Here is a 121,193-nt window from a genome sequence, read left to right on the forward strand (position 1 = left end):
AGCTAATTGAGAACGATGGACACTGGCGGTAGCTTCCCCCAACCGAGAGAAAGTCCCAAAACGACGAATAATGAATTAAGATGTCCCCCTTTTTTTTAATGATTTAAACTTGTCGAGAGCACGTTTCCCTAATCGGTAAATGCAAGAAGATCACATACTTCGCGATAAAGAATTTAATTCAAGATTCTAAAGAGTCACGTGGTCATCAAAAGCACAAAGAAAATAATATAATCTTTACTTTAGAACGATAAAGAACTAAATGATGTTTGACTAATTAAATCGCGACTACAAATCGTGTACAAGAATTAGATAAATAATTTAGCTTGTAAATGTAAAGCACGTGGTCACAAAATGGCTGCTGGGAGTACTGAACGTACCTCCGGCTACTTTGGAGATCAAACCCCGAGTCAATCAAAAAAGCCCTGTTTCCCGTCCCGCAATCGGTTTTATCATTTCTGGCGCACCCCACTTTCGCAACCCCTACTTGACCAAAGTGACCAATCAGCTCGGTTCTACTTTACGCCGACCGCGACACCCTTTCGATATCTCTTGAACTTTTGAAATTACAGTCTCCGTTTTCCACCATTAATTTAAATGTTTAAATTTAGACTTTTGTTAGGACCAGACCGAATGTACATAATTTGTTGTTGAATTAGAACTCTGAAAAAGAACACTAAATTACTGACTCTATACAATAATAAACCTCAACATCAAGAAACAAACACAATTAAAAATGGAACAAATAGAATTAAACAGGAACACTGAATTACCGACTCTATACAATAATAAAAATCAGCACCAAGAATTAAACAGAATTTAAATGAAACAAACATAATTAAAATGCAACAAACATAATTAAAATGAAACAAACATAATTAAAATGAAACAAACATAATTAAAATGGAACAAATTAACCTTATTTTGAAACCTAAATTGGGCTTGAAACGCTGTTACGCAAGTGCCATTTCATACAACTAAGTTCCGTTGTTCTGCTACTTCTAAAAATTGTTCTACATTGGTTTGATTCCCCAAAACCGTTCTAATTAATAATTACTTCGTAAATTTCATTCTCTCTCTCTCACTCACACCTCTGATTTCTACGACTACCTGGCTTTACCGTTACCCGGTCCTCTGTGTTTTCTACCGACTCCCTTTCTACTTTGCTTTGTTACTTTTCTAACTAAAAGTGCAAACAATTCTAGTTCTTTTCTACGATAAAGCGCTCTGTTTTTTAATTTGCAATTCTCGCCCTTTAATTACAAATATGCCACAAATTTGAGAATGCTAAAAAAGGTAAATTAACCTAATGAACATTAATTTTGTTGTTCTCTCAATTTGAAACCTGCTAACATCAAATTCATTAATTCAATTATCCCCTGATTTTAACTGGACCACCCAAATTGCCGAACATGTAATTACAGTAAATTTATTGCAACGCTTCTTTTCCCCTGAACACTTGTTCCCCTTGGGCTATGTTTTGCCCCGGACGCGTACCTGCATTTTCAAAGAAAGGTTGGCAGATTTCACTTGAGGAGTTTGGTGCCACTCTTGTGAACAAAGCAACAATAAAATTTACAACTGACCAGCATTTCCGTCGCAAATGAACGGTATTTAAAATATTTCGTTGAAATTATTTTAAAATTAAAATTCTTAATTTATCGAACCTATTCGGACCGTTACAATATTGGACAGAGGAACAATGGGGAAGTGTTCTCTTCACAGATGAGTCGCGATTTACGCTAAGATCTCCAGATGGTAGAGAAGTCAAGGGGAACGCTATGCGGCTTGTTGCATTTCTCCACGAACACCTTTTGGAGGCGGAGGTGTTATGGTCTCGGGGGGAATTTCTTTAGAAGCTCGTACAGAGCTAGTGATCGTAGAACACGGCTCAATAACCGCCAGAAGATACATAACGGAATGTCTACAAGATCATGTTGTTCCATATGCAGAGTTTATAGGCGAAAACTTCATTTTAATGCAGGACAACGCTCGTCCGCACACGGCTGGAATCGTTAGACAGTATCTAAATGAAGTTGGTATTGTTACATTACCATGGCCAGCGAGGAGCCCTGATATGAATCCGATAGAGCATGTATGGGATGAACAAGGGAGACGGATTCGACACAGAGAAAATATCCCTGAAACCATTCCAAGCCTGCGAATTGCTCTTCAAGAAGAATGGGAGCAGTTGCCCCAAGATGTGATAGCTAACTTAATACGAAGCGTGCCACGACGGCTAGAAACACTGATTGTAGCCAGAGGGGGTAACACTCGTAACCAAGAAGTGCAAAAAGAAGATTTTGCTACATGTAAAAGTCTTTGTTTTCGTGTTTTGAATTTGTTATGTTTTTCCAATTTTTTATTAAGTTTATTTTAAGTAAATGTTTCTAAACAAATTGTGTCAATTTCTTTATAAATAGTGCTAAAAGGCATTGTAAAATAACATGACAATCAATCCTCAGTAGGTGAACAAATTACTCCCGAAAAAAACAAAAAAAAAAAAAACAGTGTAGCGTTACGAAACGCCACAATGGCGATTGGCCGGAGTAGGAGGCCACGAGGTCCTACTTATGCTCGCGGGGCTAATAGATCGCAGTCCGAAGACCCGGAACTAGCAGTTAACGCACGGCATTTGGCAACGCGACGCGCCCACCCTGCCTTCAAGTTTTTTTACGTCGCTCATTCCGGAAGCGGAAAGTTTCAATTTAGAGTCATTTGTGCCAGCCACCACGGGGGGGCTGGAAGAACACATGTTACCCCCGCAAATGTCAGGCTGAGGTGGCCTCACGCCTCTAGGTTGGCGAGCTGCAACCTATCTTTCAGAACCCCACTTTCACTTTCTCTTTCTCTTCACTTTCTCTTCTTCTCTTCTCAGCGATAGGTGACCGTACGGCAATGTTGGGTCCCTTTTCCTCTTTAGTAACTTGCCGGAAAGTCATCTCCTTCTTTTCAACCCCATCTTTCTTCCTGTCCTTTTTTTGACCTGCGAGTTACGGCAATTAACATCAGGATAGACGTGCACGACTTACCGACACAATACCGTCCAAAATCTGAATTCTCCCGCTCGGTATAATTTCGAGGTAAACAAACCGACGCCATGACGGTCCACCTGTCATGACACGCGCACGTGTAGTACCACCGGAAATGCACATTTTTGATTGCGCAGTACCACGCAAGCGCAGCCCGCCTTATAGCACAACTGAATAAGGTCGAGAATCGCGCGCGTGACGATTTTCGCGATTTATGGGACTGCGGTACCGAGATTAAAAATGCGGAAGTCGGACACTTCGTCGAGAGCCGTCGAAGCGACGCCAGCGAAGCGCCTTTTAGAGTTCGTGGTCGAGTGACCCCTCGCACTATAGAGGTAATTATCGTTCAATTTTGAATTCATTTCACTAAGACCATGTATTAGGGGTGGTTCGATCCAGTTTAGAGTCAATCCCGTTTGGATGAATTGATCCAGTACCGTATCGCAACTTTAGAGTACCGAAAATTTTTGAGTAAAGGAGTGCCGGAAGGACTTCGATTTAGCGCCAAGAACCCCCTTTTTCGCTGAAAGGTAATTACCGAATCTTCCGATTTTCACAACACTAACGACAATTCGTTAGGGGTCGTTCGCAGGGCGATTCGTAGCCAGATCGTTCGCAGGGCGATTCGTAGCCAGATCGTTCGCAGGGCGATTCGTAGCCAGATCGTTCGCAGGGCGATTCGTAGCCAGATCGTTCGCAGGGCGATTCGTAGCCAGATCGTTCGCAGGGCGATTCGTAGCCAGATCGTTCGCAGAGGCGACCATTTTGGAGAACATCGTTCGCAGAGGCGATCGTTTATTTTGAGCACCGTATCGCCAAGGTCACACCGCAAGTCAAAAGGACGCTATTCGAGGAGACAACAGACCCGTCATAAAGCTAAGTCGCCATATTTTTTTTACCGCGGCATTGCAAAATTTAGGAACGCCTCGAATTTCTCGCTTCTCGCTTTCATAATTTTAGTATGTTCACTAAATTTTTTTGAAACTTTGCAAATGTTTAGAATTTTTTTGTAAGAACCTTTTCATTCAATCTCCAGTGTCAACTTAAAGAAATTTCAGTCAAATTTAACGTTTCGGAACTTCACCGATTTAAACTTTCCTATCAGGATCAATTTTAATTTTTTTGTCAAGGTGACACCCCAATCTTGACCTTGGGTTTCATTAAGTTTACATTTAATAATTAGCTCGATCAGAAGGAAGTCTAAGTTCGGGAGGTTCCTCATCAGGAATCAAAACATCTTTTATTTCGTCGAAGAATATCATGTTTAGTTTAAGATTCGGTCACATGTGAAAGAAAAGCTTTTCTGGTTACGACCAAAGTAGATATTAAGGCCACCAAAAAGTACTGGTTCCGCATCTTTCAATCTTCATCTAGTAGTTACAAGCGAACCATTATCGCATTCGTGTGAACCAGTACCGAACCACCAAATACTGTTCTGTGGATAATTTTGCAGTAACCGAATAAACCAAAATTTGTTTAACGATCAGAAAGCGTTTGCTTTTACTTACCTTCGACGAGTAAGATCTGAGCACTTGTCCCGGCAGCTGGACAAGCAACAACCAGCTCAAGACAATAGCTGCCTGGCGCCCATTTTTTTAAAAATCCGAACCCACGCCCTCTGCCCCGAAAAACCCCCTGGGAGCCCGGAGCTGTCACTGGCCAACTTTTGGTCACACAAATTTTGACGCCCAGAACGTGGGGCTCGATTTTTTGGAGCAACCACAAATTTTCGTTTATCGTTCATCTTCATTGAGGCTCAGTCACTTTTTTCAATCGGAGCAAAGGGAGTTGGTAAAGGTTTATTGAAAGTTGAATTTTTTGATTGTGTGTTAATGAGAAGCGGAAATTTAGCGGCGAATTCATTGTTTGAGTAGCGGTCTTATCTTGTACCCTCGACGACAAAAACCTTTTCTCGGAATCGACTATCGTGTTGCGCGCTGTTTTTTTGGTAGTGTTTTGACCGGCGTTTTTATTGCGTTACCGACCCGTGGAATCGCGGTGAGTCTTCGTCAAAATGGACGAACAATTCAAGGTCAAGCATTTACTAGCTGACGAGCTGACGTATGAATTGCGTATACGCGGCATCACGACTAGCCGAAACCAGGACGATAAGAGGAAACTGTTAGCGAGAGCTCTGTCCAAAGAACTAGGTCGACCGGACGAATACTTTCTGTCACTTCATGACGCAGAGTATGATCACGACACCGAGGTCCAGGCCATTGAGGACACCCTTGAGAGCATACGCACGATTTTGACAGAATTTGAAGGAACGGCGGAAGACATGATCTTCAAACGGTTGAAGACCCGTCTAACGCACCTTTCATTTCGCATTCGGCGAATGAGACGCGAGCGAGATGCGGAGTATAGAAATGAGGCGTACGCGACATGTTTGTTGCTCGAAGCTGATCTTCACGACAAGGCAGCAGAAGCGAGCCCGGTTACGGCGGAAGCGCCACCAGTCGTCGCGACTACTCCCATTTACGTGCACCCTCACGCGAGATCTCCGGAACCGAAACTAGTGCCAATTCACACCTGGGGCGTATCTTTCAACGGGGAGGAAAATGGAATGACGGTGAACCAGTTCTTGGAACGGGTAGAGGAACTGTCGGTAGCGCGAAACGCAACCAACAGGGACCTTTTTAACGCGGCCATTGATCTCTTTAGCGGCAAAGCGCTGATTTGGTATCGTTCTGTTCGGAGCAGATTGAGCGATTGGGACGAAGTGGTTCAGTTGTTGAAACAGGAATTTCTTCCACCGGATTTCGATGAATTGTTGTGGGACGAAGTCAAGGGCAGGCTTCAGGGCAAAAGCGAGTCGATAACCATTTACGTTGCGGTTATGGAGACGCTTTTTGCTAGACTTAGTCGACCACCGGCGGAGATAACCAAGGTAAAGACGATTCGGAGGAATTTGCTTCCATGTTACCTTAACCAGCTTAGCATCACCGAAGTTGTCACCGTACCGGAGTTGATTAAGTTGTGCAAAAAAGTGGAGGAGTTATCGGCTTTGCGGCAGAAACATCGCGCTGCACCCAAGTCATCTTGCGTGTTGGAGCCAGAGTTGGCATATGTTCGGGCGAGCGAACCCGCGAAAGCGAGTCCACGCGCCATCGTCGTGAAGGAACCCTCAGGCAATTCAGCCAGACGGAGTGAACCCGCGAGTTCGTCCTCCAGGTCGTTCAAGTGCTGGAATTGTCAACAGCCGAATCATTCGTTCATGAACTGTCGACTGAAAAGAAAGCAGTTTTGCTACCGTTGTGGGGAGCCAGACGTCACCTTGGCGACCTGCAAAAAGTGTAATCCGTCGGGAAACGCGCAGTAGGGACGCGGCAGACTTGCGGCCGTGCTACGTTCCTAAAACATCCCAAGGCCGATGTAAACGCATCGATCATCGCGAAACGTACGGACACCCAGTGGAACGCTTGGTTAGACGAAGTCAAAGAGTTTTGCAAGCCTTCTCGGGCAAATTCCGCTTCCATTTTCGTCAGCAAAACCAATGACAATAGGCCATTTATCAGACTGCGTCTAAACAATAAGGAAACTGAAGGACTCGTGGATTCCGGTTCGAATTGCACTATAGTTGGTGGAAAAGGAGCCGATTTAATTCATTTTCGCGCAGGTGGAAAAACTTTCCCATCTCGGCTAAAAACCATCAGAACTGCCGACGGAAAACAACATCCGGTAACCAAAGCTATCGAACTAGAAGCAGTGTTAGACTCGTCGAGACGGCGAATTCGTGTCTACTACGTGCCAGATCTTCAGCATAGCGTCATATTAGGGTGCGACTTTTGTAGATTATTCGGACTCAAGATAGATTTCGCGGGTCACAAAATTGAAGTTGCGTCGGATATCGTAAGAGTACCAGAATGTGACGCGGTGACGGAGTGTGGCGCGGATCGGCATGAGATCACCGAGATCATCCGGAAAAATTTAGATTTGTTGAGCAACGACGGAAAGTTAGGGAGGACACACAAAATGACAGTCACAATCGACACGGGAGAAGCATTGCCGATCAAACAACGTCCGTATTGGTGGTCTCCGTACATGCTTGCGGAAGTCAACAAAGAAATTGACCGCATGCTCGAGAACAATGTCATATCGCCTTCTGACAGTCCGTGGTCTTCTCCAATTTTGTTAGTAAAGAAATCTTCCGGTGAATACCGACTTTGCTTTGACGGTCGCAGGCTCAATGCCGTGACAAAACGTGACAGTTACCCATTACCGCGTGTCGACAGGATTCTCAGTATGTTGCGAGGAGCAAAGTACATCAGTTCGATCGATCTCAAGAACGCTTTTTGGCAAATCCCGTTAGATTCAGAGTCTAGACCGAAGACAGCTTTTGCGATTCCCGGCAGAGGTCTTTTTCATTTTAACGTATTACCGTTCGGACTGACAAACGCAGCCCAGAGGCAGCAGTGTCTCATGGACAGAATTTTCGGACCTGAACTAGAACCTCACGTCTTTGTTTACCTGGACGATCTAATCATTATCGCCCCGACATTCGAGAAACACGTACAAGTTTTGAGGGAGGTGATACGACGTCTTCGAGACGCGAAACTCACCGTGAATGCGAAAAAGTGTCAACTTTTCCGCTCAAGTTTGAAATATTTGGGTTTCATTGTCGATGAACATGGTCTAGGTACCCATCCAGACAAAGTAGCGGCCATGGTGAGCTATCCAGTCCCGAAGACTAGTACCGAAATCAAACGTTTCGTAGGCATGTGTTCTTGGTATAGGCGTTTCATCCCTCATTTTTCGACCCTCATGTCCCCGATAAACGCGTTACTTACCGGAAAGCGAAAGCGACAGAAAACGGAGTGGACTCCTGAAGCTCAGGAAGCTTTTCAGAAAATCAAGGATGCACTTGTTTCAGCACCCGTATTGTCAAGTCCTGATTTCTCGAAACCTTTCGTGATCCAAACTGACGCTTCAAACACCGGTCTAGGAGCAGTTTTAACGCAAGATTTAGACGGAGATGAGAGAGTGATCGCGTACGCCAGCCGTTCGCTAACAAAAGCCGAGCGAAATTATAGCGTTACGGAACGAGAATGTTTAGCCGTTTTGTTCGCGTTGGAAAAGTTCAGACCTTACGTTGAGGGCACCCATTTCACGATCGTGACGGACCATTATTCATTGCTCTGGTTAAACCGAATGAAGGACCCAGCAGGCAAGTTAGCGCGATGGAGTGTCAAGCTCAATCAATTTTCATTCGATTTGGTCCATCGTAAGGGCAAGCTCAATGTAGTACCGGACGCACTATCGAGACTACCTGCAGAAATTGCTGCGGTAGACATTGACAGCTTTCTCGGCGTGAACTTGAATGATTTGGACGAGTCGTACACGCGACTTCGCGACAACATAATCGCCAACCCTCAAAGAAATCCATCATGGAAAGTCGAGAACGGTTTCGTGTATCGATTCGTACCGAACAAAATTGTACTACCCGGCAACGTCCCGGAGTGGAAGCTTTTAGTACCGCGAAATCAAAGAACAAAAATTTTAGAATCATGTCATGATGCACCGACATCAGCTCATTTCGGGTACTACAAGACACTTTCAAGGTTATCCATCAATCACTTTTGGCCGAAAATGCGTCGTTCCGTCATTCGTTACGTTCGAAACTGCAAGGTTTGCAATGAGCAAAAAGCACCGAACACCGCTCGCGCAGGGCTTATGGGAAAAGAAAAAAAGGTTCAGTTTCCGTGGCAAATGATTTCCGTTGATTTGATTGGTCCATTACCGACGTCCACGAAAGGATATTCGTATCTCTTAGTGATCGTAGATTGGTTCACGAAGTACGTTGTACTATTTCCGTTACGAAAAGCTACGAGCTCAAAAGTTACAGAATGTATCGAGAACGGAATTTTTCTTGTGTATGGTGTACCGCAATTCATTTTGGTCGACAACGGCAAGCAGTTTGTCGGAAACGAATTTGTAAAGACTTGCGAGAACTACAAAGTTCAAAAGATCTGGTTCACAGCCAAGTATCACCCTCAGAGCAACCCTGTGGAGCGATACAACCGCACAGTTGGCACTGCCATACGAAGTTACGTCAAAGGCGCTCACAAAAAGTGGGATGCCGAGGTGGCAAAGATCGGGTACGCGATTCGCACAGCGGCCAACGAAGTAACCGGATTCAGTCCAGCATTTCTCAATTTTGGTAGGGTAGTACCCTGTACCGGTGAATTTTACGGCAAAGTAGCGGAAAATCCGGAAACCTTGACGACAGCTGATCGCGAAGATCACGCGAAAAATTTAGAACACCTCAAGACCATCTTGCAGGATGTAACCCAGCACCTTCACAAAGCGCACGAACGCAACGAACGCTCGTACAATCTTCGGAAGCGCGACGCTGAATTTTTTGTAGGCGACAAAGTTTGGAAACGCAACAAAGTACTTTCCAGCGCTGCGAAAGACTTTGCGCAAAAATTAGCGCCACGCTACGTGCTGTGCACGATAACGAGAAAACTATCGAAACTCGCGTACGCTCTCGAAGATGAGAACCGCGCAGATCTAGGTGTTTGGCACATGAAAGATTTGAAAGAATTCAGAGGATCTCTGGCAGAAGCCGAAGAACCGTAGCGAGCTTTGCATTTCACTTTTTCGTACCGTTCAATTTTTCGATTAATTCTTTTGTCCTCCTTTGGAATGTTGACGACAGTAAAATTTTACCGTGGAGTTTGTTCAGGAAAAGTTTATTTAAGAACCCCAAATTATGACATTTAACCGGACTTGACTTACATCATACCGCAGTACTCAAGTACTAATTGACATTGAGATTCAGTTTTCAATCGTTTGATACGCGCAGATATCGACAAGCCATTTTCGTGGCGAAACCAAAACTTTTCCAGTGATCAAATTTTGACGTTTTTTTTTGTGAAGACTTCATCTTCGTTTTTTTGTAAAAAGTAAAAGGCAACTGAGTTACCTTTTCCTTTTTCTTTTTGAGGAGGGGGGTAGTGTAGCGTTACGAAACGCCACAATGGCGATTGGCCGGAGTAGGAGGCCACGAGGTCCTACTTATGCTCGCGGGGTTAATAGATCGCAGTCCGAAGACCCGGAACTAGCAGTTAACGCACGGCATTTGGCAACGCGACGCGCCCACCCTGCCTTCAAGTTTTTTTACGTCGCTCATTCCGGAAGCGGAAAGTTTCAATTTAGAGTCATTTGTGCCAGCCACCACGGGGGGGCTGGAAGAACACATGTTACCCCCGCAAATGTCAGGCTGAGGTGGCCTCACGCCTCTAGGTTGGCGAGCTGCAACCTATCTTTCAGAACCCCACTTTCACTTTCTCTTTCTCTTCACTTTCTCTTCTTCTCTTCTCAGCGATAGGTGACCGTACGGCAATGTTGGGTCCCTTTTCCTCTTTAGTAACTTGCCGGAAAGTCATCTCCTTCTTTTCAACCCCATCTTTCTTCCTGTCCTTTTTTTGACCTGCGAGTTACGGCAATTAACATCAGGATAGACGTGCACGACTTACCGACACAATACCGTCCAAAATCTGAATTCTCCCGCTCGGTATAATTTCGAGGTAAACAAACCGACGCCATGACGGTCCACCTGTCATGACACGCGCACGTGTAGTACCACCGGAAATGCACATTTTTGATTGCGCAGTACCACGCAAGCGCAGCCCGCCTTATAGCACAACTGAATAAGGTCGAGAATCGCGCGCGTGACGATTTTCGCGATTTATGGGACTGCGGTACCGAGATTAAAAATGCGGAAGTCGGACACTTCGTCGAGAGCCGTCGAAGCGACGCCAGCGAAGCGCCTTTTAGAGTTCGTGGTCGAGTGACCCCTCGCACTATAGAGGTAATTATCGTTCAATTTTGAATTCATTTCACTAAGACCATGTATTAGGGGTGGTTCGATCCAGTTTAGAGTCAATCCCGTTTGGATGAATTGATCCAGTACCGTATCGCAACTTTAGAGTACCGAAAATTTTTGAGTAAAGGAGTGCCGGAAGGACTTCGATTTAGCGCCAAGAACCCCCTTTTTCGCTGAAAGGTAATTACCGAATCTTCCGATTTTCACAACACTAACGACAATTCGTTAGGGGTCGTTCGCAGGGCGATTCGTAGCCAGATCGTTCGCAGGGCGATTCGTAGCCAGATCGTTCGCAGGGCGATTCGTAGCCAGATCGTTCGCAGGGCGATTCGTAGCCAGATCGTTCGCAGGGCGATTCGTAGCCAGATCGTTCGCAGGGCGATTCGTAGCCAGATCGTTCGCAGAGGCGACCATTTTGGAGAACATCGTTCGCAGAGGCGATCGTTTATTTTGAGCACCGTATCGCCAAGGTCACACCGCAAGTCAAAAGGACGCTATTCGAGGAGACAACAGACCCGTCATAAAGCTAAGTCGCCATATTTTTTTTACCGCGGCATTGCAAAATTTAGGAACGCCTCGAATTTCTCGCTTCTCGCTTTCATAATTTTAGTATGTTCACTAAATTTTTTTGAAACTTTGCAAATGTTTAGAATTTTTTTGTAAGAACCTTTTCATTCAATCTCCAGTGTCAACTTAAAGAAATTTCAGTCAAATTTAACGTTTCGGAACTTCACCGATTTAAACTTTCCTATCAGGATCAATTTTAATTTTTTTGTCAAGGTGACACCCCAATCTTGACCTTGGGTTTCATTAAGTTTACATTTAATAATTAGCTCGATCAGAAGGAAGTCTAAGTTCGGGAGGTTCCTCATCAGGAATCAAAACATCTTTTATTTCGTCGAAGAATATCATGTTTAGTTTAAGATTCGGTCACATGTGAAAGAAAAGCTTTTCTGGTTACGACCAAAGTAGATATTAAGGCCACCAAAAAGTACTGGTTCCGCATCTTTCAATCTTCATCTAGTAGTTACAAGCGAACCATTATCGCATTCGTGTGAACCAGTACCGAACCACCAAATACTGTTCTGTGGATAATTTTGCAGTAACCGAATAAACCAAAATTTGTTTAACGATCAGAAAGCGTTTGCTTTTACTTACCTTCGACGAGTAAGATCTGAGCACTTGTCCCGGCAGCTGGACAAGCAACAACCAGCTCAAGACAATAGCTGCCTGGCGCCCATTTTTTTAAAAATCCGAACCCACGCCCTCTGCCCCGAAAAACCCCCTGGGAGCCCGGAGCTGTCACTGGCCAACTTTTGGTCACACAAATTTTGACGCCCAGAACGTGGGGCTCGATTTTTTGGAGCAACCACAAATTTTCGTTTATCGTTCATCTTCATTGAGGCTCAGTCACTTTTTTCAATCGGAGCAAAGGGAGTTGGTAAAGGTTTATTGAAAGTTGAATTTTTTGATTGTGTGTTAATGAGAAGCGGAAATTTAGCGGCGAATTCATTGTTTGAGTAGCGGTCTTATCTTGTACCCTCGACGACAAAAACCTTTTCTCGGAATCGACTATCGTGTTGCGCGCTGTTTTTTTGGTAGTGTTTTGACCGGCGTTTTTATTGCGTTACCGACCCGTGGAATCGCGGTGAGTCTTCGTCAAAATGGACGAACAATTCAAGGTCAAGCATTTACTAGCTGACGAGCTGACGTATGAATTGCGTATACGCGGCATCACGACTAGCCGAAACCAGGACGATAAGAGGAAACTGTTAGCGAGAGCTCTGTCCAAAGAACTAGGTCGACCGGACGAATACTTTCTGTCACTTCATGACGCAGAGTATGATCACGACACCGAGGTCCAGGCCATTGAGGACACCCTTGAGAGCATACGCACGATTTTGACAGAATTTGAAGGAACGGCGGAAGACATGATCTTCAAACGGTTGAAGACCCGTCTAACGCACCTTTCATTTCGCATTCGGCGAATGAGACGCGAGCGAGATGCGGAGTATAGAAATGAGGCGTACGCGACATGTTTGTTGCTCGAAGCTGATCTTCACGACAAGGCAGCAGAAGCGAGCCCGGTTACGGCGGAAGCGCCACCAGTCGTCGCGACTACTCCCATTTACGTGCACCCTCACGCGAGATCTCCGGAACCGAAACTAGTGCCAATTCACACCTGGGGCGTATCTTTCAACGGGGAGGAAAATGGAATGACGGTGAACCAGTTCTTGGAACGGGTAGAGGAACTGTCGGTAGCGCGAAACGCAACCAACAGGGACCTTTTTAACGCGGCCATTGATCTCTTTAGCGGCAAAGCGCTGATTTGGTATCGTTCTGTTCGGAGCAGATTGAGCGATTGGGACGAAGTGGTTCAGTTGTTGAAACAGGAATTTCTTCCACCGGATTTCGATGAATTGTTGTGGGACGAAGTCAAGGGCAGGCTTCAGGGCAAAAGCGAGTCGATAACCATTTACGTTGCGGTTATGGAGACGCTTTTTGCTAGACTTAGTCGACCACCGGCGGAGATAACCAAGGTAAAGACGATTCGGAGGAATTTGCTTCCATGTTACCTTAACCAGCTTAGCATCACCGAAGTTGTCACCGTACCGGAGTTGATTAAGTTGTGCAAAAAAGTGGAGGAGTTATCGGCTTTGCGGCAGAAACATCGCGCTGCACCCAAGTCATCTTGCGTGTTGGAGCCAGAGTTGGCATATGTTCGGGCGAGCGAACCCGCGAAAGCGAGTCCACGCGCCATCGTCGTGAAGGAACCCTCAGGCAATTCAGCCAGACGGAGTGAACCCGCGAGTTCGTCCTCCAGGTCGTTCAAGTGCTGGAATTGTCAACAGCCGAATCATTCGTTCATGAACTGTCGACTGAAAAGAAAGCAGTTTTGCTACCGTTGTGGGGAGCCAGACGTCACCTTGGCGACCTGCAAAAAGTGTAATCCGTCGGGAAACGCGCAGTAGGGACGCGGCAGACTTGCGGCCGTGCTACGTTCCTAAAACATCCCAAGGCCGATGTAAACGCATCGATCATCGCGAAACGTACGGACACCCAGTGGAACGCTTGGTTAGACGAAGTCAAAGAGTTTTGCAAGCCTTCTCGGGCAAATTCCGCTTCCATTTTCGTCAGCAAAACCAATGACAATAGGCCATTTATCAGACTGCGTCTAAACAATAAGGAAACTGAAGGACTCGTGGATTCCGGTTCGAATTGCACTATAGTTGGTGGAAAAGGAGCCGATTTAATTCATTTTCGCGCAGGTGGAAAAACTTTCCCATCTCGGCTAAAAACCATCAGAACTGCCGACGGAAAACAACATCCGGTAACCAAAGCTATCGAACTAGAAGCAGTGTTAGACTCGTCGAGACGGCGAATTCGTGTCTACTACGTGCCAGATCTTCAGCATAGCGTCATATTAGGGTGCGACTTTTGTAGATTATTCGGACTCAAGATAGATTTCGCGGGTCACAAAATTGAAGTTGCGTCGGATATCGTAAGAGTACCAGAATGTGACGCGGTGACGGAGTGTGGCGCGGATCGGCATGAGATCACCGAGATCATCCGGAAAAATTTAGATTTGTTGAGCAACGACGGAAAGTTAGGGAGGACACACAAAATGACAGTCACAATCGACACGGGAGAAGCATTGCCGATCAAACAACGTCCGTATTGGTGGTCTCCGTACATGCTTGCGGAGTACATACACTATTACGGATAATAGTGCAGTGCTTATCAACATAATTACCGGCGTCTCGCCTCCACATTTTGACTTTTTTGTGTTTTATGTTCTGTGTCAATGTTAAGGAATTTCCTCACGATATGACATGAGTATAATAATATACCTTTTTGAATTTCAACCACCAATGTGTTCTCCACAGTCCAAAATTTTTAAATTTTTAAAAAGAGATTACGGTACTATTCCCCTTGCTGGAATTATAAGTGGTAAAATCGATTTTTTTTCTAAACACCAAAGATTTCTCATAGCAACGGAGAATTCTAAATATTTATTAATTTTTGAGTTATATTTCTGTGGATTTGGAACAGCTATATCTAAAAAATATGCTTGCTTTTGTTGTTTATTTAAAATAATAATGTCTGGTCTGTTATGCTGAATATGAATGTCAGTTAAAATTGTACGATTAAAATATAATTTGTAATTGTCATTTTCCAAACAACTTTCTGGTTTATAAATATAATGTGGTTGTCTATCCTTTAATCAGTTGAATTTAACTTCTAAATTCATGTGTATAATTTTTGCGAATATATCATGACGTTTCGTATATTCGCTTTGAGCCAAAACGGTGCAAGAAGAAATTATGTGTTCAATGGTTTCCCCTTCCGTTCCGCAAATCCTACATTTATCAATGATCGATTGCAAACCGCATAATGTGTTTTTATAATTTCTTGCATTTATAACGCGATCTTGTATTACAAATATAAAACCCTCAGTCTCAGGATGAATATTTGATTTTCTAAGCCATGCATGAGAAGCCTGAATATTAATTGTTCTAGTTCTTTAAAATATCTCCCATGTAAAGACTTCTGTTTTATATTTGCTATAGTGTCAGGTATATTTGGCTCAACAATATCTGAAATTATATTATCACTTAAATTTCAAGGCGTGTAACCTTTATCCGCTGAAACCAAAGCATTAAAAAAAGTGTTATCACGAGCCCTATTGAGAAAATAATCTTTTAGTGAAGCAATTTGATTGTGTTGTAGAATTTCTAGATTTGAAAAACCCCTACCACCATTTTCGCGTGGTAAATTAAATCTTTCAATAGCAGATTTGGGGTGATGTTTACAAAATTTTGTAAAGAGAACTCTGGTTTGAATGTTTATATTTTGTAATTTAGTTTTGGACCCTTTTATAACACCAAAAGATTATTACCGTTTAATTTTTATTTTAAAATAGATTTAATTTTAAATAAAATTGTTTTTCTAAATTTTCTTTTATAATTGAATGTTGAATATGATTTGATTGATTAATACCTAAATATTTATAAAATTCACCTTTATTTAAATTTTTAATGATTTCTCCTTCTTTAGTTATATATTCTAAATTTTCGTAATGACCGCGACATATTGATTGCGTTTTACACTTATCAATACCAAAACTCATGTCAATATCATTTGAGAAATTTTCAGTTATTGTTAGTAAAGATAAAATGTGATTCTTTTTAGATGCATAAAGTTTTATGTCATCCATATAAAGACGGTGATTTAATTTGGATAGTGTGGTATTAAACTAGGCAAAAATGAACAGGGAATTTTTCCATTTTTGAATTTTTTATAAGTACAGTTTAAAATTTGTAATGAAATGTTTCAAGTACCTGTAACATTTTAAATTTATCTAGTGTTTAAGAATACGTGGGAGGATTGGGGCAATTATTTTGCTTTCTAAGAAAAGTTGTGGAATTCCCTATTCAGTTTTGGCTAGTTTATTAAGTCTAATATTGAAACCATATGCAGTGCTAGTTAATAGATTGGTCAAAGGATTAATGGCTAGACAAAACCATAAAGGACTTAAAGAATCTCCTTGAAAAATTCCAAGTTTAATTTGAATAGGCTCGGACTTTAATTTAGTATTGTTTATTGATAAATTTTAAGTAATTCTCCAAAATGTCATAACATGGGATAAAAAGTTAATCAAATCCAAATTAATTTTATAAATTTTAAGAATTTTAATTAACCATGAATGTGGTACTGAATCATATGCTTTTTTGTAGTCTATGGATGCGGTATAAATATTTCTATTATTTTTTCTAGCTTGTTCCATTATTACCGTATCTACAGTGCATTTTTTTTAACTGTTGCCATAGGGAATTGCATGGTAAAACTTATACCCCCTGTTAACTTTTGTTCTGATGAAAATATTCAAACCATTTTTGGAACAAAGTTTGAAGATTTTTTAAACTATCGGATAGATTACAATTCAATATCCTAAACTGTCGAAAAAGTTGTGAAAAAAATATTTTCTAGCGCGCCGGAATAATAGTACGTCGAGCGGCCGCCAGAATAGCGTCCGTGTCGGCTCAACCAGCACCTGACCATCTCCAGTTTTGACTTTTGTCACTTTCATTTAAAAAATAGCGAGATCTCCTGGAGGTATGATTAAATTAATTAGCTTTTGGAAGGCAGAACATGTAAACATTTATTTATTTAAAAAAATAAAACGTTAACGCACAAATAACTCAACAAATTAACAGAAATTATTAAAAGAAATGTTCAAAGTGTTTTCCTTCGACTGCTAGACAATGTCCCAAGCGATCTTGAAAGTTTCTTCGCGTGTTATTCTTGCCCTTAATTCCTCCCCAGTTTCTGGTTGACCTCTTATGCGTTTTTTTAACTGTTGCTGTTGGGAATTGCATGGTAAAAATTATACCCTCTGTTAACTAATGATCCACTGCAGATTTGGTGCGAATTTTTATTTTTTTTTAATAAATCATTAATAAGACTATGTAATGCATACTGTTTGAACAACGAACGACAAGCAGTTTGATTTTACTAATTTTACTCTTCAAAGTTGAAATTAATGAACGTAAATAATTGGACAAAACACGTAGTAGGCGATATGGGAACAAAAATTAGGTTTTATTTTTTTATTTATTATTTATTTTAATCATAGCCTCGAGGAGATCTCGCTATTTATTTTTTAAATGAAAGTGACAAAAGTCAAAAGTGGAGATAGTCAGGTCTCAGGTGCTTGTTGAGCCGACAGGAACGCTATTCTGGCGGCCGCTCGACGTACTATTATTCCGGCGCGCTAGAAATATTTTTTCACAACTTTTTCGACAGTTTAGGATATTGAATTGTAATCTATCCGATAGTCTAAAAAATCTTCCAACTTTGTTCCAAAAATGGTTTGAATATTTTGATCAGAACAAAAGTTAACAGGGGGTACAAGTTTTACCATGCAATTCCCTATGGCAACAGTTAAAAAAATGCACTGTATAATGAGTTGTTCTTTACAACCAAAACACACCTTAACACAACCTTTTTGTTCATCATTAAGTATATTTAATTTTTGACAATGGTCGTAAATTATTACTTTAATGCAAGATGTCATAATTTTATAAATTGTAGGCAGACATGTGATTGGCCTATATTTTGATGGATTTTTAGTATCGGAATCTTTTGGTTTCAGATATGTAATACCATGGGCCAAAAACTCTGGAAATGTGTTAGGTTCCCTAATAAATCCGTTAAAGTGATCAAGTAAGCATTTATGAATACAAGTAATTTTTTTTAACCAAAAGTTATGAATTTGGTCACCTCCAGGGGATTTCCAATTATGTGAACTATTAATATTTTTAACTAAAATTTCAAGGCTAATTTGAATATGATGTGGATTATTGCAATCTGGTATCTCATTTTCTAAATGAGGAATCCAATCTGCCTGATTATTAAATTGAACTTCATTTGACCATTTATTTGACCAGAATTCTTTAATTTCATTTATATTGGGTATACCCAAGAACCGTAAACTAAGAAGGATAGCCAGTTCCCTATGTTCCAACATTCGCCAGCGGATGACTGGCTGTGACGTCACCATGATACCTCGATGCTTTGTTCACATTCGGGAGAGCGTTATATTCTCCACAATCTTCACGTTTGTTGCGCTAATAAAGAAGTGACTGTCGTCAAGATCGCTATATTGTCGCGTGTTTTTTTATTGGGTGTTACTTCCTGTGTTGACAGATTTTCGTTTTAATTAATTAATCGTAGAGCATTTTTTATTAGTGAGTAGTTTAGTGCAAAGAAGACGTATGTTGTGTTTATAAGATCTTGAAGATACTTTTAGTTTGTACTTTATAATTTAATACTACACTTATATACATACAGCGGATAAGGTAAGAAAAGTATAAATTTATGTATTCCCACGTTGTTATTAAATATTACCTACAGAAGTGGGTCATAAATCATAATGCCGGGAGTAAGATGCGCAGTCTTTGGTTGCAAAAATAACCATAAAACAAAAAAAGGTACTGGACAAGAGGGACAAGATATAATTTTTCACTCTTTTCCAAAACCTAAAGATATGGTGTCTCAAACAATGAGAAATGAATGGATTAACAGGTGCAAGAGAGAAGATAAATTGAATCCAGAAACGAGTAGGATTTGTTCGAAACATTTTGTCGAAACAGATTACGAACGGGACTTACAGAATGAATTGCTAGGTAAAAAAATAATAATTTTATCTTTGTTTGAGCCAAATATAAAAGCACATTTAAACCTATATTTAAATAATACAGACTTTCATTGTACTTGAAGTTAGTATATTTGAATGCTTTTTTTTAATTTTAGGGTTACCTTTAAGAAAAAAATTAAAAAAAACAGCAGTTCCAACAGTGGGGCTGCCAAGCAAAAGCGCTTCTACCACAACTTCAAATACCGATTCTGATCGCTTTAGAAGACTTCTCAAAAGACAAAGACATCAAGAAGTAGAGAAGCTCATCATAACTGACTGCAATAATGAGACCAATTTGAGATTAGATAATGATAACTCACCTCTAGAGTGCCCTCCTACAACTTCACTAGCTAAATCAGAAAATGAAAAGTACGATCAACTACTGAAAAAATTTAATGATTTGAAATCAGAGCATATTGAAATGAAAAAAACTTTTGGAAAAAAACTTAAAGGACTCAGAGATCAATTGAAATATTATAAAACTAAGAGCTGCAGAAGTCCAAAATCAAAAAATTCAGAAAAGTCTCTAATTCTCTTAAAAAAAGTGCTCACTGACAATCAAATAGCTTTGTTGTCTAAAAAGAAAAAGCGAATTAATTGGACGCGAGATGAGCAAGCTGTAGCATTTACATTGAGATATTATAGTAAGAAATGTTATCTCTATCTGAGAAATAAACTTCACTATCCCTTACCCTCATTATCGTCTTTAAGAAAATGGGCTTCTCAAATTGATGTCAGTCAAGGAATTTTGAAAGATGTTTTGCTAATGTTAAGTCTTGTCGGAGAGTCGTTCTCAGAATTTGAAAAAACTGTTGTTATTCAGTTTGATGAAGTCAAAGTGAAGTCAGTCCAGGAATACGATACATCTAAAGATGAAGTGTTAGGACCTCACAACCAAATGCAAGTTGTAATGGCCAGAGGTCTATTTGCTCAGTGGAAGCAACCATTGTATATAGCTTTTGACCAAAAAATAACTAAGGAGATATTACTTACTATTGTCAATGAACTGCACAGAATTTCCTATAACGTTGTGGCTTGCGTAAGCGATTGTGGAGCAAGTAATATGGGATTATGGAAGGAATTAGGAATTAATGCAGATAACACTTCATTTGAACATCCTATAACAAAAAACAACATCTACATGTTTGCAGATGCTCCACACTTACTCAAATTAATTCGTAATTGGCTTCTCGACGTGGGATTTGTATTAGAGGATGGATCGGTAATAAATAAAACTCCTTTGCAGGCATTAGTGTCAATAACAGATACCGAAGTTAGACCTAATTGGAAAGTTAGTCAGAAACATTTGGATTGTCAAAAAAGTCAACGTCAAAATGTTAGGCTAGCAGCCCAGCTTTTGTCAAATACTGTTTCAACATGTCTTTTACGTTATAAACCAGGAACTGATAAGCAAATGGCGGAGACGTTGGGAAATTTTATCAGTGATATCAATTTGTGGTTCGATATATTTAACAGTTACTGTGCTAAAGGAAAAGTTCCAACTAAAAATGCTTATGGAGTATCTTTGGAAAATCAAGAAAAACACCTGGACAACATGATTCAAAGGATTTCAAGTATCAGAGCTATTGGAAAGAATGCTCTTCAAACATTCCAAAAGGGAATGATTATTTCAATGAAATCTCTCAAAAACTTATTTTATGACATGAAATCAAAATTAGATATAAAGTATATATGCACACACAGATTGAATCAAGATAGCTTGGAAAATTTCTTTTTCCAAATTAGGAGCAGAGGAGGACCTGATGAACATCCGAGCCCCCTAGCAGCTATATACCGAATTCGGATGATAATGCTTGGCAAAAATCCTGGTATTCTTGGTTCAAAGGTCAATACTGAATCCAAGACTACAGATGAATATATAGTTCCAAAAGTTTTGGAAACGGCGAAAATTAATGTAATTTTTGAAGAAGCCAGCGAATCTACTGAATTGAAAAGTTTTTCATCGTTCTCCTCTTCAAATTCCTCAAATGAGTCAATGACAACTCCTGATTTCAGTCCAACGTCTCAAGAAATCACAGACGATGCCTTAGAGTACATTGCGGGTTATATGGCCAAGAAATATAAAGATAAAATACCTAATTTAGGACAGTTCACCCACAAATTAAAAGCGGACAAAGCACCTTCATGGGTGCAACAACTTTCATACGGAGGACTAATAAAACCATCTGATCATTGGCTGAAAAAAATTAAAAAATGGAACTACTATTTTCAGACTCATCACGGCGAATCATTTCGCAAAGGACCCGGAATTGTAAGACATCTGGCTGTAAAAATCTTCAAAAAAGAAAATAATATTCCGTTTAATATGGTACAAGATTTTAGCAAACTAAGGACAATAATTCGGGTGAACTTTAATAATTTGAAAGCTAAACATGCTAAAACGATGAAAAGAAAAAGTACGGAAACAGACTTATCTAGAACAAAGAGACGAAAGCTAAGCAAAATAACTAAGTGATTTAAACCCACAGAATTAATAAGTATGTAGGTACTTACATACTATATAGTAACTATAACTATATATTTAGTAATATTGTATCAAATTACTGAAAAAATTACAGTTGCTTTAATTTTAAGCATGTTATCTTATTTCTATGAATAGATTACTTATGGCCAGTTTATAGAAAAAGAATTAAATATTTAATTCGAATTAAATTAATGCGCAAAAAACCCATGAATCCGAAACTTCGATTGGTTAGATCTGATCACGTCTTCAATTAATTTCACATTTGATTACGATTAACTTAATTTCGCTTCTGTAAATTGGTCTAGAGTATTTAAATTTAATTTAAAAATAGCCAATGATAATGTAATAAACAATATGACGGCCTGATTCTGCGCTGCGGATTCACGAACTTATATATCGGAATGGTTGAGGTATCACAGTGACGTCACAGCCCGAGCGGTACTGGCGGATAGATTCGGGCGATCTGGCAATCCTTATTGTGTACGGTTCTTGGGGTATACCATTATTATTTTGAGTTTTATTATCTGCTAAACTTTTGTAAAACAACTTCTCATTATTTCTAAATACATAGTTGGTTTTCAAATTTCCGTTGTTTATTGTTTTTATATCTTTTTAGTCGTTTAGATATTATTATTATTATTTTGTGATCGGTAATCGGACGCTGGCGACTTGGCAACCCTACAGCAGGATTGTTCATTAATGTGGTCACTTCAGATGGTGCTACCTGGAATAGGGCAATGTGGAAGTTTATCGATGCAAGAAATCCAGAAGCGCCATGGTGTGTTCATCCCTCTAACAACAAATAGCTATTTACAATCGAGTTGGAAAGTTACATTTTGCAGCGCGAAGTTTAATTTGAAACACGACGCGCAGCGGAGTGTTTCATAAACTGAGCGATGCAAAATGTTTCACACACAACGTATGTATAATGCTTTTTGGCCGACGTTTTTTAATTTAAAATTTTAAAAACAATTACTCCTTTTCGAATTTTAATGGAACGCACCCAAGAATTGTCAAATGTAAGGTAGAACCGACAGATGGCGCTGTTATTTTCATTTCTTCTAAATTTTATTTTCTAAAATGAATTCAAAATGTATACATATTGTTCTCCTGAAACTCAGCTTCATTAATTTAAAATTGTGTATTTATTCTACGTTTCTAAAGGTTACAAAACAAGGATTATTTACTTTGCCGCATAGTATCTGGGAAAAATTCACCGTCGCACAGTCGCTGTAAAAACAATGTTTCATGTGACACGAACAGTGCGTATTTGCAAAGTTTCCATCACAGGAGGCCAAAAAGGACTTTAAGAATGTGTTCGGATCATCCACACTTATTAAAATGTTTGAGAAACTGACTGGTTGAGAAAAGACAATTTCATGTGCCTGAAGGCATTGTTAAAATGTCCATTTTGAAAACTTAATTGAATTCGATGCAAAAAACGAATTTAAATTAGCACCTAAACTGAGCCGAAAACATGTGAATCCTAAACTTCACGAAAAAATGACAACTCGTTATGCCTTTCAATTATTTAGTGGAACCGCAGCAGATGCCCTATCAAGATTAAAAGACAAAAATGTACCTGGATTTGAAGATTGTGAGCCTACAATACAGTTTTGTATGCGTATAAACAGAGTATCTGATATATTGAATTCAAACAGTTGTTTAAACGCTTTACGACCAAATTCAAAACAACAGCAAGACCTAGAAGATTTTCTTATTTATTTAGATTTGTGGACGTCATGCTCAGAACCTAATTTTTTCTTAACTAATTCTACTGCAGATGGCCTGAAAGGCACTATTAATACTACTTTAAATCTATTAAAGTACTGCACAGAAGAATTAGGATATAAATACCTTATGACCACAAGAATCAACCAAGATCCTCTTGAGCATTTTTTGGTTTATTGAGAGCTAGTGGTGGAGCAAATAATAATCCTGAGTCAGTACAAGTAGCTCAAATCTTTCGGCTCATGTCACTCTTCCCTTATTAAACCATCCAGGGGTAGTAACATAACCGGAGGAAACATGCTTGATGTCCTGGTTGGTTCGTGATCCAAGTGAATTATTCGCTTACAATTTACCAGCCCATTATAACCTCACAAAAGCCCAGATTGATTTAAAATTAGATCAAACCTTAGAAGAAGACCTTAGTTATGGTACTATGATTAGGTTCGAAGACAATGAAGAGGCATTTGCATATGTTTGCGGTGCCATTGCTCGAAGGCATAAATCAACTTCAACAATTGTGGGAAACGGGGTGGAATCATTCAACGCCTTCATAATTTTGAGAAGCAGAGGACACCTAACATTTCCTTCTGCGAGTTTAATAAAACTGTTGCAGGAAGTGGAATCCATCATTGTCCAAAATCTTAAACAAAAGATAAAAAGAAATACACTATTAGAAATTTTAGAAAATATAAAACGAACAAAAATTCACAATTTTGTTGGCTGCTCAGAGCACAAGTCGGAACTAACTAAACAAATAATGTTTTCCTTTCTAATTACAAGATTGTCTTTTTCTTGTGAGAAAGAAGCAAGGAAAAGAAGTGCAGAAAATACTGATTCTAAAAGATATGCGAAATTGTCAAAATTAGTTAAATAAATAAAGCCGGTTTTTACTTACTTTAAATTTTAAATGGCGCACTCACTACTTGCTACCTGATCGAGGATGTTTAAATGTACATGAAAAAAAAATATGGAAAAAGATTTTCAGGCAAAAAAATCAATTATTTTTATTATTATTATTATTAACGATAATAGAATGTAAACAAAGATATATTCGTACATCATTACCTTGATATGTTATCGTAGTGGATTTAAATTAATTTTTTCGATTTCCAAAGCTTCTAATTTCTCTATTATGCAGGATTAGATATTGGTAGTGATGATCTTGTACTTTGTGATAATATGTACGATTAGAGGTAGCTGTCATGACAATTTAATACATTTATTTCGAAATAATTCACCTGTTAAGCGCCACTTTCAAAGACCGCCAAATCAGCAAATAAGTCCAATAGAATTTTTTAAACATTTTTCTCACGTTTATGGTAATCTCTTCTACACCGTAGTGCATCGGAAGTGCGCCATTTTCGGGACACCTGTATATAGTAAATTTAAGAAGTAAGTATTTATCTAAATATAAATGGCGGTATTATTTTTAGAGAATATAAATACCGACACAGGTTTGATCACGCAGCTAAATAATGATCAGGACGATAGGATACCAGGAAATAACATATTATCTAGTGACATAAACAGTCTTTATACTGACCCTCAAATTTCAGGTTTAAATATAAATCCCGAAAAAAAGAACTCTGTTCAAAAACAAAAGATATTCCCTGATTAAAAAAAAAAAAAACTTCTAGCTCTTCCAAACACAACGAAAAAGTAAAAGTAGAGCAATGGGAACTGCAAATAATATTTTTTTTGACAAATTCTTTGATAGTGTGAATGGGGAGACACTTCATCCATGCTGCGGGAAACATCTTTCTGGTGGGGTTTATAAAAATTCGGTGAATACAAAATTTTGGCAGGAAGAAGTCGAATATTTACGCAATATGTACACATGCGACCACTCAAAAGTACACGATTTTTTTATCACTTTGTAATTTATGCTTTAAAACATAGGCACACGATTTCCGTGCGTGTCATTTGATTAACAGTTTCCTAAAAAAGTAAAAAATTATGTTAAAAATTGACATGCCGAGACATCTCACACCAATTCAAGCTGCTAGAGCCATTGCTAAATTATAAGAGAACTGGTCTTTGGCTGCTGTAGCTGCCGAATTGCATGTCAGTAAAAGTATATTTAATTAAAACGACGATGGCAACAAAATAAAGTACAAAGGCCAGTGCGGGCAGGCGTAGGACGAGTTACTAATGTTCAACAAGACAACAATTTGGTTAATTTTGTAATTAGAGACATTAATAATATTACATAGGTTTTATATTTCTTCAAGACCAACTTTAGAATCTTAAATTTGTAAACAAAGTATACATTTATCATAAAGACAGAAGAACATCTAGCAATCGATGAGCAGATTATTCTTACAAAGGAAAGATCAAACTTGAAGCAGTATAACCCTAAAAAACCCCACAAATGTGGGTACAAAGTCTTTGTTCTAAGTGAGACATCCGGTTTTAGCTATGACTTCGACTGCAGGAGCACCTGATCTTGGGATGAGTAGTAATGTTGTGATCCGATTGTCAGAAACAATACCTCGAAATGTAAATCACAAATTATTTTTTGATAACTGGTTCTGCAGTGTTGGGCTTATGAGGTATCTATCCAAGCAAAATATTCTCCGCTTAGGAACTGTTCGATTGAATCGTATACGAGGATGTAACATGCCATCGGAGAAGAAATTGAAACAAAAGGGAAGGGGTTCAATGTTGGAAAAATTAGCAACTGTAAATGATATCGGCGTTAGTGTTGTATCCTGGTAGGCCAATAAAGTGGTGACAACAATGTCGACATACGTTGGAACTGAATCTATTGGAGAAAAGAGACACTTCTTCAAAAAAGACAATACACACAAAATGATACCCTGTCCTCGTAGTATATTTATCTATAACAGCTACATGGGAGGTGTGGATTTGTTAGACTCAATGTTGGGATTTTACCGAATAAAAATAAGATAAAAAAGTGGTATTTACGAATCTTCCATCACTTTTTGGATTTATGTGGAGCTAGATGTAAATTTCCTAACTGCATGCAAAAGTTATTTGTATTTTGCTATAAATGCCAAGTAGCTTTGTGCTTTAATAAAGACAGAAACTGTTTTATAAGATTTCATCCGGAATGCTCTAATGCTCTAATTTGAAACGAATATTTTTTTCACTATTTTTACAGGCTTTGGTGACGATTTTTCTATTTAAAGGGTTAAAAAATATTACAAGTGGAAGTAGTAAACCTGGTATTTGGCCGTTCAACAAATTAACTTCTGGAGACGCCGACATTTACCATGCGATGTTTATATCGTGCGATCCATTGAATTTGTTATTAGAGTTGGCGCTGGAACTGTCAACGCATGTCTAGTTTTGAACTTTCGCGACAAACGTGACCTTTAATGACAATTGTAAAAAACAGAAAATGGCGAATTAAGGATTCGAGGGATTAAGAGAAAAACTTACAATGGTAATGTTTATTTTATTAAACAATGTTACAACAGATGCTGAAAGTGTTCACCAATAAATATTTTTAGATAAAAACTAATCGGACAGTAAGGAACGTAAAGTTCATAAAAATGTTTTATACGGGATGAAAAGGCAAAAAGCATCAAACTACAATACTTACAACGCTGGCCAAATTGTATAACAAAATAACACAAATAGAGCTAACTTTATTGGCGATGTTCGTCTTTGTTTTCCGTTGGCTTCAATAAATGTCTCGAAACAAGTCAATATTAACCGTTTGTTCTCAACTTTTACAAGACGATGGACGTGGCATTTTCTTTTTGAATTCTGAAATTTCGTACCCAAACTCATTTTTATAGTTATGTGCACACTGTACGTCGAAAAACATTTGCGCAAGTCGTTGGGTCAGCGAGACGTTTCTGTCAAAATGGCGCCTCCGAGAGTTGCCAACTGCGACTGGACTTAGTGTTATCTACAATTCCCTATCAATAACCTAGCAACTGAAAAGTTACTAGGGACTGGTCACAATCAAAATGAATAGATATTATATAGTTAGGGAGACTCTTCCACCGCTTCCACGGATCGACCTTGCCACCTTCTCGGGGAAGCTACGCCAAATGGGAATCTTTCCGTGACACTTTCATGACAGCTGTTGTGAATAGAAACGACATATCTTAAGTTAAGGTACTTGAAGCAAAAGGTAGCAATCACCGATGCCAACTTCGAACCGTTGCACAGAGGTTACTTTGATTTTTCTATAAATTTATAATTCTAATTTTCATTATGTCACCGATGACGTTTATATTTATTTAATTATAGAGTAAAATAGCTGAGTAGGCTGTGACATAAACATTTTTGTGTAACTCTGTCTTATTTCTTTCCGGTTATGATGTCAGTCGGTGTTTTCTCTCTATTGTGAGCGTTAATTGAAATCGCATCATACGCAACAACAATTGATTGTGAAAAATCTAGGTGGCTGCGGTTATTTTAGCGACTGAATATTATCTGTCAAAGGTTGGTGCGAACATTTGTAATATCGTAATATTCGTCGCATTTTGTACTAAAACTTTGAAAAATATTAATGTAATAGAGGAAAGTCGCCTAATATGACGATAGTTCCCAATATGGGGTAGCCTAATTTCTGGAATACTACAGCATTGCCATCTATTGTTACACCGTCAATACTGTGTAAACCTTCTTCAAAGATAGCTGTCGTAGTTTGGGTTCGATAGGTTTTTTCTTTCCCGCGCAATATAACCAAGAATATTGTTCACCCGCTGAAACTTTTTGTGCGCGCTCGAAGAACTTGCTCTATTATCTATTGAAGGTAAGTAATCTACATTAATCTTATACCAAGTACAGCCTAACTGGCATACTGTGTATGTGCATTATTAATTTATTCATGATTTTTTTTCGTTACAAAGAAATAAATATTCATGAGAAACTTTATGCTCATGACATAATATGGGGTACTATAATGGCGCTTTATTTGGGGTACCCCATTATTGGCCTCACTTATATACTTACAACATATTTTACAACTCTCTCACTATTATTTATTTAAACCATGGGGCATGAGGTGCTTATGTAGCTATTCCTTTTTATAGATGCCGAGGAAGCGCAAAACTTGGTCAAAAGATAATATGATCTTAGCTATAAAAGAATGTCGTGAAAAGAGAATGGGGTATTTCAAAAGCGCTAAAACTTTTAAGGTACCCCAAAGCACTTTAGAAAGGTACGTGAAAATGGGGGGAGAACCAGAAGCACTTGTTTCCTGTAACTTAGGGCGAAAACCAGTTTTTTCTTCGGAAATGGACAATTTACTTGCACAACATTGTTTAGATATGGAACAGAGATATTTTGGTATAACAAGGAAAGATGTTTGCAGATTGGCATTTACTCTTTGTAAAGAGAATGGTCTCAAAAATCCATTTAACTCTGAAAAAGAATGTGCGGGATCAAAATGGTTGAAAAAATTTTTTAAACGCAATCCCCAACTCTCATTTCGTACGCCTCAAGGTATGTCTTATGCGAGAATTAAATCCTTTACCCCCGAAAATGTCAATGCATTTTTTAACATCTATGAACCTGAGTTGTCAAAAATAAAATTCAATCCCAATAGAATATTCAATTGCGACGAAACAGGCATAACGATTCTGCAACACAAGCATCCCCAAGTTGTTGCCAGGAAAGGTAAAAAGCAAGAAGCTGCTATGACCTCTGCTGAGCGAGGAAGCCTAATAAACAGTCGTCATGTGCTTTAGTGCATCTGGCCAATATGTCCCTCCATTAATCGTCTTCCCTAGGAAGAATATGTAGTTCGAGCTAATGAATGGTACTCCACCAGGTTGTACGTATGCATGTCACATATCCCGATGGATACAACAGGAAATATTTGTGCAATGGTTACGCCATTTTATTCAAAACGTGAAACCTACAAAAGAAGACCCTGTAATATTAATATTGGACGGACATCACTCACATACCAGGAACTATGAAGTGGTAAAATTGGGTAGGGAAAATCATGTCATTATAATTTGTCTGCTACCACATTCAACACACAAAATGCAGCCACTTGATGTGGCTTTCATGTCACCTTTTAAAACCTATTATGCTCAAGAAATAAATAATTGGTTGAGCCAGAATCCTGGTCGTGTTGTTACGGTATATCAGATTGGAGAACTTTTTGGTAAAGCGTATATGAAAGCAGCCACCCTAGAAACAGCAATTCACGGTTTCAGAAAAACCGGCTTATACCCGTGCAATAGAGATATCTTGAGAGCCCATGATTTTATAAACGAAAATGTAGAAGAAGAACAATTAGAAGTTGCGGCAAATGTTGTGGAAAGACTCGAAATAGAAGCAGTGGAAAGAGAACAGGAAAATGTCATCGCAAGTGAGAGAACAGTTCATCGTTGTGCTGAACTAACCCCAACACAAAAACATGGACCTAACGTAACTGTAACACCTGCTGATATAATTCCCTTGCCAGTAGTTACCGAAAATATTGTTCAACGAAAAAAGCTAGAACAGGAAAACCTGTCGTCGTAACTGGGACTCCACATTAAGAAGAACTAGAGAGCAGTTTATTGAAGAAAAACACTCCATCTACCTCAGGAGTGAAACGAAAGCTAATGATACCTAAAAAAAAAAAGTGTTAAGAAGAACGACAAAAAAGAATCGAAACGAATCATGACCTTTGACTCGTCATCCGAATCTGAAGTTGATATAGTTTTTCAAGATTCAGGTGATGATTCACCTTTCAGTGACGCAGAACTTGATGCTCCGTGCATTTTTTGCGACGAACTTTTTTCCAAAGACAAGGCGGGAGAAAAATGGATCAGATGTCGTTCTTGCCTCAAGTGGGCACACATCGATTGTGCTGGATATCAGGGAGTAAACTTTATCTGTGACTTTTGCAAAGACTAACTTTCCTACAAGTGCCAAACTTAAGGCCCAAGTATCAGTATCTATTGTTATGTTGTTGTTATTGTTATGTTAAGTAGATATGTTTAATTAAAATATTCGATGACTTTCGTTTAATTCTCCTATAATATTATTTTCAATCCCATAATAGGAAAGCATGTATCCCATATTAAGCACATATGTTGCCTAATATGGGAATTCGCACTAATTTACTGTTTGCCCCATACGCAGGAATATCTTTATCAAATAAATAAGTCACCATCAAAATTTGGTTCTTATATGTTCATTGGAGATACCTTCGAAAAATCAGAGCTAAGAACCAGGATTTTCTATTTTTTGTTACAATTTTAAAAATGTACCCCACATTAGGCAACTTCCCTCTACCGTTTTATTAATATCTGTAATTTCATTTATGTAGCGTTTTTTTTAAATACCTAGTTATATCTTTATTTCAATTCATGTAATTTTTCTTGCCAAGAAACGCCAGGGACCTTGCAATATTTTTTTTAGGTACAATGTTGTTAACTAGGCGGGAAATGTTTGAGGTTTGGCGCCAGGGAAAAACTCTTCAGCAGAAGAATTTATCGGTTTTGAAATTTGTGTCCTCAAAATTAAGTGTAGAAGAATTTACCGATGATGAAGAATACAACCCCATCAAAAAAAAAACGTAAATGCTTTTAACAGTAAGGTCGCTCAATTATGGAAAGAATGTAAACGCACATTAAAGGTTTTCGAAAACAGACACCATCAATGGTTTGATGGAAGCATTGAGTTTTTCAATAGGGATAATGCAATGAAAGAAACAAATTCAAAAAGAGGTCGGCCTTTAAAAGATTTCAGTGAAGTTAGCGATCAAAGTAAGAGGCAAAAAAATTTACCATTATTAGAAAATTATTCGCTTGGAGAACTGGCTTTCGCAACACGCAAAAGCCTTGAAGCTTGTGGCAAGAGGGATGCTGCTAAAATCGTACAAGAAGCATCTTCTCCCAAAAGCAAAAGGGCGACTAAGATAAAAAAGCTTACTATTCCAATCAGTCCTTACCTATTAAGTACACTCCAGAAGAAGCTCTTGCATTGTATATTGATGACAATTTTACGAAAAAATCATACATAATGATGCAGCAGGGAGTCAAAGCCAGAAATGCAAACATTTATTCCAACTATAATATTATTTTAGACGAAAAAAATTAGTGTTATCCACACAAAATAGCTATTTATGCACCAAGGGCGTTACAACGATGATTACGCCCGGAGAACGATGAATCCAGCTCGAGGGCTTTAGCCCGAGAGATGGATTTCGTTCGATGGGCGTAATCATTCGGTGACGCCGTGGTGCATACAAGATTTTATTTTTCACTATACGTGTCCTTAAAAAAATTGGCATCTTTTCAATTATGAATTGATGAGGGTGTTATGAATTAATTACGCCCGCTTATTCTTATTACGCCCGCTTATTATTATGCCCTGTTATTATTCCCCGGTTGTTATGGACATGTTTACATATTTCGTATCCTAGGAGTTATCATGCAATTATACTAAAGTGAAAAATAAAGGCTATTACCATAATAGACAATTTCAGCTGAGGTTAATCTGCAGGAACTAGTCAATCACACGGCAAGAGTGATGTTATTACGCAATTCCTAAATGAGGCATCGAACGGTGTGACACTGTTACACAAATGGGGAGGTGATGGCAGTGCTTCTCAGTCTAATTATAAACAAAAGTTCAGTGGAGAAGGTACCAGTGAACCTAAAAGTGATTCAAATTTATTTGCCACATGCCTTGTTCCATTACGTCTTTCTATGAATAATGGACGCATATTATGGCAAAATCTTCGGCTTTCCTCTACCAGACCCATTAAGTTAATTTTCAAAATGGAGTCTAGCAAATTGGTTAAAGAAGAAATTCAAAATATATATAGAAAATCAAATTTCCGAAATTCAACCTAGAAATTGTGGCTTAGGCAGCGAGCAGGTCGTTATAAAGCATAGTTTCAATTTGACTATGATTGATGGGAAAACATTTGGCGTTGTAAGTAATTCATTCAACCAGAGCTGTGCAATTTGTGGTGCAACGCCAAAGATAATGAACTTGAGAAAATTTGGAGTCTTCAGCCGAATTCTCAGTTATATATGTATGGAATTTCAAATCTTCATGCGTGGATAAGGTGCCTAGAGTGTTGCTTACACATTTCTTGTCGTTTAGATATTGTTAGATTCTGCGTACTTTGTACAATTCGACAATGACAAACAGGTGATTCCCCGTGCTTCTCTATCGTCGCCCCGGGGTTAACTGTGTGTGTGTCCACACGTGCGCATAGGAGGTGGGCACGAGAACCGCCTCCTATCGCTCAGTGCTGGCAACTGCGCTTCGTAACAAGGCGCCAATTTCGAATTTGCCAAAGAAGGTCTAACAATATTAAAAAGTGGCAGATCCGCGATGAAGATGAGAAAAAACAAGTAAAAGAAAAGAAGCAGCGACTCATAGAAACTTTGATAGTTGAACAGGATATCCTCCCAGACTCGATGCAAGAGCTAATAAGAAGAAAATTGACTTCCAAAGGAAAATATACGCAAGATCTAAGAAGCTTTGCCTTGACACCCCATTTTTATTCTCCAAACGCGTATCGATATGTCCGAAAACATTGGGAACAACTTCTACCACATCCTGGCACTTTGAGGAAATGGTATAAAGTTGTGGATGCGTGTCCAGGGTTCACAAAAGAAGCTTTAGATTGTATCAGCCTCAGGACAGCTGATTCCAAGCCTGTCCTGGCTAATTTAGTATTTGATGAAATGGTAATAAGGGAGCAATTAATTTGGTCTGAGGGACGTTTTATCGGAGGAGTTAATCTTGGCATCCAGGAAGATGAGAGTAATGATTCGGTTCCATTGGCTAACAATGCCTTTGTATTAATAGTGGTACCCATTAATCAGCATTGGAAAGTGCCCATTGGATATTTTTTAATCAGATCGTTAAATGCCCAGCAAAGGGCAAAAATATTGAAAAAGGCTTTCTTCTTATTGAATGAAGTAAATGTTCACATTCACTCCATTACTTTTGATGGACTTTCTAGTAATTTGGCTATGTGCACTATTCTGGGTGCTAATTTAACATATGGATTAAATTTCAAGCCATATTTTATAAATCCAATTACTAAGGAATTGTGCTATATTCTTATTCCTTGATATATGTCACATAATTAAACTCATAAGGAATTGTCTAGCCAACTACCAATGTTTGCACATTAGAGAAAAAAAAATATCTTGGGCTTTCTTAATGCGATTAGAAAATTTTCAAAGAGATCAGGGTTTAAGAGCAGCCAATAAACTGACCCAAAAGCATATTTATTTTGAAAACCACAAAATGAATGTGAAATTGGCTTTTCAAACGTTTAGTGAAAGTGTCTCTAATTCATTGAATTACCTTCAGAGTCTAGATGAGACAAAAGGTATGTTCGCAGAATCTGAAGCAACAGCTGAATTTTGCCTTATTATGAATAACATGGGAGATTTACTCAATTGTAAGAGCAAGTTTTTAAAAGGCCCATATAAATCTCCTCACGAAGGAAATTTTTTTGGAAAAAAAACACTTGCCATGGACCTGGAGAAAAATGTTTCATTAATGACCCATAATAAAGGTGAGAACATATTAAAAACCAATCGAAAAACTGGGTTCCTAGGAATAATTATTAATTTGCGCAATCCGTTCACACTTTTTGAAGATCTTAACAAAAAGGGCTTGGAGTTTTTACTGACGTATAAGCTTTCTCAGGATTTCCTTGAAACGTTTTTTGGTGCTATTAGAAGTAGAGGGGGATTTAACAACAACCCAAACTGCTTACAATTCAAAACTGCATACAGACAATTATTACTGAGGTATGAAATTAAAGAATTGGACAACGGGAACTGCTCATTTGATGGGGTTCAAATCCTCCACACATCTTCCAAAAGCGTTGATAATTCTTCAGAAGTAAATACCGATGTCGAAATAAACCCAGAGGAAATAGACGAAGATATTATTTTATCAACATTTTATGAGTTAACCCACTATGTGGAAGGAGTGGTTGACTACATCGCAGGATTTGTGGCAAAAAAACTGAAAACCAAGTTCGAATTTGTATTCAAAATTTGGAGGGGAGTGATGAGGAGATGCCACTTCTAACAAAAATAAAAAACTGAGGTTCCCTAAAAACGCCATCAACGGATGTTGCATATATTTGCAAAACTGCCGAAAAATTTATCAGGCACCATGATATATAAAAAAAATATATGCACAACATAATGACAACGAAAATATTCAATGTTGTTGAGAACAGTGTTTTTTTTTAGCTGACACGAAGGAAAAACATAGGGCACAATTGATCAATTCAATTATAAAATGTTACTTAAATGTTCGATTTTTTTATGAAGCTAAAAAAACAAATTCAAAACCATCAATCCACCAGAAATATACGAAAGCGGTTTTATTTAAGGAGCAATAACGGTTTGAAGCGGTTAGTTTTAGTGTTAGGTAAAATAAATGAATGTATTTTTACAGTTGGTTTGTACTTATTTTGTATATAAATAATAATCTTATTTCATTTGTGCAATTAATTTTTGTTCTGAAAAAAACTTAAACCGTACCTGATTCGTTTCTAATTTCTAATTCACCTTACTTAGCATATTTATTTCAAGTGAATATTCTCACTTTTAAGTTCGCGCTTGAAACTTTCGAGCATGCGCAGAATGTTCATTTTCCCAGGAATGCATGTTGTTTGTCTCTCTTACTCCTTCAATAGTGTCTCAACGTAGAAGGATAGGAAGGGCGCAATATAGTACTAACAAATATCTGGTTCCAGAAGCTGTCCAGCCTGCCAATGTGAATTTGGTTCGTCCTCTTCAACAGTGACGAGTCGTCCTACTGGAACCTGCTCAGGTAATCGTGCCGAAGCCGAAACAGAGCAGGGAAGTACCCATACTATGGCAGCCTAGGCTTCTTTTGGCCGAGAAATATGTGAGCAACATTTGAGGGACCACCCGATGCAGTTTGATGGTTTAGATGAAAATGGCACGTCCCTTATTGTGGAAATAGACAAAGCAAAATTTTTGCACAGATAATACAGTAGGGCGGAATGTAGGGGGCATCAGACCTCGAGAAAGATGAGATAATCACAGCAGTTGGTAACCATCTAGAAAAGGATGTCGACATTACCAAAGACTGGTGTGTTTCCGCAACAAAAATAGGACCTAATGGAAGACTAAATGCCAACTGAGTACTGGAGCTGAGCCCGACAGCATGGAGCGCTCTTGTGCATGCAGGCCGCATGTGCATTGGCTTGCTATCCTGCAAAGTGGTAAACTACATACGGGTAATTAAGTGTTACAAGTGCCAACGCTTTAGTTACATCTCGAAGCACTGCAATCGGAGGTCAGCTGCGGCTACTGCACCTCACACTAGCATGAGTCTAGAGATTGCCCCATAACAAATGATGAGGAGAGACACAGGTGTATAAACTGCGTCAGGGCAAGACAAAAGTCCACTAACCATTCAACAAACCATCCAGAGTGCTCAGTCGTCTGCCGCAAAAAAGAAGAGTACATCAACAACATCAATTACGAAAATTAGATAAGCATGTCCCTTAAAATAATCCAACATAATACCAAGAAGTCACGGACTGCCACTCTGGAAATGCTAGAGTACATGAACACCAACAACATAGACATGGCCCTAGTTCAAGAGCCATATGTCTGCAAGCAGGCTAAGAACAAATTCTCGCTCCCCGACCTCAGAAACTGGACTCTAATCGCTGATATCAGGACCAAATTCCTGTCATGCATAATCATAAAAAGCCACCTAAACAGTGAGATGCTACATTTGAGAAACATGTCATCAGAACACGTGACAGCAGTTTCACCTGAGTTGGACTCACCTGCGATTTTTATTGCCTCCCCCGTCGACAGATATAACACCGTACATTACCCAGCTCCAAGAAGTCTGCAATTTCTCGAGCGGAGGGCCACAGATCTTGCATTCGTGCATTCGTGGACGCAGATTGGGGAAATTGCACCGAAGATCGCAGATCGTTCACAGGATTCATCTTACTGCTGAACGGGAGTCCAGTTTCGTGGGACACTAAGAAGCAACGCACCGTGGCTTTGTCCACTACCGAGGCAGAGTATAAGGCCCTGGCAGAGTGAGCCAAGGAAGCCATCTACGTGAATTTATCCGAGAGCTGGGATTCGAGGAACTTGCCGACGTCAAGATCTGTTGCAACAATCGGAGTGCACTACGTCACGCCGAGAACCCAGCTTTCCATTCGCGAAGCAAGCACATCGATGTTCGTCACCACTTCGTTCGAGATGTCCTGAAGGACCAGCAAGTGTCTCTCGATCACATCTCTACGGAGCAGCAAGTGGCCAACTTTCTGACCAAGAGGCTCGCCAGGCAGAAACACGCTTAGTGTGTTCAGGCAGCGGGGCTTCAGGTCGTCGACGATCCACGACTCGAGGGGAAGTGTTGGAGTTTCCAGTTTGACTTTCCCGCCCAAGTCAACCGGCGCTGAATCGTGTGCGAGTCGCGATCGCATTGCGGCACCACCATATACCTACTTTTTGTCTTGAATGTGTTGTATTTGTATCAGATCGCGGTCTAACATATCTCTGTTATGCATTAGTGTTATTAGTTGTCTAATATATGTTTTGTCAGATATTCGCGAGTGTCTTCATTACCCTGGGATTCCAACATAGCTGATGACTCATTATAGCAGTGGTCGACTCGGAAACACAATATAAATGTATTTATAGAAATGTAACACGTGCAGGAAAACAAAGAACTGGGAGAGGGATGTATTATGATGATCTAAGGAAAAGGAGCATTTGGCATTCAATGTATGAAGACGAAGTACTGTGAATAAAAATATTAAGAATTCTAGACTTTTGTTTTTGCGACTAAACGAAGGGGAAAAGAGATCCTAACAATAGTTTATGGAATTAGCGGGGTATTTTCGAAAGTATATTCCAGAATTTGTAACACGAATGGAGTGTATTATGAAATTTACTAAATTAAACGAAAAATTCGTGTGGGGACAAGACCAAGAAGCCGCGAAAAATTATGTTTGCGCTTATCTAAGCAAAAAACCGCTGTTAACCATATACGATCCCACATTGGAAATGGAATTGCACACGGATGCAAGTTCAATTGGTTTTGGCGTTATTCTCTTCCAACGTCACGATCGACAATTGAAGGTCGTCTCATATTACCCTAAACGCAAAAGAGCAGCGAAGCCAAATACCACTCGTACGAGTTGAAGACGCTGGCTATATTTTGTACCATGAAACATTTTCGTGCTTTATCTTTTGGCGTTCCGTTTCAAATTAATAACAGACTGCAATTCACTTAAATTAAGTCAAAATAAAAAGGAGCTTCTCCCATGCTCGATGGTGGCTCCATTTACAATCCTTCAATTTTCAAATTGAGTATCTAAAGGGTAAATACACTCCACATGATGATTACTTCAGCGGAAACCCCGTCATTACGTCACCCCCGAAAACAATAAACAAAATAACAACAAACAATTGACACAAAATTAGTCAACATAACGATCCGGAAACGCAGGAAATTAAACAAAAATTAAGCGAGGGAAAGTTAACGACAGACAATTTTTGTCAAAATGAAATTTTGTTTCGGAAAATTGAGGCGTTAATTTCAAAAACAACATATGTCCAAAATTGATGAAATCGAGATATTAGCGGCATCTTGTAGATTTTTTGGCAAGCTATATGTTGGTGCTGTTTGTTCGTTTAAAAACTTCACATATACAGATTTACAGCGCTTTGATTTCTAGCTAATTCGGCAAAAACAGCATTAGTCCACACCAGTTCAGTTAAAAACAGCGCATGTCCAGGACATGTGATGTTTTTGTTGGAAACAAGATTCTAACCTACAATTAATAAATTATTACGCTGTTATTTTGTGCAACCGGTGTTTTAACATTAAAACTAATTAAACTAATTTCACAAATTTAATTAATTAAAACTACAAAATGAACGTAGTTAACAATGATGATGCCAATAATCAAACCAACTGGCCTAGAAGAAGGGAAAAGAAAGTAAAAAAAACAGTGCAAATACGAGATGCCAAAGTAAAAGGTTTGGAACATACCAATCATAAAAATCAAGCAGTAGCTGCCCGAGCAACGGGTGCTGATTGCAGGTACGCGCTTGTTTTTTAATGTAAAAGTGGGAATAACTACATACATGTTAATTTACCTATATAGATGCAAAATCTTAAAGTGCTATGAGAAGATCGATATAGAGACCAGGCAAATCATTTTGCAGAATTTTAATGATATGGATACAAAAAACGACCAGGATTCCCATTTAGCAGGATTGATCACTTTGAAACACATTTCCAGGCGCAGATCAAGAGGTATTCCAGAAGAAGGGCAAAAACCTCACGCAGCGTCCTATTTATTTAAGTTGAGAAATCAAGGACATGAAATCATGGTTTGCAAAACTGCATTGATCAATCTGCATGGTATAACATCAGCTAGATTACGAAGAATTCAGATAAGTTTGGTGATGACTGGTACATCACCAAAAGATTTAAGAGGGCGTCATAAAAATCGACCGACTGAATATCCGACGGAACTGCTTAATCTAATCGAAATGCATATTAACAGTTTTCAACCAAGACAATCGCATTATACACGACGCTAGAACCCAGAGCGTATGTATTTGTCGGAATCACTGACAATCAAAGATATGCACAGAATGTTTGTAGCAGAATATTGTTTGAACATTCCTTATAACGTGTATTGGCATATTTTTAGAACTAAGTTCAACATAAAATTTGGATATCCGAGATCTGATACGTGTGCTGAATGTGATTCGTTGTTGCATAAACTTAACGCTAAAGATATAACAGATGAAGAAAAGGGTAGGCTGTTAATGCAAAAAGAGTTTCACTTAAGGAAAAGTGAAGCATTTAGGGCCATAAAAAAGAACTACAAAGCTAAAGCTCAAGCTGGAGAAGTTTTATGTTTCACTTTTGATTTCATGCAGAATCTTCCGCTGCCTCACATTCCAACAAATCCCGTATTCTTTTCTCGTCAACTGTGGTATTATATATTTGGAATTCATGATCTAGCAACAAATGAGGCTGCCATGTATACTTACCATGAGGGCCAAGCTAAAAAAGGCGCAAATGAAGTCACATCTATGCTTCTGCATTATTTGAATAATAGAGCCTTACCTTCTCGGAATCTAGTACTATTCACCGATGGTTGTCCGGGTCAAAACAAGAATTATGTAATGCTACATTTTCTGTTCATGCTAGTACACTGCTTAAAAATCTTTGACACGGTGAACTACATTTTTCCCATGAGAGGACACTCGTACCTACCAAATTACCAGGACTTTTCCCTGATCGAGAAAAAGAAACGAAAAGTGGGAAAGGTTGAAATTCCACACGAGTGGGACAAGCTTATCCTTAATGCTCGAGCCAACCCTAGCCCTTTTGACTTGGTAAAAGTTGATACTAGCCGTATATATGATATTAAAGCAGCTACGGATCCATTTTTTCTAAAAACTGCCAAGCCACCGATAAAAATAAAAGATGTTAGAATAATAAAAATCGAAAAAAAATCACCGTTAATTTATCTGAGAGATTCTTACCATGGCCCGTGGAGATCCAGCATTGTACGCAACAAGCTGGGTATGCCTATGGGATTAGACCTAAAAGTTGTGTATGATAAACCCAACGAAATAGCTCCAGTGAAAATCCAAAATCTCCAAACCCTAATGGGATTTCTCGAATATCCAGAAAATAAGCAATTTTATGAAAAAATCTTTTCACAAAACAGTAGTTGCACCCATGGAAGTGGAGAACCAGAAGTAGAAAACGAAGATAATAGCAGTGGGTGTGACGAATAGGTCAAGCAATAGGTCACTTTTCATTTAAGTTTATAAATTTGTTGTTTTTTGAGTGGACATTATTTTTTTTAAGGATTTATTTTATGTTATCTTTTCAGTTATTAAACTTTATTTAGTTGTAGCCCATATTATTAATGCAAAAACTTTCTTTTTCAGTTCAAAACAACATATGTCCAACGGTTTTTATTTATTTTTTTACTTAACACAGTAAATTGACAAACTGCTTTGCCACATATGTCTATTAGAGACTCATTACATGTTACAAAAAAAAAAATGGAAACTATAAGTTTAAAGGTTACTAAGATAAATAGCTTTTATCGATTTTCTCAAAACTTCATTTTTGGACATATGTTGTTTTTGAAATTAACGCCTCAATTAATCCCGGACGAAACCCGCCAGTTTATCGGGCTTTTGTACCAAAAGGCAGTCGCCTGGGATTATTGCGAATGTTCCACGATGAGCAATGTGATCCTGGGTTCAGACGAAACATTTGCTAAACTAAACCATTATTTTTAGTTTCCTGGAATGACTACATTCGTTACAAAATATTGCATCACACTCTTAAATGTATTGTAGGTAAAAAGCACACCGATCCGAAACAAGGTCTATTACATCAAATCGATAAGCCGCCCATCCCGTTTCATAGGGTTCATGACGACTTTGTTGCACCTTTTCCTGAATCGCCAGAAGGATTCAAAAATATTTTGCTTCTTGTAGACACTTTCACTAAATATTTATTTTTAATTCCTATGCCAAACATTATCAGGGCCAGAAACCTATAAGAATTTAGAAACTTACTTACGCATATTCGGGATTACCAGGATAGAGGTACCAATTTTACGGATCATTGTGCAAAGGAATTTTTATCCAAGTTATAAATTAAACAACATCTCATTGCAAACAGCGAGCGCCCCACATGGGAATTGACAAGTACAGGTCGCAAAATATGGTCATTCTCATTATTTTATGGAAACGTGTTAGTTATTAATTTTGTTTAATTTCACGTTGGTTTTATTGTTTTGCCCGACGCCAACTCTGACTAAATTAAGAGCAGGCGGATAAGTATCGAATTCCAGCATACACGGAAGCATTCTGTAAAGTACGGCCGAATAATAAATAGTTTAGTTTGAAAAAGCATACGTCTTTGAACCGCTCGTGTTTTATTATTTTCAAAAACCCTGACAAGGACCTTCATTCCCAAATACGAGTATGCATTTGAAAAACTAGCGTGTAAGGAGATCGGGCGTCGACAAAGTCCGAGCGCTGATACGAAGCCGCAGGATCCTCGATCTTAACGCGAACGGACCAGACCCAAGTAGTAGCAAGACAACTTCTCTAAATGACACATGTTAATACCAATCTTCACGAACCAAATGAATAAATTTATTATTACTGACTCGATTTTACTAAAATCTGATAGTTCAGAAGTGGAATTGAACCCCAACTACGCGCCGAACGAGTGAAAACAGACATAAGCCGTTCTTGTGCCAGTTTAGTGACAAGTAATAGAAGAAAACGATCAGCACGTAGTGACGTAACTGGGCAATTATGGGAAAGATGTCGAAACTCAGGCGACGTGCCTCATCCATGACGTCTTCTAGTTCGTCGTCGCTGAGTCAAGGCTCCTTCAGCTCCTCAACGGACGATAAAAACAAGATTAAGCAGTGTTGAAGAAGCAGCTTTCCTACTTACAAAAGACAATTGGCAGTGGTTCTTCCAGGTTAAAGGCGACAATCGGCGAGACGCTGATTCCAGTGTTTGACCTAGGTACCGATAATCAAAATGCAACTGACTGGGTGAGAAAAAATTGATGATTTAGTGAGTTTTTACGATTGGAATGAGAGGATTATCGCCAAAATGGCCACCAACCGTTTGCGAAGAAGGGCGAATGGGAGTTCGACCACGTTACCTTAGTTTTCTAGGTATTCCGGAGGGAAGGGCATTAAGAATGCACACGGGTTGCACCCCGCTACCTGTCTTATTAAATCATATTAAACAATTCAAAGACATATGCATCGCTAACATCCCAAGATTTCAAAGAGTGAAGACCAAAAGATAATGTTAAATCTCTTTCGGTTTTCACTTACTAATCCTAAGATTTAAATTTTTCTAAACCAGCACTGCGCAAGATGAAACTTGCAACCTATAACAGTAACATTTGACCAAACCGGGCCAAACATTACCAACTGCTTTGTGTATCGTAACTTCAAAATCTATGGTCACTCGTTTAGGTTTAAAACAGTTTTGTTTGGCAACACACAAAAAAAAATTAAAAGTACATAATGACCATTTTTTTGTAACCATGCAATGTAAACATTTGATTTAAAAATTTTTTTGCAGTATTGGAATATGCAATAAAAAAAAATATAAGTGTGTAAATATGAAGGTTTCATCCATGGAGGTAATATTAACAGGAGGGAGCACTATTTGAAAAAAGCGGAAATGCCGCGTAAATGCGCACTGCCATAAAGTGGTACTAAATGCAGAGCGCACCATGTGGAAAGATCCCAGCAGAGGGCCAACAGTGTCACCAACGCTTGCGCATAGTTTGAGAAGAGTCATAAAGTGGTACTAGAGAGTGGCCGACTGATACCGCATCTAAAGCATTGACGGTATAGGGAATGCAGGTTAATTTAACATGAGTCGTGGTAAAATTGTGGCAATATTGTGAGAATCTATTATCTTATACTATTATTTGCGTTTTTTGAATACTTTTATAGAACAACCAGACCTGGGCACATTGTTTAATCTAGTTCAAAAATATCCATTTTTATTCGACAAGCAAAACAAGCATTTTAAAAATGCACGTATGCAAGAACAGGCATGGAACGAAATAGGAAGGACCCTATCTACTCAAGGTATTGAACCACAAGTTTATGTTGTTTTTTTTTTACAATATATAATAACCAACGTATTGTTATTATATGTAGTTGATGAGTGCCAGAGATTATGGCGGAATCTCCAAGACCGCTATAGCCGAGAGAAGCGAAGAAAGCCATCAGGATCCCAGGCAGCGGATGAGCCCCAGTGGGTGTATTTTTTTAACTTGCATTTTCTAGACAACGTTATTCGTCGCCGAAAGTTAGTAAAGTAATATTCGTATCCCACCTCCACCCGGCGGCACGGCAATTTTGCCGGAGTACATACACTATTACGGATAATACTATCAAGTAATAGTGCAGTGCTTATCAACATAATTACCGGCGTCTCGCCTCCACATTTTGACTTTGTTGTGTTTTATTATGTTCTGTGTCAATGTTAAGGAAACTTTAATTACTTCTATAAAAGTCCATTGCAATACTTTTCTTATAGAACCTATAGTAACGTATGTGGTGGCAATAGTGGCAGCAGCAACAATCCCTTGAACAGCAATATCACATTTTATAGTGATTCTCAAGGAAGCAGAGAAAGTGACGGAGAGGATGTCAATGATGTTATCTCCCAAACCCCAATTAGCGATTACGCTGGTACTGAGTCAAGGAGTAGATATGTCATAAGTCCAGAACCAACCCCTACACGCAATCAGCGATTGACCAGTGACAACACAGAACGCACAGAACAAGTACCAACTGTGCCCAGTGGAAATGAAATTGTTTTCTTAAAAGGAACTGGCAAAGGAAAACAGGCGCCATCAAATCAAATGCTGTCGGAGATCGTCAGCACCGCTCGGACGATCGGGTCCCATTTCCAAAATAGAGTTCGCTTAACAGCGGATGAAATATTTGGGCAATACATAGCAGTCTAAGTGAAATGGAAGAGTCTCCGCAAAAAAAAGACTTAAACGGGAACTTCTTTCCCTGTTAGAATAGGATGATTAATGTTCTTTTTTTTTAACTTTAAGTTATGAGAATTAAGACAAACAAATTTATTTTTAAGCAATAATTTTAATTTACTTCCTAATAAAATATACGTCCATACATTTTGTTTTTTTAATAATGAAAATTGCACTCATTATTTAGTTAGGAAAACGATCCCGCGTTACGTATTCAACTTGCCATGGTACTTGTCCACTAGGAGAGCGAAAATATGAAGCCAAGCGATCTCGCAGTAAGTATGCTTGTCGTGTAGCATTATTGGCTGCTATACGACCTACTGCTTGCAAAGGCTGTACTTCTTGCCGCCAAGCACCATTTTCTCGATCCTCTGTATCGACAAATCCAGGTGGACAATATGTGGATGCCACCATTTGCTTTTCCTCGATTATTTTGCAATAATTATGTAAGCAAACGCATGCTTTAAACAACGAAATCAATAGTGCTCAAATCTGCCTTAATTGTAGTCCTCAAAATTCGCCACCTTGCAGCCAAAATACCGAATGTGATTTCGATGACACGGCGTGCTCGTGACAGGCGATAGTTAAAAATCTGTTTCTGCAGAGAGAGTCCACGACCTGGATATGGTCTCTGAATATAACATTTTAGTGGGAACGCCTCATCAGCAACAATGACATACGGCAATTCTATATCTGTTCCTGGAAGTTTTTCACTTCCCAACATTTTTATTTGCTTTGCTAAATCTGTCAATTATTTACTGGTATTAAATAGGTATTGCATAAATTATACAGTGTGGAAACTACTTATGGAATAAATTCAGTAGTTTCAAAACTAATGATAATTGTCGAAATCGCTGAAACTGGTCAATTTTTATTTCTCACAATGCTTATTTTAAGTTACTTCACTTGTTCATGACATCATCCATTTTTGAGTTATGACGTCATCACCAATTTTTTTAAATGACAACCCTCACTTTTTCTCTTGTTTCCGATAGATCTTCCTACTACCTAAACGATGAATGAAAAACATTGGTACCTTACATAACATTTTTTTTGAAAAAATGACAAATTTTACTTCAAAAATTTAATTTAATTTTTAATGTAAAAATTTTAATTGACCTTAAACAAAAGCAAACAAAGATCTAAGGTTAACAATAAAATGTAACGCGAAAGTTTAAATTGTCCCCCGCCAACTATTTGGCACTCACCGACACTTTGTACACTACGCTCAATAATGTCACGGCTGATTTGTTTCATTTCTGCGCAAATTCTCTAGCGTAAATCTTCTAAATTGTTTGGTCTATTAAAATAAATCTTCTATTTTAAATAAACCCATACAAAAGAATTTTTACGTTAAAAATTAAATTGAATTTTGTGAAATAAAATTTCTCTTTTTCTCAAAAAAATTGTTATGTAAAGCACCAATTTTTTTCATTCATCGTTTAGCTAGTATAAAGGTCTATCAGAAAGAGAAGAAAAAAGTGGGAGTTGTCATTTAAAAAAAACGAGTGTGACGTCGTAGCTCATAAATGGATGACGTCATGAACAAGTAAAGCTACTTAAAATAAGCATTATCATAAATAAAAATTGACCTGTTTCATCGTTATCGACAAATGTCATTAGTTTTGAAATTACTGAATTTATTCCATAAGTAGTTTCCACACTGTATACAAAACTTCATTACCCGATTTATTACTAATATTACTTTATGTCTTCTGGGATCTCTCTGGCTTCTCAACAAAATACAAATTGGAATAATATAACCTACAATATTTAACATGAAATCTGTCAATACCTTAGGGGTACGGCAACGTTACGGGTCACTGTAACTAGCAACGCATTTTTGCGGCGACGTTGCGATTGCGGGGAAGGGCACGGTTCGGGATACGGAAGCGTTCCTGTCACTATAATCTAAGCTTAACACAAATTAGGAATGGTGGTCGAACTCGATGACACTGGCGAAGAAACGCTCGAAAATGGTAGGATTCTCTCCCAAGTCCGTGTTTTAAGTGGAGCGAAATGAAACCACTAATTATTAAGAGTTTCCCAATGCCGATGCCGGTTCAGTTCGGTCGAGATTTAGTTGACGCTGCGAATTATAAAACAAACCCTCAGAGATTACTGTTTCGAAAAAGTGTCAAAATTAAATAGGATGAAATGTGACCACTTTTAAGACGGTCGGTGACATCACGGGTTACTTACGCAATATCCCAAATCGGGGCGGTGGAGCGGTTTCGTCGGCGCCATCCTTCAGAAGTATGAGACTGTGACATTAAACAAAACATTTAATACGGTTGGCGTTGCCAGTTCTTCAAAATACGACCATAAAAACCAATCCAGTCACTCAAACCACCTAACATGGTTTAATTGCGGTGGAAGTCACATGGCTCGTGATTGCCCTAAGCCGCTAATTGAATGTAATCGATGCTGAAGTTAGGGCATGAGGAAGAAAATTACAAGCTGGCGAAAAATATAATAATCAAACCGACGTCATTTAGTGAAGTAAATATTTTGTCAAATAAAGCTGAAGTTTTAATCCGTACATAAAACCTGCAATTATCAACACTGTTAACTTCAAAACTGTTGTAGACGTCGGAAGCGGGCGAACGCTGATGAGGGTTTGTGTAGTTCGCAAACTAAACTTGCAAATCGTAACCGAAGATTGTGGTAACACTTTGAGATGTTTCATGGGAAACGCGATAGTCTGCCGAAGTATGGATAATAATTGACGCTGTTGTAAGGCCCCAGTTTGAATTCAAACTGCCGTCGCCGAAACAGGCGAGTCTTTGATGGTGTACTGTTGGTACCGTGGATAGCGTACGGTTGGTACACAAAAGACGCGAGGACTCGTTTCTCAGCCCTCGAAGTGGACGGTGGTGTTTGATTAATCGCTCGCTTTCATTGATTACATTGTTACAAAACTAGAGTCATTCATTTGCTTGTGTATTGTAACAATGTAAACAGAGCCGTGCCGCGTAAAGATTTACCAATCACGGATGAATCGCTACAGGTGCGAACCTCGTGTGTCGCCAACGTTTTGCGCGTGGAAATTCAGGTAGTATGATCTTACCGACAACAAGTAGTGTCTGGCAGGTATGTTATTTCGTTTTGTTATTCCGATAAGCTCGGGAGAAGTAGGAATTGAGAGTGGGTTGAGAGTGGGTAAATTCTTGAGGGAACTTCGCAGTAAACTTATCAGGTAGTTAAAAATTCTTTGGGCAAGTCCATTTTCCGGGTAGGGCTAGGGGGCTGGTGTCATCTTGCAAGGCTCCTTCATGACGTGTGATCTTGGACGTAGAGTTGCTCGGCCGCCACGGCGGACGGCCTCTGTTTCCTGTTTGCAGTGGAGATTCGGAGGACACAAGTCGGAATGTAAACGCCACCGCAAGTTGGCTTATGAGGGCTTGCGACAAACTTGCGGAAGTACTTCTCAGATACTACCACTTACTAGTCTAAATACCAAGAAGGGAACTCACGCAAATTACTGTCAGATATCGAAACGGTTTCGATATTCTCGCACAAGTTCAGTCCCAAGTTTGTTATATTATATGGGTGACAACATGATGTCCACGGAAAAAAAAAAGTGGTCGGACGATGACATTAGGCAGTTAATTTCATTATACGAACAAATTCCAATGTTATGGAATGTAAAAAGTGTTCAGTACGCAGGGTGAAGTGATAAGAAAACTGCACAATTTGAGAAGTCAGTTTATGCAAGAACTAAAAAAAAAATTAAACTAGAAAGAGTGGCGCTGGAGCAGATGAAAATTACAACTCGTCATGGCCGTATTTTGGTGCGTTAAAGTTCATTCAGTCGACAGTGGAAGCTACACCTACAATTAATAATTTAGTAAGTATAAATAATATAGTATCGTGTGTTCCAATAAAAACTCACTCGCAGTAAGCCATGACTATAGAGATAGATAGACTGGTCATGTCGATGTTAGGATCTCTGGAAGTAGTTCATTTGTTACTTACAAATTTTCATCATATTGTGAGTGACAAATAACCTATACATTTACTTTATTAGTTCATTTCACATCTGGTACTAAGACATACTTCACTTTTGTCATGGTTTGCTGCGAGTGAGTTTTTTGTGGAACACACGATATATTTAGTTAAGTTTTATACAGTTATGGGGTGCACATTGGTTTTTGTTTTAAGTGCCTATAAATACACAGGTTTATGTCAAAAGCTACAAGTACAAAATACAAGCAAGTACATAAGGGTTATTAAAAAAACTACATAAATTTGTACTGCCAGGGAACTTCACTAATGGGAGACATAAAATATTCTTTAAATTCTTCACGGACATCCTTGGCTTGTTGAGAATAATTCTGAGTTGCACCCCGTTTTAGTGGTAACATATTTTGTGTAGGCATTCCACCTTCTTCTCGCAAAGATCCATTCACCACAGTGTGTGTTGTTTCATCATCTTTATCAAAAGTGACAGGGGGAGCGTATTTCCTTGCAGAATTTTTTTTCATAAGAAAGTTGTGTAAAGCACATATTTCCAATATTATGGATCTAACTTTTTCTGGATTTAACAATATGGGTTTTCTTACAACTCGAAATCAATTGGCAATAATGCCGAACCTATTTTCCACGATTGGTCTAGCCCTTGGCAAACGGTAATTGAATAAACGATTGGGATCCGGTTTCATTGCAAATGCGTCGTCTGCCACTATTACATACGGTGTTAATTTTGTTCTACTACGTAAAGCACTGGGTTCTGGTAACTTAATGTCATTGTTTGAAAGACTTGGACACAAAGAAGAATTGTTGAAAACACCACCGTCCGAAAATCTGCCGTTGCAACCAACATCGACGTAGGAAAATGTGTAGAACGCATCAACTAAGGCAAGAAGTACAATGCTATATGTACCTTTATACGAGGGGTCGTTTTTATATTCCCGGACTAGGCCATTTCCAATTTTAATGTAATTTTTCATTACAATAGTTATTAATCACGTATGCCTTAGTAATGTGTTTGACAATTTCGAGAACAATTGCAGCAGTATTAGTTCTAATATCTGTCAGTTTGTGTTGTCGCGTATCAAAATGAACAAACTTGAATATCGAACAGTTATAAAATTCCAAACAAAACAAGGAAAAGCTCCAAAAATTATGCGTGAAGAAATTTTCGCCGTATATGGGGATGATTGTTCTTCCAAATCGACTAATTGCGAATGGTCAAAATTGTTTAAGTGTGGTCGAAAAATCACTGGATGATGATCTCTGCCAGGCAATTGTTTTTTGTGATTGGCAAGGAATTTTAATGATTGATTCTCTGGATAAGGGTAGTACGGTCACAGGAGAGTATTATGCAAACTTAACGCATCGCTTCAGAAATTCTATTAAAGTGAAAAGGCGCGGAAAACTGACGCAAGGTGTCCCGTTACTCCGCGACAATGCACCAGTCCTGAAGTCACGATTTTCAAAAGCTGCCATTGCTGAATGTGACTTCGTAAAAATTGACCATCAGCCTTATAGTCGAGATTTAGTCCCTTGTGACTATTTGCCGTTTCCAAATCTCAAAAAAACCTTAAGGGGAACAAAACTGAGGGTGGATGACGAACTTAGAGCGGCTGTTGAAAGGCATTTTGCAGACAAACCAAATTAATATTTTTATAATGGATTAAAAATGTTATTGAAACGATGTAATACTTGTATTCAAAAGCAAAAAGCCTATATTCAAAAATACATTTTTGTTGTTGTTCTAATCTTTTTATTTCATGCCGAGTCCGGGAATATAAAAACGACCCCTCGTAGTTATAGTATTTGCTTCCACTGTTCTTTGGAGCTTGTATAACTATGTGCTTTCCATCAAGCCCCCCGATACAATGAGGAAAGTTCCATCTGTCATCAAACTTTTGAGCGTGCCAAAGCCATTCTTGATTTGTCTGTGGCACCTACATTAAAAATATATTGCATATTTATTACAATTCCTCAAGAATAGATGTAATAACCATTTTTCTTGGTTTACAGACTTTATTCCAAAGTCAAAAGGATTTCCCATCTAGTCAGCAGAATTTGGCGTGCATGGTGCGAGGAAGGTCTCCGTCAACATCGTCGAGGAGTTTTACGTCCACGAATTACAACAAATCGCGAAGATCAGCGTCTTCAATTCGTGGCTACCAGGAACAAAGTTTAACCAACAGCATCTATGGGTATGAAGTGGAAAAGAGTATTAGGACGCAAGATCTCAATAAGTTCCATCTATCGCAGAATAAACTTTTCTGGACTACATCCTTATCGTGCTTATCGGAGAATTTCGTTAACACCTCAACAGAGAGCTACTAGACTGCAGTGGTCCCACGAAAGGCGACAGTGGGTGGACGAATGGGATCATATTCTGTTTAGCGACGAATTAAGGTTTTGTTTGTGGCCCAATGATGGCAGGATTCGCATATACGTCGATATCATGGCGACCAATTTTGCAATTTGCCTTAAAGAGGCTATACAGACTAGACGCTGGGCGTAATGGTTCGGGGTGCCGTGTGTTTCGGATCTCGATCGCATCTACTTTTTATCAGTATATAACGATGTCTTCAATGCCTAACTGCCATCAGACATTTTGCAAAATGACTGAAAACGGCAAAGTTACGCTGTGACAAAAGTAAGCTGCTCTATCCTGACTGGTCGTGGCTGATCAGTAGTATAGGTGTAGCATTCGTGTACATGTTCATTGTAAACAGTGAAAAATGCCGTAGAATAACATCAAACCTGTTATTCGCAGTCAAGCCCGTCACATTTTTTATAAAGTATTTCAATACTTTAATAATTTAAAAAGTGAAAATGACACACTAAAGGAAATAAAGGAAATGACATCAGAAGCTACAGTTATGAAATCAACTATAGCTTAAATAGTAAATAGTAGTAAACTGGGCTATAACTAGTCTGTTGTTATAATCCACGTTGCCATTAGCACCGTGGGTTATAACATACATAACCCATCGGGAGCAGATTTTCATTAATAATGTTATCTAAAAATTTTGGAATATTGGATAAACGTTGTATGGCATACGTGGGTTATTAAGTACTACCCACTCGAGGTAATAACCTACTCGGGCAATCCCTCGTAGATTACAAATACCTCTCGTGGGTAATATCTTAAATAACCCACTTATACCATTAATAACTATTAGATCATTCCGCTGTACGAGTTGGGTATCACACTTTTCTGCTGACCCAGCAACACAACGCACGAATTGCAGCCAATGGATAAAGCAGTGTTTCGGAGCTTTAAGCACTATTGGGATGAGGAAGCACTCAACTATTGAGCAAAGCACAGAGATCGTTCGATTACCAAACAGCGTTTCGGAATCATTGTTTCAATAGTTTGGGATAAATGCATGACGCCAGCGAACATAAAGTCTGGTTTTGCTGCAACGGGAATTTACCCATTTAACTCAGATGCGTTACCTCCAGAAGCATTTGCTCCAAGCTGTATCACAGAACTGAAAGATCCAAACCATAATGCCAACTCTGTAGGTGCTTCATCGACCAATGGCTCTACATCTCAGAGAATGCCGCGACAAGAGACGCGGCCCCACCTCCTGGTCTAATATTTCGTTTGTATCATTTTACTACTTTATCTACTCAGATTTGCTTCACATGTCAATTTTATTACTTTCTGTAAACGTGTTGATGTCACTTAAGCCCGGTTTCTGGAACGGTCCGATAACTTAACGGCCGGTTAAATCAAACGTTGCTATAGAAACGCTAGAAAGTGACCAATCACATTACATGATTTTTGTATTTATCGGAAAGTTAACTAACTGGCCAAATAAAATGTTTCCAGAAACCGGGCCTTAGTCGTTAATCTTTTCTTATCACTCCCTATATAAGACAAACGTAACGTCCACACGGGGGCATTTTCTTAAGATCTTTGTGCACGACAGTGTCACTGTCGTAATCGTATCTAATTTTGTAACTTGTGTTTAATAAAGTTATTATTTTCGGTCGAAACATAAAATTGGCGCAGTCCGTAGGATTCGCACGAATTAAATAAAAATTTAGCCTTGTGTTCTAATACTTTAGTGCGAATTAACGAATCTTTGCGAAACTAATTTCTGGGAAGAAGCGAGAAAACCTCTTGCACACTACTTGAAGAAGAATCGCCAAAGAAAATTTGAAGAAATCAAGAACAGCTAGTACCTGGGCTTTGGAAAGAAGAAACCACCCGGACAGCATCGATGAAAACAATTTCTCTTGTACTGTAAGTAGTACTTGTTTATTATTTTTGCTATATTGCAACATATTTTGACGTTTTGTCTAATTGTAAGAAAATTTTATTTTCTATTTATAAACAATGGCCGGATTCAACTTAAAAGATTTAAGAGATATGATTCCCGAATACGACGGAGATCAGAGTACCTTATTCGATTTTATCGAAGCGGTTAATTTTGCAATTGAAAATGTTCCCGAAAATCAACAAAATGCACTCATTTTTATTATTAAAAGTAAGCTTGTCGGTAAAGCAAGAAAGTTTATTTCATCGAGACAACTTCGAGAATGGAACGACATCAAAGATTTACTAATTAATCATTACGGTGATTGTCGTGACACAGAAGGGTTACTTTACGATTTGACCTCAACTTTTCAAAAAACTAACGAAACTCCTAGAGCATTTGCACAACGCATTGAGGACTTGTTAACAAAAATCAGAAGCAGCGTAGCTGTGAACAACGAATTAAATCAAGCAGCTCGAAACGCATTAAATTCGTCGCAAGAAAAAATAGCGTTAAAAGCATTTTTAGCGGGTCTCAGCGATCCACTAGGTTCAATAATTCGTTCTCAAAAACCAAATACACTAGAACAAGCGGAACAATTTTTCATAGAGGAAGAAAACATCATTTATTTAAAGAATTTCAAAATTTCAAAACCATCTCATAATCAGGTCAATCATAAAATTGTTCCTAAAGAAAATTATCCATCTCATTCTAGTACAACAAGATTAAACTCTGCTCTTACTGCTCTTACTGCAAAAAGTCAGGTCATTTGGTAGATAGGTGTTTCAAACGAAATCAAAATCGAGTCAATCAAAATATTCAGCAACCAAATCAGCAACGTCCTTCGGTTACTCAACATGGAAGGAACGAAAACTCTAATGTCGACCACTGAAACGCCCGTTTCAACAACACTTCATTCGTACCACGGAATTTGAAACTTTGAAAATTCTAAATTAGTTTACATTATAAGTAAAGATAACAACAAATTTCTAATCGATTCTGGTGCTGCAATTTCAATAATGAAACCATGTATAGTATCAGTATATCGTGACAGGCAAATTCCCACGAGGATGGAATACATGAAAATTGTGGCAAAAATAAATTTTTTGCGTATCGTAATGAAAGGGGCACTTTTTTACATGCAAAATCGTAGTGAAAGTAGCACTTTTTTACACGAAAAATCGTAGTGAAAGTACTACTTTTTTGCATAATTTTTTCCATCTCCTTGGAGATGATTGTCAAAGCATACCTATTTTTTTTTGTAATTTTTCATTATCCTTTTAGACTAAATTTCTCAAGTTTTTTCGATATGCAAAAAAATTGTGTGTACAACACGTTATAAAAGTCCCTTTTTTCACTTATTTGCACTTATCTGCAAATTCGTGAAAAAAAGTATGACTTTCAAAACTTGGGGATAAAATAGAGCCCTCGCATAAAACGGCCCCAGACGATATTTTTGAAACTGTAATTCCATTTAAAAATTCCGCTAGCATAAATGAATAGTAACAAGGTTGGTAGAACTGACTAATTTGTATAATAGGTTGCCTCGTTGCCATTTAAAGCAATAGTTTGAATTTTTTCCCCCCGAAAAAGTTACTCGTGACGTCACAGTGTCCTAAACTTTTACGACAGAGTCTGTAGATCATGCATTAGGTGTTCCCTCGCTAGAATAAAGCCCAAAAAACCACCCAATAAACTCCACGGAGCTTATAAACCTTGGGTTCTATTCGAACACCTAAAATTTCTGGGTTGATTTTACGTCACGAGTTACTTCTGTTTGGTTTATCGAAAAGAGCGTTCTTTGTACTCCCTTCTCAATAGATTTCGTAAGTGATTTATCGGGTATTAGCACAGTATAGTAAAATTGACCTATCTTTGTGAGGTAAAATGGATCCGGGGCCATTTTATCCAACGTACTATGGTAATTGTTAATACAGTGAGCGGCAAAAGTATGGAATAAATTCCTTAAAAATTAAACAAAATTTTTTTCAAAAAAATCTTTGTTACAGGTCAATTTTAATTTATAAAAATACATATTTTAGTACCAAAGAAAATTTCAACCAGTCATTTGTTTTCGAATTATGACGTCATCGATAGTTTTTTTTAAATAGCAACCCCCTATTTTTTTTCTTGATTCTGATAGCCCCTTTAATTGTCTAAATGACAGTAGAAAAATTTTGTTACCTTATATCAGAAAATTTTTGAGAAAAAAAATAATAAAGTTGGGAAAAATAAATTTTATAACGAACAAAAACAAGTCAAAAAATCAAGTAGGTAAATCAAATAGTCAAATGTTACTGTCAATTTCATTCGTATGTGTTATTTGTTTTACAAAATGTTTTCGAAAATGACTCATTTAACAGAAACACAACGTATAGAAATTTTAATTTTGATTGGGTGCGCGGATAAAACTAGATAAAACTAAAAAAGGGGGAATTTCTTCATAAACTTGCTTATTGTCAACAAGCTGGAGGATGGCAATTCGAACATTTAATTCCATAATTTTAAGTACTTGCTAACACAGTTTTTGACTTGTTTTTGTTCGTTATAAAATTTATTTTTTCCAACTTTATTTTCTTTTTCTCAAAAATTTTTATACTATCATTTAGACAATTAAAGAGGCTATCAGAATCAAGAAAAAAAATTGGCGGTTTCCATTTAAAAAAACTATCGATGACGTCATAACTCGAAAACAAATGACTGCTTGGAATTTTCTTTGGTACTAGAACATGTATTTTTGTAAACTAAAATTGACCTGCTCAAAGATTTTTTTGAAAAAAATTTTGTTTAATTTTTAATGAATTTATTCCATACTTTTGCCGCTCACTGTATATCAACATTAAACTTTCAGATGGGCAAATACATACGCAAGACTAGTCGTCAGAGTTGGGATGAAAACGTGATGAGACTAGCCCTTGAAGCAATTGCTTCTGGGATGTCCTATAAAGAAGCCGCCAGAACGTTTCATCTACCCCTGACTACTGTGAAGCGTAGAGCTAATGGAAAAAATAAACAGGCACATGGATACAAGAAACAATTAGGACGATTTGTCCAAACGTTACCTACTGAAATTGAAAATACCCTAAAAGACTACGCTTTGGAAATGGAAGATCGTTTCCTTGGACTCACCAAAAAAGAGATGTCCAATAGCATACGAACTGGCGGAAAGGTTTTCGCCAACATCGAAAGCAGCAGGCAATAGCTGGTTTTTAAATTTCATTAAGAGAAATCCCGGGCTATCCTTTCGGACTCCAGAAGCCACTTCTGCAGCTCGTGCAAGAGGTTTTAATAAAGAAGCTGTATCAAAATTTTTCACCCTTCTGGGAGGAATAATGACAAAATATTCAATAACAGACCCCTCCAAAATATATAATATGGATGAAAGTAATATTCAAACTGTTCCAAGCAAACTTCAAAAGATCATCGCACATAAAGGACGTAAGCAAGTGGGGTCCCTCACCAGTGCTGAAAGAGGAGAAAGTGTGACCATTACCTTGTGCGTAAATGCAGCAGGTCAGTACATTCCACCACAGATGATCGTTCCAAGAAAACGTAGAAACGACTTCTACTTTAATGGAGCTCCACATGCAACACTTTGTCTTCAAACAATCGACGAAGAACCCAATTTTTTAAGCATCGTCTTAACCACAGATGAAGCAGGATTTACTCGAGATGGAGTTTTCAATTCGCATAATACCCACATCTGGTCAGAAAAAAATCTACACCAAATCCGAGAACGTGGTTTCCAACAGAGATTTTCTATTAACATGTGGGCAGGAATAATTGGGAATCGTTACAAAATGAGCTGAGTGACCTTTTGGATGACGTGCCGTTGCGAGTTCGGAGGGATATGTGGTGCACTGGTCGTAATGGACCAGGTTTATGGCCAGCTCGTTCACCGGACTTAAATCCTTGTGACTTTTTTATGAGGCCATTTAAAACAGATTGTGTATGAGACTCTCCAGTTAACACCCTCGAAGAATTAACTGTTCGTGTGAATAATGCTGCCGAGTCAATTCGACGAAATTCCGACATGTTGGTGAGAACTCAAGCTTCTATGGCTCGAAGGGCACAAGCGTGCATCGATAACGGAGGGCGTCATTTCGAACATTAAATTTGAAGGTTAGTGCCCTTGCTCAAGTGTGGTGCGTAACTTGAATGTCACACTCACTTACTACGAATAAAGAAGTGGTTTTTGCTTGACTATTTAAGTTTTAATCTTCTTTCGCTTTTAAAGTACGCACGGAGACATTGGCGGGTAGTAGAATTTACGATCAAACTAATTAAAATGTTATCTGGGTTTATAAAGATTTTTCGAAAAAATGGTAAATAGAAAAGTTATTTGTTTTGATGATTATGGCAATTTAGACAATAAATTGTGGACACGCCTCTGTTTTAGTTTCAGAGTGGAAATGATAAAAGCAATAGTAAAGAAAAAGCGAACTCTCGCTTTTTACACGCTTCATACAATCGTGTATGACAAAAAGGATCTTTTTATCGGAGGTTGGGTTGACTTAGGTCAATTATTACTTATTAGTTGCAGCTCGAGAAACGGTGCAGTGTAGCAATGCATTAATAATCGTGTATTTGTTATTAATTGTTTAAAATGCTAAATTTTACAAACGTGGAATTAACGAATATGGTGCTCGCGTACGGTGCGGTGGGGCGGGTGGCAACGCGGTCCAAGCGCAAATACTGTACCGGGACTACTGGGAATAATATCCAGACAGGGTTGTACTTAAGCCAAAAATGTTTACTTCCACGGTACAACGGTTGCGAGAAACAGGGAAGTTCCATCCAAGAACGGAAGATCGTGGCAGCGGGTGGTTGAACCAAAAGTGCCGCCAAGATCTCCTGATTTAAATTCTTGTAAACTTGTGATTTTTTTATGGGGGCAACTGGTCTATAGCCAGTCGATAAATTCGGTAGAACAACTAACTGAACGTGTCGTGGCAGCTATAGTTGGGACAACCAACAAATATAGTAATAACACCGCCCGCTAGTACCCGCGTATTTTAAACAGCAACTTCCAATTGGCTTATTCAAAACGTGCGCATATTTTTGAAAGCCAGATGTACATCCACAAAAATTACTTGACGGCATTTCATTAGTTTTAACCTCGCTTCGGCAGTTTGACCGTGTGTTCATGCATGGAGAAGATGTGCGCGTCAATGAATGCAACATTTTTCTCAGTCTATCAACTAGGTATATCACATTCTTATAACAATGACAAATGGCAAAAAACCTACTTCATTGTGAAACAGGCTTCGGCGTATATCGTTCTGCGCAACTAACGCCACATCCCTTTTTTTATTAGGGGAAAGGGGGGCAGCTTTGAACATGGGGCAGATTTAAACAGTTTAAATTTTTGCGCCAAGTAACTGTATATCTGTGATTTGATGCTGTTGTTAAGTCAGCAATACTGTAAAGCAGTATGGCTGATCGCTGTGAAGTTGTCAGTGGTGTATGTTTTATGAAATTGAGGTAAGTTTACTTTCCATTGTAAAATCTAACTATTTTGCGATAAAATTATAAGCTCACTACGTCACTCAAGTACATGACAGACTGAATTTATTATAATCAATCTATTTGTATGACATTTAGCTTCTATAATCACCAATCAACAGTTCAAAACACCTAACCGATTTCTTTTACTCCAAAATTTAGTTGCAAATTGTTCGACGGGGCAGATTTGAACATACGTGATGGGGCAGCTTTGAGCAGTGTTCAAATGTGCCCCATGTGGTATGTTATTGAAGTTTAAGTTGTCTTTTTCTTTAACAGAGTCAATGAAACATGGTGCGCACGTATATTAAAAAGAGAACAAATGCAGATGTTGTTGAGGAAGATATGGAAGCCGCTATACAAGCTGTAAAAAACGGTTCTATGTCTTTGCGTACTGCAGCATCAACTTTTGGAGTTTTGCACACTACACTCTATGCTAGAATAAAAAATAATACTGAAATTAACACCAAATATTCTACTAAATACACTCGCCATCAAGTGTTCACCTCCGAACAAGAAACTTTGATGAAAGAATACATTCTTAAGTCTTCAAAAATGTGCTACGGCTTGACCTACTCTCAAATTAGAAAGATGGCTTATGATTATGCCAAGCTTCTTAATTGCCAATATCCTGAGTCCTGGGAACATAAAAAAACAGCTGGCATTGATTGGCTAAAAGGATTTATGAAACGGCACGAAGAGCTTTCACTTAGAAAACCGGAAAACACTAGCTTGAGCAGAGCCACTAGTTTTAATAAAACTAATCTGGCTGAATTCCAGGCAAACTTCGAACAAGCTTTACGATCTTACGCATTTACACCAGAAAACATTTACAACCTAGACGAAACTGGCATAACAACGGTTGTACAAGCTCCAAATATTGTAGCCAGAAAAGGAACCAAGCAAGTAGGTCAGATTGTATCCGCAGAAAGGGGTCAACTAATAACAATGTGTGGGATTGTGAATGCAAGTGGAAATTCAATTCCTCCAGTTTTTGTATTCCCCCGTGCTCGATTCCATGATACCATGCTATCAGGAGCCCCTGTAGGAAGCCTTGGACTTGTCAATAGTCCGACCAGCGGTTGGATGACTGGCCCGTTGTTTTTAAAAGTGCTTGAACATATACAAAAATTTACTAGGTGTTCCAAAGAGAACAAAATCCTAATCTTAATGGATAATCATGAGAGCCACTGCACTTTGGATGCTATTGTCTATGCAAGGGATCATGGGATGGTCTTGGTCACTTTTCCTCCACACTGTACCCACAGATTACAGCCTTTGGATGTATCGGTGATGGGACCTTTTAAAACTAAACTTTCAGTGGCACAAAATTATTGGCTTCTTAACCATCCAGGCAAGACTATCACAAATCACGACTTACCAGCGTTAGCCAATACCGCCTATGTTAATACCTTTACTATGAAAAACATCATAGCAGGATTTGCCAAGCCTGGAATTTGGCCATTCTCAAGAAATGCTTTCTCAGACGAAGATTTTGAAGCTGCATCTGTGACTAATCGTGATCTACCACTTCATGAAACAGAAGCTCTACCCGAAGATGCGATCGAAGCTTCATCAAACGATGCAAAAGTTTCCTACTCAAACAACAATGAACCATCGACATCGAGTCAAATTGAAAATTTCCCAATAACTCCAGAAATGGTGCGGCCTCTTCCCAAGGCAGAACCAAGAAGCAAGAACAAAGTAAATCGAAGAAGAAAGAAATCACGAATTCTAACATACACACCGGAAAAAGAGAAAATAGAAGAAGAAACCTTAGCACGCTTGTCAAAAAATAAGAAGCGGAAGCCTGTGCTCAACTGGAAGAGGAGACCTGTGTTTGTACCGCCAAGTTCAAGCAAGAATATTGAGGAAGATTCGAGTGACGATAGTGATCCTGATAATTATTCCGTGCACGATGAATCGGATGATTATCCTGAGCAGGCAACAACTGAAGAACAACTGGAACCTGAGAATCTAAAAAAAAAGATTTTGTTTTGGTTCGATTTTTGACAAAAACAGCATCCAAATATTATGTAGGCGAAATTATCCAAAAATACGATGCTTTTGAGTACATGATTAAGTATCTTAAAAGAGGTATAAATAAGCAACATGAATTTCTGAAGTTCTATTTTCCTGACAAGCCTGACGTGAGCGACGTAAATATCGACGACATTGTCAAAAAACTACCAACACCAACAAGCACTGGTGGAACTAACCGCACTAAGGCTATTTTTACATTTAATGTAGATTTAAGTACTTATAACATTGTTTAAGCTGTTATTTTTATGTCTGTTCAAATCTGCCCCAGGCATGTTTAAAAGTGCCCCCTACTGGGGCACGTCTGAACAGTTCGCATTAGTTAATAAAAATAGTTGTTAAGTTGTTTACTTGAATTTTGTTTATTTTTTCTTTGTTGTGAAGTATGGGTAAAATGTGCCTTATTAATACCGTAACCAAAGAATTGTGTGATTTTTTTTTAATTTAATAAATTTGTATATTTTCTGAAAATTGTTCAAAGGTGCCCCCCTGCTGTCCCCTACTATATCTGTTCGTTAACCCAACTTTAGTGCAAATTTAGGAAGATCGTGAAGTTTTTTAAAGGATCCGTGCATCAAGGGGGCGAAGGACACAAGGCACAGGCCTGTATCACGCATTAAGTACGCTAAAAGTAAAAGTGTTTTGTCCGTTATTCCGACACAATTCAGTGTCAGTGTCAAATTCTTGCGTGGTAATCGTTTTCGGTGTGGCTTTTTTACCTTTCCACTTTCGTTTGCTCTTTATTAGCCACGACCACGGGCCGGAATGAGGTGAATTTTGAATTTTTGAATTCGCAATTTCAGCCAGTGCAAATTGTCTTCAAATGTGTTGGTGGTTTACGGCTTAAAATATTTCCGCCCATTTTGATTACACCCTGTATATTGATATGCCACTTTCATTTAATGTGCACGTTTTGTTCTTTTCAAACTTCCCGTCTCACTGATAGACAAGATACTTTTGCATTGAAGTATTTGATGAAAATATTGTACATATTTGTCTAACTAACAGGGCTTGAAAATCATGTCCAACAGAGAACAGTGACGTATGGTGCTAACATTACTACACATACCTCGTTTGAGATTCACTGTTACACTGTGGATGTTCCATTTGGACCAATTCCTGGCCCAAAGCAAACAAGTCAACAAATTATCTAACATACTCGTAGGAGATCTAGTTAGAATCGAACGTCTTAATGACTAAGAGAAAAGGTTACCATTGCCGTGAGTATCAGACATCTTTCATGAAGAAGAAGAAAAATTAACATTCACGAACAGAGTAAAACATGAAATAAAAACATCCAATGAGAAACCAGTACGAGATCTTACCAAAACCCATTCGTCTATAAACAAGTAGGAAGAGAGATCAACGAAATGTTAAACGACAACATAATACGACCATCACGAAACCCATGGAGTTCTCCAATCTGGATTCTCACCAAAAAACCAGACGCCAGTAGAAAACAAAAATTGTGAATTATTGTGGATTACAGGAAAGTTAACGAAAAGATTACTCACATCAATTGATATCCACTCCCTCCTCATACATTCCTAAATAAAAAAAAGAACGTTATTCTAATGAGCACTCTTCATAATAGTAAGCAAATGAGCGATAGAGATAACAAAAAGCCGCAAATTATACTTGACTATAATTCTACAAAAGCAGCAGTTGACACACTGGATCAGCTAAATGCTACGTACACATGCAAACAAAAAACAAATCGATATTTTAGATACCAGTGCCTACAACGCGTTCGTCTTATGGTGAGAAATAAATCCAGATTGGAATAAAAATGTTTTATTCAGAAGAATATTTTTGGAACAACTGGGACAGCAACTAATAGAACCTTTTATTTTGGCAAGAAAACAGTTACCTCGTACTGAACAAGCTGCTGCTATAGTTACAGCAAGACAACAACCACTTCAACCTCAAGAAAATACACCTGAACCTCAACCTGGGACAGGCAATAAAAACAAACGAGCACGCTGTAAATTCTGCCCATCTAAATATGATAATAAAGCAAATATAACTTGTTGTAAATGCACAAAATATTTGTGTAAAGCACATGTAGCTTATTATTAGAAGTAGGTGGCGAGTGTTATAATTTAAATATTTATATTTAACTGTTCTAACATTAGTTTATTTTCAGATTTGTTTTATTTAAGGAAAGATTTTCATTTATACACACGCCTATCTTCAAATAATTTCAACCTAGAGATGCCTGCACTTCCAGTTTTTCTGTAAAATATATTCACTTGAATTCCCACAAATATTTTAGACTCAAAAAGAAAAAAATCGGTAGAGCCGTTTTTGTAAAATGAATTATTATTACAAATTTATATTTCAAGTTATGTATATTTAGTAAGCTTTGAACTTATGGTCCTATCAAATTATTTTTTTAGAAGTACCAGTTCTGTCAATTTACTTTTAAGTCCAAAATATTAATTGTGATTGATTCTGTGTTTGATTTCTATTACATAAAATACCAAAAGACCACGCACCACGGTAATAAACGTTAACGATTTTCATGGAACAATCGCAACCCATTTAAAAATTGCAAATATTTTAACAGGTATCATGTGGCACAGCAGCCTTTTTCCTTGCACATGGTGTTATGCAATGAAGAATAAACTTGACAAATGGGGTGCTTTGAGAACCATTAGTAATTCTAAGGAAAATTTTACGAAATGGTTGCAAGCAGAGGCCGTAAAAAGCTAATCCAAGTGCTTTAAAAATTGTATCCATCCACCGTTTGTTAGAAGCACCGTTCGTAAGCCTTTTCTGGATAATTACTCCACCTAAACTGCATTTAATGTTAGGTGTTGTAAATACACTCTTCATACATATCATGGCTAATTTTGAAAAAGAAGCACTAACAGGGGCAAAATCTTGTAATGTTCAGCGCGAAGTAACCCATGGTGGTACAGGTTTCAAAGGGAACGCTAGTAAAACTCTTGTTGATGTTTTACGTAGAAATTCCAGTCTGGGATATTTAAAGTTTGTCAGAGTTTTCCAAGATTTCAGAGTAGTTGTTCAATCATGCTTTGGTCAAGACCTGGATCTCAATTTCGGATATTATATAGATTAATTCAAAGAGAGTTATCTATCTTTGAATATTAGTGTAACTTCCAAACTTCATGCTGTGTTTTTTTATATTGTGGAGTACTGCAACAAAACGCAGCTAGGTTTGATGTTTTTCAGTGAACATGCAATGGAATCTGTGCATTTTGACTTTAATTCTGTATGGAAAAAATACAAAGTGAGTAGAGGACCATTTCAACTACTCTTCAAGGCTACTGCGAGCAGTTTGCGAGTACAACAGAATTCGTATTTACCACCTATCTGATTGATTAATTAAATTTAATGCATAGTTTGAAAGGATCAGTGTTTTATGTAGGTACATATTTTAGCAGTGCAGATGATTAACGTTAATCAGAAAGTAACAGCCATTTCTACCAGTATTGTAACAATAATTGTTTATAAGCTACTAGAGGGAATGAACGACTGAAAAACAGGACCATAAATCTTTCAAATCAGAATTTACCATCAAGAGATTAGTTACTAATTGTTAAAAATCAAAGATCTTTAACCTTTCAAAAACGGCCCAACAGATTTTTTTCTTTTTGTACTTAAAACATCTATAGGCATTAATGTGAACGTAATTTGAAAAAAAAATGGAAGTGCAAGCATCTCTAGGTTGAAATTATTTGAAGATAGGCGTGTACAGTTTTATAATGCACAAAAGGTGAGGTTACTTGGGTCTGATTTCGTATTTCAGAGTATCGGGTCACTGTGACCCGAAGGAGTACAAGTGTGTAGTCAGACCGAGGAGAACAGCAGGGTTAAGCTTTAGTTGGCCTTCTGCACAAACCAGACGCAGAGCGCAGGCGTATTTTGATCTTTATCAGCTAACGCTATTCAGTCATACATGCGCTGTGCGCAATTATTTTTTGCCATTTATGTTTATCAGTGAAGTGTGAAGTGGTGTCCTGTTATAATTATTATAAATTGTTTTAATTCATAATTTCAAAAATGAATAAAGCAAAGGCAAGAGGGAGGCGTATAAAAACAAGTGGGAGGAGTAAGATTGGGCCAAAGGTATTTCTATTCTTCCTCTTTAAATTGCAACCTTTTTATTATTACTATTTTTTAGGATGGTTAGGACAAAATAAATTAGATGATTCTAATATTAATACTGCATACTGCGCTTACTGTCGCACCTCATTACGGGCCCACATTGCAGATTTAAAACGTCATGCAAATACAATTTTGCACAAAAGAAATGTTGAGACTCGAGTTGTTAAGAAAAGGACAATGAAACAGTTTTTTCCATCGACATCTCTCAATCAGCAGGTGCACGCGAAACCACTTCAGTCTGAACATTGATAAATGCACTGTAGCTTCGTACTCTCGTAAAGCTGGTACTATTATTTATGAATACACTTGCGGCAAAATAATTTTACCGCGCAGTTCTTTCCAGAAAGATCTTGGAGTCACATTTGACGTCAAACTATCCTTTGAGAATCACGTGCAGCGTAGTATAGATCGTGGCTATAAAATGCTAGGATTTGTGCTACGTAACAGCAGGAGTTTTAAGTCGGCTGAGGTTCTTAAAACATTATATTTTTCATTGGTGAGGTCTGGCCTGGAATATGCTTCTACAGCTTGGGCACCATATTACATATACATGAAAGCTGGTTTGGAAAGGGTGCAGCGGCGCTTTCTGAAACATCTCTTTCATATTACTGAAGGACATTTTCCGCCCAGGGGTATAGATCATGCTGTTTTACTTGAGAAATATTGTTTTACTCACTTACAATGTAGACGAGACATAGCTGATGCGAGATTCCTAGTAAAGCTGATTCGCGGTCAGCTGGATTGTCCAGAACTACTGGAAAAAATTCCATTTCGTGTTCCCAGGCCGAATTTAAGAGACAAGGCAAGTTTTATTGTTCCGCGGGCAAGGACAAATGTTTTGGTTGGTTCGCCAGTATACAGAATTTTAAAACTGGGTAATTTGCTGGAGGATGAGGTGGATCTCTTCAAGTGCTCTATCAAGAAGGTCACTGAGGCGGTGGTTGTATGCTTGGAGTGAGCTCTGTGAAGCAGTTTGCATGAGAGTGATAAGAGAGTTTAATTGTCTGTTCTTTCTTATTTTTGTTTTGTGTTTTGTTCTGTTTTATTTGCTTCTTTTTGTTCCGATCCAGTAATTGGGTCTACGCCTGTTGGATTCGGAACTTGTTCCACGGCAAAACATCGGCCGAGCCCGTTTGCGGGTCAATGGTATCCAGCGCTTCTCACTGTGATAGTGCGCCCTTCGTGGGAACAAGTCTATTATTATTATTAAAATGAAGGATCTGAAACTCACCATGTTTGTATTGTGTCAGTGTTCGATCAATTCCATCGATCACTTGGGTGAAATTCTTCGAGATTCAGAATATTTTCGTCTTGGCGGCTGCACCATACAAAATATGCATGCTTGACAAGACATGTTATTAATCCAGTGATATTACAAAACATTTTGCAAAATATTGGTAATCAAAAGTACTCAATCATATTAGATGAGTAATCGAATGCAGGTTTTCACGGCCGTTGTCAATAGGGTTATTGTTTTCCGGGTTGTGCCGCGGTCGTCTGGATTGCTGGGTATCTGACGTTTCAATAGCCATGCTGCTATCTTCTTCGGACCGCGGCACAACCCGGAAAACAATAACCATATTAGATGAGTCTACAGATATTGCAGTAAATAAATATTTAGCTCTTTGTGTTAGGTATTTGAACTGAAGAAATAAAAAAAGAGGTCCGTATGCAAACGAGATCGATACTGCCATGCAGTACATTTATTCTTATCTCGAGCAGAATTCCGAAGAATATCAGTTTTCTCTGGACGAACTGATGACCAAAATTGAAGGTGATTACCGTCCACACATAAAAACGGTGAAAGCACAACTCCTCAAAAAATATGGTGATGATATTTTAATTGCCGTCACTGCCAATAAGGCTCCTGTGGTTTGTTTTCGAAATACAGGGTTTAAGTTATTGACGGAAGCCTGGTACAGCCAAAAAAGTGATAACAAGACAGAAGAACGTCGGCCTATTGTAAAGACAGCAGCAGCAATCGTTATAGAGGATATTCGCTCTAGGGTCTACGAGACAAAACATTATCCTCCATTAGATAATTTTTTGAAGATGTTGAGTCAGGTACCTGAAACTTTACGCATTTTCCTGGATGATGTTATTTTGAAAAATAAACGTGCGTCTCTTGAGAAATGAAAGAAAAAAAGCATTGCTTTCGCACATTCTATAATTGCCGCAGCAAGGCCGAAATCTTTCTTATCATCATTACAGGTCGGAGTAGCAGCATTTTTGTTTCAAAAGTATGGATCTCGGCGATTATCATCTCTCGGATTTTGCTCCTCGTACACCGAAGCAATGCTGTTTGAAGTTTCAGCTATAATGCGCTCACCGTTGGATATCGATGATAAGTCATTTTCGCAATTTTTTTTCGACAACGCTGATTTCAACACGCAGACATTAGATGGTCACAACACTTTTCATGCCATGGGCGGTATCCATTGTATAACACCTAGAAATGCTATCGCTCCCGATCAAAGTATTCAATGATTAAAGCAAATGCCGTCTGCAAAAGTCGTAGGTAGTTTTGGTACCATTGCATTAAAAACATTTACGAAGAGAAACGATACGGGCTTGAAAACAATAAAGATTCAAAACCTCGGTAGCATTCGTGCGGTTTCGAAAGTGATTATGCCGTCCGTTTCGGACTTATTGCGGCTATATGGAAAATGGGTTGACCTGCTTAACATACCTGGATGGAGTGGATTCATGGAACAAGCGACAGCGGAACTCCCCTTCGCAAAATTATTTGTAGGATGCTTAACCTTCAATAATGCTCCACCGAATGATTACGAGACAATTTTCACTGCTCTCTTATATGCTTCTCAAAAATGTGAGTCATTACACCAGTATACTTGTTTCGTTACATTTGACCAGCCCCTGTATTTCAAAGCGCGGGAAATGACTTCCTCGAATGATGAGAACTCCAAATTGAGTAATGTTGTCGTAAGACTCGGTGGATTCCATTTGTTAATGTCGTTCATGGGATCTATCGGACACATAATGACTGGAAGCGGATTAAAAGAGCTCTTTAACACTATTTACGCATTGAATTCAATTAAAAAAATTATGGCAGGGCACGCGTATTCACGTGCGGTAAGAGCGCATATGCTGACTCATCTTTCAATTGCTAAAATTGTCCTACAATCAATAGATTTCACACCCCATCTCAGTGCAGAATTAGAAAGAATTTCATCCAATTACGATAGGTCAGTGGTACTCGTGACGGACCAGAAGGAATGCTGGAAAGAACTTGCTCAGAAATTTGAGAATGAACTGGTTAAATTTGAACAACGTGGCGCTACAGCGCCATATGTGCATCGTAGAAATTTTATGATGCAAATCATGGTAATCATAAATCTGTAATCTCTGCGCATGAATTGCATCTTGCATCTTAAGGGTAGAGTTTACCTGATGAAAATTTCAGAATTCCTGTAGTTTGGGTTGCATTATTTGCTGTTTGAAGTGAAATAAACGGCTTTTCAGTTGGCCTACTTTTACCTGAAATGCGTAAGTACCTGCCGGAAGGTGTAGTTAATCAGCAAATCTCATTACTAAGCTTTTAGATATTTTCGTCTCCGAAATAGACGTTCAAATGTGAATTTAGTGGTAAAATCGTACGTACGTATGTTTATGTATAATAAGATCTGTGATTTTTTGGGAAGCACGGTGATGGCACCAAACGCTTTAAAATTAAATTTCCGAAGGCCCCATACTCTTTTTTGTTAATTTCGAATTAGGTTTTAGTGTTACAGCTTCCTGGATAGTCCTCAAATTGCAATTTAAACCCCACCCTTAAAGGCCATCCCGCCAAATTAGCGGGAGTGAAAAATATCGACAAACCAACTTATTATTTGTCTATCGTGAAAAATGAACCCGAGTATAATAATAATTCCCGGTTAATTTGGTGTCCTAATTGCTGTTATTATGTGTTGTTACATAATTTAGATGGAGAAATGGTATATGTTACACTTCTTCCCAAGAATGTAATGAACCACAAGCTAATTCAGATCGCGCACCGGGGAAAATTGAAGGGAAGATTAATACGTGTAGTGAATTTTCCTAAATACCAAGAAATGAAGGACCGATTTCGTAACCCGAAAATAAAAAGGACCATTGTATGGAAAGAAATCCCAGAAAAAATTAGTGAACATGGATATCTTTTACAGAGCAATCAATAGCGCAAACTTCGGAATATGGAGACCCATTTCTTGGAAATTAGGGACAACAATACTAAAACTGCCAGAGAAAGAAAGTCGTGGCAATGTTATGACATGATGGAAGACCTATTTGAGAATGATGCTTGCTTTACATGTTTCATCAATGGTAAGAGTTTAGTTATGTCTATTATAAGCATAACAGACCCGACATTATAATTTTAAATAAACAACAAAAGCAAGCATATCTTTTAGATATAGCTGTTCCAAATTCACATAATATAACACAGACATATAACACAAAAATTAATAAATATTTAGAGCTGTCCGTTGCTATGAGAAATCTTTGGTGTTTAGAAAAAATTTCGATTTTACCACTTGTAATTTCAGCAACGGGAATAGTACCGCAATCTCTTTTTAAAAATTTAAAAATTCTGGATTTAGATAACACATTGGTAGTTGAAATTCAAAAAGGTATATTATTATACTCATGTCACATCGTGAGGAAGTTCCTTAACATTGACACAGAACATAATACACAACAAAGTCAAAATGCGGAGGCGAGACGCCGGTAATTATGTTGATAAGCACTGCACTATTACTTGATAGTAATATCCGTAATAGTGTATGTACTCCGGCAAAATTGCCGTGCCGCCGGGTGGAGGTGGGATAGTGTTATATTCACTTCAATGTTTTTACTAAATTGGTAAACTGTACGGAAAACTGCACAAAATGAAGCCTCAGCCACAACAACATCACCACAACTACCTCTGCGAGTGGCAGCGAAGGTGGGAGGATGAACAGAAGGCAGCATGGACCAGGACCCTCATCCCCAACATCTCGAGGTGGGCCAGGAGGAAGCATGGAGAGCTGGAATTTCACCTGATCCAGGCGTTAACCGGGCACGAGTGCTTCGCAGCGTTCCTCCACAGAATCGGCAGGGAACAAGACGATCGCTGCTGTTACTGTGGAGACAAAGACGATGTAGAGCACACGCTCTTCCTGTGTGAAGCGTGGGATCGGGAAAGGCTGGCACTAATGCGAAAAATTATGTACTGGCCCAGCAAAGAAAATTTCGAGACACGATGCTGCGGTCCGAAGAGGACTGGGATGCTACCGCCTCCTTTGTGAGGTGTATTCTCTCCAAGAAAGAGAAGAAGGAACGAGAGCGTGAGGCGGAGGGTCGGCTCTAAGCTAAGACCAAACCAGGCACCCGAAGTAATGCGCGAGCGATCCCGGGTAGATCGTGGGTAGTCTCGCCCCGACCATCATGGCGAGGAGTCCCACACTCGCCAGGGCAACTTGGTGTCCTGGGGGTTGTACGTAACATATTTCCCCTCCTCCCGAAAAAAACAAAAAAAAAAGGTCAGGTCAGGTCAGGTTCCCTCCAAGGAGCCGTGAGACCTTGTCGTTGGTGGAGGGGTTTAAGTAACTGGAGTAATGCTCGGGGCGATACCGGCGGGAGCTTCGTGCTCCTGGCAGGGTCACCCATGCCGGCAAGGCTCGAGCGGACCGGCGAAAAACAAAGTACGGCTCAACCCTCAGGATCCACTACGAAAGTCGTGGCACGGGAACTGGCGAATTCGGGGGAGATCAGAGCTACCGTTTGGTCGAACGTGAACCAATCACACACCGTAACCGCGGCTCACACCTCAACAACCCGTGCTCGCGTGGCAGGGGTACATCGTGTGAGGACTCGCGGCCGGGGGGCTTGCCTTAACCGGCCGGCCCGCGAGGAGGCAACCTCCATAAAATAACCGACAGCGAAGTCGCAAAAACCTGCGGGGCACCTGGCGCACTCTGCAGTATGAATGCCTTCTCCCAGGGATGGGCGTCACACTGGGAGCGACCACCGTTCGTTCCATACTCGTGGGAGACTCAATGGATGACAATAAAGCAAAATAAGATCAAAAGACTTTGACAGACCGTGGCCTTACAGCGGAACCCCAGGCTGGAGCGCTAAAAGATGAAACTGGGGAACCAGAGAAGACTGGAAGGGGCGAAGAAGAAAACCCCTTCTTAAGAAAAGGCAAAGTGGCACACACGCCTCCAAAGAGGGATGGATCACTCGACCGGATTAATGAGGAACTCCAAAGGAGACGTGATTTTCTGGACTTGTCTTTTTTGACACAAGATACAGAAGTGCATAACTGTCGAAAGTTCACAGGAGGATTTCATACGTGGAAAGAGAAAAAAGAAAAACAGGCAGGAGATCGAAGGAAAGGTAACGGAAAGCAGCCGAAAAAGCCGGGACGAGAATCTTCCGAAAAAGGGAAGAAGCGAGTCAGACAATGTTAAAAAGAGCGAAGTCAATGTTGAACCAAGCTTGACAATGAAAAAACTTAGCAAGAAAGTTAACGAACTTGTAACCTTCGGTAGAGAGACGCGGGTCAAAGCTCTTGCTAATGAAATTAGCAGCCTCGTGAGAATTGTCACGGCGGAGGCGAGAGATAACAAGATGACAATCATGGAACTGGAGACTGAGATCGCCGAGCATAGAGAGGCGAAGAAAGACTTAGAAGAAAAACACCTCGAATTTCAAAACAAGGAAGAAAGAAACATGTGCACAACGAGGAGCACGCAAACAGGGAAGTTTGATCTACGATGTAGGAAAATTGAAACCTACGAAGATTTTCTCGTCGTACAAGACGACGAATGGGAAGAGGAATGTTTCAAGGTGACCACAGTAGAAAGTGGAAACCCACTAAAACAAAATATTGACAATATCGTTTACAGGGTGGGCACGGATGCAAAAAAGAAAATTAAGAATACGGTAGTTCTTTTTCACGACCTAAGTAAGCAAAGCGAAAGCGAGCAGACCAACGTTTATAACCTGCTCACGACCGCGAGGACGATGAGCAGTAACATGGAATTGGAAGAAATAGACGTAACTCTTCCCCAGGGACTAAAGATGGATCGCATGAGAAAAATGACAGAAGCGGTATTTCACGACACCAACATCCAGGTGACGATATACACACCAGCAAACGTGGAAAGAAGTAATGCGATACCAAAAAAGAAACATAATGGAGAAGCAATCCTAATCGAGGGGAAAGGGACGACGTACGCGGAAACCTTACAAACCGGAAGACGCAAAACAGGAAAAAAAACGAGGCAATTCATATCAAAGCACCCCAAAATGCAGACCCCAAGACCTTTGCGGAGGTGATGAAAAACATAAGAAAAGGAATTGACGCGCAACAAATGGGCGTCCTTATAGTAGATGCCAGGACGGCGAGAGCTGGTGGCGCCAAGATAAAACTTATTGAAAAAAAAGGAGCGGCAAAAGAATTGATTACAAAAATCAAAAATATTGCGGGAAATGAGACAACCGTTAAAAAACTAGACGAAAAACAAGTGGCGATAATAATAAGGGACCTGGAGAAGACGATAGATAGGGGCGAAATCGAGAAAGCCATCAAGGATGAGCTGGAGGTAAAAGATAGCACAACCTGTGTGAAAGTGCTCGGTCCAAGGGCACCTGCAGATGGTGAAGGCAGAAACACGACCCTGGCGGTAATGCCGGCGAGATGGGGAGAAATGCTGTGCTACAGGTGCCAAGAATTTGGACACGCGTCATACGCGTGCAAAAGCAATGAAAACAGAGCACAAAAATGCCTAAACTGTGGCGAAGAAGAGCATGAAGCCAAGGATTATGAAGGAGAGGAAGCATGCTACATATGCAATGGCGGACTACGTACTTCTCTTGCTAATCGTCGGATTAAGATGAATGAAACAAACAAAACAGAAAACACAAAAACTGGCAAAACCTGCCACCCAGTCTTGCTCGGGGGCGACCGAGACAAGAAAAAGAAACAGAATTCGCCACTGAGGGACAAGGACGAAGGAGGGAAGCAAAGGAAAACAGTACTGACTAAACTCAAAGAAAATGCCGAAGAAATGGTGAGCTTTGCCCAAGCCAATAAAAATGTCCACAGGGAGGTTAAGTCATTGGCGAGTGAGATAAAGGGCCTCCTTTACTCTGTAAGGGCCGAATACAACGAAGAGCATCAAAAAAGGAGGGAAGCAGAGGGCGAATTTGGAAGGGGAAAATAAATAGGGGAAGAGACACAAGCACAACTCAAACGACTCCAAGAAGAATACAAGGAAAGACAGGAGGAATTTGAAGAACTAGCACAGAAAGTGATCACTTTAGAGCGCCGACTTGAAGGAACCGATTTGATTCGAAGGGATAACGGCAGATTAAGGCAAGAAAACAGAGAGCTGAGGGAGATGCTAAAGAATCCAGACAAGAACAGGAAGCAAGAGGAGCACCACAACCAAGAACAGCGATTGGAAAGCCTAGAAAGCATCAGTACCTACTAAGAATGGATGAAGGTGAAAGACATTGAATGGAGGAAAGATTTATTTGTAAAAACTGAAATTGAGGTGTGTAATCCACTTTTTGCAAAAGATTCTGTTGTAAAAGTGGTTATGGTCGAGCCAGACGACCTGGAGATGAATCTTAGCATACAGAAAATGTATAGAGCGAGAAAAAATGCTGCGCACAATAAGAACTGACTAAGAGGTACTATGGCGGCCAAAAAATGTAGCCGTCAATTTTTGTCACTTAACAAAAAATGTGTAAGCCATACTTTATTGTCATTATGATTACCGTCTTGATTATGATTGGTATTTTTTGGGTGGTAAATTTCAAAACTCGAAATTATTTCCTCATTTTCTACTACACAGACGTTTACCTCAGGTGATCTATGTACGACTGCTCTAATTTTGTTCATTCATGTCGGATTTTTGGAATATCTGAGCTTTAAACAGTTTAAATTGATTCTCAAAATAACAATATGCATGTCAAAATGACAAAAATTGAAAGTGGGGTCAGGTCTGGTCAGGGCTGCTCATTTGTTTATCGGGCGGGGCGAGTACTTGTACTCATTGCACAACTCCGTCTTTAACAACCCTGGACAGAGCTTAATTAGTTAATGTTAATTGATAATGAATTAGAGTAGCTGATAATATTTGACAATCGCCAGGAGTAATAGTAGTTGATGTTGGCTTTATGATGGTGCCATATTTGAGATGGTGTTGATTTGTTATTGTACTCGTAAATACGTGATGGTTGTGCTTGCACAACACTTTCAGCGAATTGGTTACTCACCACCCCATTTTATTATTTTCCAGGAGGTAAGCCTGTGATAGATGTGTAGACCACGATCACCTAGATCCACGACACAAACCGCCACGACACCATTGTTAACGTAATGTTCACCCAATTATTTTATCTATTGACAATTACCAAATTACAACATCCTGACACTGCATCAAGTCTCATGTGTTATATTGATTGGTGATTTGATTAGTATCAATATTATTATTATTTCTGTGTGCTGTCTCTCTCAGCGAGAGTTATCTCTCTCGCACTCGCATCATAGCCCCTACAGATGGCTTGTGGAAAGCGGAAAAGGAAAACATTTTGCGAAATGTGATCCGTGTGACATTAATATAAATAGTGGCAAGGACGCTTTAATTAAACATTCCAGCAGCAAAATGCATATTCTAAAAGTTAAAGCCGTTAAAACTAATCAGCCAATAACCAATTATATGGCTAGTACATCCACACAAGTGAGCCATGGTAAAAGCCGTTAAAAAAGGTATTTTTGTTTTTTATTTTTTTTAATTATGGCGTATTTTATGTTTACTATTTTAGCGGAAATACTTTGGACTGCTTTTGTAGCTAAGCATAATCTTCCATTCACAATTATGGAACACTTACCACAAATACAACCACACTTACCAAACATGTAATACGCTCGGAAAATGTCTTCAATATTTGTGAAGACTTACGAAATAACAAGTTTTCGTTAATTATTGACGAGTCTACTGATCGGAGCAGCAAGAAGCATTTGTGACTAGTTGTTAGTTACATGAAAAATGGTATTAAGGATAAGTTTTTTGACTTGATACAGCCACAAGTTGCAACTGCGAATTCGCTGTATCAAATTATCGTGGATAAATTTGTCGAAAATAGAATTCCATAAAAAGACAACCTCATTGGCTTTGCATCAGACGGGGCCAATGTTATGATGGAAGCACATCATTCTGTCATGAGCCTTTTAAAAAATGATGTACCCTCGTTGTTTATAATGAAATGCATTTGCCATTTATGGTGCGTCTTATGCATGTCAAAAACTACCTCGTTTCGGAGAAGACGTCACTCGGGACATATACAACTATTTCAGTTCAAGCCCTAAACGCGTAGGTATCGATTATTGAAGGTAATGATGGCGTAATAATAGTTAAATGGGTAGACAATGGAATAGTGAGTGTAGGATCAACTTGCTTTGGAGTTTTACCACTTAGTAATGTAAAACGGTACTCTCAGGCATCTAAATCAATTATATCTGTACCTAATTTGATTGGACAATATAACTTGTTCATGGGGAGTACGGACCTAATGGATGAAAATGTTAACAGATACAGAATTGGCGTAAAAGAGAAGAAATGGTGGTGGTCCATATTTTCTTGACTATTGGACGTTTCCATTGACAATGCTTGCCAATTGCATAAAAAATCCGGTGGAACCTTTACCCCAACTTGAATTTCGTCGGGAGATAGTCAACGCATATCTTCAGAGTTACGGCACACCACCAAAAGGAGCTGGTAGGTCGTCGACTTCGAAATCCAGCATTAGTTTTAATCGCGTTGCCGATTATGTTCGCTACGACAGAATGGATCATTTAGTTGAATTTATTTCAGACAAAAAAAAAGGAGAAGATGCGCTGGGGAAGGATGTTCTTCGAGCACAAGGACTATGTGTAAAAAATGTAACATTGGCCTTTGCACTGAGTGTTTTTCGCATTTTCATTGTGAATAGTTAATTAAAGTACATTTAATATGACCGAATAAAACTTTTTCGAAAGTTTTGATTTTGTCTCCATTAGCGCCGAGCGTTACTTTAATGTAACAGGGGTTTTCTCAGTTGTAAAACAAAAAAAGGCAAAAATATCATCAAAAATGTGTATAAAGGTCCCTTTGCACTATGTGCTTTCTCATATGATTTCTCATTAGAGTTAACATATGTACCAAGTTTTATGTTTACACTATCTGATTTATCATCAAAGTAACCTCAAATATAGAAGTCATACTAAATAATAGGTAAACCATAAGAACTCATAAGGAATAGGACGGTACCTAATTCGTCTGAGAAATCGGATAGAAATGGTCACTCTGTAGATAAAATCCAACACCTACTTTACCGACAAACCGTCTCACAATCACAAATCATGCTGACAACCATTACATAACCTTATAAAATATAGTCGTTATAGTTGTGCAACGTGCAATCAGTAGACGCTAAAATGAGCAGTAATAACAAGGTAAATGTTGTATTTTTTTATTATTAGAGTAGTTATACTTAATCCGAATATATAATATTGAAAGGTGGAATGGACTAGTGACCTCACGACCCAGCTGATTATGGTGTACGAAACACATCCTTGCTTGTTTGATCCCAAACACAAATTTTATTCTAACAAACATGCCAGAGCTGACGCTTTGGGGAAAATTGTCGTTGACCTGAAACTTTTAATCCAAAAGTGGAGGTCGAAGATGTTAAAAAAAGTGGAATAACTTGCGATCTCAATTTTCGCACGAACACCACAAAGTGCTTGCCAGCGAACATTCTGGATTGGGAACAGAGGACCTGTATGAGCCATCAGTGTGGTGGTATGAAAAGCTGCAATTTCTATTACCTCATATACGTGCAAGAAAGTCCACTAGTTCGTTATCATCACAAGACATAGAGTGTAGCAGCAACAGTCAAGAGTACACCCAGGATTTAACATCCGACGCCTATGACCGGCAGTTATGTGTGGCTGAGGACCACAGCGAATCAAGTTGTACAATGGAAGATACGACTCCAAGTACAAGTCATATGGTGGAAGATAGACCAAGAAGGGCCAAGCAAAGGCGCCTGGACCAACAATCAAAAACGTCAGAAGATCCAGTGCTTGGGAACGCTGTGGCAGCATTGGATGTGTTGGGACAACGCATTAATCAAACGTCAACAGTATCAGCAGTCAAAACTGATGTACAAGTGTATGCAGAGTATGTGGCAAATGAATTACGAGACATTGGAGACCAAGAACTACTCAACGATGCAAAACAGGGCATCAATACAATTTTATTTTTCCAATAATTTTAATTACTGTTAGGTCTAATTTCCATGATTTCTTTGATAATAAACATCCTGGCCCAGAAACGGAAACAGTATATTATGCACCAAAAGAGTGAAGTGCATGATTTTTACCCTAGGTGCAGTTTGTAGCCCGAGGGTTCTACAAAGCACTGAGGGTAAAAAGCATTCACTCTCGAGGTACATACAGGGTGATTCTGAAATAAGTTTGAAAAACAAACCTGGTAATTGGTGATGACGAGAAGAAGTCATAGACAAAAAGTTTCTTAGAAAAGTGTTTTCGTTTTCGAGATACAAATGATCAAAATTGCTAGTACGCTGCTGAGTTAAAGGTGATAACGTGATTATTTTGGTAATTTAGCAACAATAATAATCAAAGGTGCCCGTCAGTCACAAACGTAACCTTACTCCTCTCGATCATTTCTATAGAAACATTTACAAAGCAGTATGCTTGCACCTACGACTTTATTGTGAAGTTGATCTGACAATGGTTACTAATGAAATGAACAAATTCGGACAAATTTTCAGTATTCATAGGCGTTGAAATTACAAGGATATATGGTAATTTCCATCCTTTTGATTTCACCTCCAAAAGTCATTTACGCAGAATTATTTTGTGTCAAGGATACTCCACATTTTTTTTACAAACTTATTTCAGAATCACCCTGTATTCTATTTTTTCCACGACTCAACGATTTTCATAGAAAAAAGCCGAAAACTTGTAAATTATCATTGACTGTTAAGCTAAATGTAAGTGTCATCTTGACAGTTCAAAATTATTTTAAAACTTTCGACTTTTTCAATTAAAATTATTGGGTCGTGAAAAAAGAGTGCAGCGCCTCGAGAGTGCATGATTGTTACCCTCGGTGCTCTATAAGACCCTCGGGCTTCGCCTTCAGGCTACAAACTGCATCTTGAGTAAGAAAAAAAAATTAATTCGAAATAAATATGTATCATAAAAGGTTGATTTGCCTATGGTTTTTTGCCCAAGAGGAATAAGAGCCAGTTTACTCCATACAATCATGGAGTAAAGTTGCTCATTATATACAGGTCGTGCAAAAAATACCATTCTGGGGTGTTGAAAACCTGAAAGATTTGAAAAAGATTGTTGGCTGTTTTCGAGTCGTTTATCAATGCTTTTTGCATGCGCCAATTTGTCTGGTCCAGAAATAGAAAGCCATTTCGTAGTGTTTAAAAACAAGGTACTTTAGAGTGCTCTTGAGATAAATTTGCATGATTTTAGGTGATTCTCAAAGGTTTTTTCGTGTGCCCAATTTTTTTGGTAGTCTATAGATATTTGGGTACTTTTGGGCAGCATAAAAATTATTGATTTTTGAAGGATTTTGCCCTTTTCGGTTGTTTACTTTTGAGAAAACACCTAAATTTTTAGAATTCTGCCTTGTTTTTTAAGACGCCAAATGTCCTGGTAAAATAAATAAATAATCGTATACCTTCTGGCTAAGGCCAAGTGCTAGATCGCGCAAGCGCCTCTAACATGACCTAACGACCACTACTAAGTAGTAGCCGGGACCGACAGCTTTACATCTCCTCCGAAAGATGGTAGTGATTTGAAAAAACCTGATGATTTAACCGGGAATCGAACCCGGGTGGTTTGGTTGATAAGCCAAATGGCTTGGTCCAGAAATAAAAAGCCATTTGGAGTCTCTAAAAACAACGGATTCTGTAAGTTTTTTAGAGTCCTCCTGAGATAATTTTGCATGATTTTGGGTGATTTTTAACGGTTTTTTCATGTGCCCAATTTTTGATGGTTTACAGATATTTGGGCTCTTTTGGGGTGCATAAAAATTAGTACTTACTATTTTAAGGATTTTAGGTCTTTTTCGGTTGTTTACTTTTAACCCATTTAACCCTACCGTCCTTTTAAAAGGACAGTAGAAATCTGCTCACCTAGATTTAGTACAATTATTTGAATACAGGTAACGCCACTTACATTTCAAACCATGGCCTACTAAATCTGAACTGCGCTGCGCTTATTACGGCCGTAACAAAGCTCGGATTTTCAATGGAGCAATTGATTCCGCTAACCTCAAAAAATTCACCCTTAACTAACTCCATCTGTTAGCGAAATAGAAAAGAAAAATGTAATTTGAATTGAAATTATCCAATCACAATCACGTAACGTGTTTATTTTGTTAGGTTAACACTTTCTATTTTGTCATTTTGACGCGAAATAAATTTTCACGAATACGTTTCATGAACGTAAGAATACCTAATAATTACAATAATCAAATTATGAAACATAATATTTATATATAAAATGGAATTGCAAAATCTGAAAATGGATAGAGCACAGTAGAAAAATTAAAAGTAAAACTATCTATCTGCAGGAAGACAATACCTTTCTCGTAAGTTTATAATTTTAGAACCTTCCTACTTGTGAGTTTATTCTGAATGGATTTCGTTTTTATGTAATCTGTTTTTTTTTATAAACAAATGTTTAAAATTGGTTTCATTACTAATTGGATAACAACTTTACAAATTTTATCTTTGTGGTTATCACAGGTAAATATGGAATTCTGTATTAAATGTGGATGCAAAGTAACCAGTGGTTGACAAGGATTTTTTGGAATTAAATATGATAAAACTTGTGTGGCAATATTAGCCAAGTCTTTTAAAAGCCCCACAAATTTACAGACCCCACGGTCTTGAAGCCAAACTAATCGTAACAAGGGTCCTGGAGTTGCTGTAGATAATAAAGAAGAAACATGTATTACAGTGAAATGTTTCATTTCGTTTTTTTTAAATAATTATATCAATTTTGGATTTGGTTTGGAGGTTGCTGGGAATTTGAAAATAACTGTTGTTATTTTCTCCACATGCAACGCACTATTTTCCCATGTTAGTACTTCAACCTTGATGAAATTCAAGGAAATTTAAATTATTGTGGCAATTTAGTTGATTTGTAGTTTAATATCTTTAAAGAGATGGCGCTAGTTAAGGGTAGATTTTTTGAGGTTAGCCGAATCAATCATTCAGCTAGTTTGTTACGGCCGTAATAAGCGCAGCGCAGTTTAGATTTAGTAGGCCATGTTCAAACCTCAAAGTATTGAAAATCCGTTTGTAACACGTGCTCGTTAAAACAGGTGATTTTTGGTGAATAATTTCCGTTTTTCTGCTGTTCCGTTTATCCGGCAATTACAATGAGTGACAAAGGGTAAGTTATTGTAGTTTTTAATGACAGTAATGGCTGAATTATGTCTTATTTGGGTACAATATACACCCATAAACACCGTAACTGCCAAAACTTGACACATTTATTCAAATTGTGAAGAATATTATACTGAAAAAAAATGTGACCTTTTAAAAGGACGGTAGGTTTATCCACTACTATTGACTCAAAAATATTGTATATATTTCAGGTATTGGAAACGGCCGCTAACTCTTGCTCAGTTGCTGGAAGAGTTGGAAAAAGATGATGTAGTTGATTTTCCAGAACAAATATTAATTTTTCCACCTGAAAATGCTAATGACGACTGCGACACTGACGAAGATTCAGGTGATGAGGACCTTGTAGTTCCAGACAATTTGCCTGGAGCGCAACTCAGTGCTGAAGTAGAAGTCCAATCTTCAGAAAATAACTCACAGGACTGGGATAGTGACGATAATAAACCTCTATCAACATTTGTGGAAAGAAGACCAAAAGTTCTGAAAAATTTTGAGTATGAAAGTAGTGATTTGGAAATAACGACCTTTTCCGACTGGAAAGATGTATCATCTGTGCAGAACAATCTTTCACCAGCTGCTACGTTCAAGTTGTTTTTTGATCAAGAAGTAATAAATCTGGTTCTCTACTTTTCAAATATATTTGCCCAGCAAAAAAATCGTGCTGGAGACATTGCTGCAGACGAGCTACTTTGTTTCATAGGAGTGCTTCTTTTGAGTGGTTATGTACCTCTCCCACGAAAAAAAATGTTTTGGCAAAATAGGGATGATACTAATAATAAGCTGGTATGCGAGGCTATATCGCGTGATAGATTTCAATACATTATGAGTAATTTACATTGCAACGATAACACTAAGCTAAACAAAGCAGATAAATATTCGAAATTAAGACCGTTGTTTGATATTCTAAACAAAAAGTTTTTCGAGTACGCTCCCGCTGAAGAAAACCACAGCATAGACGAGTCCATGATTCCTTATTTTGGGCGCCACAGTGGGAAACAATTTATCAGAGGGAAACCAATCCGCTGGGGTTACAAATTTTGGATTGGTGCTTTACGTCTAGGTTATATTGTTTATTTTGACCCCTACCAAGGATCTTCGACAACTCTGCCTGAGAAGTACAAACATATGGGACTCGGAGCATCTGTGGTTCTACAATATGCAGACATTTTAGATACAATGCATTATGATTTCTTTCATTTGTATTTTGACAATTTTTTCACATCAATTTCCCTTCTCAAAGAATTAAAACTAAGAAACATAAAAGCCACAGGTACACTAAGAGAAAATCGCCTGCCACATTCCCCCTTATCCAAAGCAGCTACACTAAAGAAAAAAGAACGAGGTGTTTTTGAGTATGTTTTGGCCGATAAAGAGGTCGTGAGGACCCTGAGGAACAAGAGGAAAATTCTCAAGAGGAATTTTCGAATTCATAAACTCTGATGAATTCAGCTCATCTAAACCGATCGTTCCAGATCATTTGGATCCGTCTACGTTACAAAGAGATCAAAAGATCAAAAACAGTAAATTTCTACTGCATCGTAAACTATGCCCACCGGGGACACTACTTAAAAAAAAAACGCACCCTATTGCTCTACCTCTGTGGTGGTGTGGAAAAGAATAGAAAGTACAAAAATAATAGAAATTCTCGATTTCTACACGCTGTAACTACGAAACTATTGAATTGACAAAAAAACATAAACAAAAAAAAATGTAGAGACTTGTACGCGCTACATTTTTTATAATAACTTAGATAGACGTATCTCGCACGGATAATGAAATAATCGCAGAAATGTGGTTTTCCACCCCTATTCTCCAGTATGGCGGAGCGAACGACAACCCCCCCAAGGTCGCAAACTCGGCAATATTAATAATATGCCTAATAGAAGATACCTGCCAAGTATAAACTTTTCTGTACCTTTTGCAAGGTGGAACCATTTTTATGTCTCTATTGACTGGCCTATTTGGCAAAACGAAAAATTGAGGAAACTGGAATTATTGGAAGAAAGCGTCAACGTAGGCATTTTGGTAATCTTACGAGATGATCTTAAAATGTTGTAAACTTTTTCAGAGCGGCAGAGGATATTAAATCCTGATGAAGATATGCGTTTAGTTCATTTTCTAGGGATCACCCTTTTAGTACCGCAATAAGAGAAAAAGAGGAAACTAATTTTGCCGGTTCCATAAGAACCAATCGAAAAAGAATAAAAGAGAGTGAACTACGAAATCGAAGTGCGGCCAATAAGATTTTTTGTCAGAAGCAAATAAAGAAGAAAGACTGCGTTTCGTCTTTCAATAAATAAACAATGTCAACTTTTGGGAAAACGTAGTTTTTTCAGATGAAAAAACTTTTCAATCATGCCATAATGGACGTGTTCGTGTTTATAGACCAGTTGGTGAACAATATGTTCATAAAATTAAGCGCAGTGGACGTTTTTCTGTGAATGTTTGGGGGGTGGGTGAGTTCCCGCGGAACGGGAATATGTGTTATAGTGGAAGAACGATTGACAGCTTTAGTTTATAGAGATATTCTGGAGCAAGCACTATTACCTTAGGTTCTACCTGTTTTTGGAAATAATTCTGTATTCCAACAGGATAATTGCCCCATTCATACAGCGCATCTAATAAGAGCTTTTGCAAGCTAATGAAGTAATCACTGGCCAGCGACAAGTTCAGACCTCAACCCCATATTTGCGGTATCATGGCCAAAGAAGTTAATAATAAGATCTTGCCTTAAAACCGTCAAGAATTAATTCAAAGTATCTCGGATACATGGGGGCAAATATCTGTGGACTGTGTACAACGCACAGTTCTGTCAATGCCGAGGAGAATCCAAATGGTGATAGATGCTAACGGTGATACAATAAAATATTAACTTTATTGTATTTAAATTTTTCCATTTTTCAAATTTCTTATTTTATACGCCACGGACTTTCTTTCAGTTGGGTGACATTTTATGAACTTCAATTTTAGGACCATGTTACACAACAACATTTTTTATTTCTTTATTCTCGTATAGAGAAGTCGATGAGAGTAACGGACATCTGAATTTTCGTAGACTTGAATGCCACTGGAATATCAAAACTACATATATGAAATCTATTATTTCTGAGTTCAGAAGATCATAGACCCAATGTACAATATTTACTGTCTGATGTATTTAGCATTTTAAAATATTTTTGTAATAAAAGTTTATTTGTTCACTATATTATTTTTCACTTCCATCAGAAAGATTCTTTCAAAGTCACTTGTGCTAATTTTTAGTATAACTCAAATTGCCTTAAAACCAAAAATGTAACTCTAATTTTAAAGAGAACTATAGGGTTTCAAGTACAGCTCTTACAGTGCGACAAGGTTCCAAGCACAATGTAGAGTTCTAAGTATAAAAAAAAAAAACAATTTTTGGTATTTGTAATTTAATTGGCGCGTTATTTATAGGCAAAATGCAATCTCAGATCCTTATACCGGACCTATTCGATGGCCTGCTAGATCACATGATCTAAATCCACTGGATTTTTTTCTGTGGTCGTACATTCAAGATCAAGACAATGTCTTTTTGACTCCGCCCGATAACAGAGATGATTTAGTAAGAAGAATCGTAGAAGTATATGAACAAATACCACCAGACTTAAACGCCGCAATGGGCGTCAGTACAAGGTGTCGTATGTGCCTTAGAGAGAATGGAGGTAATTTCGAACATTTGCTATAGTAAAGTTATCCTTACTTGATTTTTGTAAATTCTATTGTTTTTTATTAAAAACAAATTTTCGATTTGTTATTGTAATGTTTGTATATTCAGAAAATAATCGTCTATCAGAATAAAGATAAAAAAACATATTGGGTGATTCAAAATGATTGTGGCCAAGTATGGCAACTATGTAAGAAAATTTATGTGGCAACTGTGTGGGTCGGGTAGGGTTGACATTTTCTTGACAGTTCATAGCCGCGCAATTTTGTAAGTTGTCAAATCAATGTGTAATGGAATTGAAAAAATCAAATGCACGCTTATGAAATTTCATACAAATGTCAACTCTACCCCACTCACACAGTTGCCAAATAAATTTTCGTACATTGTTGCCATACTTGGCCACAATCATTTTGAATCACCCAATACAGTGCAACTTAAAAAAACAAAATTAGCTGCGGTCTGTCAAAAAATATAATATCAAAAAAAATCATAGCATGTCGGGCTATAGTGTTTCTAAAACGATTTTGTTTGACGTATCATTTATTACAATCGGATAAAAAATAAGGAAGTTATAGCACGAAAGATTTTTCATAATACGTCCGGTATAAAACGCTAGCACAGTTTGTTTAACATAATACATGCTAGGACAATTTAAGCCAAACTTTAAAATTCATCTACTGAACATTTTTATAAATGTAGGTTGGAACCTTATGGTTCTGATCCCTTGTTATATTTGTTTTAGATTACTTGCACTAAAAAGTGTCAATTGGAGCAACAAACGAGAACTACAAAGCACAAAGACAATTCTATTACAAGGAAGGAATCAACTCAAACTTTTCTCACAAATACAGGGTGAGTCGGGAGGAACGGCCGAAGCTTCATGAGTGTATTCACACGTAAAAATTATGTAAAATAAACTCATATGTTCTTGCCTTATTTTCATTTGTTTTCAAGTTATAGCGTAATAAGAAATAAATAAACAAAATTGCAAACATTAGCATTGTCTTAATAAGCACGTTCTTTTATTAAATGTTAAAAAATACCGCCGTTGACCTCTAAACGCTTTCTGCTTCGCCTACGAAGGGCGCTTGTTGCTCTACTAATTGCTTGATGCTTTTCTTGGCTGCAGTATTTCTAATAAGCCGAATTAGTGCTTCCCGAGTGTTCACTTGTACTTTGTACACTTCATTTTTGAACCAGCCAAATGCTTTTTAACACCAAACATGGCACACTCTAGAACGCTAGATATAAATTTTAGTTACGCTATAACCTGAAAGCAAATGAAAATCGGATAAGAACATATGAGTTTATTTTACATTATTTTCACGTGTGAATACACTCATGCAGTTTCAGCCGTTCCTCCCGACTCACCCTGTATACAAAGCACAGGAAACAAGTTTTGTATAGGTTTGTGCCAAGCATTACTTGCCGCAGGAATACCATAGAACAAAGCTTGAGTGTGATGAATTGAGAAACTTTTTAAAAACATATTGTGTTAATGAAAACATCCTCAGCGAAAGTTCATTGCGCAAAAACTACTTAAGTAAAACCACATATCTGAAATTGTGTCTAACATGGTTTTACATTTAATAGACCATTTTGAAAATACGAGAAGAGATAGGGTCAAACGAAATATGGATATCAATGGATGAGACTACTGATGTTTTAGGCCAATATTGTAACGGTCCGAATAGGTTCGATAAATTAAGAATTTTAATTTTAAAATAATTTCAACGAAATATTTTAAATACCGTTCTTTTGCAACGATACTCGTAATGCTAGTCAGTTGTAAATTTTATTGTTGCTTTGTCGGCAAGAGTGGTACCACATTCCTCAAGTGAAATCTGCCAACCTTACTTAGAAAATCGAGGTACGCGCCCGGTTGGAACACAACACAAAGATAACAGAAATTAATGACGTAATAAAACAGAATATTATGGGAAAAATAATGAAAGTCCAGAAAGTGGTTTGGATTTCGAAGAATCTGAAAGTGAATTCAACCCAAGCACACGTGATGAATCTTGTGCTTTGTGTTCTTCGGAAAATGAGTTAACCACCAGAAATGAAGAATGGGTGCATGAATAAAAAAATTGAAAAGGTAGACCAAAAAAAGGACGCAAAACAGATATTGGAGATGAGTGGTGCCTCTATGTTGGTGAGAAGATTCTAAATTTGATCAATAGAACAAACAATCGTGTAGAAAATATAAATTCAAAGTTAGAAACTGTTATAACAAACAATAGAACTCTTGAAGTATTTTTGGAGCATTTATTTGTAATATTAAAATCTCTTGAAATAGAAAGACAGAACCGGCTGGCAGAAACAATTAACAAAAGACCTACAATACAGTAGAAAAAAATATTACCAGAGTATTCATATTTAAATTATATTAGTGAATATGCCTTCAAAGAAAGTACTAAATCAGTTAAATAACAAGACAAAAGTAAAAGTGAATTCTATGGATGCTAATCACTTCATTGTTGTACGAAATATCGATAAAGAAGATGACCCTGAAACACAAAAGACCACACAAAATACTTGCGATTGTTATTTTTATAATTCAATGGGACTTCCATGCAAATACATCTTTTGTGTACGAGATTATTTAAAGCTAGAATTATTTGAAGCCAGAAGAGAGGGTTGTTAATCAACGCTGGACTAAACAATATATTTTACGAAATCAACATTTTTTTCAAAAATCTGTCAGATCAGGCATTATTAACAAGTACTACAGAGGATTTCACCCCACTGACCAATACTATTAATATACTGTTACAAGGAACAAAAAAGTTTATAGCCAGTAGGATAAGTATAAAAAGGCATTTTCAAAATGTAAATTAATTGTCACTCTGTGCTGTGAAGTGAGTGGTAAGAGATTTGAAAATGTTATGTCGGCTTTAGATGATTTTTACGATGTTGGAAAGTAATAATCATTCAATCAAAATAATACCTACGTCTGATCAGGTAAAGAAGTGCCGTAAGCCGTGCCGTTTCCGGCCGGCGCACAGAGGGGTATTGGACGGTCAAAGTTGATCAAAAGTCGAAAATTTAAAATTAATTTCATGTAGTTGGGCAATGTAACCACAAAAAAATACTCTTTTTAAAAAAATTAAATTTGACCCACATGCCATTTAAAAAAAAATCAAGTTAGCCTTGTATCTTCAAAATAAATGATGTTGAAAAATTGAAAAAAATCTTAGATGATAGATTTTAAACACTTCCAACTGTGTGCCAAATTTCAAGGAGCTCTGCTAAACCGTTCTGAAAATATTTAGCTGTATCCATACCTCTAGCGACCCTGTATACAGGGTGGTCCCGATATAACCTGCCAAAAAAATTCTGGGTCATTAGAAGGATCTAACAAGTCCAAAAAAACCCTTTTCATTAAGTCCAAAATAATGCGGGTAAATTAACCCCTATCCACACCCATTCGACGCTGCTGACCACAAAAATACGTACCTACTCAGGAATTAATTGTGGCTGTTTGTAAGGATGACAGTATCTAAGCAACATAGGTAAAGTCCTCGTCTAGAAATAGTCAATTTTGACTTAAATTGTAAATCATTTTACAATAGAACAGCAAACCGTCTTATAACTACCATAATACCCTCTAACTTTATTGCCCCTTTGTTGTGCAGTGCCGACTCAAGGAAGAGCAAACATCAGGTAAAGTAACAGCCCCTATTTATTTATGGAATTATTTATGGTAGTTATAAGACGATTTTCTCTCCTATTGTAAAATGATTTACAATTTAAGTCAAAATTGACTATTTTTCGACGAGGACTTTACCTGGATCGTTTATGACAAACCTCAAATCTGACAAACTAAATCAAATTAATGACATTTTTTGAAAACGCTGTACACTGTGTTAACGCACCAGCTTATTTAGGTACAAAAGCTGATTTTGTAGACTGAGAGGAATGAGTAATAAATGAAGTGGTGTTCCTCAATGTGTAAATAAATGTAGAGGTAGTGTGTGCAAAATTGTGGAAGAACTGTGTAATAAGAGTATCGTCTTAATTGTGGTTAAATAGCCAAAATAATGTATTTAATAAATTTATTTATACTTTAGATATTCGTACTTTCAACTCTAACTGAGAATATCTACTAACTAATGAAAGGTAAACTAGACTAGAAAAATTATTTTATAATAAATGTTCCGTGTGCCTTCCGTTGGCATTTAAGCACACTTGAGTACGCCGGTACCAATTTTCATAAACAGAATTCAGCATCTCTGGGTTTTTACGAATCTGGTTCGCGGAGTCTGTTACGGGTTTCTGGAGTTCGTGTGGCCCCAAAAATTAAAATCCAGAGGGGTTAAATGGAGGATCGGGGATGCCGTCGTATTGGAATCAGTCAGAACCAACCTCACATAAATGCAGATGTGTAGCTCAACAAAAGTACAACGGGACGGAAGGACTCCTTCAGGAAAACGCTCGCCGTATGGTCGCCTTGCTGGTCTTGAATTACCACGTGTTTCGCCAATAGAGTAAATGCAAATCGGCGTATTCTTGTTTTGTGAATTTCATAACTTTTTGAAGGATTCGCAAATTTAAAATTAAACTTGACAAATGTCATAGGTGTTACAGGTACCGTTGCTAAAGAAATTGCAGCCAAGTAACCAGAATTACCTTTTTAAAACCGATTAACTCTTTAGCGTAGGGTAGGGTGGGCCACCATGAGACATGGGCCACGATGAGACATTGTAATATTTTCGCTTAGGTAAGGCATGTCCAGCTATCGGTTTGGTGATAAACTATGCTTCACATGCTGGTTTGAAAATAAGATCTCTTGGTGCCGCATAATCAGTTGCATTTGAGTACGTGACGAATGTATATGTTGGTGTTGCCTTTCTTTTTTGCGCCAATCTTTTCGATTGTTAGTTCTGTGCTAAATACTGAAGATAAAGGTAAGTTTCTTACATCCATTTTAGGGTTGACTACTAGGCTTTTTTTTGTACCTAACGCTTTCATAAAAACTTAAGGTATACCAGATATATCCAATTTTTCCAATCATGTACAAATGGGGTACCATGAGACATAATCACCGGGCCACCTTGAGACAGTGTCCATGATGCCCCACAGCAGTGACTTATTTTCAGTTTAAATATTTTGTATTATTCAGATGTCCAGAGGCCGTAAAGGGAAAAGCCAAAAAGGCACTTTTTTAGAAGACAACATGAGAAGGGCCGTACGACAAGTTTTAGTCGGGGAAGGCGGAGCGAAATTGTCCCTTCGAAAAGCAGAAAAACAAAATGATGTATCTTTTCAAACCTTGCAAAGATATGTCAAAAAGGAAAAGAACAAGGCTAACCCTAGTGAACAAATATCAATGAAAAGCAACTACAAACACCACCTCATTTTCACTGAAAACGAAGAAAACCAGTTAGTCCAATATGTTATTAAATGCTCCAAAATGTGTTACGGGCAAACAGCAAACAGCAAAAAACACCCGTGTGTTGGCCTATGAGATGGCAAAAATTAATTCAAAAAACATTCCAGCAAGTTGGGAAAAGAATAAAATGGCGGGAATTGATTGGCTGCAAGGATTCTTAAAAAGACACACGAAGGAGTTAAGTATACGACAGCCCGAAGGATGCAGCCTTTCGAGAGCATCCTCATTTAACGAACATAATGTCAACATATTTTTTGACAATATGAAAAAAGCATATGGTCGCTCCGAAGCTTTTTCTGACGGAACCCGGATTTATAATCTAGACGAAACAGGTACGACGACTGTACAAAAACCTAAAAAGGTTTTATCATCAAAAGGGACGAAGCAAGTTAGCCAATGCACCAGTGGAGAACGTGGAGTATTAATTACAACTTGCTGCATAATAAGTGCCATTGGAAGTGCGCTTCCACCTATCATGGTGTTTCCAAGAAAGAAATTCAAAAACCACATGTTAAATGGGGCACCTCCGGGTACGTTGGGTCTGGCATCACCTTCAGGGTGGATGAATGGAGAACTATTTCCATCGGTAATGAGGCATTTTATATATTAAACACAGTGGGTCCTCTAAAGAAAATCCGACAATTTTGGTATTTGATAATCATGAGAGTCACCTCACCATTGAAACACTCAATTTAGCAAAAGAAAACGGAGTTGTAATAGTCACCTTGCCTCCACATTGCAGTCACAAGCTGCAGCCATTGGATACCTCGGTCTTCGCACCGTTCAAAGCGAATTACAATGCAGCTGTCGACTCATGGCTCTTACATCATCCAGGAACACCTTTATCAATTTATGATGTCGCTAGTTGCGTGGGTGTAGCATTTGACCGCTCTATGACCCCCTCAAATATTAAATCTGGGTTCAGGAAAACAGGAATTCTCCCATTTGACAGAAACATTTTCACGCCTGATGATTTCCTAAGTAGTTCTGTCACTGATCGGGATTTAAATACATCATCATCTTTACTTTCAACTCATTGCGATGACCCAATCCCATCAACGTCGTCAGTTCCCCCTGAAGTTGATCCGCCACAAGTCTTTGTAAGCCCCGAACTCTTCAAAGGATATCCAAAAGCAGGAGAAAGAAAAATGAATAGTAGTCAACGTAAAAAAGCTACCAGTTGTATTCCAACTGATACCCCAGAAAAAGAAAAAAATGAACAAAAGCATATGGAGAAAAAGAAAAAGAAAGCAGAAAAAAAAACTAGACGAGGCTAAAAAACAAGCTGCCACAAAGAATTTATTTGAAAAGAAGAAAAAAATACATGTTCCCAAAGAAATTATATCTTCTAACGAAGAAGACGAAGAAATGTCTCTTCATGATTCCAATGATGATGAAACAGACTGGATTCCTGAACCTCAACCTTCAGCGTTTGAAGAACTAGACAAAGATCCAGAACCTGGTGACTTTGTGCTGGTACAATTTGAAGCTAAAAATAATGTATTTTACGTTGGAAAAGTGGTAAATCTACAAAAATTGACAAATGATATTGAAGTGAATTTTCTAAGAAAATCTGCAAAAATCGGAGATCATTTCGTATTCCCTCATGAACCTGATGTGTCGACAGTTCCACTTGAGGATGTGAAATTGATTTTGCCGCCACCAGTTCTATTGGGAAGAACAAAAAGGCTACAAGAGTATCACAGATTTGAAATTAACTTCAGCAACTTAAACATGCGTTAGAACAGTGGTTACATGAGTTTTCTGCATTTTTGTTTTGTGTTAATATGAAAGTTCGGTGTTAGAATTTAGGTTTCTATGTTACTTTTAGCATTTACTGTCTTCAGCGTCTAATACTCCTCTGTGCGGCGTCGACTGTTTTTAGAAAGTTGGAACCAAACGCGACAAAAGAACGAACCCCCGTGGTTTTGGACCACCCAAGCTGCCCACGGGTAACACCATCATATTTATAAACGTTTTCCATTTAATTCAGAACAAAGCAAAGGCTTAAAACATTTAGCATTGTTAGATCCACGGAATATGCAAAACATTTCGTCCATTTCTCTTGCTGCATCGACATTTCCCAATTACTTTGATGATTCAAATGAATTAGACAGGGAATGGAGGTTTTTAAGAAATTGTTCTGAGTTAAACGAGGAAACTAATATTAATTGCTTTTGGGCGAAAGTATGTAAAATAAGAAAAGGAGATGATTCCTTAATTTAGTAAAATTTGTAAAAATGTTACTTTGCGTACTGCGGCGGTAGACAGAATTTTTTCAATCATCAAATTAAATAAAAATAAAATTCAGAATAGATTAAATGTGAATACATTGTCATTATGCGGAATTCTCCACACCAAAAGACTGATAAGTCCAAATAGTTGTTTTCAACTAGAAGTTAGCAAGTTAGCAAGAAGTTAGCATGTACGTGGCATTTATGTTTTGAGTTATGAATTGGTTTTTTAATGTTTTTTTATTTACGTTACGTAAAATTTTTAAGCGTATACTCATTAAAATGGAGAACAAAAGTGAGAAAACAAAACGTAGCCGAGGGGATAATTTCGGCACAGACGAAGAACTGTTCTTTCTGTCTGAAATAGAAAATATCGTAGAGTGCAAAATGACCGACAAAATAAACTCCACAGAGAAGGTAAGTAAGAAACTGAAGTACCTACCAACTAAATTGTCAGAATTGCCTATTAATTTTCGTTCAAACTTACGCCTTTCAGAACGAAGCTTGGCGAAAAATTGTATTAGCCTTTAATGCGAAAAGTAGGAGCTACCGTAGCTTAGACCAGTTAAAAATTAAATATGATAATTTAAAATGCAAAGCAACAATAAGAATTGGCTAAGAGGCACAGGTGGTGATCCAGCATGTAATGTACCACAAGATCCTGTGTTGGAAGGAGTTTTGAGAATAATTGATAAAAGTACTGTCGTCGGCTTGGAAAATATACAGGCTGTTTGATAAAAAACGACTCAACCCATAACTTTTTCATTTATTATCCGATTTCAATGAACAAAAAAACCAAAGATATGGTTCTTGATGCGCTACGCAGCAGCCATAAAATAATTTTTTTTGACACTATTTTCAGTAGCTAACGATAGTCAATTTTTTTTTTTTAATGGACACATAGTTTTTTAGGCTCAGTCTGGTAAAGTTTTTTTTTTTTTTTTGAATCTAATGATGTATTAAAAGTTATCGTTTGGTTCATAGCTGACTGAAAAAAAAAAAAAAAACAATTTTTAATTGTGGTTCAGCTTATTATGAAATTTTCAAGTGTGCCGTGAAAAACAACTGGAATACAAATAGCAACAAATGTCAAGTGTGAGTTTGAAAATTTTCAGGTGCAATCTTGAAGAGTTTTATTATTATTTTCTTGGAAAACATGAATAATAATCTTAACCCTCCACTACCCGGCGGCACGGCAATTATTATTATTATTATTTTTTCTATTAACTTTAGGTTTATGACTAATTACGATTATTATTACACTCGAACATAAAATAATAGTCAAATGACTGCTATCCTGCATGACTGACAATGTTGTTATTTTATACTTAAATAAAAAAAGTTTAAAAAAGCAGATGAAAATTTCTAAGCTGACGTTTAGATGATATTTATCGTATTTGGATTCCGATTGTTTTTCACGGCACTCTTAAAAATTTTATTCGAAATTTTATAATAAGCTGAACCACAAAAAATTGTTTTATTTTTTTTTTTCAGTTAGCTAGGAACCAAATGATAACTTTCAATACATCATGAGATTCAGAAAAAAAAACCTTACCAGACCAAGCCTAAAAAAAGTACATGTGTCAATTAAAAAAAAAAAAGTTGACTATCGTTAGCTATTGAAGATAACGCCAAAAAAAAATAAATTTTATGGCTGTTTTGTAGCGCTCGAAAAATCATATCTTTAATTTTGTTCATTGAAATCGGGTAATAAATAAAAAAGTTATGGGTTGAGGCGTTTTTCATCAAACAGCCTGTATATGATTGTGATTCTTCCAATAAGCGCTGAAGTAAGTCAAGTGTTAAATAATCTCATTAGTTAAAGGTCCGAGGACAAACAAGGAAGGTTTTTTAAATTTGTTGAAAAAATGGCCGGTGGTATTAAATAAATCTCAAATTCCTGCAGTGAACGGAAAAAAAGAGGGCTCTTCAGGAACTTTGCAAATCTTATGCACAAATTTTTGGCGAAGAAATTACAAACGTCAAAATTTCAAATGAGATAAACAATATTAAAACCGAGACAGTGCTCTGATGAATTTCACCATCTTCGCCAACTCCAGCCTGGCAATAAAGAAAGTATTTATTAAAGAGTAACTTCTCACACATCTTTAAATACCTAAAAACCTGGTTCTTCCACAAATGGAAGATACGTTTCCATCTTCTGTAAAGGAGATAGCAAATTATTCACTTTTTGCCACTACTGTAAAATATTTGGTTCAAGCTAGTTGAATAGTAAAAAAATATAAGTATTTACTTAAAATTTTAAGTAAATACTCATTATTATGCATACCGTTTTAAGTAGTTGCTGGAAAATTAAGCAAAACCTTAATCAAGTAAGTTAAAAATAGTTATTTATTTAACGAGTTCGTGTGTAATTTGGGCTTTTTTTGGCATGAGTGGGCCAGTTTAAAACTCGAGTGAAACGAGAGTTTTAAAGGTCCACGAGTGCCAAAAAAGCGCAAATTACACAAGAACGAGTTGAATACAACGTTTTTTTGTTCGACGAGCCCCCCAAAGGCTGAAAATCTTTAAAATTAGCTTGACGTTTTGTTTTGACAAGTTGTCAAATTCATCAAAATCCGTTCACACAGGAGAAAATTCTCAAATTCTGACAGCTTCGAACAAAAAAATTATTTAAGCAAATGCTATTAAGTAGTTACTAGGACTATGCATACGGATCTCAGCATTTGTTTAAAAATTGTAAGTAAAAGCATTTGCTAACTTTTATGCATATCACCCAATGTTTTTTCGCTAATTCAATCAATTAATAGCTATTTACAATCGACTGTGGGAACTTACATTTTGCAGCGCGAAGTTTAATTTGAAACACGACGCCTAGCGGAGTGTTTCATAAACTGAGCAAAATGTTGCACACACAAGGTATGTATAATGCTTTTAGGCCGACGTTTTTTAATTTAAAATGTTAAAAACAGTTACTGCTTTTCGAATTTTAATCGAACGCACGCAAGAATTGTCAAATGTAAGGTAGAACCGACAAATGGCGCTGTTATTTTCATTTCTTTTAGATTTTATTTTCTAAAACTAATTGAATTCAAAATGTATTGAGATAGCCGAGTGTGAATTTAAACCAACCGCCAACAAAAGCCAGGAAAGTACCGGTGTCGGTACCACCAGCGACGACTAGGGGCGGGGGTGGAAGCCGACAGGGGATGAACGGCCTTGTTTTTTTTGCGACACTTCTCCCTTGTCTGTAGATGAGTGCAGAGGTACCCTGTGTGATTTTCTTTTTGTGCTCTAACTGTGTGATTTTCGGTGCTTTCCGAACTACATTAGATGTTGTTGTCCAGCCCTACTGGTTTGAACAAGGTATGGATCGCAAAATGAGTAATCCGAAGAAAGTACCACGTAACAAGCAGAGGTCAGGGAGTATCGCCCTGACAAGTTGGACGAGGTGATCTCGTGCCTCTCTCGAGAGGCCGAGGACTTTGCGCTTGCTCATCGGCATATTTTAACGGATTTTCCAAGTTTCAGGGAGGAGTTCCTTAGGTTCTTCTGGTCGAAGGCCAAGCGCACGCAGCTCCGGAAGGAACTATTGGTGGAGCAGGAGGAGAAAGAAGCGATCGACGACCTGATGGATGCGCTCCCGACGGCCGTGAAAGATGCCTGGACCGTGGTCCCGACGGAAGGGATCAATCTCCGGAGGACGCTCGAGTTCCTCACCAAACATTCGCGGTTACGTCCGGCAAAACGGAGTAGCGGATGGGAATCACCAGCGAAGAGGAGTGGCGGTTGGGAATCGTCGGCGAAGAGGAGTAGCAGGTCTGACCCTCGGGACAGGCAAGCGCAGGTGGCGTCCTCTTCTGGGCAGGCGCAAGGGTCGCGGTCATCTGGCCCACCGCCAAAAGTCTCGGTGCCGCAGGTTGGAATCAACCCTTTTTCGTTTCCACCACCAAATTTCAATTCGGGAAACGGGAGACGAGCATGCTAGGAGGGCAAGCATGTTCATCCAGTTATTCAAGACCTTTAAAGATAACTTGTCCCCTCATTTCGTTTGTGCCTGCTGGTTTTCGGTCCGCCAACTCGAATCTGGGAAATTGTTGTTCGTTTTTCAGTAGCCCGTTCTGGACGATTGGTCGGTTGTCCCGTTTACCCAGGAGAACTCTGGAGAAGTCGTACGACAAGGGTTTCCGTCAGATCCGAGGCATGGGCTGGAAGGGCCGCGTGAGCCTCTGGGCGTGATCCTACGACCGGGGATTCCAGTGTTGCGGCGGGAGCTTCTTCTTAGCGACATCCGAGACCTAGATGTCACCATCCTTCGCCAGCAACCTCCCGAGTGCGTGACGACCGCAAACAGGTTTTCCATTCTGCCCCAGCTCTCCATTTCAATCTTCGGCCAGGAGTTTCTTGCTTTACTCAGTTCTGGTAGCGAAGTCACGTGTATCAACGAGGATGATTTCAAGGATTTGTCCGCGGAGTCGAGAATCCCCACATTGCCCGTGTCGTCAACCCACCTTCGGGGAGTTACAGGTCAGAGCCCTCGAATCAAAATGCAGGCTTTCTTGCAGTTTGCGATTGGAAAGGATATCAACTCGTCGGCGATTTTCTTGGTCGTGAAAGACCTCGTCAGACCGGTTATCCTGAGTATGGACTGGCTGTTGAGCGTCAACGCTTCTTTGGATCTTCACCAAAGTCTGCTGTCTCTCGACAGCAACGGTTCCCAATTTTCGATACCATTTCACGTTGACGCTGTCGTGTGTGACCCGGAGGCCTCGGCGAATGTAACGTGATCTGCGCTGTCTGTGCGAGGACTTCCAATCCAGTTGGCCAGATCAGTCACACCTCTGTCTGTTTTGAAGGAGAAGGTCGAAGCCATCTCATCATTGACCGATTCCCAAAGGCAAGATTTGTTCCGGGTTTTGTCCAACCACCAGGTCGTTTTCAACGAACTCCCCGGTCGCACCGACAAGTATGTGCATGTCATCAAAATGCACGACACCACCCCGTTCCTGACAAAGGGCTACCCCATTGCGTTCAGTCTGCGTCCCGAGGTCGAGACTGTCATCGAACAGATGCTAGCGCTGGGCGTGATCAAACGTGAGGCTTCCCCGTTTGCGTCACCCTTGACGGTGGTGCGAAAGAAGGATGGTTCCATAAGAATCTGTTTGGATGCGCGTTGGGTGAATCAGCGGATGGTGGCCGATTGTGAGACCCCTAGACCGCCAGAAGACCTTCTTCAATCTTTCCAAAGTGTCCGTTTCATGTCAACGATTGACCTTCGCTCGTCTTATTGGCAAATTCCTCTGAGTCCGGAGAGCACCCAATACACTCTTGTTCAACGGTCAATCGTACACCTACCAGGTGCTGCCTTTCGGGTTGAAAACGGCTGTTGGCTCTTTCTGTCGGGCGATGAACGTCATCCTGGGTCCGGAGGTGCGGGAATTCACCGTTAATTACATCGATGATTTGTTGATCGTGTCGGATTCTTTCGAGCAGCATCTCCAACATCTGGATAAGGTTTTGTCTCGTCTCCAAGACGCCAAAATGACCATTAATCTGGAAAAATCTTCTTTCCTACAAGAGGAAGTCCGATTTTTGGGACATATTTTGTCATCGAACGGGGTTGGCACGGATCCAGAAAAGGTAAAGGCCATCCAGGAATTCCTTTTCCAAAAACGCCGAAACATCTCCGAGCATTTTTGGGTTTGTGTGGATACTATAGATGGTTCAGTGACCGCTATAGCGATGCCGTCGTTCCTCTCACCAGGTTGCTGCGAAGGACGCCAGATGGCAGTGGACCGCTGTTGAGCAGTGGGCGTTTGACAAGACCAGGGAACTCTTCTTAGACACCGTCTTGTTGAAATTCCCGGATTTTAGCAAAACTTTCTATTTACAGACAGATGGTTCCGGGGTCGCTTTAGTCATCCGAACGGATCATTATGCCCTCAAGTTCCTCAAGCAGTGTCGTCTTCTAAACGATCGTCTCACGCGGTGGTCGTTGCTGCTAAACGAATTCGATTATGACGTTGAGCATATTCCAGGGAAACAAAATGTCGTGGCGGATACGCTTTCCAGGTACCCGCCGGGGTCTAGTGGCCTGGCCGAGCGTCCCCAAAATTACCCCGGTTCTGACATCTGGGGGCGAGGCCATTTCGGCCGTCTTCGAAGCTTCCGGTTTGCGAGAACTGGGTGATCATTTCACCAATTTGAGACAGCTCCAACTGGACGATATTTTTCTCGGACCCATGTTCCGGGCGAAGGGGTCGCCGTAGAGGGAAATCGATTCGATGACAAGTTGGGGGTCCATCAAGGCATTCTCATTTTTGTACAGCCGGATGACAGCACTCCCAGACTTGCCCTTCCCCAGGTGCTGACCGAGGAAGTCATCCAAGCTTTTAATGAACAGTATGGCCACTTTGGAGTTTCGAAAGTCTATTCCATGGGAAGGCGTTGTTTCTTTTTCCAAAACATGCGGCGCCGAATCGAACGCTTGGTGAAATCTTGTGACCTCTGTCAAAAGACCAGGTATCCGAATCGCGGCCTGTGTGGCGAGATGAATGCCATCATTGCAGGAAATCCTGGTGACTTGGTGACTGTGGATTATTACGGACCCCTTCCTCCAAGCCGATCCCGGGTTTCGTATATTCTGGTCGTCATTGATGCTTTCTCCAAATTTGTCAAGCTGTGCCCGCTCCGTCGGGCACAGGCAAGGATCTCGGTGAGAAGAGTCGTGGAAGATTTTCATCGTGTTGTTCCCATCAAGGTTATTTTGAGTGATCATGGAACCCAATTTCAGTCTCGACTCTGGCAGGACACCTTACGCCAGTGGGGCATCACACCAACGATGTCGTCTATTCGCCATCCTCAGTCGAACCCCACGGAACGGGTGATGAAAGAGTTAGGTCGTCTTTTTCGGGCTTATTGCCATAATGCTCATGCTAATTGGGCTTTGGTTTTGTCTAACATTGAGCTGCTCTTCAACACCACAACCCATTCCAGCACGGGGTTTTCACTCTACGAGGTCATCTTTGGAAGGAATCCGACTAATCCCTTGCCCAGGTTAATCGAGCCTTTACTTCCAGCTGTCGATCCGAAGCCTCTGGAACAAATCCGCGAAGAAGCGCGTGCTAACCTACGACGTACCGCAGAGCAACGGAGGAATTCCAGGAGGGGTAGTTACGATACTTTTCAGGTTGGGGATCTGGTTCTTCTCCGGGAAAATCCTGTGTCTGATGCAGCTGGTAGAGTATTTGCCAAATTCTGTCTTCTCTATTCCGGACCGTACCTAATATCCGAAAGACCTTATTCTAATGTCTATACCCTAAGTGATCCTACCACAGGTAGTGTAAAAGGTAAATATAACATCGTGAATCTCAAGCTGTATTTCCGTCGAGCATAGTACTGCCCATAGTACGCCGCTCTTCACGACGACGAGAGCCACTGGGAACCGAGGTCGAGGACAAGAAACTACAACCATCGACAGGAAGTGTCTTCCTTGCTGTGATGCTCTCCACGCCGAAGACACTTGGGGGCGTCTGAGATAGCCGAGTTTGAATTTAAACCAACCGCCAACAAAAGCCAGGAAAGTACCGGTGTCGGTACCACCAGCGACCACTAGGGGCGGGGTTGGTAGCCGACAGGGGATGAACGGCCATGTTTTTTTTGCGACAGTTCTCCCTTGAGATGAGTGCAGAGGTACCCTGTGTGATTTTCTTTTTGTGCTCTAACTGTGTGATTTTCGGTGCTTTCCGAACTACATTAGACGTTGTTGTTGTCCAGCCCTTCTGGTTTGAACAAGGTATGTTTGCGGTACTAAAATTATGTTGAATGTTGGGTTATACCCGAGCTCCATGGCACACTTCCGGAAATGTGATCATGTCTATTTTCCCTGAGTTTGTGTAGCCTGACAAGCGCGTTTTGTTTTTTTGCTTTGAAATAGTCATATTCAACTCAACCGATGAACTTAGAGTACCTCAATTTGTTGACTTAACGTAAAGCAGTTACGACTTTTCCCTTAGCACTAAATCACGGGTACGCGGGAAATGTTAAAGTCGTAAGGATAGGTGCCACAGACCACCGGACCACACAAAGCACCCGCTCCTTCTATAGCGTATCTGCCGCACATTGTAAATTAACTTAAAAAAAAAAACATGCTGAAGTTCTCGTCTAGTGCTTGCTCTCGCTCGAACGGTTCGAAGTAACTGCATTGTTTGTAACGTACATGACCCTTCTGATTGTGTATTTTTTCTACGTTTCTAAAGGTTATAAACAAAGATTATTTACTTTGCCGCATAGTATGTGAAAAAAATTCACCGTCGCACAGTCGCTGTAAAAACAAAGAACAGTGCGTATTTGCAAAGTTTCCGTCACAGGAGGCCAAAAATAAATTGTTGATATGGCAAGTGATAGTGAAAATTCTTGTGGTGAACCCAGTGCAAAAAGAACAAAGAAGCAAAAGTATAGTCAAAACTATAGAAAAGAGTGGAAACTCATTCCCGAATTTAAAGGATGGTTTGTGGAAAGCGGAAAAGGAAAACATTTTGCGAAATGTGATCCGTGTGACAAAGACATTAATATAAATAGTAGCAAGGACGCTTTAATTAAACATTCCAGCAGCAAAATGCATATTTTAAAAGTTAAAGCCGTTAAAAATAATCAGCCAATAACCAATTATATGGCTGCTACATCCACACAAGTGAGCCATGGTAAAGCCGTTAAAAAAAGTAATTTTATTTTTAATTTCTGTTTTGTTTAATTATAGCGTATTTTATGTCTACTATTTTAGCGGAAATACTTTGGACTGCTTTTGTAGCTGAACATAATCTTCCATTCACAAATATGGAACACTTACCACAAGCACAACCACACTTACCAAACATGTAATAGGCTCGGAAAATTTCTTCAATATTTGTGAAGACTTACGAAATAACAAGTTTTCGTTAATTATTGACGAGTCTACTGATCGGAGCTGCAAGAGGCATTCGTGCCTAGTTGTTAGGTCCATGAAAAATGGTATTATTAAAGATAAGTTTTTTGATTTGATACAACTACAAGATGCAACTGCGAATTCGCTGTATCAAATTATCGTGGATAAATTTGTCGAAAATAGAATTCCATATAAAGACAACCTTATTGGCTTTGCATCAGACGGGGCCAATGTTATGATGGAAGCACATCATTCTGTCATGAGCCTTTTAAAAAATGATGTGCCCTCGTTGTTTATAATGAAATGCATTTGCCATTTATGTGCGTCTTATGCATGTCAAAAACTACCTCGTTTCGTAGAAGACGTCACTCTGGACATATACAACTATTTCAGTTCAAGCCCTAAGCGCGCAGGTGAATTTGTCGAAAGTTTTAAAAAACACAGGTCAATGCATGTATGTAATCACGTAACCAAGGTAACGAAAATGAGTACTTGACAGTGTAACAAAATGGTCAAATTGTTTGAAGAAGAAATACACATAATGCAGTTATTCTATGCCAATCAGAGCATTAGAAATGTGCGTGACATTTCCAAAGCAACACATGATAGACCAATTCCATCAATCGGAACAATTTTTAACATTATTTCAAAATCTCTGGTGTTCGGCATAGTTGGTTGCATAACAACTCACAATGCATTGATGTGTTTTTTAAAATTGAACATAGGGAATAAGTATGGACTATGTTCAGAGTTAAAAAAATGTCCCGGTATATGCAAACGCCTGGTTGCATCAGCATTTGATCAAGCTTCCCCGTAGATGAGCACCATGTCTGTTAACTTTAACGATACTTACGGGAAATTCACTTTCTAATAAATTGTAAACACGGCCGCATGCAGGTGAAGGACGTGACTGAATTCTATCAGTAAGTTTTTGCAAGACCTATCCGCCTGGATTTTTGCCGTATTTACTTTTTTTGCGTTAACGTTTTTCGTACGAAGCCGTTGTTCTTTCACCGTCCCATCCATAAACGACTCGATGACGCGGAATACGGTGAAAATAAATTCGAGCATAAATTTGAGTTTTCGAAAAAATGGTAAATAGAAAAGTAATTTGTTTTGATTTTGTTTCTAAAGTTTTAATAGGGGACAATTTGGCCAGTCATATCTCCATCAATGTTATAAATGCCTGCACCAATAACAATATTCGATTTGTGTTACTGCCGCCGAATAGTACCCATCTAACACAACCGCTTGATCTCTGTTGTTTTCGCCCAATTAAAGCGGCATGGAGAAGAATTCTCAAAAAATGGAAAACAAAACAACGAGGTCCGATAAGATATTTTCCCGTCATTGCTGAAATCATCACTCAATCAAGTTGGAGCTAGGCTTGAAGAAAATATAAAATCAGGGTTTAGGTCTGCAGGTCTGACACCTTTAGACAGAAGAGCTGTCTTTAAACGACTTCCAAAACAAGATGGACAGGTTAACGCGACTGCTTTGAATTACTCTATAAAGTCAATGTTTGAGGATGCACGATTTGGCAAAGACCGAGAACCACAAAAAAGCCGAAGGAAGAAATTGAATGTGCCTGCGGGACAAAGTGTCACCAACGATGAACTTCTGGACAATGATGCAGCTGGTACTACATCGGGAATGGCAAAGAAACGGAACATCAAAAAGCGACGTTGAATGATTAGCTCAAGCGAAGAATCAACTATCGACCACCAACTTTCTGAAACAAGCCTTATGCTTGTTGCTGAAATAATCAGACACGATCAACGAAAACGAAAATAATGTGATAATTAATACGAATGACGAGACTGAATTTAAAAACCTACAGACTGAAGATTTTATAATAGCAGAGCTGAAGTCTGTAAAAGGGACCAAAAAAACGATTTATTGGAAAAATTGTTGCTTCTGAACCAGAATTGAGGTGCTCTTTTTAAAGAAAAAGCACTAAACTTAAAGATACTTTTGTATATCCATATACAGGGTCGCTACAAAGTATGGCAACAGTTAAAAATCTCGCGAATGGTTTCTCGGAAATCCTTGAGATTTGGTAAGGAGTTAAGAGCATTTAAATTCTATTCTTTCCAATTTTTTCAGTTTTATACCTTCATTTGTTTTCGAGATACAAGGCTAACTTGAATTTTTTTAAATGGCAACAGGGTTTAATTTTATGATTTTTGAAAAGAGGTTTTTTTTCTGAATTCAACGATGTATCACATGTAATAATAGTTGACATAAGAATGGTAAAATTTTTTTTTTTTAAATTTTAATTCAAAAATAAATAAAGTTATCTTTGAAAACGTAATTACATAAACATTTTTGTTTTATAATACAAAAATTTCCGATAATATTGCGGAATCTGGAAAAGTGCCCCGAACGCTTGAAGCGTTTCCACGTTGAATGGCAAGGGAAATCCTCTCGAAAAGGAATTTCTTTGATTTTGAATCGCCTGATTCCGCGATAAGTCGGTTTCCGATGACATTAATGAAATCGATGGCTTCTTTGCACCAAGGGCCTAAGGTTTCAAATGCTAAACCTTTAAACACGTAGTTTGACGAAATGATTGAACTATATTTGCTATGTTTGCGTTTGCAAGCCATTTCAGCGGCAAAACCTGAGACTTAACTTTGAAAACAGTTTCTATTATTAATTTATTTATTACTTATTTATTTATTATAAAAATGCCTTATTTAAGTGAAACCGAGCGGATAGAAGTTCTAATGATGACTGGATATGGTGATAGGAGACGAAGCTGTGCTGAAGTGATGACACTTTCGATGACACACAAAAAAGGAAACGGTCATTATGTGATACAGTGTTGAATTAAAAAGAAACACTCTTTATCATGAAATTAACCCCTGTTGCCATTTAAAAAAATTCAAGTTAGCTTTGTATCTCGAAAACAAATGAAGGTATTAAACTCAAAAAAATTACAAATTATAGAATTTAAATGCCCTTAACTCCGTAGCAAATTTCAAAGAATTCCAACAAACGATTTGATAGGTTTAATAAAAAGAGCCTCAAACGGTAGCTATGTTTATTTATTTTTGAATTAAATTTAAAAAAAAATTTTTAGGGTTGTTATGTAAACTATTATTACATGTATATTACCCGCATTGACGGTACCAAAAACACTATCTGTAGACGACTATGTTTTGGTACGATTGAGAGGGGAAAAAAACGTGAAATACTTTGTTGGGAAAATGGTTGATAAAAAAGAAGGTGAATGGAAAGCCACGTTTCTAAGAAGAACAAAAAATGATAAACTTACATGGCTAATGTAGAAGATGTATGTATTATCGATGAAGACGTAGAGCTACTTCTCCCCAAACCTAAAATTGACCATTGGGAAAAACTTTCGTTCGAGATTCAATTTAGTAATTATAAAATAGAGTCGGTAAATGTAAAAATTTGCTTGTGTTTTTTTAAAAGTTCATAACTTAGAATTCACACTTACCCAACATAAAGCTAATTTGACACGATGCTAAATTTTGTAGAAAATTTGTTAGAAAATGATAGAGACCCTCGATCAGGACCAATGAACGATCAGGATCATAGTCTGTCTTGGTCACTTTACAGAATCTTCTGTGAAATTTAGTATCATAGACAAAATAAGAACACATAGAACGCAAACTCCCTATACATTTTTTGGGCACAAAGCGTTTACCGCCATCTCTTATCCTGGTGAGGGTGCAAAATCACAGCCTACTGGATGAGTTTACCTTTCCTTTGATTTTTTTATCATCGCAAATTTTCACAACAAATCAAAACGCCAGCAATACTTTCGATATTTTATTTTCAACCGTTTTTGATACAGTTGTGCTTCATTTTTATAAATATTATTCCTAAATGTTACCGTTCTCGTATCTGACCACTTAAAATTAAATTTTACCCCTTAATGTAAATGTGGTTAAATGAATTATTTTACCAGTTATTTCATCTTCAATTTTATTTTTAAGTGAACGAAAAATTAACATTAGGTACTTTTGTTTGAATTACCGTTAAAATTTTGCTTTTAATTATTATCGGCCGAAATTATGTTACTGAATATAATTTTGAAAATATTATTAATCTTATTAACATTTTTTACAAACTCTAAAAAACTCACACTTGCCACTTTCTGCTAAATTTTAGTATACATCCAAAAATCCTTCCAATGTTTTCATTCAATTTTTTTTATGGAGGGAAGTGCTGTTTTTTTAATCCAAAAATTTTTCCAAAGTAGGTACATATTGCGTAAGTGTAGGACTGCTTCCTGCCAAAATTTTGTTTGCCCCGGATTTTTGTAAACTCCACAAGCAAGAGGTTTCTCGCAACGTGGGCGAAATGTCCCTCCCTCCAGATTATTATCAAAGAGTTTATCAAAAAAGTTATTGTTTTTGCAGTTCCCAAGTCTTCATCATTTAGGTTTGTTCTACCTGTTAGTTAAAATATATATTAGATTATTAACAACAATGTTATTAGAAATTACCACAGTTAACTAATAGCGTTGAATTAATCATGATTATGACGACTCAAAACTTGAGTTGCATAGGACATAGGATATCTTTTGGATCTTATCTGCATGTCCGTAATTCTGTGGAGGGCTCTTAATTCGCCCCACGCTGAATCATAAAGATAAACCTTCACTATATGGTCCAATTTCACACTTAAAATTTCTTAGTTTACTTCCCAAACCAAATCTTTTGTTATCCTATAATTTCTAATTTCTTTAATAAGATGAGGTGTATCAAATAATGGTGTAATCTCTTGGTCTTGAAGTATTATTTTTCTTTCAATTTGTTGATTGTTTTCTATATAAATTTTGCTTGATTCTGTCAACAACACATTTAGCAATCTTAGCAGCGGTACTACATTATTTGTGAACGTGACACAGCCTCATTTTGAATTACAAGATACTGACATAAAGATTGACACTGCTTTGACTGATTTTTAGATTATTGAGATTACTTTGATTTTAAAGTTTTGACTTTTTAAAACATTTGCGCCCTCTTGCGGTGTGGTGAGGGTGCGCTAAACGATTTTCCAAAAATTTATTAGGGACTTTTCATTCTATAGTATTTTATTTTTTCTATGTTTAGTATCGTGTCACACTAGCTTAAGATATAATGGCCTGTTAGTAACAAGTTATCATATGGATTTACACTTGCCCCATTCGAGGGGCAAGTGTAAATATTGACATGAAGCCCTGCAACCTCAATTTTTTGCAAAAAAGATGACAGGTTAAAAACGATGACAGATAAGTGCTGACAAACAGACGTTCTAAACTCAAAATTTAAGGTAGAATCGAAATGTGAAGTCAAAATGAGGCCTTTCCATTAAAAAAAATAAAGATGGCGTCGATTTCCGGTATTTCCGGAAGTGCCACCATTTTGAAAATATTTCATTTGAACTTGGAACAGTCGATTATAGTCAACTACCAATTTTCATATTAATATGATTTGAGGAAATCAGAAAGTTTCTAATGAACGGACTACGTGAATCAGCCTGTATATGTGGCCACATTAACAACAAATGCTTAAATAATCATTTATGCGAGACATGCGTCGAATATGGAAGGGCTGGTATTCCAGAATCGACAAATGTTTTTACCAGTTTTAAAGCATACAGGACCAAGACTGGGACCACTTTTGGAGCTCTACAAAATCCACATGCTGATTTTTATAATTATAAAGGGTGGTCCCGATATAACCTGCCAAAAAAATTCTGGGTCATTAGAAGGATCTAACAAGTCCAAAAAACCCCATTTTGTTAGGTCCAAAATAATGGGGATAAATTAACCCCTATCCACACCCATTCGACGCTGCTGGCCACAAAAATACATACCTACTCAGGAATTAATTGTTGGTGTTTGTAAGTATGACAGTATCTAAGCAACATAGGTACCTGAATCGTTTATGACAAATCTCAAATCTGACAAAATAAATCAAATTAATGACATTTATTGAAAACGCTGTACCTACACTGTGTGCGTTAATTCACCAGCTTATTTAGGTACAAAAGCTGATTTTGTAGACTGAGATGAATGAGTAATAAATAAAGTGGTGTTCCTCAATGTGTAAATAAATGTAGAGGTAGTGTGTGCAAAATTGTGGAAGAACTGTGTAATAAGAGTATCGTCTTAATTGTGGTTAAATAGCCAAAATAATGTATTGAATAAATTTATTTACACTTTACATATTCGTACTTTCAACTCTAACTGAGAATATCTACTAACTAATGAAAGGTAAACTAGACTAGAACAATTATTTTATAATAAATGATCTGTGTGCCTTCCGTTGGCATTTAAGCACATTTGAGTACGCTGGTACCAATTTTAATAAACAGAATTCAGCATTTCTGGGTTTTTACGAATCTGGTTCGCGGCGTCTGTTACGCGTTTCTGGAGTTGGCCTCCTGTATTTATTTCAACTTCGTATACCAAATCTTTCGTGTGGTCCCAAAAATTAAAATCCAGAGGGGTTAAATGGAGGATCGGGGACGCCATCGTATTGGAATCAGTCAGAACCAACCTCACATAAATGCGGATGTAGCTCCACAAAAGTACAACGGGACGGAAGGACTCCTTCAGGAAAACGCTCGCCGTATGGTCGCCTTGCCGGTCTTGAATTACCACGTGTTTCGCCATAGAGTAAATGCAAATCGGCGTATTCTTGTTTTGTGAATTTCATAACCTTTTGAAGGATTCGAAAATTGAAAATTAAACTTGACAAATGTCATAGGTGTTGCAGGTACCGTTGCTAAAGAAATTGCAGCCAAGTAACCAGAATTACCTTTTTAAAACCGATTAACTCATTAGCGTACAGCAAATTTTGACCAAATTTTCAATTATTTTTATCTCGAAAACGAAAAGACTTTAAACTTTAAACTTTTTGAAGTGAAACTTTTTATGGGAGGGTCTTGAAATTCTGATCGGCAACCTTTTTGTGTGACGAAAACTGGTGGGGGTAAACACTATTGGATCGAGTGAAAGCAGTGTCTCTGTCTTTGTCACACTCACGGCATTTATCGATAATGTGATTTGGAGGCTTAAAAATGAACAATGAGTTACGCATTTCGATATTGTTTAGTGTTATCGTTGTTTATAATTTATTTTCTTCATTAAAATATACAATTTTGTTGTGAATATGCTATTTAAAAGTGATTGATGAATAATTACAATGTTTCCCTGTAATACAAAAGTTTCACTTCTATCGTGCGTCTTTACGACACATTCTGTTTTTTTGTGTATGAGTTCTACTCATCGTCACCTATTACTGGATTTCTTTTGGCAGGTTATATCGGGACCACCCTGTATTACTGAACTGGAAGCCGCTTTTGTAAATCATTTTGACGAAGCTTTAAATTCGGCGCAAGTGGGTCAATTTTAACTACAATGTGTGCAGAACGTTTCGTTTGTTCACCCTTGCGCTAAATTTCCCCAGCGTTTTGCCATTTGTTTGTTTATAAGAACAAGAACACGTATATTTTACGCCTTGAAGTTTTTCAACAGAGATTTGAGCTCCACGGCACATTCCCGTAAAAATAAATTGCTCATTTTGCAACACTTGTAATTACTTATATTAAATACCTACCTACCGAACAGTAGTTTTATTTAAACATATTTTTACTTTTGTAGGTCAAGTAATTCTATGTTTTATTATTTAAATCTCAATTAACTTGTTTAGATTGTTCCAACAAAATTTATTAAACGGGGTTTTAGAATGTTTCTATTTCTTTAGTTCCCAATGATATTAATAAATATGTATAAATGTTATGTGATGTGGATAATTTTATGGTTCATGCCTAATACGTCGCTTAAGGTTCTCAACATTCTTCGGGTTACAAAACGTAAGGGATGCAGGTTACTATCGATTTGCAATTTGCCAATAAACAAACGGTGGCCATTTTGAACATTTTTTGCACTAGATAATATTAAACTTATAAAATTGTTTTTTATTTTTTAGCACGTAGGCTTTGAAAATATCTAGGAAACAAATAGTGCGTTGTATTCCTTGCGAAGTGGTATTTCAAACGCCGACTCGATTTATTTTTTAATTGTATTTTGTTAAACATATCTTCAACTACTTGATAAAAGATTAGCACTTACCTAAAATCTTGGCAATCTATCTGCATTCTTCGAAGTTATTTCCGATTCGCGACGAAAGTCTAAAATGTCGAACAAACCTTATTAGTTCTTAATCATTATTGGATGCGTCTAAAAAATTTTTCACAGCACAATTAATTTTAATACAATTACTCACTCCTTGCACCTGAATTTAATGTTTAAACCTCAAACACGTGCATGACGTTGCGAAGAACGCCGGGGCAACAAGCAACAACACTAAAAAAAGGTTATGTATGCTACAACTACAAACGACCCTCAGTTTTGTAATTAAAAAATGAGATATGCAATTTTATGTTTCGGCTTGTTTTGCTGGCTGCATAACTTACAGTCTTAATTCCTCAATAAATACGTTTCAAATAAAAATTTCACTTCTGAAACGAGAAACTTCATTTTTCTCTACTTTAAGCACAAACAACAGACGATATTGTGTCTATTTTGTGAAATACAATTTTATTTGCAGGGAATATTACAAAAAATGTTCACATTTGTTTTCTGCACTTGACCACTCTTGATCGTCAGCTTTCAAAAATATGTTGCAACATTTCTTGCATTTCTTGAAAAATGTGAGGTTCAATAATGTGTCATTATTGAAGGTATTTTGAAACCAGTAGCAATATTCTACACAACATGGGAGACCTCCAAAGTAGAGTTGATGCACAGTTGTTATTTTGTAGTGATGCAGATGTAGCCTTTTTTTTAGGATGTTTTGACGTGTACTAAGAGGTGCTCCAGACTGTCATGACAATCTTGTTAAGGATTGTTGTCGGTTTTATCATGTAAATCTTTAACAACTTCATTCAATATGTGTGGTGTTCCAGTTGAATTTTCCTTTTTACAGTTCCAGTCCAAATAAATCTGTTGATAAACCCTCTAATGTGGAATATGACAGCTGCTTCTTGAATTTGAAGGTCAGGATATTTTGCATGGTAGTCATCCCGACAGCCCAAAATTCAATACATCCACTCGTGATCAATTACTGTACGTAGTGTTGCAGTAGTAATACATAACAAAAAATGTCTCATGCTCCAAAGAATAACCCATTATTTATTGTGTCTGTTAAAATAACAATGTGGGTTTAAATTTTACTAAAATTGGATATTTTAAAACTTAGGTACCTTAGCAAGTAGTCAATACTATGATGTTTCGAAATATGTAAATGTTTTTCATTGTCTTAAATTTTTGGTGTAAAGGAGTTTAAACAGCAAAGTGTTAAATCACAAAATCGCAACGAAACTAAGGCACTTAAAACAATCAAATTAAAGCACAGCGTAAAAATAAATAAATACCTACATGAACGCATGAACATGACAATATTGACAGTTAACATATTTCCGGGGTTAAAAGCTACTGTCAGTACTGCCACCTGAGTGTCGTTTGACAGCATATACGACGACGTGACATGTATTTCTGCGGAAAAATACGAGAACGCGTTCCCCCAATAAGTACCGAGTGATTTTAAATGATTGTGACTTTTTTTCTTAAGTTGGGAACATTTTTCATAAATTATTTTGGCAAACTTGAGACCTTAATCAACACATTGGCGTACGTACGTCATTTTAACATTTTATGTATTAATAAATTGTGTCAAATAATAGGCGAGGACGCCAATGTTTATGTCAACTATCACATTAAAAACCAGAATAACCAACAATAATATTGCCAACCTATGAAAAAAAGTCATAATCATTTAAAATCACCCGGTACCTAAATGCAAGAAGGTCACGTACTTCGCGGTAAATGATTTAATTCTAGATTCTAAAGTACTATGTCGGCCAAAAAATTTTAGCCGTCACTATCTTGATGTTCGTGTAAAGTACCGAGTGACTAATATCTGTTCGCGGTGGAATGAACATCTGTGGTGCAAATGACCTGACCTGTTACTATGACAACTCATATGAAAGTTACTGCCAAATGTGTGCGATTTGCACCACTGATGTTCAATCCAACGTGAACAGGATATATAAATGATTGAAAATTATTTTGTTGTGTTGGTGACTCATTTGAAATCTTTAGTTGGCAACATCGTTGGCATGACACGCAATTTTTAAAATTGAAACAAACGTCAAAAAAATCTAAATCGACAATGTACACTTCTATTCAGAAAAAAAGCGTACAAGTAGTGAGCACAATTTTTGCTAGATTGCCATATCGTAAACCTATCTTTTAATTGTTGTTACTTAGAAACCTGTAACAAAACCCGTGATGATAGCTGGATTTGATCGATGTATTCTTCAGAGATTTTAATGTGTATAAATGTTTTGCTTTATTTATTAGGCATGTATTGCCAATTACTACAAACAGAATTCAAGATTTTATTCACAAATTTATGGAAAAAGGCAACTTTCAACAATCTAACAACAATTTAAAAATTTATAAAAAACAGTGTTCACACATTTAACATACATACAAAATGTCAGTAATACGTTTTCTTGGAAACGATTAATTAATTTTATCCCCATTTACAGTAGCTCTCAATACGTGTACGCTTTTTTTTTGAATAGAAGTGTACTTCGTGACTTAATCTAACCTAAATAGGAATGATTGAGAGATGATGCACGAGAAGACTTGCACTACCAACTGCATCCATGTTATTAATAAATTGTGTCAAATAGGCGAGGACGCCTATGGTTTGGTTATATCAATTAGGTATCACATTAAAAAGCAGAATAACCAAGAATAATATTACCAACCTATGAAAAAAAGTCACAATCATTTAAACTCCATCCATTTTCAATATACACAACTAAATCTAGTGATTTTAATAACTTTTGTGGTGTAATAGGATACAACTTTTTTCTACTGTAAATGCAATGTTAGATAATAATTCAGGTTATGTGTATTTTGAACAGGTTATAATGTACAGTTGGCTTAAAAAAAAACGGGAAATGAAATTTGACCTAATGTGAATTGGAAATTTAATTTGTCAATTTATGTCAATTTGTGTCTGTTTGACAGTAGTATTTCTGACACATAAGTGCAGTTTTTAACCTAAATTCTAAAAGGCCGTTTCAAACTATAAAAATTTAATAAAATTTGACAGAACTTTTTCTGACAGTTCCCGTTTTTTTTGAAGCCAACCGTACGATTATTGTCATTTTTGACAAATCTCTAATCGAGCCCCGCAATCAAGCAAAGTAAATTAGTTTTGAATATTTTACTTAAAATAAAATGGTATCTACAGGTTAATATTAAATACCGGCATTGAAACCAGCAAGTAGGTGTACCTTAATAAACATAAACAGATTTTAACGAAAAGATTTCAGAGCAGGACACAGAGTGGAAGCATGATACATTCAAAATGAATAGTGCTCAGGAGCAAACCCTCTCAAGGCAAGCCTGAAGGCCGGCGATCTTGTAATTAAAAACAGCGCACAACGGCGCAAATATTTCTTCACTGTTCCATCGTGCGTCGTTTCCATTCTGTGTCTGTGCCCCCGATCCAGAAATTACCTCGTATTTTTCCTTCAGATATCTGTAGGAGATTGAAGCTAACATTTTAAATAGATCAATTTAAATTATAACTATATAACTATATCAACTTACGGCAAAAATTTCCCCAAGCATTCGGTAAACTGGCATCCTTCCCAAATTTGGGCCATTTACTTTCCAAATGTTTTTAAAACACCGGTGAACACTTTGTTTTATATCCAGAGTGAGGCATTTTCTCTTTATAACCCTGCCTGTGGCCTCCATGATAGCGCTACTTAATCGTATTTTTTTCAATAATTATAATCTGACAGTGTCAAATTTTTTGACAAATTCAAAACGTCCGCTTTGAATGTTCAATATTAGAAAAAATAAAACACTTTCATTGCAATACAAAAAAAGAAAATTCCCTAACATTAACAGTAATGTACCTATATTGAAAATGGATGGAGTCATAGATAAAATAAAATACTATAGAATGCAAAGTCCATGCGACATTTTGTAGCCGAGGCCACCTATCGGCTTGTGGTAGGAGCAAAATTTCAGAGCTTGCTGTGATTTTTACCTCCTTCCCTAAATTACATTCTATTTTATTATTCGTTTTAATTACAACACAAATAACACACTCCCATTATTTTAGGTGTTTCTTTTATTTATTTTATTTTCAACTTTTTTTACACATTGCTAAAGCTTGATTATAAACTTCATTTTTATATGAAACCACCCTGCTGTCTTTATCGCTTAAAATGGTACAGTGGCGGCCAAAATAAAGTAGGACAATGTTTTTTCGCTAATGTAAATTTGCTTGCCCTTTCTATGGTTACTATGAAAATATTTATTCATTTATTATAGTAACCCCGGTTTACTCAACTCAATTTTGGCTAAATTTCTTAATAAGACTTGTCCTACTTTATTTTGGCCGCCACTGTATTTATCCCTTTCGGAAACCTAAATATGGAGATATTAATTATTTTATTGATGATGATGACACTTACGTGTTCGGCAATTTTTAATTCTGGACTATCCATCTCGAAACCAAGAAATTCGTTGATATCGTAACCAACGTACAGCATTATCGACATTTCATCAAAAATTAAAGTACACAATGTGTCCCAGTTCCTTAGTTTTAAAACAGATTTTTTTAAATTTTGAAAATTTTGTATACCATAAGGAATTTGCAAACTGGGTATGGCTTCCTTCGTAAACTTATTATTTGCTAAAAAGTTCTTATAATCTGTTTCAAAACCAAAAATCCACCACCTGTTGAATTATGTTGTCAGAAAAAAAGAAATCCCTAGAATAAGTTTCATTTTTCTGGGTTGGCCTAACCTAGAGTGGTATATAAGGGAAAGTAGGCTCGATCCTGGTTCCTAGGGAAGTTTTTGAGAGTTACATTTTCTGTTGGCAGCATCTACTGTTTACTATCAAGCTTCAAATATCTGTCAGTTCGGTCAAGCGCCAAATTCAAAACAGAAAAATTTCTTAAAATGGTTGGTTGGTTGCACGGCACCTTATTGTTCTGCCAGATCAGAAAGAGGTATTAAAATGTTTCAGTTCCCAAACGATGCGTCACGCAGACAATTGTGGATCCAAAATATTGGGAAACCATTGAATTGGCAGCCCAGTTGCCACAGACTTTGTGAAGTAAATGCAAGCAAATCTAAATAGTTAACATAAAATTTACATTTTATTTTCACTCTTGAAATATTTTAACAATGAGCAATTTAATTTAAATGCAAATAATGACAAAGTTTTAAGAAATAAAAAATAAATAAAACAACCTCCAAATTTGAATGCACCTTCAACATCATCACTTACACTCCCTACTTGTTCCTCCACCTACACTGAACATAATTCTTCTCTAGCAAATGAAAATATTCTTCAGTACATTGCAGGGTCAACAGTCAACTCCCTACCTAAAAAGAGCATGTGTACTAAATGTGCTAATTAGCTTCATTCTGAGGACAACAATCACTGTGACGACAATGTTCAGATATATAGTTCAAAGCGAAATTTTGGAGGTTTACATTTTCCAAGTAGCTGCTTTTCTACACTTATTCGAATATGTGAAGAAACATTTAATCGACATACAAAAGTTTTACTTTCCAATCAGCTTACAGAGACAACATACACTTCTATAGTATTGTCTATGTCTTCCCACATCATAATTCCAGCTTGCTGTAAACTTGCACACCTTATTATAAAAAAAATTCTAATCATTCGCTCAACATTACTAGCAAATCACATTACGGAAAATTTACAGCACAAATGGCAAAGTCTTTCCACAAGTTGAGAGTTTGTAGTTGAACACTGTAATTGAACTTATTTTCTTCCATAATTGTGTTTATTTTGCACCTACTCTTGAAATGTCACCTGTCATATCCACAGAACAGTCATATCATAGTCATATCTAACAATTTTGACAATAGCAGTGCAGCCAATCTACAATCGACAAACGCCCCTAGGAACCAGAATAGAGTCTACTCTCTTTAATATACTAATTTTAGCCTAACCTTCCGCCAAAAGTTGACCTTCAGTGTGTCACAAATATCAAATTATAAAAATGCCTCGAAAAACAACGAATAATCTTTTAACCCCTAAATTAAAGCGAGCGTTCATTAAGTGCTTCGAAGAATTTAAAAAACACGATGAACTACGACCAAAACGGCTGTCAACAGTTTTATTTCATAACCCCACGTTTTTCTGACACTTTCAAACACACTAAAAACAAAAGTTAGCGACGTTGTCGGTTGTATTTTCGAGGTAAAATGCAGTGTTGGTGGAAGATTGCCCGTACTAGAATTACCCACATTCAGTGGTAATTATCGGGATTGGTTGTCATTTCGCGACACATTCACGGCGTTGATACATGATAGCAATCTGTACACGAGTATCGAGAAATTCCACTACCTTAGAAGTTGCTTAAAAGACGAAGCCCTTAAGGCAATAGAATCAATTGCGGTTTCAGAGGCAAACTATAGGGTAGCATGGGAAACACTAATCACTCGATTTGAAAACAAACGCCTCATAATCCAAGAACACGCGTACGCCATAATAAACCTGCCACCGCTGGTGAAAAACTCGTATCAGTCGCTGAGAAAATTAGTTGACGATTTCAACATCAACCTCGCAGCGTTGACGAATCTAGGGCAACCCACGGAACATTGGTCGGGTTTATTAGTACCTATCATAAGTCAGAAAATGGACTTTTTCACAAAGCGCGAATGGGAAGCTCAATTGGGTCCGGATCCACCGATTGTTGAGACGTTAAAATCCTTTTTGCAAAAAAAATGCGTAACTTTGGAATCGCTCAGCGTCGCGGAGCAACAGAGCGCAAAAACTAACAACGCGACGCCCAAATCAAATAACAAGATCTCCGCGAATCATTTCAGCAAGGACAGGACGCTGTGCAACGCTAGCACAAACCAACAAATACAGTGCTACATGTGCAAAGAGGCGCACGGACTGTACCAATGTCCTCAATTTTTGAATTTAGTTATCGCGCAGCGGGTCACACAGGTCAAAGAATAGAAGGTCTGCGAAAACTGCTTCCGAAAAGGCCACGAAGCCTCACAATGCAAATCGCGGTACTGCAAGGAGAAACATAATTCTCTTTTGCATGTAGAAAATAACGTGCAGACTTCAGTTGTAACTTACTTATCATTCGGAAAAGCCAAACAAAATCTACTCGCAACGGCGGAGATTTTAATTCGCGATGGTCAAGGCAACTGGCAGCGATGCCGTGGGCTATTAGACCCAGGCTCCCAGTCTAACTTCATCAGTGAGGAAACGGTCAAAAGGTTAGGGATCGGAACGAAGCCGGTTAACTGGCCGATAACGACGGTAGAAGGGTTGCAGGGTTGTGCACGGCAGTTAGCGCAAATTCATTTCAAATCGCTACATAACCCATTAATGCTCACATCGATTGTTTGGTGTTAAATAAAATTACGGAAGAATTACCGTTATCTTCCTTTGAGTTCGAGTCGCGGCAAATTCCGTGTAACATAAATCTGGCGGACCCAGAATTCAATGTGTCCAGAAAAATAGACGTTTTATTGGGGTCCACTATTTTTTGGCGTGTTTTAAGTGTCGGCCAAATCAAGGCCACTCGAAACAACCCACATCTGCAAGAAACTATCCTGGGGTGGGTTGTTGGGGGCGATATGGTTGCAGGTCGTAAACCATCTTACGGGACTCTTTGTTACGTGTCATTTAACTCCATCAGTAAACAACTTTCCAAATTTTGGGACGTGGACGAATATCCAACGAACAAAAGGGTCGTAATCGTAAAAAAGGAGGACATCGAGTGCAAAACCCATTTCAAAAACACGTGTTCTCGAAATGCCGAGGGTAGATTCACGGTCGAAATACCATTCAAGCTAAGTGGCCCCAACATCGGCGTCTCGAAAGAGATGGCCATAAAACGTTTTTTATCATTGGAAAATAAGTTCCGAAAAGATCCAGGGTTGAAGCGTGATTACACGGAATTTATTGAGGAGTACATCCGACTCAAGCATATGGAGCTAGTACCCCCAACTCAAGTGAACGTTAACGGACGGGTGTTTCTTCCGCATCACGCGGTCACGAAGGAAACGAGCACCACCACAAAGCTGAGGGTAGTTTTCGACGCCTCCGCGAAAACGACCACAGGTGTTAGTCTAAATGACGCGGTTATGATCGGTCCAAAACTAGAAAACGACTTGTTTGATATTATCATTCGGTTTCGGACGCACCAGTACGTTTTCACGGCGGATATCAACAAGATGTACCGGCAGATAATTGTCGCGGATCAACATCGGAAATATCAAACAATTTTGTGGAGAGAAAGTCCAGATATTATTATTATTATTATTAATAATGATGCGATCGGACAGAGGCAATGCCTGTTATGCCCGCGCTAAATCATGCAATGAATGGGGACTCTAAAACTCAGTTGCTGTTTCCCAATTTATAGGCGTCGTGGCTAGATTTAAATACAATAATGGACCTGGCAAGAACGATTTCCTCCGGTAGACCATTCCAGTCGTCAAAAACTCTATTTGTAATAAATTTGTGTCTGACAGATGTGCGAAATTTATCTTTCAGTAACTTGAAAGCATGTCCTCTCGTACGCTTTGAGGTGTCAAGGGGGAACAGATGTTTAATTGGCGAATGAGCACTACGCAGGGCTTGGAAAGTTATTATTAGGTCACCGCGTTTACGTCTCTCAGATAAAGAACAGAGATTCATCAAAGCAAGCCTTTCAGGGTACGGAGGTCTATTTCTACCAAAAGGAATTCTGGTTGCTCTACGTTGAACCGCCTCCAGGCGCAGAATGTCCCGTTGGAAGGTGGGGGTCCAGGCACTGTTTGCAAATTCTAACAGAGGCCTCACGTAAGTCTTGTAAAGCTTTGAGAAAACCGCTGGACTTGCCTTGGCGAACGCCCTGCTCAGAAGAAAAAGCATCGAGTTAGCTTTTTTGGTGACACGTAGAACATGATCCGTCCAGGAAAGATCGTTGGTGATAAGAACACCCAGATCAACGCAAGAGTCAGTACTTCCCAATCTCATGTTCCCAAGTGAGTACGCATGTCCTGGATTTCTTCTACCAACGTGCAGGACGGTGCACTTGTCTACGTTTAAAGGTAGTAACCAGTCGATGGACCATTTGTGAATGGCGTGAAGATCCTGAGTTAGCCTCTGAATATTATCACAACTGTTGTACAATTTGATGTCATCGGCATACATGGCAAAGGGCGATGTTAAGATATCTTTAATATCAGCAGTGTAAGCTATAAAAAGTAAAGGGCCAAGCACGGAGCCCTGAGGCACCCCACTCAGAACATCAACAGACCTACTAAGCGCGCCTCCAATCCTAACTCGAAAAGTTCTATCACTCAAGAACGAGTCAATCCACCGAAGCAGATGACCCCGAATACCTAGATAACTTAGCTTGCGTAGAAGACGGCATTTTGGAACCCTGTCGAACGCTTTGGAGAAGTCAAGATACACCACATCAAATGGTCGTTCAGAATCAAGACTTCTAGTCCATTCGGACATGCAACACATTAGATTAGATTGAACAGATTTCCCCGGCAAGAACCCGTGCTGCTCAGACGGAATAAGATGGTGATCTGAGAAAAACTTAATTACTTGGTCGTACATTACTGACTCCATGACCTTGACCACAAGATATGTTAGGCTAATAGGTCTGTAGTTCGAGGCGTCAAATTTGTCGCCTTTTTTAAAAATGGGGCGTAGAATCGCTGTTTACCAGTCAGCGGGAATACAGCTTGACTTAAATGATTGCTGCATCAAATCTGAGGCGGGGGTGGACAAGGGCTCCGCGCAGTTCTTTAGAACGTTGGCAGTGATGAAATCTGGACCAGAAGACTTGGAAGTTTTCAGTTTTTAAAATTTTTCCAGAACTGTATCCCTGGAGAAAATAATGTCAGTTATACAGTTAGGGTTGCAGTTGCCAGAAAGGGTAGACGCTGCAAGAGGTGGTTCTGTTATAAATACTTTGGAGAAAGTTTCAGCGAATACATCTGCAACTCCATTGTTGCTATCTACCACTAAGCCTGAATCGTCCTTAACATGAATAGTCTTAACTGGTCCAGATAGCTTTGTGCGGATATGCTTATAGAGGCGTTTAGGGTCTTTGTCATCAGCGATACCTTTCTCGTATTCAAGCCTGGCCTCCCGAATGACAGATGAAAGATGGTTTGAAAAAGCTCTATGGGCTTCATAATGAGTCGCAGAACCAGATCTTTTGAAAGCACGCCACAAAGAACGCTTTTTCCGGACTTGACCTAAAATTCTGCCGTTGATCCATGGCTTGGAGGAGGATTTCTTCAGCAAAGAAGTAGAGGTGCTTTGTGAAACAGCGTCGGATAGTGCCGTCTTGAAATGATCCCAGTTGCGAGAGACTGAAACGTCCGAAAGAAGTGACTTCCAATCAATTTGAGTTAATCGTTTGTTTAGTGCTTCAAAATCTATTATGGTCCTCTGAAACAAAACAGTTCTCGCTCGAGGAGTGTGGCAGAGTTGCAGATCTGCCATCAGAGTTACATGATCCGATTTGCCAATCGGGTTAAGATACTCCAAATTGGCTATGGAACTATCATCGGACGTTATGACCAAATCAAGCACTGAGGGTTGTTGGTTGGATCTATATCTCGTCGGTTGCGTAACTAGCTGATGTAGATGACTATCAGTAAGCAAGTCAACTAGGAGCTGAGAGGAGGGCGTGTGCAGGCGGTTACCGTTAATTGGCCAACGGACATCAGGCATGTTAAAATCGCCGAAAACGAAAATTTTGTCGTATTTGCGTGTCGTGTGGTTAATGTAATTGATCAAGATTTTGTCATCATCAAAACAAGATGAAGGCGGTCTATAAACACACCCCAAGACGAACGTACAGAGACAATTGGATATTTTCAAAAACAGAGAGTCAATACCACCGGTGTCAACATAAAGAGGCACCACAAGATAATCTGCTAAGGTATGGTCCTCAATATAGACACAAACGCCACCACCCTTTTTACCATCACGATCAGCCCTAAATAAGGTGTAGCCTCCAAGGGAAACCAGTGAGTCTGTTATTTTGGAGGTAAGCCATGTTTCAGTCAACATTATAATTGACGGTTTATATGTGTTTGAGAAGGCACAAAAGTCATCGTACTTCGCCGTTAAGGATGCTACATTAGCATAGGCTATGGAGGTAACCAAGTAGTTAGAGGAAAGTTTACTGCTGTGTAAAGGTAATGTTATAGGACCGCGACCGCTCACGCGGTCTTTATTTAAATGACCGTTCCCGAGGCAACCTGAAGACTGCAAGAGCGAAGTTAGTAGTTGCTATTGCTTAAATAGGACATCATCTTTAAACTTTTCAACGGCAACTTTATATGTAGGGCAATCGACATCCCAGGCTGCGTGGTTTACATCCAAATCAATTTTGTCGCGTTGAACTCTTTTAAGGCAATTAATACATTTAAAACCACTGGCTTTGCACTCAGCTACGGCGTGATCCAGTCCATCAACTACAGCACACCTAGGACATGATCGTTTTTGATTGCAGTTCTTCGAAGAATGTTGGAATTCATTGCAATTATAGCAACGCAGGATTTCCACAGCATCAAAAACATAACAATGGTCATAGCCTATAAACAGGTCTCCAGCTTTTATGAGTCTGTCATAAGTTAGTCTATCCACTTGTACAACTGCCTGAAAAACTTTGTTGTTTTTTTTGTAGGCCAATATTTAACCAGTTTACAGTGGTTATTAAGATTCAGAGACATTGCGCTGTTTCTAAGAGCATATTGCAGATGTTCGATAAAGTCAGCCTCATCATACAGTTCAGACATTCCTACAACTTTGAGCCTCGGTTGCACACCCTTAATTTCATGAACACTGTAGTCGTCCGAAAGTTTCTCCAGAGCCAGTTTTTTAAAACGGATGTTATCTTCCTTGGAAGAAAAACCTATTAAAAGACCGCCATCCTTAGTATTTTTGACTTTACGAAGAGAAAGTTGGCTCTCAACAGGATTAATTTTTTGTTTGACATCACTTTTTGTATTGGCAGGAGTTTGTTCAATATTTTTTGGTTTGATTATTATTGCAGGCTGGGTTTTGTTTTTGATAATTTGAGCGTACGTCGGAGTACTTGAGGTAGAAGTTGGAATTTTTAAATTTTCGTTCACAATTCGAGTAAAATCTTTCTTTACATCATCGAAAATATGATTCAAATGAGCGAACATTTCCGAATGTTTACGATCGAGAAAATCAGTCAGGCCAGACTGATCAACAGTGAAACATTTGGTTTCGCATTCGGTGCATTTCCAGGAGAGTCCGGCAGTAGAACAAATATAAGAGTGTAATTCCTTACTTATGTTAACACAATTGATGTGAAATTTTCTGTTACATATTCCACTGCAAGACACGGTTCGGCTAGTTGCATCCACAACTGCAAGACAAAATCCGCAAGGAACAATCATTTTATTTGTTGCTCTTAACAGGTGCTGGTTTTATCACACCCCTCTCGTCTGAGACGGCAACAATATAAAAGTTGTGAAAAATTAAACGCCGTAGTACTTCGCCTCAATCGACAATTAGCGGAGACGAGCGCGCGGAAAGAACAACCGCAGTCACTCGCCTCACTAAATAAACACGACTCTTATCGCGCAAAAAGTTATCAGTCAAACACAATGATTAAATATTTCGCGTTAAATTAACGATAAGTACGGTCAAACTAAGAATGTTACGACCGAGAAAAATATATGGGTACGTTCCCAGGAGAACAGCAAAAAATTCGATATCAAACTCACCACTAAATTCCGGGATTTAACCCTCTAATACGACGTAGAAGCAGAGCACAACACTATCACTCGCACTTGCACTTCTTCTTATCCGATTCGATTCGATATACCGATTCGAGAATATCAACTGGCAACGGTTACTTACGGGCTAAATTGCGCACCTTTTCTCGCGATAGGTTGCTTACAACAACTCGCAGAAGAAGAAACGGATAAATACCCTGCAGCTTATCCGGCCTTATTAAACGATTTCTTTATGGACGACGCATTAACCGGCGCTAACAGCATAGAAGAAACCAATCAAATACGCGAACAACTAACAAGGTTATTAGCGAGCGGCGGATTCGAACTTAGGAAATTCGCGGCGAACCACGACCAACTTCTGCCGGACCTAAATAATGCTGATTCGCATTTAATCAACTTTGATAAAAACGGAAACACAAAAATTTTGGGGTTATGGTGGAATTGTCGTGACGATAACCTAAGATACGAAGTCAAAACCGAAAATCCTCAATCAATGTTTACCAAGCGCAAGGTTTTGTCCGCCATTGCAAAAATTTACGACCCCTTACAATTAATCGGTCCGGTCATCGTAAAAGCAAAGCTCATTATGCAAGAGTTATGGAAACGGGAAATCGGTTGGGACGAAGAACTACCTGAGGACCTCAAAACCAGCTGGACCATAATTCTGAATCAATTACACCTGCTAAACCAAATCAGAATACCGAGGAAAGTCATTGAAAGTTATCCGTATAAGTCACTCGAAATTCACGGGTTTTCAGATGCATCCCAAGTTGCATATGGATGCTGCGTATACGTAAGGGTAATTGATGCAAACGAAAAAATATCCGTAAAATTGTTATGTGCGAAGTCGCGGGTAGCACCGTTAAAAACTATTTTCATGCCGCCGGCCGTTATCGACGGTTTTGCATGATTCAAAATCCGCCGGGAACGTAAAA

The 121,193-nt window shown here is 38.3% G+C and overlaps 4 long non-coding RNA genes across 4 annotated transcripts; 2 read left to right on the forward strand and 2 right to left on the reverse strand.

The window, feature by feature from the left end:
* Window positions 1–21,366: 21,366 nt before the first annotated feature.
* LOC138128570 (uncharacterized) lies at window positions 21,367–107,714 on the reverse strand. Its single transcript, XR_011158779.1, has 3 exons — window positions 107,498–107,714; window positions 23,403–23,916; window positions 21,367–22,335 (listed from the first exon to the last, which is right to left on the reverse strand). It is a non-coding gene; the product is annotated as an uncharacterized lncRNA (long non-coding RNA).
* Window positions 78,571–79,884, forward strand: LOC138128739 (uncharacterized). The gene is made up of 2 exons (XR_011158890.1): window positions 78,571–79,190; window positions 79,396–79,884. It is a non-coding gene; the product is annotated as an uncharacterized lncRNA (long non-coding RNA).
* Window positions 107,715–112,276: 4,562 nt separating the features above from the next.
* LOC138128712 (uncharacterized) lies at window positions 112,277–112,721 on the forward strand. Its single transcript, XR_011158870.1, has 2 exons — window positions 112,277–112,431; window positions 112,496–112,721. It is a non-coding gene; the product is annotated as an uncharacterized lncRNA (long non-coding RNA).
* On the reverse strand, window positions 112,610–120,614 carry LOC138128711 (uncharacterized). The gene is made up of 2 exons (XR_011158869.1): window positions 112,969–120,614; window positions 112,610–112,857 (listed from the first exon to the last, which is right to left on the reverse strand). It is a non-coding gene; the product is annotated as an uncharacterized lncRNA (long non-coding RNA).
* Between the last annotated feature and the right edge of the window lie 579 nt (window positions 120,615–121,193).

Source organism: Tenebrio molitor, chromosome 4 (assembly GCF_963966145.1).
Source record: "Tenebrio molitor chromosome 4, icTenMoli1.1, whole genome shotgun sequence".
NCBI lineage: Eukaryota > Metazoa > Arthropoda > Insecta > Coleoptera > Tenebrionidae > Tenebrio > Tenebrio molitor.